Genomic DNA, 113,660 nt, shown 5'->3' with positions numbered 1-113,660 from the left:
AAGTGCCCCCTCGAGACAGTTTATGTGCGACAACAACAACATGTCAAAATACTTTCAGTAAAAAACACTCAATCATCTAATACTTTGATTTATGCAGCGTTGCTTCTTAATCCTATGGTTCAATAAAACACATCAAAACTCATGATTATACTTAAAACATATGCATATGGATTAATTCATAACTCTGTGTGTGTGTTAGTTGGTTAGACTCGTCAAACAGCTGTGATGATTCTGCACGTACCACAGCCTTAGTTCCTTTTGCGGTTACATCGCACTAGTTTTCCTGTTTTTCTGTTACAAACAGTCTATATTCACAGAATTTTCACTGAGCACACAGCAAACACATTTAAACAAACACAATCAATGATTATTAATGAAATTCACTTATTGATTATATAGTAAATTACTTCATACTCATATTCTGAATAATATTTCCCAACAACCTTGCAAACTTTAGAAGGCTGCACTGTTACTCCAACAAATACAGTTAAAGACCTTGGCGTTATATTAGACAGCAACCTGTCATTTAAAAATCACATCTCAAATGTCACAAAAACAGCCTTCTTCCACCTTAGAAATGTTGCCAAATTGCGAAATATTTTATGTGTGGCTGACGCAGAGAAGCTTATTCATGCATTTGTGACCTCAAGACTTGACTACTGTAATGCACTGCTTAGTGGTTGTCCTGCATCATCAATAAACAAACTACAGTTAGTTCAGAATGCAGCTGCCAGAGTTCTAACCAGGTCCAGAAAATACGATCACATAACCCCAATGTTATCAACCCTTCACTGGTTACCCATTAAGTATCGTATTGACTTTAAAGTTCTTTTAATTACTTATAAAGCTTAAACGGTTTAGCCCCTACCTACATAACAGAGCTTCTACCACACTACAACCCATCACGCTCTCTAAAATCTCAAAACTCCAGACTTTTGATAACACCTAGAATAACTAAATCCACCAAAGGGGTAGAGCTTTCTCATACGTAGCACCTAAACTCTGGAATAGCCTCCCCGATACTATTCGAGGGTCAGACACACTCTCCCAATTTAAATCTAGATTAAAGACACATCTTTTCAGCCAAGCATTCACTAATACATAGCTAATGAACAGCAGCTACGCTAATTATTCTCTTTCTGCCCTCGCCTCGGGATGCCCATCCGAGGTAGGGAGAGATTCCGCCAGGCCCAGATGAACGTCATATGCCCATCCCAACTAGAGATTACGCCAGCTACATCTGAAAATCCCGTGCCATCCTCCTGCGAGAGCCTGCGGACTGACTGACCATCCAGCTCCATCCAAGGCAATTCCATCACCACCCAAGAAAAAGGCGACCATCTGGCCGGCCCAGCTCAGACAATTCCATCCCCAACCGAGAGCAAAGACGGACTACTGTCACATAATGCTAAATTTACAATACTTGGTATTTAATGCTAAACTTACATCACAGACAGCAGTTTGAAGTTATGGCTGCACTCAGTGACTTTGATTGGAGGTGCTGGGTGGGTGTTGTAGGGAGTGGGGGGGCTTGTTGGTTGTGGTTCGGGGCGTTTCATTTGTTGGGACTGTGTGGGTCTGGTCTGGTTGGTCTTGTTTTGTGGTCGATGTCGGACAACAGAGGAATAAAGTTAATTATGCCATTACTACTTTTCCCTGGTTGTTCCTCTGTTGTCTGTTGTTGATCGCGGAATGGGACCGGGTTGGACCTGCACGGTTTCGGCGGGTGGGGCTTCCTGGGTCGCGGCTCGTGGGCTCTCCCTGTTCTTCGTGGACGTTGCTCGGTGGCTTTGGTCGGGGTCACTGAGTGCAGCCATGACACGTCAGAGGAGATCTGGCCCTCCCGGCTGAGCCTGGTTTCTCCCGAGGTTTTTTTTTTCTCCATTTATTCATCATTGGAGTTTGGGTTCCTCGCCACAGCAGTGCTGTGTTGGCTTGCTCACCGGGAGACTGCATTTATTTATTTATTCATTTATTTATTAGATATGATTTATTATAATAATCTTGCTTGGTCTATAAACACCATGCACTGTGCTGTTTTACCTTTCTGTGTTTTTCTTATTTGCTCCTGTAATGCTGCTTTGGAACAATGCACATTGTGAAAAGCGCTATATAAATAAAATTGAATTTAATTGAATAGTGAACAACTGCGACAGGCGTGGGAGCCGATTGGACTGCCTGATCCTGGCGCAGTCCCGGTTAATGCGTCATCAATGGGTTTACCGCACTCAACTAACGTGGGAGCTGGGGTAACAGAGCGATTTGTTTTTATACCATTTTATTATTTTATTGTCAAAAATGTAATAGTAGAATCGGTATCAACATTAATGAATGGGTTGAACAAGCCCAGGCATGTATGCATGCGCGCCATATGTCTTGTGAAGATCAGGCTTTCTTCTTATTCTATCATCTAAAGGGAGAGGCTCGTGAGGAAAAAATATAGACCAGAGGGGGAGAGGAGTAATCCAGATAAATTGAGGGAGGCTTATCTTTTAAACCTACCTGAGGGGGTCACTGAAGTTCCAACAGTGTTTGCCCAAGTAGCCTCTTGTGAGATTTCTGGGATGTCAGTGCCCGCTCAAGTTGAGTCAATTGATTTGGCGGGGTTATTGACTGAAGAACAAGGACAGGTCAGGGAGCTTTTACGTAAATTTCAATGCGTGTTTTCGTCTCATGAGGGAGATGTGGGTTGCACTAACCTGCTCACTCATGATATTCCTTTGTTCGACGATGTGCCGGATTCGACAGCGTTATAGGCGAATTCCACTTTCTGATTACGAGTTGGTTAAAACTCATATTAATCCGCTCCTTGACGCTAAAATCATTCGAGAGAGTTGTAGTCCCTACGCATCACCGATCATTTTGGTTAGAAAGAAGGACGGCAGTCTGCGTATGTGTGTAGACTACCATCAACTTAACTCAAAGACTCGTAAGGACGCCTTCCCCGTTGCCTCGTATTGAGGAAACTTTGGATTCATTGACAGGGGCTTGCTGGTTTTCTACTTTAGATCTTGCCAGCGGGTATAACCAAGTCCCTGTCTCTGAATCTGATCGGCCAAAGACTGCGTTTTGTACGCCATTCGGACTTTTCGAGTGGAATAGGATGCCATTTGGGCTATGTAATGCCCCAAGTACATTCCAACGCTTGATGGAGAGACTTTTTGGGGACCAGAGACATCATTCAGTTTTGTTGTATCTTGACGACATAATCGTGTTCTCTTCCTCCATGCAGCAGCATCTCCAGATTTAATTTACCCCGTATCGCCACATAAGGATAAATGTTAATTGAGTTTCTTAATGTGTATGTATACTAAGAATGAATACCTGGCAACTCAAGGACCGGACCTGTTCTCAAAAGTGTGGGGAACGAGCGTCTGACAGGTAGGCTACAGTACAGGGAGGGGCGCAGGAGCTCAGCTCAACCAAAGAGGAAAATATAACAGTGGTATTAGACAATGCATCCAAATTATTTTTTTACCAATGTTTCGTACTAAGGTGCATGTCACGTTGCACAATGAAAGAAATCACGCGTGACTGTACAACAGTTGATTCTTCCGGCTGCCAAATATCACGTTTGAGTAGCGCTATACGCAGTCTAGAACAACTAAAACATTGACGTGCTTGTACACATTATACATTATGCAATAAATTTAACTATGCTTATTTCTTAAGCAAGTTTTTGCATGTCTTACGAAGAGAAAACACGTTTCTAGTACATTTCTGTGAGTGGCCTCGAGCACACATGGGATCTTTGTTAAAGGGACACTCCACCCAAAAATGAAAATTCTGTTATGAATTACTCACCCTATAGTTGTTCCAAACCTGTATAAATGTCTTTGTTCGGTTTAACACAAAGATATTTGGTAGAATGTTAGCTACTGAAAATTCTTTGGCATCACTGACTACCATAGCAGAAAAAAATAAAATGGTAGTCAAAGGTGACCCAGAATTGCTTTCCCAAATTCCCCAAAACATCTTTTGTGTTCAACAGAACAAAAAATATATACAATACCTAGGAAACCATTCAGATAAGTAAATATAGCAATAGATACGTCTTTTGGCAGTTAATTATAAAACGGCCAGTTCTGGTCCTTGATTCTGATTGGCTGAGCCAAGTTCTAAGCCGTCATAAAATACCCCGATTTATAACGGCTGACCGCATTACATAGCCTGAATATAATTTTATTTACTTTATTTTATGAAACCTTGCTACGCTTATGGATTAACTGTTTTATAAAAGCAATAAGCCCCGCGAAGCAGTGGGTTACAGTGCATTTTATAACAGCTAAGGGGTTTTAGGCCACAACGCCCTTAGCTGTTATAAAATGCAATGTAACCCACTGCTTCACGGGGCTTATTGCTTTATTTGACACCTAGTGTTCATTCCTTTTGGGCGGGTTTTGAGGGGTCATTGGGCTGGAAATATTTCTTAGACAATAAATTTAAATTTAAATACAAATATGTCTTTTAATAAGATATCACATTATATTTACAAATGACTAAACCAAATTGCCTCTTTGCTTTGAGTCGGGTCCTGATCACACTGTCGTTGCTTAATTCTGCGATAACAACCGGCTGCCTGTACATTATCCCTAACATATTGTATAGTATAAAGGTTGACCACTTTATTAGGTACACCAGTTTAACTTCTCAGCCACATTGCACCAACGGCACAGTAACATTTAGACATGGTCAATAGGATTGCTTCAAACCGAGCATCAGAACAAGAAGAAAGGTGATTTACACCTTTCTGCCGGGATTTTCTTGCCATTTTTAGGATTTAGAGAGAGAGATCCAAAAAAAGTTGAATAGAAAGGCAATTGTGACTGAAATAGGTAAAAGGTATACAAAAGAGTAGAAGATGGGCATACACTGGAAACACTGGGTGCCACTTTTATCAGCTTAGAACAGGAAAGTAGAACAGACTAAACAAATGTAGATGATAGACGTGTTGAAACCGGTTTAAATACCAACTTTTGTCTCACAGCATCACAGCACACAAGACATTAACCAAATCAGTCATGAAACTTCTGTTTATTCGTTGGCATCATTTATAATTTGTAGTAACTTTTAATTGTATATCTCAGAAAGGATGCTCTTTAGTACAAGTTAGTCAATCATGATTCATTAAACTCACATTCATGCAAGTTCTCTGTCTTTATGGGCACATAAAGTGTCCATTACCTCTTTCCTTATTCCTAGTTGGTATTAAAAGCAGAGAGTCTTCTGGGTTCATCACAGATGGAACATTCTGGAACATATACTGCAGAACGTATTTTCCTGCTTTTTCATCCAAACAACAGCATGCAATGGTCCTGCAGAAAGAGTGGTCCGAAACTTTGTGCACACGTATGTGTAGAACTCACAGATAACTATGGCTAGTGTGCACACGTGACATTTTTAGCACACGTTTCTGCTTTGACAATCTTCAGGGATGTTCTATCCAAGCACAGGACGAGTAAAACACCAATGACTAGCGCAGGCTTATATAAACACTCACTCAAGGATAGCACCTTTTAGTAATACGGCCTACAACCAATACTTTAGACACTCGGGAGCAGCAGAGGAGTAAAAATCCGACCTTACATTTAAAAATTCCAGCCATGCTGCCGTAACACACAATATTGGTTCCCGACTATCACTGTAGCTCCTTGACGTGTCTCTCTAGCATTTTTTTCCAACCTTCTTCGAACTGTAAATGTTGCATACAGATCAACGGTGCATTTTCAGGCTATGACTGAAAAAATGTGATTAAAGTAGTCTATATTCATTTAATCTTTTTTTGTAACCTTTGTTGTTTTTTGGAACAAAAATATAAATTTATTTTCAAATATACTGCTTATATTATCTACAGTTTTGCAAAAGACGATAACGGAAAAATGAGCATAATCCAAGTGCATGCCATTAGAGCAGTGCTGGTCTGGGATTGGTTAACAGAGAAATTGGTTAACAGACAAGTGTGTCACAGATGGATTGACACTTATTCAGAGAGAATTGTAGACAATGGGAGGGGTCAAGTTGATTACATGATTGACATCAGATTGTAGCAGCAAATTTGGTGATAGTAGAGTCATGTGTAAAGATTAAATGTATTTATACCAGAAGTATGCCCCCATGACTGCACAGAACAATCAAGTTAATAAATACAAATTTCAGCACACTGAAATCAACTGCAGTTGATATTAAAGGCTGTCCAATACACTGACAATAGAACTCTTATATATTTAGTACATTTGGGGCTTTAAAACTGCAATATGCAACTTAAAAATAAACGAAATCAGTTATTGAGCAAGCACATAATAAAGTAAGTGTGGAAAACTGTCTCATCTTACTTTAATAATGATTTAGAATCCACTGTAGAGTAAGAATTTGCGGGAAATTTTTGCATCATCTGACTTCAACCACGTAAAAACAGCCAAGGAAAAAATTAAGAAACCATTTCAAAATTATTTGTAGTTTTTCAGAATTTACTATTTATAGGTATGTGCTTAGATAAAATGTTAATTTTTGTTTCATTCTCTGAACTACAATATTTCTTCCAAATTTCAAAGACAAAATATTTCTATTAACATTTATTTGCAGAAAATGAAAACTGGAGAAACAGGTCAAAATAACAGAAAAGATGCTCTGTATTTCTTCAGACCTCAAATATGGCAAAGAAAACAAGGTCATATTCAGTTTCAAGCAATATAACAGTAATATTTGTAATATATAAAAAATATTTTTTATGTGATAACAAGATTTTTATAACAGTTTTCATGTGTCTTGTCATGCTGTCAGTCTTTCACATCGCTGTTGGATGACTTTGTTACTCCTGTGGTTTGATTTTGTTAAAATTCAACAGACACTGAAGTAAAATGGCCACAATACATCTAGAAACGCTGATTAAATTAACATTTTGAATGGTCTCTTAATTTTTTCCACGGCTGTATAAGTATGAATGCAACATGCAATTTTTATTATCCCAAACAGAGACAGCAAAAAGAGAGGCAAAAGTTACGTATTGCAGCTTTACGTTTCAGTAAAGCTATCTTTGTTTTTTTTTACAGATTTTGCTATTGTGATGTTGGTTAAGGTTAAATAACTTTCAATTTAAAAAAACTCAATTGCATGTGTATTTACCTGTAGTAATGTAGCCAGAGGAAGCTGCAACTGAACCAGAATTCAAAAGCATATGATGTGATTGTATTACTAGACGTGACAATGGCGACAAGAGCCTGTGGAAGCCTTGAAGTGATGGCAGCAATTATTTCCTTTGTAGGTTTAAGGCATATGAGGCATGTTGATCTGTCCAACACACTTAAGTCATGATACTTTACCCACACACATGATTTACTACAGTCAATGTGCATGTGTGTAAATGTCAGAGGTTCTCCTCATGAGAGGTATTTAAGTAGCTGCTGCAGTCACTTGGCTGAATAGGGAACGTGCCCGAATAGGGAACGTGCCCATCCTTTTGGTTTAGTCTATTGTGGTTCACGAGAGGTTTTATCCAACACTGGTTACTTAAAGATTATTATGGCCTGGTACTGTAGGGCCTAAATGATGATGACAAGTAAACTAGAGAATCCAGATCAAAGTCCTCGTACTGTAATTATCTTGGTTTCGTCTTCGATTCCACTGGTTCTTTTCTCCCTTTTTGTGACAGTGTTGTTGGGTGGAGTTTGACTTTTTTGGAGGTGGACTCCTGAGTTTTGGATTTAGACTGGGTTTGGAGAGGTGGTCTGGGCTGCTGGGGCTGTCTTTGCATTTCATTGGCTGCAGGCTTTTGGCGGATGCGCTGGGGTGAGGGGCTGTCAGTGCGAGAGGTGGGGTAACTCCGAGGGGAGGTGCTAATGCTTCGGGGGGCATTGGCAGCTGAGGTACGAGAAATGGTACGTGTGGCGGTCCGACTTCCTTGCGAGTGGAACGGGCCTGAGAATGGAGGACGAGGTGGAAGCGTTTTAGAGGGGCGGAGCTGAGGTTTCGGCTGCTGATTGATATTTGTGTGCAGACTTGCAGACTTTTGTAGCCTGGGATTGACAGAACTGTTGGTTCTGTTGGAGAAAGGAAACAATTAGTTATTATTCAGAGGTTCTGTAGGCTCCAATGAAATCTTTTTGCATAATAAGGTGAATTTCACTTTTATAGCTTGTTGTCAAGGCACTAAGCAAATTCTGTTTTTAACATTTCAAAAGAAAATATTCCTAAACACTAAATTATAAAAGTAATTTACAAAACTTTGCAAAGTGTGCAAGCTTCCTTTTGTTTAAATAGCTGCTTCACTCACCTATATTGAATGAAAGACACAGATCTCTGGGTTTGTGGGAGTGTCACGCTCCCCATTTGTTCGGAAGACCCCTTTATGGGTGTGACTGGCCGAGGAATCCTGCTTCTATTTCGTTCTTCGGCTCCTGTTTCCCGTCTGCCGGAGTCATCTGATTGGTTCGTTTCATCCTCAGATGCAGTCGTAGATAGCGTTGGGGAGCGGGAGGAGGCTGACCGAGAACGAATCAGGTGTGTCTGTTTACGCTCCAGAACGAGACGGGCAAGGTGTTGTTGGTGGCTTTTGCGAATTCTTTGCAACTGTTCTTGACTTGTCTGAGACGACTTGTCCGAGCCGGTTTCGTCCTCCGACAAGAGCACAGGAATGCGGCTTCGCCTCTGTGTTGATTCTGGCTTTCTGTTGGATGAATCTGCCTCTTCTTCAACATCTGCATCTTTCTTTTGTTCAGGAGGAGGAGAGGGACACTCTTCTTGCTCCTGTTTCATTTGTTGCTCTTCTACAGGTGTGACACTTTCGGGTTTGACATTCAATTTGGTGTCCTCTGTGGTCTCTTGCTGGTCATGTGACCCAGCAATAAACAAAGTCTTTGCTTCTTCAGCACGATTGTTACATGCTATTTGCTTTTCTATTTCGTCAGCCTTGCTATCATTCTCCTCAGCTTGACTTTCTTCCGTTTTCTCCTCTTCACCTTCCTTTTCTTTCTCCCGGTTTTCGTCATCCCCTTCCGCTGCAGTCAAATCACTATCCCTCTCTTTTTCCCTTCCTTTTTCAACTTCTTTCTTCTGCTCTTTTTCACCACCTGACTCGTCACGCTCAGCAAACATCACTTCATCCAATCCAGGTGGACGGTGTTTGGCTGTCATGACATTGAGATGGGTCGTCTCAGCAATGTGGATGAATGTACGTTCCACCTTGGTGAACGGAGGTGAGGAAGATCTGCTGGTGATCACAGCAGCAGCCGTCATAACGATAGGCCTGGGCTCTGACCTTACGACCGAGGATAGAGTCCCGGGTTCAGATTCATCCGGCACGGGTCGCTCTCCCTGTGGCGTCAATGCGGCCAGGGTACCCTGCCCGTCTCCAGGTGAAACCTGTCCATTACCAGCGGAGACCAGCACTAACGTGCGCGAGCCCTCTTCCTGATCGTGGTCTCGGTGGGCGGGGGCAAGCAGGGTGGAGGCGGCCCCCTCAGGGCTTCCTTCACTACTACGAGGGCTTCCTTCACTACTGCGAGGGCTTCCGTCACTACATGACCCACGGGTCTTCGCACCCTCCTCCCTCAGGTCGTCAAACATCAGCACGCCAGATACAAAGTCCACTCGCTTCAGACGTGCTTGAGAGGTGCTGGTTAAGCATTCGGCCACTGCGATCTCCTGCATCAATGTGAGAAAAGTATCAATGGATTAAGGATTAAAAAGTAGAAGTTAAAAACAGCAAGAAAATATTAATGAAATAGTTCAACCAAAAATAAAAGTTCTGTCATCATGTATTCACCCTAATGTCATTTAAGACCTGTATATGACTCTCACAAAAGAAGATATTTTGAGAAAGTGGATTTGTGTCAATGAGGACCAATGTTGTTTGATTATTGATATTCTTCACAATTTCTTCTTTTGTGTTCTGCAGAAGAAAGACAGTCATACAGATTTGGAATGTCATAAGCCTAAGTAATGATGGCAGAATTTTAATTTTTGGGTGAAAGTACTTATATATTTTTTTAATTAATAAAAAATATAACTGAATTAGCCATACTAAAATATCACATTTGTTCCTGTAACAGGGCGGATTAAACAAAAACAACAATATCTTTGTAGGAAGAGGTTTTGTCTTACTCAGGTCCTCGATTCATTCAAGAAATGCTAACATTGCTTCTAACAAATGTAAACAAATTAAAACTATTTCCCATCATGCACAGCACACTGTAAGAGAAAAAACAACCCTTAATTTATTTTTCAGATTGTTTACTTGTGATTTGGTTGTATACAAGCTTTGCAGGATTGTCTTTTTAAAATGAAATACATGGTTAAAAAGGCACGAAAGTCCATTTTACAGTGTAATACTTTCTTTTTTTGTAACGATTTAGCCCATTTGTGATTTCAAGTGTAAAGTAAAAGACAGTACTCAGCCAACAGTATATACAGCACTATGGAAACACACAGAACGTATGAGAGGAATGTGTTAGTAAAGCAGCATGTTCGCATATTTTTCCAAAGAGTTACAATTTACAAAAGCCTAAAATACATGCTTGTCCAAATTACAAGTCTACTATACAAGTCTATGTCATGTTTATTGCACTATAAGCTATTCTGTGAAAGACTCTTGCCTTTCAAGGTTGACGCTTTTGTAAGCAGGTCTGGAGTCAGTTGGTGACCAATATTACAGCAATAAAAAGATACTTTAATAAAGATAATTTTTTGAGTCATACCTTTTTTTGTCTTTTTTTTAAACATTTTGTGTCTAATTATTTTTTCCTTATTTTTTCAACACAAATCGACTTTCTAAATAGTTGCTGTTCAACCCATCTGTTTTAGTGAGGATATCCAGTACATCCTTGTGCACAGCTCACGTCTTAAGGTTTGTCACTGGGGAGTTCTGACAAGCTGAAGTTTGACCCAGTTAAAAGAGAACGTGAGATGTCATGAATGTTGAATGATATGAAGCACTGCAACGAAAAGTCGAACTTAGCTAAACAGGGTACTGCACGAACAGCATAAAAAGATACATGTAATCACAATTATTTACAATTTCTCAATAATTAGAGAAGATGTAATAGAGAGTACAGGAATAAGACAATTCTTAAAATAACAGATCACCTCACTGCTCCACATTGCGAAAACACAAAGTTGAACGCACTTCAAATCTGTACCTGTGTATAAACATTCCATGTCCGGGCTAAAATTCTTTATAAGAATGATATATTCAAGTATTTTTTTACAGAATTACAATGTGATATAACCACACCAATTAACAATCTTTGTAACCAAAAAACCCTTATTTGATAATGAGGAATGTTGTGTTCAGTTAAATTGAGTTAAAGTGATAGTTTACCCTGAAATTAAAATTCTGTCATCATTTCCTCACCCTCTTATCGCTTCAAACCTTTAGGATTTTCTTTCTTCCACAGAACACAAAAGAAAATATTTTGAACAAAGTTGGTAACCGAACAGCACTGGCCCCCATTCACTTCTATTGTATGGACATAAAACCAATGCAAGTGAATGAGGGCCAGTAAACAACATTCTTCAAAATACCTTCTTGTACGTTCTGCAGAAGAAAGAAAGTCAAGAGGGTGAGTAACTGATGACAGAATTTTCATTTTTGGGTGAACTATCACTAAATGTGTGTATGGTATTTTACACCTCTCATCAGTCTGTGTTCATGCTCTCAATTAGGAAGACATTTGGATCAGCTGTCTCACACCGTTCAGACTACAGACTCTTCTGAACATACATGTTACAGTACTTGAATTACTTTAGATAAACAGTGAATGGTGTCATTTGCATCAAAACACTCAAAGCAGCACAGACGCCAGGGGCCAACTGCTCTGTACACTTGAGTTCTCGAAATCTGTTTATTGCAGTCGGCCCCAGTGACGCAAAACAAAACAAAGAATTTCTGAATCTTTAGCAAGGTGGTTTGTATATGCATTGATATCCAGCATTGAGTAAAAGCATTTTTACAGCCAAGGAATTCAAACATTAAAGCAATGACAATCCACAGTACCATAGATATGTATATATCTTTACATTTAAACGTAACTGGCCGAAAGACCTTACAGTAAAGATAAAGCAACGATTTGCTACGTTTTGTTTTGATGTAAGAGGTATCTAACCAGGTGCAATGCAAGAAATGTGATGTGGCGCAACATCAGAACATATTTAATGTTTAAATCTTATGAACATTAAATACACAAAATGTTATGAAGCATGATTTTAGACCAGTAAGATGTGGGCGGGCTACCCAAAGCGATGGCACAAAAATAGAAACCAAGCTGTGGTAAAATGTGTCACTCTTCCCGTTTCACAGGTGTGGCTGGTTAGGACAAAAGATCACACTTTAATCGCATCGCTTTATCACGTTACCAGTTTGCATTTAAGAGCTTAGATGCGCATTGTTTTGTAGCTATAATGACTTTAAATAATCAAGTATAATGCCAGGTCAATGGCCAGGTGAGAACAGAAATGTGACATTCATTTGCTGAATGATTAAATCATAGTCAAATATCTGCATATGCGTGTCGAACAAAAATCAAGAAAGCGGCTCAGTCTTTCTTTTACACGCCTATTGCCTAGAGCTCTATTGCACTTTTTATAAACAACATATCTGTCCTGTAATGTATTTGTTTCCATAGCCACCTCACGTGTCTTTACACAATTTCGCCTCACAACAGATGTTCAAACAGAGCCCAATATCTCTGCATTTAAAAGCAATGTGCATATATCTCCATAACACCGATGGACAATAATTACGACAGACAAAACAATCTTTGTACAGCCAACATGGAAGACAAATGTGACATCACAATTATTCAAATCAGACCTAATACCCATTTTCCACGCTCCCCGTTTCTCCGTCTGCCTTATTCTCTGTTCCATAAAGCTAAAATACTTCATTTGAAATACAGAAGATTCAGGCAACCAAGGGCCCTGCTAAATATACTGATATATCATTTATAAAATGTCCTTTCCAGTCCTGCTTTCTCTAGGCTACGAAAGAGGTCTATGAGAATCCACATGTAGAGATCTATCAATCCACACTATGTCATGCTTGCTTAGGAAAGCCATTCATCCTGCCTGGAGGTGCTTGTTGTGGTATTTGACAGGTTATACACTGTATGTGCTATAACTGCAGTGATCATACTGAAGCGAATAGACTGTGCAAAAACAATTGCTTAGCAAGCACTCTCTGTCCTTGTAGTGCCCTCTATGAAAACACACAACACCTAGCAGACAAGCATGCATACAAACGCACACACACACATACAGCGTTTTACTTTTGGTTATATCTGATATTGGTAAACATTCATTAAAACTCAATGACATTCAACCCTGAAAACACAATCAAACACCAGCCAACCTGCATCCTATCCATTCATTTTATAGAGATAATGAAAGTGTTCATGAGAAACTAAGACATGCACTCAAATTTGATTATTTTCAGGATGGACTAACCGCACTGTTATTTTGAAAGTATTTATGCCGATTACTATAGTAATGATCGAAAGTTACAGTAAACTTACAGTGCACGAGTGAATAAGCAACAACACTGTGGACATTCCCCCATACAACCTCAGACCCGTTCACTCATTTAGTATGCACTACATGATACTATGAGTGAAAATCTACATGACTGTATTCAGAAACTGATTAGTTACGTTTCTAAAACGTTACATAAATGTTGCATCTCAAATGATGGGAAACTAAATGACCATTCATACAACCATTCGTACATTTCAAAACAACAGATCATTTTTGTATTAGATTGCCTGTTTTCTTGCTGTTCAGACTATAAAAAAAAATGATGATGTCATCACTCAAATCACTGTGTTCATCCAACTGGACACCAGAAGCTTTAACATTCTCTATTTCACAAGAAATAAGATCACTTGTAGTGACCAGTGCCTCCAAGCCGGGCGTACACAGTGCGAATTCTGATGGTCGAAAGACCTTATGTCCACGCACACGTCACGAGTGAGTAAAAACTGAGAAGTGTACGGAGGCAGTGATACATGACACGATTGTACGACCTGCCGATTTCCACGCCAAAAACATGGAGTCAGAAGAAGAGATTGCTTTCTTTGTGGCAGCAATGGCTTGCGAAAGAATAAAAAAGAAAAGAAAAAAAAGGGCATGGCAAAGAATTTGGTTGAAGAGCAGAGAACAGCATTTCTCTTCGTTCTTTCTGTTCTTCAAAAACAACCTGAGGTAATAACGTATCTGTTCGTGCATGTTTTGATGTGATCACGGAAGATATCATATCAATCATAACATGTTCGTGCATCAAACCATGATACTCGCTGTTTATTCGCACCGTGTACGCCCGGCTTAAGGGCATTTTCAAGAATTGCTGTGTTTTGTAGAATGCAATGTCATGTATTTCTCTCCACAAGTGCCTAATTTCAACCGTCCAATTTTAGCTGGAGATCATCTCATATATCTCTCCTACACACACTCACATGCACACATACACACGTGTGTCTCATAATCACAGACCAAGTTTACTGCCCAAGCATCTTTATCGATTTCTCCCATCTACGGTCTTGTGATGTGCACCCCTCTATTAAACAGTGCGTGCTGAGGATGGGGGATCACGTCTTGTTCATAAGTTTGGCCAGCATTTGCTGAATGTGTAGGCGTGGTAGATTGAGTACAGAATGCCTGGCTCTGGGGTTGCCTGGCAACAGGGGCATGTGTCTGCGTTGGGCGTGTCGGTGGGCGGGGCTGCTTTCAGCCGAGCGGCTGCGCTGAATGGCCGCTCCCCCGAGTGCGGGGTCGTGGGGGAACGCCTCCGTGTCCATGGTAGCGGAGGAAAACACGTACGACGCCAGTCTTCTCAAATGGGCGGGCCTCGGGAATGAGTGATGTGGGTGTGGCCTGTCCTCCTCCAACTGAAAAACACCAATAAGAGCGGAGGAAAAGAGGAATCAGGCTGAGGAGAAACTAAAACGCGATGTATTGTAAAAAAACGCGCATTTTTATCTACGTTTGTGTGTGAAACCGCCCCAGAACACACACAAAAACACACCAATACAGTATATCAAATGGGTGGTACAAACACATAGATGTGCTGTAACTCATTAAGAGGACAAGACCAGCCCACATCTGTTTGAATGGTTTAAGCTTTCTTTTACATTTGAGTAGCTCTGTACGTTCTACATGTTGTGAAGGAACCAACGTGTGCACAGACTCCTGTATGACCAATGAGCAAACTAAGCTTGGCTGTGAGCGTGAAAACACACACGTGCACATACAGTACACACGCATCCATTCAATCCGAAAATAAGCACAGGCAAACACAGTACATATGCACAGGATTACACAAATTTACAAACACAGATATCGAGGGTGCACACAAACAAAACATACACAACATATGCAAAATTTAAACACTCTTCAAATACAGGTTATAAAAAGCTGTTGTGTCCCAAATTATATACTATATACTATTTATATTCTATACTATGCTAAGGGCAAATGATGTCAATCGCACAACACAATGCGTGTCAATGCTTTTTTTCTACGTAAGCGAAATTGGGACCATTGAGTGTGAAGGGTCCAGCGTTCCACACATCATATTTTGGGTTGAATGAGTGCATCATCCTGGTACTTACAGTGCACTTGTTTTGGGGGAATTATTAGTGTGAACGCACTACTCACTCACACTATTTATACTACAAAGAATAGAGCGTAGAATGGTGCTTAAGGGCGTGAGTTGGGACACACCTCATAGTCTCTCTGATGTCATTAAACACACGTTTACGAATGTATACGACACAAAACAGTAAGACAGCAAAAACGTTACGCTAACAGTAAATCAAAACACTAGATACAACCTGTCATACCTCCACCTTATGTCCTCACTCCTTATCTAAACAGGATATATTACAATTGATATTACAATTCAATATTTACTCTGGTACTTATTAACAGAGCCTTTTATTTAAGCAATCACTTAAAGTTGTACTTTACTGTAAATACAGTCAGATAAAGTGCAGTGTTTGACATGATGCTCAGCAGAACCCCTAAAGCCATGACTATATTTACAACACAGCACACCCTCAAATGCCTTACTGCTTTTATACAAACTCGACATATATACTATATTCATAATAGAATTTTTTGTTCTATTATGATTAAAAAGCCATAAAATGTCATCAATGTGTTTTTGTTTTCACATAGATGGAACAAAATCACAAAAACAATAATTCGGTCAGGAACATAACTTTCAAATGAACCACAAAGTTTAATCTATGCCGGTATACAGACATAGATTTGACATGGTGCTGGGTACGAAGAAGCAGCAAAGTCTTTCTCTCAAGGTACAATGCATTTGCACACCGCTGGTACTGAACAGTATGTCATAATGTGATTACAAATTGGACTCTGTATTTTATATAGTCTACAGTTCAGAAATTCCTGGCTTTCCTATGAAGTAAAGATCACACAAAAACATGTAAAGTGATTACATACATACACCAAGGTGCACACTTACCGGTCCATCGGGTCCAAACGGCTCTGACTCCCTTCTTCTTGGATGAGGCAATGAGTGATAAGGTGAATGAGTGGGGCTTGGCCCAGCCCCCTCCTCCTCTGCTACAATCATCATTGCACGTTGCGTTTTGGGTCGTACCACAGCCTCAGCTCTGCCCGCTCCATGCCCGCCTCCTCTCCTTCTCCTCTCGTCGTGGTCCTCAAGGGGACGTAATTCCTCTGGTTCCTCATCCGTGGTGCCCGAGGTGGTGGGCTCTGCTCCAGGATGGAAGTCTTTCAGCTCTGTTTCTTTATCAATCATCACCCACTCTCTGCTGTCAAAGTCCTCTTCTTCTGCCAGCGGTACGGAGCGGATGAAAGCGTTGCTGTGAGCCTCTTGGTCACCATCTCCAGAGACATCATGGCGACCACCAGCCAGGCGATCTCCCAGTCCGGCATCTAAGGAGAGCATCTGAGCAGGCTGGGATGAATAGACGTGTCTGGATGGAGAACCCAGCATGTCCATACGAGAGCTGTCACAGAACACAAGACTCAGCCACAGAATCCAAAGGAATACAACACATGTAAAAAATCTAGGTATGCTTATTTACAAACTGCAGTAGGCCTATACCATGCTCTAGTAGAGCAAAATATTTTTTTTCTGTTTTTGGTAACGTTAATGACAAGTGCCATGTTTTATTAAAAAGTCCTAAAAAACATAAAAGAAGCATGTCAAGCAGTTATGAGCTGAAAAATGCCTTGTTCCCCATAAGCTGTGTGACAACAAAGAATAAGCTTTTATAAAAACGCAGTCTTAAATGTCACAGCAAAAAGTTGCAACATATAACGTTTGTCTCTCAGAAAGGCACGCGGCTTTGTGACCTTTAAAAAGTAAAATGTCATCCAGGGGGACAGAGAGATAAATGTTAAAGAACCACACGCTCTCCTCACCGTCTATCTGCACCATCTCCTCTATCCTCAGCAGCAGACAGACGGTCTGATTCCGGACTGTTGACTCTCCGGTACCTTGGAGGGCGGGCTTGAACGTCTGCTTCGCCACCCCTCGCCGGGGACACCGACCGCAAGCCTCCAACAGGCTCCTCCCCTTCCTCTGCTGCTGCTGCTACCTGTGTCTGCGAGGAAAAGCCATGATAAACAAATTATATACATCTCAAATATTGTTCAAGCTGCTTGTATAACCTACAACAGGACAGAGGTGTGCAACATAAAACTATTTTCATCTTGCAACCATTTCATATTATCCTGACTAACTGCAACTTTAGATAATTGAATTTAAATAAATGACCACAGGGTTTTCATGATTTTTCCAACTGCTCAATGCTGAAAAAAATCATATTTTGATCTATTTTCCAAGATCGTCTACACTTTACCCAATACTATACTCAATACTAGTCTATACTATAAGTATGCCATTAAAATTAGTCTAATAGTAGTGTTCTTACATAGTTTTCCTGTAGCTCGACAGATGAAGCATTGCATTATCAGTGCAAAAAAGTTTGATTCCCAAGGAACATTCATTTTGGTCAAATGTGTAGTGTAGACCGAATGACTGTAAGTCACTTTGGATAAAAGCGTCTGCTAAATGCATACATGTACATGTAAAAACAGTACCTTACTGATGCTGATCCTGAGTTTATTACGGTTGAAATCAGTTTCATCCCATCCTTCACCAGCAGGTGGGGCTGGTGTGGGCTCACTGGGTCTGCTGGGTGTCAAACCAGGTGGAGCGTTCTCCTGGTCACTTAGGTGTTCATCTTGCAGAACATCATCAGTGTTTTCCCGAGGTAATTCTCCAGGAACTGGTGTCACATTCACTATCCTATGAGACACCAAAAAGTGTCCAAATCAATTCACTTTAGAAGTGTATTCACGTTTATACTTCATGTTTATATTCTTACCCTACGATAGCAGCAGTCTGCCGTGTGTTTTGTTGCGGTGGGGTGTGTGTGCTGGTGGGGAGGGCCGTATCTGTTCCGGATTTTTCCCAGTCGTATGGCTCATTCTCAGTTATCACCCTCTCCTTCATGCTGTTCTCAAATACTGACATTAGCAACTAGAAAGAAAAGTATAAAGTGTAGATGTTATGCACAGACAGTAGTGTGTGTGTGTGTGTGTGAGTGTACTGATATTCATCATGGTGTTAGGACCAAATGTCTCCACAAAGATAGCAACACCAGTAGATTTTGACCTTGTGGGGACATTTTTTAGGTCCCCATGAGGAAAACGGCTTATAAATCATACAGAATGATATTTACTGTAAATGTAAAAATGCTGAAAGGGTTGTGTGATTATTAGGTTTAGGTGTTGGGGTAGGGGATATAATATATCATACGCCTGATCTAAAATCAATGGAAGTCTACCAGTGTGTGTGTGTGTGTGTGTGTGTGCGTGCGTGTTCATGTTTTTATATCCCGGTGGGGACCTAAACCTGAATGCACACCAACACATGTGCGTGTTTGTGTGTGTGTGTGTGCTTGTGTGTTTTACCTGATAATCAGGTTTGGTGAAGTAATCTAAATCCAGCACATGGTCATAGAAGATATGAAACTCTGCAGGCATGTGTTTTAACAGCATCCTGTGCTCATAACGTTCTTTAATCTGTCCCACCTGCTCCTATTCACCAAACACACATTACAGAAACAATCATAAAGCATCTCTGAAGGCCTTAAATATTTTAAACAAAAGCTTTTAAGACCGAGTTCAATGCACGATCATTTGTTCAATATGATCCCATTACGTTCACAGTCACTAGCTAATGTGACTGTGAAATGTCTTACCTTATCTTTTATCTTACGCCATGGTAACTGTCCAACCGTAAACTCTACCAGCATATAAAATAATGACCACAAGTCATCGTGACGACCCATTTCCTGTTAGGAAGATTACAAATTTAGAGCAGATAATAAAAGCTGTTTTAGCTTATGGTAAGGGTTGGGATAAAAGTTGTACGTTTTAAATGTGCAAACAGTGTTTTAAGTCAACGTGGAGTCACCTTTGACTTATATCTAGTAGTGTAGATGAGTAAAGCTGTGCAATAATAAAAGGGTTATTCAGATAAAGTAGTATTCAGCTGGTCATCTGAGTGAAACATTATCTACAGACATCCTATTCATTTCTTGAGGAGAATAACCTTTGAAAAGTAAAAGGAATTACTCTCTGCACCTTGAAAGATGTAGTTTACTGTATGTAAACACTACGCTTACAATTACCTTGTTTTTATGAGCGTTAATGGAAGCGTAGCGAACTGTTCCTCTGAACCCTGCCACCGTCCTTGGCTACAGCAGAACATTTAAAAGAGTTGCATAATAAAAAAATCACACAACATTCATTTGACAGTGGAGTTAGCTTGGAAAACGAAAACACAAATTCAAAATAAAGCAAAGTAAGGAACGGTCCATATGTATGTGTTTTGGCCTTTTTTGTGGATCCCAAATCTGACCGTATACAACTGGTCAAACACATGTAGAGGAAGTCTTTTACGTAGACAGGAAGAAGCAGTTATGGGATGGTAGGCTTATAAACCAAGGGGGTCTGGTCAGGACTTGACAATATGAAGCACATCGGATAGATAGGAGTAGGTCATTTTAAGAGCTTTTAGGAGATTCGGGAGGCGGCTGATTTAGGAAAACTCACAATATGACTGTCGCTATGGTAACAGGGACAAACATCTTTGGCAGGGAAGCATGCGATTCAACATGAGCCAAAACAGAACTGCAAAACAAAACTGAGAAAAGTGAAACATAAGAATGAATTCAAAACACAAGATTCATTAATAAAAAATAAAATTCTAACTCATCAAATAAAAACAACTAAAACATTAAACAAAAGTGCTTATTTAGAAAACAGAAATGCACAAAACTGAATGGAAAAAGCTTATGTTAAACAATCAAAATAATTAGCAAAAATAAAGCAATACTCACGGGCCGCACTTCCCCATTTGTATTCGTGTATTGTCTCGCTAAACCAAAGTCCAGCATGTAACACTTCCTACAAGTGGATGGCAACCGGCCCATGGCAAAGTTAGACTATGAATGAGAGACAGACCAGCATTAGCTGTAAGAAGAACTAATGTGTTGTGTGAGAAAGGTACAGACAGAATAGCATGTACAGAACAGTTCATAAAGTATATATACAGATTTCTTTTACATATGTAAAAGAATAATGAATCTATAAGAATAGACTACAACAGAACAAAACAGATCACATTTATGCAGAATTTACTGTAATGGAACAGAACGGATCATAACAGGAGACGCACAGGTTTAATATCTCGGTGCAGGAAGCCCACAGAGTGAATTGCTTCAATGGACTCCAGGATCTGTTTTCCTAACCGTAGAGTAGTACTCATACTGAATGTCCCTCTAGGCTGACTGCGCCTCAGATCAGCAAGATTCCTTCCCTAACAAAGAGAGAGAGAATTCACTGCAGCTTCTCACCCCTCTCACGCAAAGCTATATTAAAATGCCAACCATACCTGCAGCTGCATGACAACGTAATTGAACTTGTCATTTCTTCCACATCCAATAAATTTGCAAACATGATTCTTTCCTGCACAAAAGAAATAAACACAGTAATGTCACAGATATGACAGATGAGTCACGGATATTTTACATGCAGTGGGGAATGTAGCTACCACACATTCTCACTCACATACTCACACATACAAAACACACTTAGCGAACAGGTACAGAGAGGCAGTGACCAAAGGGAATTTGGGATTCTCAAGCATGTCCTCCATGAAGGTTATAAAGGCAGAGCGAGAGCAAGAGAGAGAGAGAGGTGATCCTTGCTTCCTTTAGTTTTTTTTTCACACTTATTACTCTTACTGATCCATTCACAGTTGCTCTACCTACATAAAAATACAGAAATGACATAGGTTGCATTGACAACCTACTGCATATTAGATTATAAAAGGTTTGAATGTGCTCTGCTTTATGTCTTGCTCATTCTCTCTCCCTCCACTTTCCTGTCTACTCTCAGCAAAGAATTACTGTAAAAATGCACACATTCTCTGTAACCTCCTCACCTTGTAGTTTCTTTAGTACAGCGACCTCCATCTTTAACACTTGTTTGGGCTGTTGGGCAGATTCCACTTTTAAAGCCACATTCTCCCGTGTCAACAGATCACAGGCCTCATATATCTCTCCGAACCCTCCGCCGCCTATTTTCTTCAGCTGAACACACACACACACACACACAGTATAAAAACAATAAGAAGGTCTTCTAAACCATATGAAACCCACTTCACATAAATAAATAAACATGAGGCTAACGGAATGCTGAAGAATGTCCTCGATTCTGAATTTGAACTGTACCTGTAAAATCCAAACTGCAAAATTCACAGAAAATGTTTTAAAAAAGACATGCAATAAATAGCAACCCAAATCCAGAGAATTATCAGTAAATTTGATTTTACTAATCACAAAGGCTTGCTTTATGTAAATCACTTGAACACAAGGTTTAAAACTAAAGGATGTGTAGCCTTTTGTTTAAAGATCTGAGCTGGTAACCAAGAGGTTACGTGCAGAAGGTAACCCATCAATCATCATATGATTTTACCCTTGACCAGGACTCTTTACTTTAGGTTGTCTCAATACATTACATTATACAAATTCCACTGACCCTAAAGGTGAATAAAGACTATCCTAGTAAAGAGTTCCTTAAATAGTTTAATCTCGGCTTTATCCCAAATTGACTACAACTCTTGCTTTATGGTAGGATTTTGTAAGACTTCATTTTAAGGCAAGGATTTTGTTTTAAGTACTGCCAAGATACTATTACAGTTAAACAGCCGTGACAATCTGCAGTCTTTTCCAGGAAACATTTTAAGGACATCTGCCAGTTTATGAAGGAGAAATGCTACGAACTGGCCCACAACCAAATGGTTTGGATGCATTTTGGAAAGAAGCCAGGCATAGCTGATCTAAAGACATCTGTTGTGAGCCATTTTGTCCTGTGAGATTAGGTAGCAAAAGCATCAGACACTTCGGACACCTGTATTCCCGAATACCTACACACCCGCTTACACACACACAACACTTACCACTTTCCAGCGCTCTTTCACCAAGCAGTTGGGGGGCAGGATGTCAACCTGCTCCCCTGCCCCGTTCATGTTTTCGTCTACGTTGACACCGGGCCCTACGCACTGCATTGGCTGGCCAGCACTTTATCAAACCCTGCCATTTACCTGCAACACAGTATGCACATACAACTGTACTGTGTGTTAATCTAGCATGCAAGACATTGCATATACAGCCATGGAAAAAATTACGAGACCATTCCACATTTTCATTCAATCAGCATTTCTAGATGTATTGTGGCCATTCCATGATTTTCAACTAAATCAACCTCAGGAGTGACATAAAGTCATCCAACAGCAATGTGAAAGACTGACAGCATGACAAGACACATGAAAACTGTAATAAAAATCCAGGTTATCACAAAAAAAATGTTTTTGAACTTTTCCTAAATACATGTACAAATATTACTGTTGTATTGCTTAAAAGTGAATCTGAAATTGTTTTCTTTGCAGTATTTGAGGTCTGATAAAATAAAGAGCATCTTTTCTGTTATTCTGACCTGTTTCTCCAGTTTTCATTTTCTGCAAATAAATGCAAAAAGAAACCTTTTTTTTTTTTTGGCAGAAATGTTGTTATTAGTGCACAGAATTAAACAAAAATTACCATTTTACCTAAACGCATACTATAGTAAATTTAGAAAAACTGAAAAGGGTCTTTGAATGGTCTCTTAATGTTTTCCGCAGCTGTATATACTCCATGCTCTTGATTTTCTTGAAACTGTATAAAAGATGTATCATACAGCTCCGGCCGGGTATCCACATACAGCGACGATGATTTTGTCCTCCATTGTTGTTTCGGATTTCTGCCTGCGCTCACTATGTCATAATCACATCACTACTAGAGCAAGCTCCTGATTGGTTAATGCGGCGCGAATTTTCGCCAAAGTTCAAATTTTTCAACTCGCGCGTCAAACGCCCGAAACGCTCAATTCGCGACGCCTCATTCGCGCGAATCGCGCCGCAGGATGTCTGTCGCGTCTTTGCATTGACTTAACATGTAAATCACTCGTGCTTAACGCTTCATTCGCGTCTGGTGGGAACGCAGCAGAAGTCAAATCATATCACAAACTGACGTGGATTTGTGGGGGTGTGGTTACACGAGGCATTTCAGGCAGGTCTGGGTGAGCATTCGCTTTTAGATAGAATGCATCTTTTGTGCCGACACTTTAATTTTTGCAATTTTACGTGTCTAATACATGCATGGGCAACTTATAACACACCAAAGACACAGAAAAACACGTATTCGCGCCATATGACCCCTTTAAAACATTGTTAAATAGATGGAGCAAGGTCTAACCCACACTACAGACTGTCCGACACAGAGCTGTCTCTCTGTAATGTCTGCAGAGTATCAGGTAACAAGAGGCTAGAACTAGACAACACCCTTAAACACGGTCTCATAATGTTACAGTCATTACAGGCGTAAAAATGAACATAAAAATGTGGGTTATATATATATATATATATATATATATATTAGGGCTGTGCAAAAATATTGATACATGTAACTATCGCAATATTTTTTTTTCAATAGTGTATCGATAGTGATACCTCTACTATCTATATATTTTTTTAAATCATGTCATATACATACGGCCAAAAGTAAGCGGAAGCGAGCATGGCAAAAATATAAGAACGCTTGGAGCTCTCAGAGCTGATGTGTGGGTGTGCTCTGGTTTTCAAAATAAGTCATGGAGTAATGAGTTATATAAAATAATGCTGTTTGTAGGCTTCGCAAGTCATGACACAAGTCACTTGGCTACTGCAGTGCATTAGACTAAAAGTTTATTAAGAAAAGTAACAATGACATTTATTGTGCTTTCACAGATGTGACACCAGCACATTTACAGCACGGATGAACCAGGGGTTTTATACTGCCCATGTTCAATGTTTTAACTGTAATGCACCACAACAGCCAAGTGATTTGCGTGAGCCACCTTATTCCCCTGTGCTACCCACTTGAGGGGTGCAATCCACAGTTTGAGAACCCAAACCTCTGAATGTTTTACACTTAGTCCTTCAGAAAACCCCCGCTGGTGCAAGCATGTTGTATTTCTAGCTCTACTTTTTACATTTTCTATTTAAAGTATGCAATATATCGCAAATGAGTATCGTATCGAAAACATAGCAATATATTGCTATCGTGACCCATCTATCGTGATATGTATCATATGATATACACTCACCTAAAGGATTATTAGGAACACCATACTAATACGGTGTTTGACCCCCTTTCGCCTTCAGAACTGCCTTAATTCTACGTGGCATTGATTCAACAAGGTGCTGAAAGCATTCTTTAGAAATGTTGGCCCATATTGATAGGATAGCATCTTGCAGTTGATGGAGATTTGTGGGATGCACATCCAGGGCACGAAGCTCCCGTTCCACCACATCCCAAAGATGTTCTATCGGGTTGAGATCTGGTGACTGTGGGGGCCATTCTAGTACAGTGAACTCATTGTCATGTTCAAGAAACCAATTTGAAATGATTCGAGCTTTGTGACATGGTGCATTATCCTGCTGGAAGTAGCCATTAGAGGATGGGTACATGGTGGTCATAAAGGGATGGACATGGTCAGAAACAATGCTCAGGTAGGCCGTGGCATTTAAACGATGCCCAATTGGCACTAAGGGGCCTAAAGTGTGCCAAGAAAACATCCCCCACACCATTACACCACCACCACCAGCCTGCACAGTGGTAACAAGGCATGATGGATCCATGTTCTCATTCTGTTTACGCCAAATTCTGACTCTACCATTTGAATGTCTCAACAGAAATCGAGACTCATCAGACCAGGCAACATTTTTCCAGTCTTCAACTGTCCAATTTTGGTGAGCTCGTGCAAATTGTAGCCTCTTTTTCCTATTTGTAGTGGAGATGAGTGGTACCCGGTGGGGTCTTCTGCTGTTGTAGCCCATCTGCCTCAAGGTTGTGCGTGTTGTGGCTTCACAAATGCTTTGCTGCATACCTCGGTTGTAACGAGTGGTTATTTCAGTCAAAGTTGCTCTTCTATCAGCTTGAATCAGTCGGCCCATTCTCCTCTGACCTCTAGCATCAACAAGGCATTTTCGCCCACAGGACTGCCGCATACTGGATGTTTTTCCCTTTTCACACCATTCTTTGTAAACCCTAGAAATGGTTGTGCGTGAAAATCCCAGTAACTGAGCAGATTGTGAAATACTCAGACCGGCCCGTCTGGCACCAACAACCATGCCACGCTCAAAATTGCTTAAATCACCTTTCTTTCCCATTCTGACATTCAGTTTGGAGTTCAGGAGATTGTCTTGACCAGGACCACACCCCTAAATGCATTGAAGCAACTGCCATGTGATTGGTTGATTAGATAATTGCATTAATGAGAAATTGAACAGGTGTTCCTAATAATCCTTTAGGTGAGTGTATATATACATGAAGAGTTTGGTTCCATTCCGTTTTTAATTTTTTTCAAAATTCATGTTTTTTTATTGTGTATTCCAATTAATATCATTCAAACTGCAGTTGGTTTGTTTTGATTTAAGCCATAATAACTCAAAAAAATACAGCTAACTAACATAATAAAAAACATGATTTTCTCATTTTGGAACCAAACTCTTCATATATTCACTAATTCACATTTCTAAGTGCTCTGAGTGTTATAGAGCTCAGTACAATCATCAAGAGAAACATTTCTTTACCATTAAATAGCTCACAATAACTCTCATGTTCTGAAATGAGTCTCTCTAAGGAATGCAAAGGGATATAAATGGATCTAATTAAGTGAAACTGATTACATAAATGAAAAGACTCTCACTTTGACACTTCTGTCACCCTTCATCTGAGAAAAAGTGGAGCTACGTAGGCATTTTAAGAAGAAAGTAGGGAATGCCTCCTGCAATCTGCCTCAGTATCCACAACTAAACCATAATCCAACAAACACAAATTTTAGCTGGAATATATAACATTATGTTAAAACTTATTTACCTTTCTGTACATATATAATTCACAACATTTGTGTAACAAGTAAAGTCAATTTAAGTCGTTTTTAAAATATATAGCCTATGCATAACACAGCTTCTTCAATCTAAATCTCTGTAAATCTCTCAGAATTATAAATGATACAACAAAATTACAAATAACAACAGCAGTGTTTCAGTGGATCACACATAAAGTGATAATAAAAAACAACTGTTTCATTCTTGACACATGTCTGGGACATTTAACATGAAATGTATAGAGAGCAGCAGGCTCTTCACCTGTTTGCATAGCAAACACACACTTTAGCAAAAGTGATGACGCAATGCATTAAGAATTTACTAAGAGCACTTAGTATTTGTCTAAAATGCCATAAGCAAAAGGCTTTCGTGGGTTACTGGGTTTATCCTCCGGACAGTTTTCTCCGCAGTGCCTAAAGGATCTTTCTAACCCGACCCCACCCAAAGACAGTCTGGTCCAATCAGCAGCCTTCAAACCTGAGCACCGCCCCTGACCATCCCTTGCTGAATTTCCATTGGGGCAATCTCTAACAATCAGCGGAACATTCCCGTAGTCAAGCCTAAGCGCTAAGCACTTTGGGATATGTCGTCCATCAAGGAGACAATAGACGGAAAGGATTACAGTCCCAACGTGTATAAAAAAACTACATCTCCCACTGACAGGTCGTGTTTGACGTACAACATTATGTGGCATATAACGTAAATTATTCATTATTTTCCTTAAGCATTAATAATACATATATATAAAATGGCTGAGTGTCTATTTCTGATTTAGGTTAATAGTTTGTCATGAGCGTCACATATTTTCTCGCGTGCCATGTTGGTCACCTGCACACGCATACATGGAATATATGGAAGACTGCAGCTAACACCAGCATCACTGTTGACAGGGTGCCAACATACACGGGACAAGCGGATTGCCACAGAACCGCTTTTTAAAAATGACCAGGCAAATGGTCACCGGAAAACGAAACCTTAATCTACTGACCTGTTCTTATGTCGTCGGAGTAAAATCTCAAAGTGAGCGTTTATGGGAAGGCGCATCGTTCCGTTGACGCGACCGCAGCGTTTTTTTCCCTTGTTGATGCTGCACCATTTTCAGCCTCCTCTGCTCCTGCACTGATTCAGCATCGCGCGGATACTCCCACTATGCACCGCGCACATGCGTGACCGAAGACGGCTGTTGCGTAGCAACCTTAAAGGCGTGAATCCCCCTTATCTAAAAAAACCTAAACAATCCCCCTTATCTGCTGCAGACTTTCCATGCAGCCATTGAGAAAATTCTATCTTACAGCTTGTAATAATAAAAAATAAAGAATCTATGAAAAATCAATTTCAGAATACATTGTTCAAAGGCAGATTACAAATGGAAGAAACCTGCGATAATAGAAATGTTTTTTAATATTCCACGCATTTTTGTGTTTGAACGAGATGATGTATGAAAGTACAGCGGTACATTCTTCAGCATGTGCTATGGAATGTTGTTGCTTTAAGTTTTATATTATGATGAAAAGGGATATACATGAATGCGACAGTTTTCTCTTTCATCTACTAACCAGGAAAAAGTACGATTTTTTTTCTTTCACAAAAATGTGTTTCATCCATACTAACAAAGAACAAATGCATTAATATATATAATTATATACAGTACTATAGAAAGAGTTTCTTTGTCGTGTTTTATTTTTACTCTGACACATGTCACGTGATACGCGTTCATTCACGCACGTGTTTCCACAAACCAGTCAAACCCCGAGCTGTGGCAAACGGAGGTCAACATGGCCGATGTGTCTGAGAGGGCATTACAAGTCGCTATCCTTGTTTCGTTTGCCGCTGGTTTTGTGGCCGGATGGCAGGCAAACAGAATGCGAAGAAGATTCTTGGACTGGCGGAAGAAGCGTTTACAGGATAAACTCGCAGAAACACAGAAGAAGCTGGATCTGTCATGACGGATACAAAATATCACAAATTCTACCGGGTGAGCCATGTGTTAGTCATAGTCTAACCAATAAAACAATCAAGCAAGTTTACTAATGCACAGTGGATTATAATGTCGTTTATACAAAAAGTTATTTTATTCGGTTTTTATTATCTTTATGGTTTTCTGCACGCTTACTTTCTAGTGTCAAACAAGGCCTCCTAAAATGACTGTATTCCTGATCCTGACATCACAACCGGAATGAGGGATCTGCATTAAAAAACAACACCTCTCCAGTATTTAGTGAGATCAAGCGTTCAACCTTGGATTAATAGCACAATCAATCCACTGGCTGGAGCAAAGCATTGCAAAGACTGTAAACGCTGAGGAAAATGTTATATTTGTAAGATTTTATTTCTAAGATGTTTGTTGAAGCCATAAATCATTGTTTTCATGACTGTGTTTTCTCAATGTCTATTGCAGTTGAAATAAAAGTAAATATTTTATTACTGTACCTGTTGACTCGGCTATATAAAACATTATACCATGCACATTTTATTGGGGTGATGGTATGCATATGTTTGGGGTTTAAGAAAGGCATAAAGCAACACAAATACTTAGATATAGTACTTTTAATTCTGTTTTATTTATTTATGTCATTATCCAAGTTAAATCCCGTTGGGTCACTGTTTTATTTTTCCATATATAAATTTAAATGAACAACTTTTCCAAGAAACCTGTTTGACTAGGTTAGACAATCACAGCCCAACCCAGCACATAGATCAGTAATACAAGTTCTCTATATATTACAGGTCTAGTTTATACTAAAACATTAAAAAATGCAAGATCACTTTCATCCCAGTTAGGTTGCTGGTTTCCACATAGCCTTTCATTAACCAGCTAAGTGGGGGTAGCCCTGTTGAAAAAACAGCATATGCTGCCTAAGTAGGGGGTAGCCCTGTTGAAAAAACCAGCATATGCTGGGTTAGGTATGTTTTGATGCTGGTTTGTGCATGTTTAAAATGGATATGTGCTGGTTTAATCTGGTTCCGATCTGGTTTAAAATGGTGAAGAACCAGCATCAAAACATACCTAACCCAGCATATGCTGTTTTTTTCAACATGGAGGCTGGGTCCCCCAGTATCATTACAGGCACTGGAGTGTCATGGATCTCCTGTGCATCCTGAGAAATCAGGAGGGGGGGTAGAGTTGTTCTATTAACAACGTCCCTAAAATGCTATAGTTTTTCAAATAAATTATAATTTCAAGTCGAAAGTACATATGCACTTAATGTAGCTATTTTAATTATTAACTGAATTATTATTTTGTAAGTAAATCCAATCAAACTTACCTATATGTGGTTTTACTATAGAAAAGCTCAAATGTCAAGCTAAGGCTGTGTCTTTGAAACATGATCACTGCCAAAAAGATTGTATTGATATGCATCTACAGCTTACGAACCGTGGGCAAAGGTTCTTTAGGACCCGTGCGTCATGTAGCCAACGCTTCCCGGCCACCCCAAGTTAATGTTGGTAAAGCTGAGTAAAACATGTTACAGTTAATGACTGTTTTGTATCCTATACAGTATATCGGTGCCTACACATTTTGGCAGCATGAAAAGAAGAAATATGGCTTCATTTTTCTACCTAAATTAAATAATTTTCTAGCCTATTTGACCATTAAAAAAAGTGTAAAAATTGTATGAGAACCTACTGAATGTTAAATAATTTTGAATACCTATACATTTAAGTTTGTAATTAAAAAAAGAAAACTTTTGGCTTCATTTTTTCTACAAGGGACGCAGTTCTGACTGATTTAGAGGGCTTGCATCTGAACTCTTCACATGTTCCTGGGCACAGAGGTTCAGAGAAACCAAGTAAAAAACATACAGGGTGCTTCTCAATATGCCTCCTCGTTTCCTCGCTCCTCCGTCCTCCATCCTATGATGACCCGCAAACCGATCGAGCTCAGCCATCTTTAAGGACATCTCAATTCTCTAATTGCAAGGGCGGGAGGCGAGGATCGAGGAGAAATATTAAATATGCTTTCTAATCACTCTCGCGGTACTTTGTTGTCATTCGCAGATCAGTCTGCGCAGCGCCACGTGAAATCGATCACACTTGTTGTCCCATTGTAGTTATTTGGGACTGGAGCTGCCGGTTTTTATTGTTCTGTATTTCATATGTTGATATGCCACCCGAGCATTATGCAATAGATACTTATGTTTGTAATGCATTCATTTGTCATGACGTAAATGCAACTGCTTATGTATATGTATTTATTTGTATACACAATTTTTCTGTATACACTTCTTAATATGCATATATGTTGTTATTTAATATTTCTCTATAATACAGAAGCGGTGTTGTTCAGCCTTACAGAGCCCAGAGACAACTACATATAAATCTACAACAAAACATGGCTTATTACCTTAAGTAAGAAAACGCACTGCATTAAGAGTTTTTATTCTTGAATAGCTGGCTTAATAGAAAATAAATAAGCAATAATGTGAACTAATTAATAAATTAATTTTGAATTTTATCAAAACACATTAAAAAATGTATCCGTCGTGTTTACGTAAATGTCTGACATCCACGACACTCCTCCCATCCGTTCTGTGATTGGGCGTTCGCAAGGAATCCTGGGTAGGGGACTTCAGTGGAGTCTGCATCAATGCGGGCTTCGTCGAAGACCGCATCGAGGGCACAAAGGTGGCGCTCGCGAGCAGACTTCTGAGTGCTATAAAAGACAAATGGGACACCCTACGAACTCGTAGACTTGGCGAGCACGCGCAATTTAAGTGCACGAGACCGCAAGTCCACATGAAGTGCGCCATTTGGGACAGGGCCTCTAACGGCTGATATTACTCACAACTCACCGTGAGTAGGCGGAGTTTAGTGACCCTCCACTGTATTAATAAATTATATAACTAACGCGTCACTAAATTAACAAATGTAAGTATACAGTAAACATTACATACGAAATAATGAATGAATAAATACCGTAATGGAAAGAAGAGCTGTATTTTGATGTGTGTGACAGTTATTGGTTTCAATGTTGTCTAGGCAACAACGGCCACTTCCGCTTCCTGTTAGTATGTCCCAGTGTGTGCAATCTCTTTGCCATACACTCAAAAGTACCTACTATTCCAACACAAAAACAGTACCTACTATTAGGGCATAGTATAAGTAAGCGAATTTGAACGCAGAGTTCGGCTGTCGCGCGCACAATGATGAGGTCATATTAGTGTCGCAAAGTAGTCGTATCTTAGCAACCATATCAGGCGCGTCTCTCATGGCGCCGCTATTCTTTCGGATTTAACAAATACGAGCACGATTTACAGAATCGCGTATTCAAAACGCCGTTACAATCAAGTCTGCTGTCGTTTTGTGCCTATGACGGATGTAAGATGCCCCCCAAAAGGAGAGGACCTCTTCAAACTGTTCAAAGAGAGACGGATGACATGAAAAGAAAGGTTGAATTTACTCTTTCGTTTGGAAGCAATGGATTTGGCATTAGAAATCTGACAGCGCAAATTAAGCTACAAAAATCTACGTTTTACAGTCGCGCTTAAATCATATTATTAAATCAAATTACGCACTGCACATGCAATCTTATACAATAGTAAAGCGACTTTATTGTACTTGTAGTAAAACCATAGCAACCACAAATTTACCATTATTTCAGTGCATGAACCATAATTTAACCTTGATATTTGTAATAAAACTCAAAAACATGGTTACTATACTTGAACTATATTAAAACCACAAGGGAAAATATTTCTGCATCTGTCTTGTAGGTGGATGCTTTGGTGCAGCAGGCTGGTAAACCAGGTACACCAGACAGGACAGAGACGTTTAAAAGGTACAGTAGACGGATTCTCCATATATTTTGTTTAAGCATTGTTAAATCGCTTAAGGATACATACTTGGATTTCTAAAGTATCTTGCACACGACACAATGTATTCTGTAACCATGTTTGCCTTTCAGGTGCAAAGAGTTACAGCTTGCAGTGGCAGAAACGATGAAGAAATTATCTAAAGTAACACCCCTGTCTATAATACAACATAGCAGCACTATATTATAACGGATAATTGTTGTGTCATATTGTTGATGAATTTGCACACTTCTGTGGGTGATCAGGCAGATAAGCCGGCTCCAGTGGGGAACTATGACCAGTGTAAGAGGGAAGAGGAGAGGCGTTTGTTGACCCTACAGGAGCATCTACAGTCTCTAGATTTTGACCTGCAGCCTCTGGATGAGTATGTAAATCTGCACATTAAAAACAAACAGTCTCCAGTTGTCTGTAGAACCATTTACAGGGAAGAAGATGCACCGATATGTAGACAGAAATACCTCTGGTCTAGTTTTTGCCTGAATTTACAGGAGATACATATTTGTAGGAGGCATCCACTGTGCTTTTATATGTTGAGAAACACATTTATGTCTGAGCAGTTTTTTTTCAGTTACCAATTTCTTCAAAACAATTACATGCGATACTAAATCTCTGTTTCCTGGCCATGTAGGGATGCTGGACCTAGTTCATCTCAGGCAGAACAGGAGAGTGACGAGGAAGATAGTGATGACGAAGATGGCAGCTCAGAGGACGAAAGTAGTGGAGAAGAAGTTCAGGATGATTATGTTGCTGATGAAGATAATGAGGATACAGATGTTGGTCCATCTGACACAGGACAGGGATCTGTTTCCTATGTTGCTCTCAGTGCATTTACTGGGGAGGAGGAGGGAGACCTCAGTGTTCAGGTGATCAAAGTAAAATCGGCTTATTTTTATAGAACAGTATGTATTCAACCTTAGGTATTCCTGTACTAAGTATTGTTTCTTCTAGAAAGGGGAGGTTTTGAAAATTCTTTCGAAGAATAAGGATGGTTGGTGGCTGGCATGCAATTCAGCTGGACAGAAGGGTGTGGTGCCCAAAACATTTTTAAAGGTGAGTCTAGTTTAGCCCAACATTGTCATGTCGCAGAGCTCTGATGAGCCAGCAGAGCCTACGCCAGTACACGCTACAGTTTATATCCGAAACCAATCCTAGATCAAGCTTTTGTTACTTTGAAAGACTTTGGGTAGGCACAGTCATTTATTGAATGTCTAAAATAATATACTGTTTTGATGTCTGATCTGCATGGAGAATCTGTGTTAAAGGAGTAGTTCACCCACAAAATGACATTTACTCACCCTCTTGACATTTCAAACCTGTATGACTTTCTTCTGCAGAACACAAAAGAAGATGTTTTGTAGAATGTTGGTAGCCAAAAACCGTCGGTCCCCATTCACTTCTATTGTATGGACACAAAACCAATGCAAGTCAATGGGGACCAACAGTTATCTGTTACCAACATTCTTCAAAATATCATTTTTTGTGTTCTGGAGAAGAAAGAAAGTCATACAGGTTTAAAATGACAAGAGGGTGAGTAAATGATGACAGAATTTTCATTTTGGGGGTGAAAGAGAATTTTCTCAGATAAATCACAGTTCGATGGAAAATGCAAATGTGTCTCTTCAGTTGGAGTCTCAGCAGGAAAGTGAGGGAGAGAATGAAGATGAGGGAGAAAGTGAAGAGGAGACTGAGACTGAGTCTGACTCTGAACCAAAGTCCAGGTGATATTCCATCCCTCTCCACTAGAGAGCAGCATTGTTTTTACATTCTATCCATGTTGCGTTGTAAAGTTCTGTTTAGCTGCTGTGTCTTTTGTTTCTTTATTAAAGCTGAGTGAATAAGGTTCACAGTTTGTCTATATCTTAAAAAAATCTTATCTTACTTACCTTCGAGTTGTTCCAAATTTGTCCTACTACGGGGGGTGGGGGGGAATCTGTCTGGTTAAAAGCATTCTTGTTCCAAATATCTTTCTCTGTGTTCATCAGAACAAAGAAATTTATACAGATTTGGAACAACTCGAAGGTGAGTAAATGATGACAGAATTTTCCTTTTTGGGTGAAGTATCCCTTTAATATGTATTGATATATTTTTCCAATCAGCAAAACATCCAATTGGGACATGGTGCGGAAGGCTATTACTGAGGTACACTCTGTACCTTTAATACAACATACTTTTGACTAACTCCCTTCTAAACCACACATAATATAGAGTACCTTAAAATAAGCACCCACACAATCTAAATCATGTTGTATTTGCAGATAGATGCCACTGACGTTCTGGCAGCGATGGGTGCCATCCCTTCAGGCTTCAGACCCTCCACTCTCTCCAGACTTCTTGAAGAAGGTCACTTAATTCTAGACTTGTTGCACTCCTAGGGGTGGTTTCCTGGACAGGGATTATTTTAAACCAGGACTAGGCCTTAGTTAAATTAGGATATTTAAGTCGTTTTAAAAAAAACATACCTTACAAAAACATTACTCGAGACAAAACAATCGCACTGATGTATTTTAAGATATGTCAGTGTAAGTTGTTTTCGATCAAAACACCTCTAACATTTAAATTAGTCTGGGACTAGTTTTAAGCCCTGTCCGGGAAACCGCCCCCTAGTGCATAGCTCAGTTTAGGCATGCTGGTTCAGACTTTGCGGATCAGGGGTAGAAAATATTTTAACATCAAAAGTTAGACATTGAGCTTTAACATGTTAAAGTGGTACATCGTTTTTTCATGTACAGTATGTAGGATGCTATTATACATGTATTACGTGTAGTTTTTATATCTTGTGTGTGTGTGTGTGTGTGTGTGTGCGTGTGTGTGCGTGTGTGTGTGTGTGTTGAGCAGGAACTTCTTACAGGACGAGTCACTTCATTCAGCCGAAGCTTAGCCAATCACAGCTCTCTTTTAAAGATCTCCATCTAGACCCAGACACAGGGAAGGTATCTACCTAAAACATACCCACAAACATTAGGCATTTATATGTACAACGTAAATATTGGCTTCTCCTTTTAACACGTTGACTATTTATGATTTTGTGTCTGTTTGTCAAGGTTCACGGTAGTCCATCTAGAGTGAGTTTAACCCTGACCCTGTGGAGCTGTAGAATGATCCCGCCCCCCGGGGTTGGGTTACAGGTGCTCAGCAGGCATGTTCGTCTGTGTGCGTTTAACGGAACCCAGGTGACATGCATCATTTTCACATATACTACCAGAATCTAGGGCCCCCTTTATCATCTGAATTAATAGTTTTATTTACATATTAAATGTGGAAAAGCGTATGTAATTTCATTGGGTGCTGGATAGATTCTGACATCGTATGATAGTCATGTGGCAAAGTAATCAGGGCGTAACCATTTAAACCAAACACAAATAACCTAGAATAATAGGTTTAATGACAAGGGTGCTCGGATAAAAAACATGAGTTATACACATACCAACATTTTAAGGCACGGTCCAAACTAAATACTAGGAATATTTGAGTCAAGCAAATTACTATGTTCTGTCATATTTTTCTTTGGGATCTGCAATATGTTTGTCTTTGATCTGGATTTGATCTGTTCAGCCTTTTTTCTTATTATAATTGCTTATCTTCATGAATTGTAAATATTTGACGGAGGAGCCAAAGGTATTTCATGAAATGAAATGTACTCAGTCAAGCACTATGGTGTCATTAAATATCCAATAAGTATTATACACAGCCAATATTTGCTTTAATATTTATGAATGAGTCATTTAAAAAGTTATTGTAAGCTTTACAGCAATTCTAAAGCACATTCAAACCATTGCCTTTTAGAAACTGGTATCACGTGACACAGATATGTGTACATTGTATTCCCTCTTTGTTCCAATTGAAGCTTGCTTTTAAGTAAAGTTGAATATTTTCTCTGTCAGGTTTTGAGTAACATTCACACAGTCAGAGCCACTTACAACTCAAAGAGCCCCAAGTCATGGAGCTTTTCTCCAAGGGTAAGAATCATACCCAAGCTCACATAAATGCACTAATACGTACTCACATACATGTGCACTTCTTTCTTTATAGTTTCTCCCGTATGTGTGCTGTATTTTAGATGGCTGGAATGCTTCCTTGTCTACTGGATGGAGATTGTTTTCTGCGTTGTGATTCTGAATCTCCTGATCTCGGCATTCTGTTTGAATTGGGTGTAACCTACATAAGAAATGTGAGCGGCAATTCCTCGCAAGAATAATTCTCATTGTGTGATCATTCACATGTCAGTAACAGCCAGCTCTGATCCTTGAGGATATCTGACCTCAACATTTATCTCTTTCCCTCATTCGTTCCATTATCACACAAGAAACACCCCAAACAGGCTGATGATTTCTCCATTTGTTCTGTTTCATTTGTTGTGCCAAATGATGATTTAATACCACATAGCTATGAATTACTGGTTATGCTAGAGTAACTGCATTCTATGAGTTACAGAATAAGGGGGTTCTGTGAGTCAGCGGTTCTGTAGAAATAAGAGGGATTAGTGAGTCAGTTATTCAATAGGAGTAACAAGTTTCTGTGGGTCAGTAGTTGCAGGGAGGTGAAAGTGTTTCTGCTCTGTTACAGTCCACAGGAGAGAGAGGAGATCTTAGCTGTGGTTGGGCCTTCTTAAAACTGTTTGATGAAAGTGGAGCCCCCATTGCTCTACGGTACACACACACACACACACACACACACTAATAATATTACAGAATGTAAGCAATCTACTGTAATTCTATTGTTTTCTTACGCTGTATATATGTGTGCAGAACACAAGAGCTCACGATTCATGGTGGCACACCATTTGAGAGAGAAACAGATTTGGACAGCACGTCCACTAAGAGAGGTAACAATTGTCACAAAACACACACACACTTGTTGGGTGTCCGTGTTTTATAAGGATTTTTCATAGATGTAATGATTTTTACACTGTACAAACTGTATATTCTATTCCCTACCCCTAAACCTAACCATCACAGAAAACATTCTGCATTTTTACATTTTGAAATAAACATTTAGTTTGATTTATAAGCGGATTTTCTCATGGGGACCAAAAATGCACCCACCAGGTCAAAAATCGCTGGTATTACTATCTTTGTTTAGCAGGACCACACACACAGCCACGGAAAATGATTATAATTTATTATGAAAATGATTATTATCATAAATTATTTTCAGTTTTTCTGAATGAACTACTTATAGGTATGTGTTGAGGTAAAATACAACAGTAATATTTGTACATGTTTCCAGAAAAAAGTTTTTAAAATTATTTTACACCTTGACTTTATCATAGTTTCATGTGTCTTGTCATGCCGTCAGTCTTTCACATTGCTGTTGGATGACTTTGTCACTCCTGAGGTTTGATTTTATAGAAATTCAACAGACACTGGACTGAAATGGCCACAATACATCTGGAAATGCTGATTAAATGAAAATTTGGAATCGTCTCTTAATTTTTTCCGCAGCTGTATAAAACACAAACTCATCTCAGTGCTTTCTTCACAGCCGCCTCCACTGGTGTACTTCAGCAGATGCTGCTGTCCAGGAAACAGCCCAAACTCCTTGTTAAACTCAAGTCAGCAAACGCACGTAGGAGGGAACTTCTGAAGTAAATAGTCAAATTCTCTCACTTTGCATTGATATTGTTTTGTATTGTCTGAATTTAAATATCTTAGTAATGTTTTGAACTAGGTCCTGGTTACATGTTTATCTTGTTTTATTTGAAAAAAAAAATCTGTTATTTAGTAGAATGTTTAGAAAAATATGTGTATGAAGCAGTAATAGCTTTTTCCTTTATGTTCCATAAGTCTTCTGCCAGACACCATAGTTGGACGTTTGTCCTCACTGCAATTTCTAGCAATATACAGGCAAATACTGGCTGATGCTCTTTTGCTTGACAGAGTCACAATGCAGAGTGCAGGTATTACACACAAACACACAATGTTCAATGATATTAACTTCTTGTGTAAAAAACCCAAAAGGCAATGGTTAATTTCTGTGTTGTTCTCTTTCTTAGATGTGATCTGCAACTCAGTTTTAGCTTCCTTCCCTGATGTGCTAGATCAGCCGGATCTGATGGATGCATTTAGGGTAAGACACAACACACACACACACGATCATGACAGGGACCATTAAAGGGACAGTTCACCCAAAAATGAAACTTTAGTTCTTCCAAATCTGTATAAACTTCTTTGTTCTGATGAACGCAGAGAAAGATATTCGGAAGAATGCTTCTTGGACCCCATTGACTACCATAGTAGGAAAAATAAAATGGTAGTCAAAAGTGCCCCAGAACTGTTTGCTTTCCTACATTCTTTAAAATATCTTTTATGTTCAACAGAACAAAGAAATGTATAAAGCAATTTTTCCCATTTTTACAGAAGTCGTGGACAGAATCAGAGAGTAACCTAAGACGCTCTGACAAGGTACGGTAAAGCCTGTGTGAATAAACTCTGTGTGTTTTTGAATATGTTTCAGAACTTTAGTTTTTTGTATTCGTTCATGCAGCTCACACACAAATACACTTTGTGTGTGAGCTGCATGAACGAATACAAAAAACTAGAGTAAGTTCTGAAACATATTCAAAAACACACAGAGGTTGCATGTTTCACAAGTTAAATTAATACAGTACATTCTAAGGTTTATTCATGCTACAATATGTGTTTCTGTGTATTACAGAGGGACATTAATGTGTTAAAGCAGTTGTTTGTGAGCGTATACATGAGCAGTGTGTATCCCCTGTTGTATTCTGCGGCGATGCCCGCTCCCTGCTGGGCTGATGAGGACGTGGAGTCTCAACGTGCTCGCTTCATCTACAGCCCTTCCCAAAAACTCTCAGAAGGAACCATGCTGTCATCTCAATGTACACATCAAGCCTTTGACATCACACAGGTTGCATATGACTTCATCAGCAGCGCCCAGCACTGACAGAATAGAGACTGACTTACAATGTCAATAGCAGATCTACCAGATCAGAAACCGTTCTACACCGTACAATTTCACGAATCAGTACTAATAACTAACGGAGCATATCTTTGATAAAGGTTTGCAATTAATGTTTGAGCTTTTGTATTTCTATACCAAATAAATAGCTGAACTATTATGAGTTTGTTTAATCCCTCTCACACCCAGCTCAAGAAAAAGGGTTAAGATGTTGAAACCACACCACACACCTCCAGTGAAAAGGCTTGAACACACCTACTTGTTTTTTAGAAAGTCGTCAAATCTATGAAATAACACAAATGGAAGTATTTTGGACAGAAACATTATCGAATTAAAATGATCTTACATTTTTGTCTATGAAGTACAGTTGCAGAAAAGCAAGACAATTACATTTCTACAAAACTAAGTTCAAGCCTTTGCATTACATTTTTTAATGATTGGAAACGCATTCAGTCAAAAGTTTCTAATAAGAACAAATTTGTACTCCTTTGCCTTACAGAGCATCTCATAGTCGTCTGTGCCTTAAATAATGGTCCATTTTTAAGTACCACACCTCCTGGGTAAACTTCCCACCCTCTTCTTCTCTTGTACTTCGTCACGCACGCACGCACGCACGCACGCACACACACACACACACACACACACACCAGTGTTGCCAGATTGGAAATGTCCAACTATCGTACTTGGAAGAAAATTATTGTGCACGAGTCAATCGCACAAAATAGAGCTATTTAGCTAGACAAGATTTTTTTGACATGACCTGCGGAAGGCTTTGGTGTTTGGTTGTATGTTTTCTGTCAGTGCTTACTTTTAGGCTGCTCTACAGACTCTGCCGCCTTCTTTACCTTTCCCCTGTCTTCACCTTCCTTCAGGACTGACATAAGCGCCGCTGCCTGCAGTGGGAACGTTAACTCTAAGAACACCTGATTCCTTTGTAATTCATAAGGTAGTCGTAAGGATCGCCGTCGAGTCCAGCTGCTTGTAGTTTCAGCAAATAAATGTGTGTTTTAGTCGCGTTTTTTGTTCCTCCTATTGAATGCAGCCATTTTGCCTTAGTTTTACCACTCGAGGGAGCGTGTCCCGGCGTGTTCATGTGGGAAAGTGACGTCAATGCATACCCTCTATAGAAACCATATAATTACAACGACCATCAAAATTCTGAAATTATTGTACATTATGGGATTTTTTTCATTATTGATCGTACAGAGGTCAAAATTATGGTACAAATACGACGATTATGGTACGTCTGGCAACACTGACACACACCACGTATTTAACATATTCTACTCCAACACATCTCATACACATTCCCATCATTTCGTTTTGTTTCTGACACGCTGCCTTGCCCTGTCATCCTCAGGTGTGGCATAAGATCCTTAGTCAAAACATGAATCAGTATTAAACGGTTTGAATTTAAAAAAAAAAATTGTAGTATCAGTGATGAGTAGTCATGGGCGAGACATGCCAGCTGAAAGTATCATTAATTATTGTCCTGTTAAGAGCATAAAAGATGCATTCCTGTGCTGTGACCCGTGTTTACGCATTGTGTATCTAAACCCAGCGGTATGCAGATCACATAAGCTCAATGAACACTGAGGAGGACAGACCCGCCTATTATTCTAGTGGTCGATCACATCGTTTTTTAAGCTATTGATGATTTTTATGAATTTTTCCTTCAAATCATGAATATTTTCTTACATTTACAATATGAGTTTCTTTCAATTCCCAAATAAATATAATGAGACATTGTGTAAACGTTCACCTTTTTCATGAATAAGTCTGTGTTTATCTGGTTTGTGTTTGTAGTCATTGTAGCTAAAATCATAAATTACTTCCATAAATACCACAACAAAGCTCCTGCTTTTTAAACCATTTTTATCATAGGGATTCAGAAAAAAATCCTCTTCTGACTGAGTTGGACGACATATGAGTCATGAGGATTTTTTTTCTGTCCAAGCGGGCGTTTTGACCATAATAAACTAAAATGTGAATCGGACATTCGAATCTAAAGCTTAGATCAAAGGTCTGGTTACAATAGACTTAATCTTCTGTGTGAAGAAATGTAGGTCAGTAAACTTCTGCATCACCACATTCCTTTTTAAAATTGATTCATTGAATATAACTGATTAATTGATTCAAGTGATTCATAATTAACTTGGGACTACAAGAATCATAAGAGGAGACTGAGGAGTATGCTGCGTATTGATTTTGCAGTACTGGAGTTTAACTGGTATCGTTGGTCAGTGTTTTAAATGTACTTGCACAATCAGTCTTCAAGACCTTTATTGCCTTAAAGAGAGCTTTGATCTGCCGCCCTATATTCCAGAACAATGTGAACATAGCCAAATAGCAAAATAATATGTAGGCTACTATTCATTTATATAATAATTCATTTTGCTGGCACAGACTTTGAGACTTAACATTAGTTTTAGAACATTAGTTAAAATTAACTTGCTAGAATTCCACCCTACCGAGTTTCTTCCCTGATATCAGTACACCATGAGAAAAACTGAGATGGATACAACAATACATGTGACTAAAATAATGTACTCTCTCCAACCTGCAACAAACCTTCAACAGATGTTTTTATTAGGTTGTTATGAAAGTGACAGGTGAACTTTAATCATACATCAGTTAGAGAAGATGTGAGTATTTTTTTATTAATTTTTTTTTTTTTATTCATTCATTTATTTATTAGATATTATTTATTATAATGATCTTGCTTGGTCTATAAACACCATGCACTGTGCTGTGTTTTACCTTTCTGTGTTTTTCTTATTTGCTCCCGTAAAGCTGCTTTGGAACAATGCACATTGTGAAAAGCGCTATATAAATAAAATTGAATTGAATTGAATTGAAGTATTCAAGTCTGTGTGTATGTGGGTTAATTTTTGGGCCAGTCTGAAGCAAGGGCTGGAGGGGACGATGCCCACCAGATTTTCCTTGAGCCCCTCCAAAATGTCAACTTCTTAATTGTATTATCTATTAAATAGTTATCTGTCAAATTATTCACGGAAAATGTGCAAATTATGCATGCAACGAACAAACCTGTTCAGCCAGCCTAGTACCTATGGGCTTGGTCTGAAGGGGCGGGTTTGCGGGCGTTCATATTTCATCACAGCAAAGGAAAATTGAGTTAGTAAGATGACACGCCTGGGTGGCCTGCTGCTGTGGTGATAGAAAACACACACACACACACACACACACACACACACACACACACACACACACACACACATATTCTGGAACTGTCTGCATAGAGATAGATGATAGAGATCAACTTGTGTAAACACCTTGGTTTTTATCTCAGATAAATGTAACATTGTGTAAACTTGCTAATCATATACAAGCAGAACATTCTCTAAGCACATGCCGACAAATGGCCCCAAATCTGCTGGAAGATCTTATTAGATTCCCTGAAGTCTAATTGTGTTAGGTGCATAAACCACAAACCAAACCAGTTCTGAGGTGAAACCCAACAAACCTTACAAAAGCATAAACCTAATGAAAGTTATTGATTATGAGTGTACAGATATTTTTATATTCAGTGGTATAGCCATATATGCTAGTGTTTATATAAAACACATATAGACGCTGTGTTTGTGTTTGTGCATGCTAAGAGTTCTATAAACACCAGCTATCAGTAGAATTTTTTTTTCTCATAAACATTTCATGTCATTTTTACTCGAGGTAACCAGATCACAACAGGCACAGTCAGGTATTGTTCAGAGTGATGCAACATTACAAGTGTTCCCATGAGCAACCAGGTGTGTGTACCTGTATGTGTGTCTCCGTCAGACACAAGATCCGCCAGCCAGTCAGACAAAGGTAGTTTCTGTAAGAGCCGGTCTGTTCGACACACAGCCTCTCACCCTGGGGAAAGAGAGAATAATGTTTGTTTGCTGAACCAGCTGATGTGTATCGCCATTTAAGTGGAATTGAAAAGCTACTGAAACCTTTTAAGTTTCAATAATAAAATGTATAATAACACACACACACACAAAGTCAGCTGATAGGTTAACTGAAATGACTGGTATCCCTGGATATGATGGTTAAACATTCACTCAAATTGTTTCTACAGTTGCAACTGCAAGGGAGGTTTCGGTTTGCTCTCACTCAAACCTCACCCAAAATATCAAGGTGGTGATTTTGGTTAAAAACTGGGCTGATAACTAAATGGTTTTAGATGTGAAACCTGTAGTTTGAGCCTTTGCTGTTGAGGAACTCAAGGGGAAGTACCTTTGTAAACATAATTGTGGGGAATTGGTGTCAATCCTTTTTTTACAGAAATTGCTACTTCCTGGTGCTATAAATCCATAACTAGTTTCTGCAAATGTGGTGTAGGCTGGATAGAGAGCTAACAGTTTTGTTGATGATGTCATCAGTGGATCTCATTACTAAAACACTTAGACAGTTCTCAGACATTTACATTTGCTGCGTCCCAATTCGCCTACTTACACTATGCACTAAAAGTATATACTGTTTTTGTTATGGAAAAGTATATACAGTACATTTTAGTGCGTAGCAAAACTGTATGCACGCACTGGGACATACTAACGCAAAACGGAAGTGGCCGTGGTTGCCTAGATGACACTGTGATCTTGAACTGTCACGAACATCAAAATACAGCTCCACTTTGCATTTAAGTAGGTGTAGGCTATTTATTAATTCACTGTTTCATATGTAATGTTTACTGTATACTCACATTTATTCTTAATTCTTAATTAATTCTATTTTCAAATACTATTTAGGATGGATAGTATGCGGATTGGGAAGCAGCAATTGTTTTTAAAGCAGTCAATATTGGGATACTTTTGGCTAAACTACAACTGACGTCTGTGCAATTTCTCCATTGGACAATGTAACAATTGTTTATGTATTATCAAAACTTTTCATTTCGATTTTTTTAAGTGTGATAAATCAGCAAATCACGGAAGAGTCAATTATCATTATGCAGAGTCAACTACAATAAACTATACTACATGAAACAAAAACTAAACCAGTGGAGATCAAAAAGAAATCTAAGGACATTTAGATGGCACTATGAGCAGAGTTGAGTCCTAAATGTCTAATCATAGGACCTCAGATGGGACATGAACATCACATCAATTCTCAGAAAAACATTACAACACATCTGCTGCTTAAGATCTGTGAGCTGTCAATTTCTTAACTCACATTTACATTTATTCATTTGGCAGACGCTTTTATCCAAAGCGACTTACATGTAGGAGAGCATATAAACATTTTGTCAACACGCTAAACAGTACCGTTAGTTTACAAGGCCATGTTAGGAGGATTAAAACTGAAGTAAGCAAAGGAGAGAATGAACAACAGACAGACAGTCAGACAGTTATTGGTTAGTCAAATAAATGCGGAACAAGTATGTTTTGAGCTGTTTTTTGAAACTTGTGAAGGATGCTGCAGTTCGGATTGGGCCCGGTAGTTCATTCCACCAAAGGGGAACCGAAGGTTTTTACTTATTCATTACTCAAATAACTTCTGCTTGGTTTGGTTTTACATTATTGCAGTCCAATTAAAAATGAACAAGACACTGGGAAAATATAAATATTCTTCAAGGACAGAAAGGATTTTTGGCCATTTCTTCCCTTCTCTCTTATAAATGGAAACCAGCTTAGAAGTTAAAGTACTTTAGAGTAGGAAAACTCTTCATCTGCACCACAAAACCACATCCTCTCAGTTTTTTCATCATTTGTTTGCTTACTTTTTGTGTTAGCGTTTTTTAGCCTTGTGAAATTGTATTTCGTTGAGAATCCAAAAATTAAAACTTACGGATTTTACTTTTTAAAATGTGTTTCATTTTAACGTAAACGCTTCAAACAAACATGTCATGACGCATCTTTTACATTGGAAGTGAAGTAGTGGGTTTCATTGCATTCATAACCATTTGTGGTGTGTTGAGGAAACATCTGAGATCTAATCAAACCAGTTCTGCCCGACACAAAGAGTTCAACGGATCTTTTATTTGAATAATGACAAGTGCAAATGAGCCAGAATAAGAGGATAGGGAGGGACGTTGTGAGGGATGTGTTTAAGTAGTCACTCATTGTCCCTGTTCACATTTGAGATCTGACAATCATTTGGTATCACACACAATGTCTGCTGCAGTGCTTCCCAGTGGCGGTTCAATTTTTACCACCTTGCCTGATGTTCTCTTCTTCCCAGAGTTTGTGAGTATGATTTGTGATTTAGTCAAATCAGAAGAATGTAAACATGTGGATGCTTATGGCTTAGGGAGGATTATAAAAGGATTCCAGGATATTGCTGGATTTGATGGTGATGTAATTTTAACAATCACTTTAAATGGTTTATGAGAAGCAGTTGGCTTTGTGAGATCCCAATATATTTCATATAAATTTGAAACATATGTTTCATGTTTCTAGTAACATTCTAGCAAAAGAGATTTACAATTAACTTCTATGAAACTACTAATGTGTTTTCTGCTACCGCTTTAGAGTCTAGTTAATGCTACCTTGTACATGATTTAATACTTGTTAAATCGAAAAGTCTACAGGTACAGTGGACCAATGAACTTACAGTGTTAGATTTAAAACAGGTGTACTGAAATGCAAATGAATAGCTGTTATTGCAGTTATGACTGTCTGCCATTTAGAGGCAATTGATCAGAGCAAAAGCCTTAATTATTGTGCAATGCAGTTTACTGTGGGGTGGAGCTGCTTGTAAAATAACTGTACACTCTCTTTGCTTTGTGGGATAGGCATATGAAGATGGAGTAATGGTTTATATGTGCTCTGTAAAAAGTTTTAAACCAAGGCTATGGTTCAAAAGCAAATAGTGTTAAACATGGAATGACTCTATAAGTGAGAGGTATTTTTAGATGAAAATGAACACGCACACACGCATGCACGCACGCACGCACGCACGCACGCACGCACGCACGCACACACACACACACACACACACAACGACGCGCACGCACACACACGCACACACGCATGCACGCACACACACACACACACACACACACACACACACACACACACACACACACACACACACACACACACACACACACACACACACACACACACACACACACACACACACACACACACACACACACACACACACACACACACACATAGTTCTTAAAGGGGTCATATGGCGCGAACAGTGTTTTTCTGTGTCTTTGGTGTGTTATAAGTTGCCCATGCATGTATTAGACACGTAAAATTGCAAAAATTAAAGTGTGGACAAAAGATGCATTCTATCTAAAAGCGAATGCTCACCCAGACCTGCCTGAAACGCTCGTGTAACCACACCCCCACAAATCTACGTCAGTTCTGGTATGATTGACTAAGACCCCCAAATGTATACGCAAGTAAGGTGGGCGTACCTGTCAGTACAATTGCTTTGGAACCTGATGTTCCAAATATGGTAAGAGGCGTTACATTTCCTCACACGCTTGCAGTATTCGACCAATCACTACGCACTGGTTAACTGGCCAATCATAGCACACCTCGCTTTTCAGAGCGATGAGCTTTGTAAAAAATCTGCGCGTTTCAGAGAGGCGGGGCTAAAGAGGAGATACAAACATGCACGGTATGTGGAAAATACAGCGTTTTTGAACCTTAAATCGTGTATACACATCATAATTGATAAAGTTTAATTTGCTCGTACTTGTGAAAGCTCTATACTATTGAATTAACAGAAGCTGTGATTAGGGCTGTCACGATTATTAAATAATCGTCTCATCGCGATTGTTTGACCTCATCGCGATGGTTTCAGATCATCGCAATTATTGCACATCTCTATAGAAGACACTAGGGGGAGCTGAGTGCATCTGCATATTGCATTTTTTTAGTGTATATATTGTTACTAAAGCATGGTAATACTGGTAAAATGTACCACCACAACACAATCACTTAAAAAAAAAAAACATACAATTTAATATTATTTAAGCAAATCTCAGTGTGAAAACCAGTCTACCAAAATTTCATTAACACACAAGTAAAATTTTACTGTAGTCTTGCAAGTGAGAAAAAAACAGACTAGAAGCTTTTCTATGACTGATAGCATTTTAATGGTGGCTTCAATTCACACCTGATCAATTTACTTAATTTACAAGTATTTGGTGGTTGTATTATTGACAGGTAAAAGCCTAAACCTTAAATATATGATGACCCATTTTTTTCCGATGTATTTCCAAGAAAAAAACATAGTCTTGTATTCAGAACAATATGGTCGTTTCAATCGCTGAATCAAAAATGTATGAGAATTAAATGTCAAAGCTCAAAAACAGACAATTAATCGTCATAATCACCAAAGCCCTAAGACAGACAATTAATCGCCATAATCGCAATGATTTATTAGACAATTAATCGTCAATCAAATCTGTGATAGCGTCATATATATATATATATATATATATATATACAGTAGTCAACATTTGAGTGGATCAAAAAGGTTCATCAAAGTTGTCCTAAGACAAGAACAATACCTGTTCTTGTCTTAGGACAACTTTGATTAACTTTTTTGATCCACTTCAAATATTGAGTACTGTATATACACACACAATTTTAGTGACCCTATATGTGTGTGTGTGTGTGTATTATATCCTTGTTTTTGTTCAATAAAATAAGAAAGAATGTGTGTGACACAGACTCAAATTTCCTGTCTTACACCGTGTCTACACTGGATGCGGCGTGGCGCGACAAAAGACAATAGAATGCATTAGAACCCATTATAATTTTACATTTTGTCCACACTGGATGTGGCGTGGTGTGACGCCGACAATCCCATTACAATCCCACTACTCCCATCCGGAGTAGACACGGTGTTATTATAAATGAATAGTTCCGGTTCTGGATGCCGATTGGCCAATAAAGCATTGTGTTGTGTTAGTGTATTATATTTCATTATTGTTTACATGTCTTCTGGGCATTTTAATTTGCTTAATAAAATAACGTTCACATGTAAATTGATTTAATTGTTTTTATTATGTATGCATTTGGTATTTGTAAAACAGCTCTCAAGGTTGTGTATTTTGAATTGAACCTTATTCATAATATACAGTAGAACAATAAATACAAACAAACTAAAACAGAGGTAAACATGAATTAAGAAAGAACTGCTTTTTAACCTGTAAGACATCAATTGTCAGTAAAAACCAGTTGATACGACTACTTTGTTTTGTACTAAGTGGCAAAATTTCATAAGAAACTCATGACACACCCATTAAATAAGATCTACAGGGACTAAACTAACAAGAGTATCCTGCTAAAGCTGGTTGAGGGCAAAGAGACATTTCTATTTAATCCCATTAAGCAAACATCAGTTTTTTAAGACAATAAAAATCCTAGTAGCCTATATTTAATACATTTAACATACTGTATATACCATAAAGAATAATGTTCACCATGTGTTTTGCATGTGCATGCTTACAGACTTACTAGGTTCATTTGATGCAAACCTAATCTTGATCAATCCATAAAATCACAGAAATAAACAAGAATAGAAAAAAACAAGATGATTTTTTATGAATTGGTAATATTTTACATTTGAGTTAGGGGATCTTTTTTCCTTTGATTATTATGTAAAAGGATCTTTGTTTGATACAGGTGTTTGGTGGATTGGTGTGGACCCTGGTAGCTTCCACACAAGTGGTCTTTCCAAATCCTCTGGGCTGGGTCATGTTTGTGTCCATATTTTGCTTTGTCATGACCACCATTTGGTTCTTTATATTCCTCACTGGTAAAAACCAGAGTGGCATCTGGCCTAGTCTGGTAAGAAATTTCAGTTCATAGTACATATTTTTTTGTCATGTTTGAGTATAATTTGAAGTCTGGGGTACATGAACATGAATATATTTATAAAAGCAAACTATGTGTATGTGTCTAGGTGGATGGTTAATGAAACTATGAATGAACTTTATTTATAATAATAACATATGCAAAGTAATAAGTGTTATGTGTTCATATACTTTTTGGCACCACTGCCTAACTTCTTTCTTCTGTTCACATCAGGATGTTGGATATCATGCCACTGCTGCATTATTTTATCTAAGTGCATCTGTGCTTCTGGCTCTAGTCACTATCACGTCGAGAGTATCACCTCTTGCAAGTGGTTTTTTCAAGATCTACCAGATATTAATTGCCGCTGTGGTAAGACTCATACGTCCCTGTAGTACATCAAATCCAAGCATGCCATGTAATTTCCTACCCACCCCGTTTAGAAACATGGTAATACAGAAGCTCTGGCAGATATGTAGTGTATAAATACAGATGAAGATGAAACGTGAGAAGCACACTCATCAGTGTTAAAAAATGTTGCTTGTTTGGGTTAAAAAACAATAAATGGGTTTCAGTGTACTTTTAGCTTAAATGTGATTAAATGAAAGCCTTCATTGTCACGTGACATACAGTGAGTCAATAAATAAATAATAATAATAATAATTGTTAGTATTTTCATTCCATTACTTTCAATACGTCACAGTCTCCTAAGGTTTGCAAACCCTTGGGGTTTAGAAGCTCCTGAACTAAGGATGACATAAGATAACATTTTCATTTGTTTGCAGGTGATGGCCTTCATTACCACATTGCTGTACTGCATTCATGCAATGTTTTCCGCTTTCCGGTGGAAGTCGTCCTGAAAATATAAAGCCATAAGAAACACTTTTCTACAGAACATCATTAAAAAGCCCCAGATGAACCAAACAGTGAACCAAACGCATGACAGCAAATCCTGCCAAACACAACCTCATCCAAACTACACTGTACCAGCAGGATACCAGGGACAAACCCACCACCTAAACTAAACAATCAACCAACCAACCAACCAACCAGGCAACCCCAAACAACTATATGGATCTATATGGATATAAGGGACCAATCTCTACCCTAACCATTCAACCAGCAGAATAAACAGAATAAACCTTAACTAAGCACCTACTGTATATTAATAACCAAACTACAGGATAGTTGAGGATGTGCTCAGCAAGAAACAATAGGTTTTTTGGCATTTCTTGTTTTTAATTATGCAATAGATCAGTATTTTTGCCAGTCTGTTTTCAATGACATATTCTTATATGAATTTTATTTGGTCTGTTTTGTTGTTAAATGTTTTGAAGGGTCTCCCATTCTGATTTCATCTAAAGTCTGTAAATGCATTTGATGTGTGCTGTATGTTCGAGCTGTCAAAAACAATCGACCAATCTTTGCATGGAATGTGGCTTGTGTATATATTCTGGAATATTCCCTTTAAAATAAATATATGAGATATCCATAATGTTTGACTACATCATTTGCAGTAAAAGGAGATTTTCATAAGGGTCATAGGGTCAAGACCCTATAATATTACTTTTAAAGGCCCATATTTTTATACACCTTGAATAAAACTTAAGATATGATTTCTGCATTGTACCAAACTATGAGAGGGAGAGAGAGAGAGAGAGAGAGAGAGAGAGAGAGAGAGAGAGAGAGAGAGAGAGAGCGAGTACCGTTTCTTATCAGGTCCCAGTTTAAAACTTTTTGTAGCCCTATTCCAGCTAGACTTAATGGTTTTCTATTGGTTCTTAAAGACGAATTGTTTAGCAAACATGCCTTTAAAAATCATGGTCAGTCTTGTGTGACCGTATGTGTGAACACCTGAGCACACTGACCTCTTGAATATTGCTCAAGTTCTTACTCAAGCCACAAACATCGCAAAAACCGCGTTCCTCTCACACCCCGCTACGCGACTGGAGCGCACCGCCGCTCTCCTCACGGCGGGAGGGTGTGTCCATACAGAAGCTTTTAGTAATGCCAAAGCAGGTTTTTCAGGTCTCCGGTAGACATTGAAAAGAGGGACCCGTGGCTCCGTTACTCCATTCTTTTCTGCAGCGGATAACGGCAGTGTGAAGATGGCAGCAGCCACGCAGCAGTCGATGGCGAGTCTGCCCAGCGGATTCCGCGTCTGTTCCACCGCACCGGACATCCTCTACATGCCTGAACTGGTGCGTGAACGCAACATCATTTAGCACAGTTTTCTCCAAAAAAACATGCAGTCATAGTAAAATATTATTATTATTTACTTAAAAAGTGGCTGAAGCCTTGGATTTGAAAATGTTATTTTCTTGTTACCTGTTTTTCTTATTCTTTTATATAACTTATTATTTTCTTCTACTTTTTCTTCTTGTATTATGTATCAAATGTGTTCTTTCGACAAAACAATACAAAGTTACACAAAAGAAATTGCATGGAGTGACTGGTTATATCTAACATTTTCAATGGGTCAGGTTTTGTAAATTTAAGAAACAATCCGTTGCAATAAGTGCTAATTTGCAATTGCGCCAATTAAGAAATTTAGATGCACAATTTTGGGTTGAGGCTTGATTCTATCACAGTGCTAAAACAACAGTTATTTCTAATGTTTAAGGTTTTGTTGATGCTGATTTCTTTACTTGTTTTCCCAAATGTCAGGATATCATTTAATTTTATGTATTCAAAGGAGACAGTGGAAGGAAGAAAAAATCCTCAAAATTATTCTTCAGTTGTAAAAATGATTTAAAGTGTTGCTTGAAAAGAGTTTGTTTTCTGGTTCTGGCAATTTTTGATGTTTCGCATGAGGATTTAAGGAGCTCACGTATCAGTAACTCACTTAAAAACTGAAATGAGCATGTTTTACTAGTGTGCGTTTATTATTGGATATTTGGGTTTAACCAGTGTGTGTCTGGTTTATAAACTTTGTTATTTGTTGATCGTTTTAAGGCTCTTGAAATCTGCGTGATCAAGTACAGAAGATATAGATTACAGCAAACGTATTTACATTAGTATGCATAAGGAGTTTTGGGTGTATAATTGTTGGTCTGTATACATACAGAATCGGTCAACTGTATAATTTAGTTTAAGTCCGTTTATCATTAACAAAATGCATTTTAAATGTGGTGCGTTAACTAATTTCAAGAGCAGTTATTTGCTTGGTTGCATTGTGGGTATGCACTAACAAACATACATGCGTGCATTTGTGTCCTTCAGGTGTGTGGAGGGCTGGTTTGGATCCTGGTGGCTTCCACACACGTGCAACCCAACAATCCTCTTGGATGGGTCATGTTTGTGTCTGTATTCTGCTTTGTAACCACTTTTCTCTGGTTAATCACGTTTGCCTGCGGGGGACACAAGAACAGGGGAATCTGCTCTTTACTGGTGAGAAGAGAAACTTACACTGGTCTGTGGTTTGAATGAGCTGGGTTTGATTGTGGGTTTTGTGCGCAGGACTTTCTTTATCACCTGATTGCTGCAATGTTTTACCTGAGTGCCTCGGTCCCTCTGGCCACTGTGACCATCAACATGAGAAACGCAACCACCATTGCCATATATCCCTTTAACTACTACCAGATCGACATTGCGGCAGTGGTAAGTACAGTATAAAACACACACACGTGTCATGTTTATGAAAAACCTTCAATAAGTTACACTGTGTGTATCTCAATTTCAAGCTCAACTTTGAGGTGATGTTATGATTTTGTAGTATATAAAATAATAAACATTAAAAAATATAGTTTATAAATAATAGTTATGCACAAAACGTTTTTTTCCCATGCAATTACAATGGAGTACCGAAACTTGGATTAAGTCATGGATCTGAATGATCTTGCTGAACCAGTTAACAAAGGAAGGGAAGATTATCAATGAATAATATTTATTGGATAATCTGTGACCTGACACATAGCTGGTTTCAGAAGACTTATATGGAATACATTTATGGTACTATGGAAATTATGTTAATATAAATGCATCAGTTTGCCACAATAAATCCTTTCATAGTGGTCGCATGAAAAACACATTTCTTCTTTAGTGCTCCAACAATGGATTTGGAACAAGATTTTTGTTTAAAATAAAACAAACATCTGACAATCACAAAAGATTAAGAAAAAAACTCACAGCTATTTAAAAGCTACTTATTATTCAGGGTCACTGCTTCTGATTAAAGACTTACCGCACAGCTGTTTGAAGTGCCATTAATGTTTAACTGAACTTTCATTCTCTTTCCCACAGGTATTCGCCTACCTCGCCACATTGCTCTACTTCATCCACTGCATCCTTTCTGCTTGTCGATGGAAATCCTTCTGTTGAGGCGAAACAAAGAATTGGGAAAAGTTGTATAAGCACTACAGAAAGTTAACATTGGAAAGCTGCTGAGGACGAGAGATGAATCTCACCCTCCACACCTGAGACTAAATTAACTCGAAACATGAAATTAACTCACTAATGTGTTTCATACTAGAGGACTCAGACCTCTTTCTTTTTAAAAATGACTCTTTCATATATTTGGGAGAAGGGAACTTTTTTAAGTATCGATACAAAGACAAATGAAGGAAACGTTTCTGGGTTTTGTATTCTCATTGTAACTTTGTACTAGATTAATCAATTTTGATGTATTTATCTTTACAACATACTATGAACACAATATTACAGTAAAAGACAATGAACTGGACTGTTTACGTTTGATGCATTTAACCGTTCACAGATGCTGAATACAGGCCAGAGAGTATTCTGGCGCTTGTATTTGTGAGATCAGCTTGTAACAATAGAGTCCACCTCTGAACTTGTAAAGAAAGTTCCACATTCAGATGGTGTCCAAGAACGTGTCTAGCTCATCCATACACATACAAGCAATGTCATCACAAGTCTATGTAATGTAAGCTAATAACTTAACAAACCAAGAAAAGGGCTATTGGCATATTCTATGTGTGGAAGTAAAAGCATGCCAAAATGTTGGATTTCAATAAACACCCTTTTAACAGAATACCTGAAAAACGTATATACTTTACTAAACAACTTTTGTTCTGGTGAAGGAGACACTCTGAGAACCTGGACAGACTCCAGAATCAAATGAATAAGATATGTTTTACATTACAGACCATCTAACAATGAAACACAAGTCCATGACCAACAATGGTTGGGGATGTATGACAACATAGATAAACACATTTAAAGTAAAAGTTCACCCAAAAATGAAAATTCTGTCATCATTTACTCACCCTCTTGTGATTTCTTTCAAAATAAGATAAAGAAAGTCGGTAACTGAACAGCAGCGGCACTTATTCACTTCTATTGTATGGACACAAAACCAATGCAAGTGAATGGGTGCTAGCTAACAACATTCTTCAAAATATCTTCTTTTGTGTTCTGAGGAAGAAAGAAAGTCCTACAGGTTTGAAATGACAAGGGGGTGAGTAAATGATGACAGAATTTTCATTTTTTTGGTGAACATCAACAAATTTAAATCCTTTTATGAACCTAACAGAGATTATCAAGGTTAATCGCAAAATGATCAGCAATTGTCTGGCACAACAATAAAACGCATCAATTAGACTGATAGCACCAGATTACAACTAAGACCTCAATTTACATTCCTGGACCACAAAGACTGAGATGTTCAACTATATTTAAGCATTTTTAATACAAAATAATTGTTTAAATAAAATTACCTTTGGGAACCGCTCTGAATCATCATAAGAATTTTTGTGCTGATGTTTTGAATCAACTAGTTCTTGTGAAAACAATACACTTGAACGAGAATATTCACTAAAATCGGAGAGACAGCATTTGACTATTTCTTTAGATAACTCAACTGCAAATCTTACCTAAGAAGCAGCAATGTATAATTTTGTCATGCTGCACTGCTACCTTTTTCTAAACAAATAGCTAGTTATTCTGAAAGCAAAACTATTTTGAGAACAGCTGAGCTGGATTGTCAGTGTGCTACTGAAAAATGAAATTGGCTGCATTGTTGGCACATCCTTTCAAGATTAATGAGCTGTTAATTAAATGAAATAGAGAAACAGTGGTGTCTGGGTTCATTGTAGGTTTATTGATGCTCTTACAGTAATGTCACATACAGGTGAATATAAGTAGAATGTGAAAGATTGAAAAACAATAATTAATATCTCTTCAAACATTCACATTGCAATAAACTAGAAATATATACTCAGAAACTCCATGAGTAACTCCAAATTTCCATGAGTACTTTTGCAACCTTAAAGGAGCAGTTCAACCAAAAATGAAAAATCTGTCTTCATTTACTCACCCTCAAGTTGTTCCAAATCTGTATAAATGTCTTTGTTCTGATGAACACAGAGAAAGATATTTGAAAGAATGCTTTAACCAAACAGATCTTGGCCGCCACTGACTACCCTTGTAGGAAAAACTACTTTATACATTTCATTGTTCTGTTGAACACAAAAGAAGATATTTTGAAGAATGTAGGAAAGCAAACAGTTCTGGGGCACTTTAGACTTCCATTGTCATTTTACCCACTATGGTAGTCAATGGTGGCCGAGAACTGTTTGGTTACAAGCATTCTTCAAAATATCTTTCTCCGTGTTCATCAGAACAAAGACATTTATACAGATTTGGAACAACTTGAGAGTGAGTGAGTAAATGACAGAATTTCCATTTTTGGGTGAACGGTCACTTTAATGTGCTGTAAAAGTATGGTTTAGGAGCATGCATCCAGTCCAGGCACCTGCTCCCAGACAACACTGCCGACAGTGCAGTCCAGCAGGACATCATTGTTCAGTCTTGTTCAGATCACCAGATGGTCCTTTTGACCCCTGCCCACACTGATCTCTTTACACCCTGCGCAGCTTTCACTTCCCCCCAGTGCAGACGCGTGTTGGGTACCTCATCCTGCACTTCCGGTTCCTTACGTGTACCAAGCTGTGGCCGGGCCACGATGACAGGCAGAGGCCCCTGCTCGTCCCTGAACTCCACCACGTTAAGCTGCTTTTTATCAGCTAGAGTCTGATGAGTCTCCTGTAGATGGGAAGAGGAGAGGGAGGCGGTTTTAAGCATGGGGTTTTTGTAGCTCAACGAGCAAGGCACTAGCAATGGGTTGATGAGTTCTATTTTCAAAAAACACAAATGGTGATAACACATACCACTATGTAGTAACACTACCAACTTCTTTAATTCAAAAGTGTAATGTCATGACAGACAGGTCGGCGGTCCCTAATTATCTTTTATTATGCTCATTTAAGCACTATTAACTTTCTGTGAACAATGGTTATTCTGCAGTGATCTCTCTCTCTTTCTTCATAACACCGACTTCTCACGGGAGCCAATCAGCAAGAACTCTTGAACTTCCTGGAATTAAATTGATTTAGCTTGAACTCTTTCTGGTTGTTATCTACTGTAACTTAGCACAGGTGCAGCAGGCTAACATAATTAGAGTAGTCTGTACATGATCTATCTCTCTGGAAACAGGACTGCGGTGAAACAAACTGGTATGTATTTGGCGTGACTGCATATTTTGTTGAATTACAGATTATATATTAACTTTATTGTTACTAGAATTTTTGTTGAGGAGAAGAACTGAGTATAAAAGATAAAGTGACTTTATACTGATAAATCACATTGTTCTGACACTTTACACAGTACCAGTACGTGACTGTGATACTACCAAATAGGGAATGTTCCTTTATATATCATTTCTATAAAAAAAAATGTATGGTTGGATTTACATTAGCGGCCAGGGTAAGGGATTTCTTTTCTACTTGTTATTACTGGCATGATGTAATGACTCTTTCATGGACAGGAAATTTGCGACATAAAAACAAAAGATGCCGATCTAGAAAAACATCACACAGCCCCCTTATCAAATGGGAAAGAAGATTATTGGCTACACTCTATAGGCTAGAAATAAATGTACTTTAAAAGGTTCTTCACAGCAATGCCATAGAAGATCCATTTTTGATTCCACAACCAACCATTCAGTCAAAGGTTCTTTAAAGAACCATCTCTTTCTTACCTTTTTATAAATCTGAAGAACCTTTTTCGCCACAAAGAACCTTTCGTGAAACAGAAAACGGTTCTTTTTGAAACTATTTAGACAAAAAGGTTCTTCTTTGGCATTGAGAAGCACCTTTATTTTTAAGAGTGTATGGGTTTGGTTACAAAGTCTTACCTGACTAGCCAGGCCATGAAACAGGGCTCTGGTGATGTTGAGGAGGTTGACGGAGCCCTCCACTTTAGCATACATGTCCTTCATTCCAATCAGCTTACAGAGAGTGATAACAGCCCTATGACAGTGCAAGCCATAACCTGAGAGCACATGGAGAACACATGGTGTGTTAAACAACGGTATTAGCCACACATCACATGTCTCCCGAGGTTCTAGATCTAGTCGTAAGAGCTTCCGCCAAGTTTCATTTCTCAGGTGTCAGAGATGAGATCAATGATGAGGTGTGAGAGGAACGTGCAGGGCCACTTCCTATGGGAGTGTGTTATGAAGTGATGTAGAAACAAGACTCTATGGATTTGAGTCTGAATCACAGACCGTCTCAACTAAAAGACATAGCTGTCATTTTTGGACAAGATCGGCTGTGGCTTGGACTAGGTGTGAAGAGAAGTCTGAAATGGGTACCACAAATATATTCAACAGATAAAACAGATTTAAATGTGTGCAACCAAGTCTATTACCTTCGTTCTGTTTCTTAATTCTTAGCGTGGTCCTTTTAAAGGTGGACTCGATGTCATGATATACTGCACATGGGGATAAAAACACATTTAAAGACAGCTAAATGGAGACAAAACGGAGTTTCACATCAAACTGTTGCTCTCTCTCCATGACTGAATATATATAGTCAAATCAAAATGTATTCAGACACATTTAACATTTCTCACATCAACACAGATTATTTGCTATAGTAATAGAGAATATGACAAGAACTCAGAGTTAACCTGCGTCAGAACAAATTCATCTTGATAATTTATGATTATCTTTTAAATATATGAGTGATTTTGATTCTAGATACATCTTAATTTTTGAGCAATAAGGCAGAGGGAGATATTTTCTAATTTTTGCCGAGCTTTCAATTCTGCATGAAATTCATACTACTGTATACAATAGGTCTGCTCTGATCCACCAACAGAACTGGTATAAACGGTAATAAAAATACTAGAGATGATTTTGCAGCTTTAAATGAAATGTTACATCAGAGTGACCTAATTCCTGTGTAAATGCATTTATTCCCTATAAATACAGGAGTTCAGGATTTAGGATTTTTGCTATAAATCACATATGAGAAAACTTCAAGAAACTATATCTATGCCATTCCCACCACTGGAAGCTTTCTCTCAAACCCCATCAAACAACATTTCCAGTTTCTGCAGGGTGACCACAGGTCTTCAAAGTGGTGTATGACTCACTGGTATGGTTGTTGTATCTTTCGATGTAGTAGAGATAATGCACAGCTCGGTTCTTTGCCTGCAAAAAAAACAGAATTGCTTATCTTATCTGGCTGGCTGAAGCACAACAGTTGAAGGTGTTCATTTTCAACTTTGGATGTTCGATTTCAAAAAAGAAACCTAAACATCCTGCACAGTCGACACTTATAAGGTAATAAAAGACGCATTTAGAACATAATGAGAATGTAAGTGTGACCAGTGTCTTACTTTTCTAAGTGCAGTGTTCCTGTCTGCTGCCTTCCCCAGTGCAAATCCTGCGGAGAGGTGAAGAAAACAGCCCATTACCTCTCGATTATGGCCATTCTGTCTTTCCACCCACATATTAAACTGTATTACTACAGGGTTGCTTCATACACTCCAGACACTCTATGACTATTAAAGTCTCAGCTGAGGGTAAGATTATTAGATCTGTCTCTTTTCATAATGTCACTGTCATCTGTTACCACTGACAAGCCATTTAGCCTTTAAAGAGCCATCACTAATAAAGTGTGTGTGTGTTTGGATTCACCTGCGGCCCCGTTTCCATTGCCCACGGCGACTAGAGCACTAATAGATCTCTTCCTCCCCTCCTTGGCTGTGATGTTAAACACACTCTTGACCTGTCAATCAAAGAACAAACATCACATATGACTGCTGTCAATATCTGCAAGGGAGAAATTTTGTGTGTGCACTTCCACTATGCAACCAGTAGGAGGCAGTAAAAGCATACTGGCAAGGGCTCCGATGAAATCAATCTCAATACTGCAGTGGTCCCTATGCACACATGTGCTTTCTCTCGCTTTAGGCTGTAATTGTATAGGGTGACGCATTTATAGATAAGCATTTTTCTCTCGCTCCCTGCAGTCGGTTGTGTAACAGTTTGCTGTAGGGGTATCTTATTGATGGGGAAAAAAGACCACTGACTGGAAGAACAAAATACAGGAGATGTTTGATACAGGAGTTCCTTAAGATTCATAAATTGTACAAATGAACAACTCCGCACAAGAGATACGCATCTGATCATGCCATAAATCTGTTTCATTTCACAACACTTTCAAACCAACTGTTTTGCTGTTGGGCCAAGACAACGAACAGGTGTGCAAGAATGAATATGCTTCCACTAAAACACATTCATGCATTTGACTAATCATCTCACAACCCCACACTAACAGAAAAAAATCTTTCTGGATAAAAATCCACTGCACCCATCTCTTTGACCCTATTCACATTTGGTCTGGGGCTAACGGGGTCGAAAATATTGGGATCCAAGCAAACGCAATCGCATCAGGTTTGTAGGTAGTGAGTCTCGTGCGTGACAACGATGTCTACTGATCAAATCACTCGCAACAAATTATAACAGCAGATGTACACAGTGACTGGTTCTAAATCCAAGTAATTTGACACAGTGCTATTTAAGTGGAATAACTAAAAACGATGACAGGAAAAAAGAACAATGTTTATTTGGGAAAAACAGAGAAAGATGGGGGTGACTCCCGCCTGCATTCTGTGTGACTGTGAAATAAATGCCATCTGTTCAGGTTGTTAGACACACGCACACGCACACGCACACACACGCACACACACACACACACACACACACACACACACACACACACACACACACACACCATAGGCGTAATAAGTTGTATATTGTACAAACTGTATATTCTATCCCCTAACCCTACCCCTAAACCTAAAGATCATAGAATACTTTTTGCATTTTTAGATTTAAAAAAAATATTGTTCTGTACAATTTATTAGCTTTTGTGCCCGTGGGGACCTCAATTTTGGTCCCCACGGTGACACGAGTCCTCATTGAGATGGTGTGCATTCAGGTTTAGGTCCCCACCGGGCTATACAAACATGAACACACACGCACGCACGCACGCACACACGCACAACTCCGTAACCAATCCTAATACACTTTTGTTTTGGGCTTCACAATGATAGAGGTTTTCATACACACACGCACATGCACAAAACACTAGCATTTGCTCATTATCTGTACTTGGACTGGGTCGTGTTATTATCCAATCACTACAACTGTTGTCTCTTAACCCATAAATGATCACTAAATTAAAAAACAACTCCACCTCTCCACAATAATAAGGGGGTGAAAAAACTTCTGCTGAGCCATTATAAACCAAATCTATCAAAATATAAATATATTTTGTCTTTATACAATATATTTTAACATAATTTCCCTTTAAGAATACAAGAATGAATTATTCTACAAGAAGAACGTCATATTCAGTCAGGATGCCTTGAGGGCAGTGTTGGGTAAGTTACTCTGAAAAAGTAATTAATTACTAGTTACTAATTACATATTCAATAGTGTAATTAGATTATTGTACAAATTACTCTCTCCAAAAAGTATTTAATTACTTATTACTAATTACGTTCTATATCCTAAATCAGGGCTAGTCAACTGGCGTCCCGCGGCCCAAATGCGGCCCGTCAATCATATTTACCTGGCCTGCCTTAACATTTCAAATAAGTGGAGAGACTTTAAGAACGGAGTGCTTTAAATGCATGTCCTCCTGAGACGCCACATCTTTAAAAGCCCAAAACGCTGCTACATTCAATACGAAAGTAATTCCCGCGGCTCATAATGATTTACGTCTTATAAACGATTTGATCGGTCAGTCCAAGAAACTTAATGTTATTTACAACGTTATAATCAGCAATGCATTGCACAGCCACAGGCAATCGGTTTGCGCATGCGATAGGTCATGTTCTAAAACGCGTTTTGTGCCCTTGAAAGTAGGCTAACTGTAGGAAGGGGACACCACGTTAACGGTTGTCTCAGATAAGGGGAAAACAGTGTTGTTTTTATTACTGCATTCATTATGTATAACGGCTATATTTACGAGAAACAGCTGTTCATCTCCCCCCAGAACTCGCACTATACAAAGGATCTGCCCTATAAGTGCGTGGGGCGCATGAATGCGATCGGAATTCACCCGAAGATGTGATAATAGCGTTCAGTTTCTTGCACAGATCAATTGACTCGCTTTATAAGACGCGAATTTAACATCACAAGGGGCAGGGATTACTTTTGTGTTTTTTTTACTTTTATTGATTTAACTTTAATTAATTCAACCAAATATCTTCTATAGAAATATCTTCTTGAAAAAACAATGCCACCCACATCTTGGATGTACTGTAGAACTGTGGGTGAGTAAATTAGTAGCAATTTTTGGGTAAAGTAACGCTTTAAGGAATATAAAATACAGTTAAAAAGACAATATCCCTTTTAATTTAATATCATGAAAAGGCACAAATACTGGATGCAATATTTGTGTGCATGTTTTAATATATGGCCTATAAGTAACAGCAACAAAAACAGTATAAAAGGAACAAAACGAAATAAATAACAGAAATACAAAACAACAGAAGAAATAAGGATATGGTAAAAAAAACTGGCCCGCATCCTATTTATACTTTTGGAGTCTGGCCCCTGTCCTACATCAACCTTGATTATAATTGATTGAAGAATAGACATGAAACAGCGTATTTAATTCATTCAAATAAATAATAAATAACTACATAAATTATTCTTATTAACCGACTAAAGTATTACAAATGTGAGGATACATTAAAGCATACATTTTAAAGTTAGACTTATATGTCATTTCCACTATTGAATATATTACACAGTATTTAGTTCAATTACATCAGAAGTAACTAATTAAATTACAGAAGTAATAAGAGTAATCCCTTACTTTACATTTTCAAGGGAAATTTTTAATTACAGTAACTAATTACTTAGTAACTAGTTACACCTAACACTGCTTGAGGGCGAGTAAAACATGGGGAAATTTAGATTTGCTGGTGAAATATCTCTTTGACAACAAACATTATGTCCTTGTAAACAACTTTCATAGGAAAGCACATCTGTACATACACTGGAAATAATCTTATTTGATGACACACATGCTAAAAACACAAACGTGTGAGGCACGCTTGCCTACAAGGTGACCACAGCGTCAAATCGACCACAATGAAAAATGTTCCAATGCGACATAATTAGGAAATGAGGTCATCTAAGCTTTACAAGACATGATAAACCGCAGCACAAATGGGTCAGATTGAAGCCCATAACTATAAAAGTCTTCCTCTTCTTTTAATCCATCTCCATAACCATTACTTATATCACTCTTCTGTAACCATCAGCCATCTCTCTCTCATGTCATGCGCTCTTGAGCACTCTGGCTCTCGTCCCTCTCTCTTGGCAGATGACGTCTGTCCTTGGGAGAGTTTCTAGGCTTTACAGGAAATTTTTGGCTTAATTAATGTGCTTTTATAAGTACTCGGGCTCTTACGGTTTTTGCTTGTTCGTTCTCAGGACACCAGGGAGAATGAGGGAGAGGGAGGGCTGGAGAGGAATGCAGAGCGGAAAGCAAGCCTGATAATGTCCCCGAGCACTTCAAATTATTTTCATCTAAAGTGAACTGCAGAAGCTCCTCAATTCTGTGTAAGGCCCTCTGTGTCTGAATAGATCTAGTTTAGGTTACATCACAAGCTCATGTCAAGTGTCCCATGGCATGCAATACATTTCAATATTGTACAATAATCTCGATACACATTTAAAGGGACAGCGTCACACAATTAGCTATTGTCTGGTGTCAGAAAACTATAGAGCGAGTTGCACAGACTTTTAAGGTTTTTATTAATTTCGCAGCAAGAATTCGGATGAACTTTTCTCTTTGCGTTTCGCTGTTTGTAACAACAAGTAAGGGCGAGTGAACATCTTTGTCCAAACTATAACATTAAAGCATCTGACACTGGAAAAGACTGAGGGGTCTGACTCACAGTCTGATGCACTACAATCACTACTGCCAAGAGCACTGACACATCCATCAACAAGACAGAGAGACAGTATGAAAGAGAGAGAAGAGTTCATTTAACATAAATCATCGGAATAATCTGCCTTTCTTCTGATTTCTTGAAGTGTTCATATAGGAAAAGGTTTGACTATAAACCTGTCTACACCTCTGCCAATAAAGCTTTATGGAAATGAAACTACAGTATCAGAGGACAAGAAGAAAGACAACATGCAAAGTGCAGCAGAGTAAAAGAGAGAGAGAGAGAGAAGACCCGAGGTGAACCGCTGTACTGTTTTCCATTCTGAACTCAGCAACATTTCTGCCAAATGAGTCTGGTGGTGCCAGCCTGGGGCTCCATTCAGAAATTTGTTTATGAAACGTTTATTGTTGAGTATAATTAGATAATGCTCCAGACGCTCCGCACTACATGCTAATTTTGTGTTGTGCAGATCTGGTATCCCGTCAGCCCACATCCGGCAGTTAAGAGTGGATGAGAAACTTTGAGGGAATTAAATACAGTATACACACACACAAAACCACACGAGACTCACACACACAGTCCAAAAAAACACTACTTATGAAAATGACAAAAAGTACAAATGTCAATTACTTCCCTTCATATTACATTCACATTTTAGTGAAGAGTTAAATGAGTTTTAAATGCAATTGCAATTTCGTGTTGTACTCACCTCTATGACACGCGAGTCGAAATCTTCATACGTTTCTGTGGGGAAAAACAAAACTTTTTAATCCCCAAAACTGCACAGGTTGAGCTGTACACAGATTGCAGAAAATGCTCCTGAACGAACCCTATTTGTGTTGATTAGGGACAGCGAGAGTGTTCAACGAGATTTGCAGAGCAGTCTGTTATGACCTCTGCCCCCCGGGGGTCTACGCTTGCTGCAGTAACTCATTACAGGTCTTTCATTTTGCCTGTGAGAGGCGAGAATATTTCCTAGATTTAAAGCTGGGGGTGTTGCCGAGTGATTCGGGGTGAAAAGGTTGGAGCACATCTAGACGTGATTTAGACTTCGAGCCTCACTGTTGCTGGGCAATCCATCACAGGACTACCAAAGATTGCGCCTACCTCCCACCGGCCAATCAGACAGCGGGAAACCAAGACTGTAAGTGGCAGAACGGCTTTGAACAGCAGTGTAAATTACAAGGAAATTGCGCTTTCTGAAACTCGTTTTGAGAGAGGAGTGTAGTGTGTGCCTCAAGGCAACTAAAGCATGCAGGTGCAGATATTAGATCACATGTAGTGTGTAGTAGGAGTGTATAAAAACGTTTACAAGTTGTTTTAAACCTGCACATCCCTTTTCAAGTTAGACTAATCAAACATTAGCTGCCGTGCATTTTTCATTCACCCTGAAATTGGGCCATGTGATGTTAATAATAACAGAAATGTTACTAACTCAATAGGTTTTGGACACATCTAATATCTACATTTATAAAGCACACACACCTCCGTTGGGACCTGGGTCCGGCGGGCCCAGACTGATCCCACCCCAGGAGTTGCCCGTCCATCCTCTCTCTCTCTTTATCTTGGTCTTCCTGCGTTTGTCCCATTCATCTCTTTGGCGTTCCAGGGCTGCTGTGACCTCTTTTTGCTCTGCCTCCCCTCGCTGTGAGGGCCTCTGGACGGAACCATCCTTATACACAGCCGTGTTCAGACCGGGCCACAGATACCCAGCACGACCTGAGTATGACATCACACAAGTACAGACACTGTTACTGGTTTTTAGAGGAAACTTTGCTTCAGGAAAAGACTCAATGAACTGAAGTGAGAGAGTGAGGGAGAGAGACCAATCGATAGAACTCCCTTGAGGTCTTTTTAAGTGAAAGTAAATAATGAGACTCAATAAATGTGGCCGTCTGTGAGGGATATTGGCTTAACAGAAGGTTCGATTCTAACAGAAAATATGAACTACTGAACTTCATTATATCATTAGCTGGGTGCAAACTGAGTGAAATGTTTACCAATAAACGTTAATGTTATTTTTTAAAGGAGTTAAAATTCTTATGCAGTAAAAGCACTGGGCATACACTGGCAGACATTTACCAATGGAGATAATTCATTTAGAAGCATGGGGTTAAAGGGATACCTCAGGCTTGAATCAAAATTTCCCCATGTTGTACTTACCCTAAAGCCAATTTTTTGAAGCTACAAAAAGTGGATTCATCGATCGAAGAACGGCTCAACACGGCTCCGTGGTCTTAACAAAGGTCTTCTGAAGCGAATCGATACGTTTGTTTAAGAGAAATACCCATATTGACAACGCTTTTAACAACAATGTCTAACATCCGCTGCAGGCGAATGAGAGGCTTATTTTTCCACTAAATGATGGTGACGAAAGCACCCGACCTGAGGAGGCAGTGTTTCTATTGGCTGAAAACGGAAAATGCTGTGTTCGTCACAGGAACTTACGACACGCCTGCGTCATTTTCAGAAAAAAAGCCTCTCGTTCGCCTGCAGCGGATGTTAGACATAGCTGCAAACTCAGAAGAGTTGAAAAAGGTGACAGCTATACGATGGGGTGGGGGGGGTTTGGGGGGGTTTGTTTTTTGGTTTGGTTGTCTTTGTTTTTTTTTTTTTTTTTTTGTCTTTTTTATTTTTTTTATTTTCCCCTTTTTTTTTCTTTTGTTTTTTTTTTTATTTAAAAAAATTTGAGCTACAGGTAGATGTGGAAAATATGGATTTTTGTCGAATTTGAGATTGTCATAAAAAAATACACTGCCCTCGTCTCGCGATGCCAATGCTCCAAGTCATATTTAACATCTAAAATGATCTTTATTTGTCTACGTTTTCTGAGAGGTGCACCTTCCTAGTCTTTCAGGAAGCAAAGCGCTTGCACGTCTGACGTTTTGGTTTCGGTTTTAAAACATGCAGGATTGAGAAAATGAAGTGCAGGACTGATATTAAAAGAGTTACTTAGGACGAATATCAATCGCACCCAAATGCCTTACTCACTTAGAAGGGCAGAGCTCTAGAAGTGAAAATTCTAAAGGGAGACTGGCAACTATCTCTCATAACATAGCCGTGTCGATCACACGGGTGAGCTGAATAATAAAAATCAACGCCATTTTCTCTTTATCCGAGACGACACTTTGCGTTCGCCCTTTCAGCAATGCTTTTCACGTGCGCAAACATGACGTTTAGAACTCGTGATTCTGGTTGGCCCAAGGATTAAAAAAAGACGATGCCGTTATCTTGAATATGGTTGGCCAAACGAATCCAGGTGCTGGACCAAAGGCATTTCAGACGCTCGAGAGTAGACGCCCCCACACCCCACAAATTTTGATTCAAGCCTGAAGAATCCCTTTAATTCTACTTTAAGTCTAAAGCCCTGTTCAGACCGCCAGCGACACCCAGTGACAAAGCCAGGCAATGTCCTTCATTTCAATGGTAGCCTAGCGACACGAGCAACAGTGACCGTTGGCGACAGAAAGTGGGCGTGTCTAGCGACTCGACAAAGTTGTGATTCGCTCAACTTTATGCAAATGATGAGCAACTTCCGGAAGCGACTACCAATAGAGTACACCAGCAGAGCTCACATCCGCCGTCTCTCGTCTGTTACAGCAGGGTTTGTTTATAAATGTTTCTAGGACAACCAAAGCTAGGGACGCCTTCTGACGACCTCGTAGCGAGAGACTGGCGACACTGGTGGTGGTGTCTGGTGGTCTGAACGCAGCTTAAGGATCACAAGGAGTTAGGAAATGAAATGAAAAATCACTCTGATGAAACCATCACTGAATCAGAAACTCAGCATCTGTCTCACAAGACAGGTTTTGTGATGTCTGTCTTGAAGAACTGAATAATGTACTTAAGGTTTGGGAACCTTCAATTAGCATCAATACAGCTTTAAATGTTTTCAGCATGTTCAGAAAAGAAAGAAGAGAACTGTGGGTAGTGTGTACCTTCTCCAAGATTCTGTCCTCTGTTGAGATCTCTTTTCAATTTACGTTTGGTTCTCTTTCCTCGTCCCTTTCTGGCACCGGCGCCAGTCTCAGCTAAGACACCCCGCCAGAGCTCTTCAGCTGTCACTGAGTGGAAAAGACAAATGTCAATCAATCAATCAATCAATCAATCAATCAATCACACACACACCTATAGTCACACTGTATGTTAACACTTTGCCAACACACAGCCAGCTAATTAGCCAGTGTGACAAAACAAAGAATAAACTAACTAGTATTTTTTTAGCCTGTGAGTACAGATAAACATTTGCACAATAAGTGTCTATGTTCATTTCAGCTGTTGGTTTTGCCATGCAAAAATGGACTTTCATCCACATTCGGTGTCTGTGTGTGTGTGGCTGATCTGGGACATTGGGAGTTGTTTGATGTTGTTCAGATTTAATTAGGACTTAATTAGATGAGAGCGAGAGGGCTGCCAGGCCTAATGAAGCATCCGATTTCATCAAAAGCAGTTACAGAAACATCATAATTCTATGTGACAGCCAAACATCCCCAATACACACCGACTCACATCAAACTCAAGCAAACACACACTCGCATCCGGACTGACGCAATCGCACCATCTGCAAGAGAGACGCTGCGGGCACATCCCCATGTAGTTTGAAAAGTTAAAAACAAGCTAATTTTTAAAAGAACAAACGTCTCTTTTGTAACCTCAGGGCTCGAGACTCATTTTTCCCACTGGTCGCACTGGTGCGACCCACTTTCTCAGTTCGTCGCACCAATTTACAATTTGGTCGCACCCTTTTTTATAGTAATCATATAGTAATTTATATAATATTCAGCTATCCACATTCCGCTGCATAACTTGTATATAACAGTACAATTTGTATATAGCACATCTGTACATACAATATACTGCCTATTGTCCTTTTGTCTAATATTGTCAAATGTGTATTGTCTCTCACATATTAATTTTTTACGTTTTCTTACCTGTGCCTTGTCACTTTTTTAACCTGTATGTGCACTGGAAGCTTCCGTCACTAAGACAAATTCCTTGTGTGTCCAAGCACACTTGGCAATAAAGCTCTTTCTGATTCTGATAAAGACCTTGCATAATGACCTCAGTTGATGAATCACTCTGTTAATTTGTCACTCTGTCTTTTAAAATAGTCTCCTATAGACCACTTCTTATTTGCGCTTTAACACTTGCGAGCCCAATAAATCCAAAATAAATGCAAAGAAACATTGTATTTGTTATTTTATACAGTTGTTATTATTTTGTTTTATATTGAAGTTATATTGGCTATGAAATGATCTGACACAAATATAACCTGTCACTCTTCACAATCCTCATGTATTGCCCTCTTTACAAAAAGCTGTAATTTTGCCACTGCCTTCTTTATTTTTACCACATAAAATTAAATCAAATTAGCCAGCTCAAAACTCAAAAGTAACTCCGGACTAAATGATTATATACATTATGTACTTTACTACACATTGTCATAAATAAACTTTAAATACTAATTCTTACTAACCACTCTTGTTAAATGGTCTAAGCACGCTTGTGTTCTGCTGAACAAAATGAATCGGTTCAAATGAGTCATCACGTCGCAAATTGGACATTAGTGGACATTGACGCGCTGTTTTTCACAGCTGTTAGGACATCGCAAAAGATATAAGTTAACACGGAAAACACTTCATTGGATAGGAATTTTCCTTTATGTCAGCTGCATGTGTGGAACACTGGTCAGGGAAGAAAAGGCAACATGTTTTTGAGCACATTCACTCAGCTGTAATTCAGGTAAAAATATTCTCCGAATGCGCCACGTGAAACATTGATTCTGACGTCCGACCTTGCTTTTGATTAAAATGTGAGGGAGAGAGACCGTTCAGTTCAGAAACCAATGTGTTCGACTTCATTAAGTGCTGCACAGAATGATCGGAATATGACATCAATGTTCCGTGAGAGTGTTTTAAAAGCATATGGAGCGCTCTGTCCCGCAATGCTTTTATGCTGTTCGGTCTGTGCAACACCGAATGAAGTCAAACACACACTTTAGTTTAGAGACAGAGGGAGTGCACGAGCTCTCTGCTCGCTCTTTCCTGCACTAATCACAAGCGCGTCATTCACCACTCGTAAATCACATTAAATGTTAAATAAATCTTTGGCGGGGCAAAAAATCGTTTTACGCACTCGCTCCAATGTGAAATTTTACCTCGCACGTTTTAAAAAAACGGTCGCATTTGCGAGCATTTTGGTCGCAGTCTAGAGCCCTGAACCGTAACATTTTTTTACTTGTACTATATAAACGAAGAGGGATGTGTCTGAAAGTGCAAATGAGCGGTTGCATATATTTTGTAAAAGGATATTTCACCCCAAAAAAATTCTGTCATCATTTACTCATCCCCATGTAATTTCATACCTGTATAAATCACTTTGTTCTGATGAACACCGAGAGATATTTGATAGAATGTTAGCAATTTTCTCTTCTGGGACCTCAATGACTACCATAGTAGTCAAATACATTTTTTAAAAGATCTCATTTTATGTTCAACAAAACATAAAATGTGCTATAATTTTTTCTACTATGGTAATGGATGATGTCCCGGAACTGAAAATTGCTAACATTCTTCCAAATATATTTCTTTTGTGTTCAATAGAACAAAGACATTTATACAGGAATAATCTGAGGGTGAGTAAGTGATGACAGAACATTTATGGGTGAACTAACCCTTTAAGGATAAAAGGCAGCTGAACGTGTTTCTGCCTATTAAGCTTAAATAAGTCATATTTATCGGCAGATTTCATAGTGAAGCAGAGATTGTTTATGCTTAAAAAAACAAATTGTCTGAAATTTTTCCATACTGGTAAAATCCATGTGGAAGAAAATCATGCATAAATTTACAGAGGCAGTATAAAAGGTTCCTAAAGTTAATTTTAAGTTTCACAAAAGAATGAAGCAGCTCATTGTTCGTGTCAAGAGCTTGCAGTGGTCACTACTGAATGATTACATGCTATGAGGATTGCTAACAAGTTTGTAACTGATTCGGCAGACAAATAAATCTGAATCAATTTATGCACATCTAATCCCTTCTAGGGTGACCTGATGTTAAACATCTTGTTCAAGGGCTGCCGGTCCTGATCCCTAACCACTAAGCTTCAACATGTCAAGACTGTGTGAATGCACAGAAAAGCACAAACATTAACGCTAATCTAACTGTATCATCATAAGCGGCTTACATTTGTTGAAGAAGCTGCTATGTCTGTTTGGCTGCAGGGTGGCTGTGACTGGAGCGTGCTGGGTCGGACTGCGTCTGACAAAGTGGGATAGTTGAGCGGCGCCCCCTAGTGCTCTCAGTGTTCCAACACCTGTTGACAAGACGGACAGTAAATACTTTCCTCCAAAGCAAGAATAAGAATTCTGTGCTACCTAATACAAAGCCTAATAAAGACAGCTCTACAAAGTTCAGTACCCAAACCAGGATCAGAGATTACATATTACAATGACACAACTGTCCTAATGCTGGTTTGACAAGTTTAAATAAAATGGATAATTACAGAAACAAACTAGGAGTTTGTATATTACTTTGCCTGCGTTCACACCAATGTGTAGAGTACAATGTGTTTATGTTTATCAGTAGCAATCTGTTTCGCATTTGTTGCAGCAACAAACAGTCCTAGTTGTAGTTAAATCTGTACATTTGATCAGATGTTTGGTCACCGTCACTTTATATGTGCTTTGCATCCAGAAAAATGTGCACCCAATTTAAAATGCTCCCTGTCAATAAGCAGATCTAACTGCTATTGGAAAATGTTACTTAAGGCACAAGGTCAAATAAGTTTCTAAATGAATAAAATTGAATACAATAACCATAGAAAAAAATTATGTAAACTTAAGTCAACTCAACATCTTAAAAAACGCTAAAACGCCTTAATACCTTAATATATAACGTTAATAGTTGATTATTGCAGATGGGTTTCAGACACTGATGTAAAGCAACATACTGTGCAACTACTTCTGGTTTGTTGTGTGGAGAACGTAATGCATTTCAAACCTCTTATTATTATCTGCAATAAACCGGATATTTGAATCATATATATAAGACATATAACGTTATGTAAAATAAATAGGTACGAATTGACAAGTGCACCTCCTCTATATTTTTAAGGTCTGTACGACAATTTCAGATAGGAATGTCAGAGTTGCGATAGACTGTAGGGAAGACATTTTTCGGTAAATACGTAAGAGACACACCGAAGCATTTTCTAACAGATTTATTTTATTCCTGGTGTGTCTGACAGATGCAGTAAGCATGCTCATGTTAGCTTTATCTTCTAAACGTCTTCTAAACTACATTTATCCTTAATTATGCATTGATTTAAGTAACCACCAACAGCAACAACACTTAACAAAGATAAAACCACGATTTAAAGATTAAACTCACCTTCATATGATAACCTGAGGACACAACACAGCCTTGTGACAGCCGCCATGTTTAGATGCTCAGGGGTCCTTCAGCGCCGAGAGTGCTGTCCTAACATGTGCCTGACTAAAACATACTTCAACAAGAGTGTTTGTTCAACCGCTTCAAACGTTCAGATAAACGGTCGTATTTAAAAGCAAAAGACAACAAATGGACGAATGGATTACAGGTATATTTATAAGGTAATTTCATGAAATTTATGAATAATTTAGTGCCTGTGGGGTTTGTTTGGGGGCAGTGTGCAACTCTGCATCTAAGTTAACGTTATAAAGGTAATTAAACTGACCAATTATTGGGCGCATGACTGGTAAATTTATTTGCAAAAATTTGTTTTTTTTTACTAACGAATAAACGTAAAATACTAGTATAAAGTAAATATGCTTTAGTATAGAAATAACAGAAATCCCATAATGCACCATGATATTATCCCTGCAACTGAAATGCATGCTTTTATAACAATTTTATCAAGCATATCTTTGGATTTTGGATTTATATTTTGGATTATTATACCACATATGTGACCCTGGACATATAAGTGCGTGGGGCGCATGAATGCGATCGGAATTCACCCGAAGATGTGATAATAGCGTTCAGTTTCTTGCACAGATCAATTGACTCGCTTTATAAGACGCGAATTTAACATCACAAGGGGCAGGGATTACTTTTGTGTTTTTTTTACTTTTATTGATTTAACTTTAATTAATTCAACCAAATATCTTCTATAGAAATATCTTCTTGAAAAAACAATGCCACCCACATCTTGGATGTACTGTAGAACTGTGGGTGAGTAAATTAGTAGCAATTTTTGGGTAAAGTAACGCTTTAAGGAATATAAAATACAGTTAAAAAGACAATATCCCTTTTAATTTAATATCATGAAAAGGCACAAATACTGGATGCAATATTTGTGTGCATGTTTTAATATATGGCCTATAAGTAACAGCAACAAAAACAGTATAAAAGGAACAAAACGAAATAAATAACAGAAATACAAAACAACAGAAGAAATAAGGATATGGTAAAAAAAACTGGCCCGCATCCTATTTATACTTTTGGAGTCTGGCCCCTGTCCTACATCAACCTTGATTATAATTGATTGAAGAATAGACATGAAACAGCGTATTTAATTCATTCAAATAAATAATAAATAACTACATAAATTATTCTTATTAACCGACTAAAGTATTACAAATGTGAGAAGGATACATTAAAGCATACATTTTAAAGTTAGACTTATATGTCATTTCCACTACTGAATATATTACACAGTATTTAGTTCAATTACATCAGAAGTAACTAATTAAATTACAGAAGTAATAAGAGTAATCCCTTACTTTACATTTTCAAGGGAAATTTTTAATTACAGTAACTAATTACTTAGTAACTAGTTACACCTAACACTGCTTGAGGGCGAGTAAAACATGGGGAAATTTAGATTTGCTGGTGAAATATCTCTTTGACAACAAACATTATGTCCTTGTAAACAACTTTCATAGGAAAGCACATCTGTACATACAATGGAAAAATCTTATTTGATGACACACATGCTAAAAACACAAACTTGTGAGGCACGCTTGCCTACAAGGTGACCACAGCGTCAAATCGACCACAATGAAAAATGTTCCAATGCGACATAATTAGGAAATGAGGTCATCTAAGCTTTACAAGACATGATAAACCGCAGCACAAATGGGTCAGATTGAAGCCCATAACTATAAAAGTCTTCCTCTTCTTTTAATCCATCTCCATAACCATTACTTATATCACTCTTCTGTAACCATCAGCCATCTCTCTCTCATGTCATGCGCTCTTGAGCACTCTGGCTCTCGTCCCTCTCTCTTGGCAGATGACGTCTGTCCTTGGGAGAGTTTCTAGGCTTTACAGGAAATTTTTGGCTTAATTAATGTGCTTTTATAAGTACTCGGGCTCTTACGGTTTTTGCTTGTTCGTTCTCAGGACACCAGGGAGAATGAGGGAGAGGGAGGGCTGGAGAGGAATGCAGAGCGGAAAGCAAGCCTGATAATGTCCCCGAGCACTTCAAATGATTTTCATCTAAAGTGAACTGCAGAAGCTCCTCAATTCTGTGTAAGGCCCTCTGTGTCTGAATAGATCTAGTTTAGGTTACATCACAAGCTCATGTCAAGTGTCCCATGGCATGCAATACATTTCAATATTGTACAATAATCTCGATACACATTTAAAGGGACAGCGTCACACAATTAGCTATTGTCTGGTGTCAGAAAACTATAGAGCGAGTTGCACAGACTTTTAAGGTTTTTATTAATTTCGCAGCAAGAATTCGGATGAACTTTTCTCTTTGCGTTTCGCTGTTTGTAACAACAAGTAAGGGCGAGTGAACATCTTTGTCCAAACTATAACATTAAAGCATCTGACACTGGAAAAGACTGAGGGGTCTGACTCACAGTCTGATGCACTACAATCACTACTGCCAAGAGCACTGACACATCCATCAACAAGACAGAGAGACAGTATGAAAGAGAGAGAAGAGTTCATTTAACATAAATCATCGGAATAATCTGCCTTTCTTCTGATTTCTTGAAGTGTTCATATAGGAAAAGGTTTGACTATAAACCTGTCAACACCTCTGCCAATAAAGCTTTATGGAAATGAAACTACAGTATCAGAGGACAAGAAGAAAGACAACATGCAAAGTGCAGCAGAGTAAAAGAGAGAGAGAGAGAGAAGACCCGAGGTGAACCGCTGTACTGTTTTCCATTCTGAACTCAGCAACATTTCTGCCAAATGAGTCTGGTGGTGCCAGCCTGGGGCTCCATACAGAAATTTGTTTATGAAACGTTTATTGTTGAGTATAATTAGATAATGCTCCAGACGCTCCGCACTACATGCTAATTTTGTGTTGTGCAGATCTGGTATCCCGTCAGCCCACATCCGGCAGTTAAGAGTGGATGAGAAACTTTGAGGGAATTAAATACAGTATACACACACACAAAACCACACGAGACTCACACACACAGTCCAAAAAAACACTACTTATGAAAATGACAAAAAGTACAAATGTCAATTACTTCCCTTCATATTACATTCACATTTTAGTGAAGAGTTAAATGAGTTTTAAATGCAATTGCAATTTCGTGTTGTACTCACCTCTATGACACGCGAGTCGAAATCTTCATACGTTTCTGTGGGGAAAAACAAAACTTTTTAATCCCCAAAACTGCACAGGTTGAGCTGTACACAGATTGCAGAAAATGCTCCTGAACGAACCCTATTTGTGTTGATTAGGGACAGCGAGAGTGTTCAACGAGATTTGCAGAGCAGTCTGTTATGACCTCTGCCCCCCGGGGGTCTACGCTTGCTGCAGTAACTCATTACAGGTCTTTCATTTTGCCTGTGAGAGGCGAGAATATTTCCTAGATTTAAAGCTGGGGGTGTTGCCGAGTGATTCGGGGTGAAAAGGTTGGAGCACATCTAGACGTGATTTAGACTTCGAGCCTCACTGTTGCTGGGCAATCCATCACAGGACTACCAAAGATTGCGCCTACCTCCCACCGGCCAATCAGACAGCGGGAAACCAAGACTGTAAGTGGCAGAACGGCGTTGAACAGCAGTGTAAATTACAAGGAAATTGCGCTTTCTGAAACTCGTTTTGAGAGAGGAGTGTAGTGTGTGCCTCAAGGCAACTAAAGCATGCAGGTGCAGATATTAGATCACATGTAGTGTGTAGTAGGAGTGTATAAAAACGTTTACAAGTTGTTTTAAACCTGCACATCCCTTTTCAAGTTAGACTAATCAAACATTAGCTGCCGTGCATTTTTCATTCACCCTGAAATTGGGCCATGTGATGTTAATAATAACAGAAATGTTACTAACTCAATAGGTTTTGGACACATCTAATATCTACATTTATAAAGCACACACACCTCCGTTGGGACCTGGGTCCGGCGGGCCCAGACTGATCCCACCCCAGGAGTTGCCCGTCCATCCTCTCTCTCTCTTTATCTTGGTCTTCCTGCGTTTGTCCCATTCATCTCTTTGGCGTTCCAGGGCTGCTGTGACCTCTTTTTGCTCTGCCTCCCCTCGCTGTGAGGGCCTCTGGACGGAACCATCCTTATACACAGCCGTGTTCAGACCGGGCCACAGATACCCAGCACGACCTGAGTATGACATCACACAAGTACAGACACTGTTACTGGTTTTTAGAGGAAACTTTGCTTCAGGAAAAGACTCAATGAACTGAAGTGAGAGAGTGAGGGAGAGAGACCAATCGATAGAACTCCCTTGAGGTCTTTTTAAGTGAAAGTAAATAATGAGACTCAATAAATGTGGCCGTCTGTGAGGGATATTGGCTTAACAGAAGGTTCGATTCTAACAGAAAATATGAACTACTGAACTTCATTATATCATTAGCTGGGTGCAAACTGAGTGAAATGTTTACCAATAAACGTTAATGTTATTTTTTAAAGGAGTTAAAATTCTTATGCAGTAAAAGCACTGGGCATACACTGGCAGACATTTACCAATGGAGATAATTCATTTAGAAGCATGGGGTTAAAGGGATACCTCAGGCTTGAATCAAAATTTCCCCATGTTGTACTTACCCTAAAGCCAATTTTTTGAAGCTACAAAAAGTGGATTCATCGATCGAAGAACGGCTCAACACGGCTCCGTGGTCTTAACAAAGGTCTTCTGAAGCGAATCGATACGTTTGTTTAAGAGAAATACCCATATTGACAACGCTTTTAACAACAATGTCTAACATCCGCTGCAGGCGAATGAGAGGCTTATTTTTCCACTAAATGATGGTGACGAAAGCACCCGACCTGAGGAGGCAGTGTTTCTATTGGCTGAAAACGGAAAATGCTGTGTTCGTCACAGGAACTTACGACACGCCTGCGTCATTTTCAGAAAAAAAGCCTCTCGTTCGCCTGCAGCGGATGTTAGACATAGCTGCAAACTCAGAAGAGTTGAAAAAGGTGACAGCTATACGATGGGGTGGGGGGGGTTTGGGGGGGTTTGTTTTTTGGTTTGGTTGTCTTTGTTTTTTTTTTTTTTTTTTTGTCTTTTTTATTTTTTTTATTTTCCCCTTTTTTTTTCTTTTGTTTTTTTTTTTATTTAAAAAAATTTGAGCTACAGGTAGATGTGGAAAATATGGATTTTTGTCGAATTTGAGATTGTCATAAAAAAATACACTGCCCTCGTCTCGCGATGCCAATGCTCCAAGTCATATTTAACATCTAAAATGATCTTTATTTGTCTACGTTTTCTGAGAGGTGCACCTTCCTAGTCTTTCAGGAAGCAAAGCGCTTGCACGTCTGACGTTTTGGTTTCGGTTTTAAAACATGCAGGATTGAGAAAATGAAGTGCAGGACTGATATTAAAAGAGTTACTTAGGACGAATATCAATCGCACCCAAATGCCTTACTCACTTAGAAGGGCAGAGCTCTAGAAGTGAAAATTCTAAAGGGAGACTGGCAACTATCTCTCATAACATAGCCGTGTCGATCACACGGGTGAGCTGAATAATAAAAATCAACGCCATTTTCTCTTTATCCGAGACGACACTTTGCGTTCGCCCTTTCAGCAATGCTTTTCACGTGCGCAAACATGACGTTTAGAACTCGTGATTCTGGTTGGCCCAAGGATTAAAAAAAGACGATGCCGTTATCTTGAATATGGTTGGCCAAACGAATCCAGGTGCTGGACCAAAGGCATTTCAGACGCTCGAGAGTAGACGCCCCCACACCCCACAAATTTTGATTCAAGCCTGAAGAATCCCTTTAATTCTACTTTAAGTCTAAAGCCCTGTTCAGACCGCCAGCGACACCCAGTGACAAAGCCAGGCAATGTCCTTCATTTCAATGGTAGCCTAGCGACACGAGCAACAGTGACCGTTGGCGACAGAAAGTGGGCGTGTCTAGCGACTCGACAAAGTTGTGATTCGCTCAACTTTATGCAAATGATGAGCAACTTCCGGAAGCGACTACCAATAGAGTACACCAGCAGAGCTCACATCCGCCGTCTCTCGTCTGTTACAGCAGGGTTTGTTTATAAATGTTTCTAGGACAACCAAAGCTAGGGACGCCTTCTGACGACCTCGTAGCGAGAGACTGGCGACACTGGTGGTGGTGTCTGGTGGTCTGAACGCAGCTTAAGGATCACAAGGAGTTAGGAAATGAAATGAAAAATCACTCTGATGAAACCATCACTGAATCAGAAACTCAGCATCTGTCTCACAAGACAGGTTTTGTGATGTCTGTCTTGAAGAACTGAATAATGTACTTAAGGTTTGGGAACCTTCAATTAGCATCAATACAGCTTTAAATGTTTTCAGCATGTTCAGAAAAGAAAGAAGAGAACTGTGGGTAGTGTGTACCTTCTCCAAGATTCTGTCCTCTGTTGAGATCTCTTTTCAATTTACGTTTGGTTCTCTTTCCTCGTCCCTTTCTGGCACCGGCGCCAGTCTCAGCTAAGACACCCCGCCAGAGCTCTTCAGCTGTCACTGAGTGGAAAAGACAAATGTCAATCAATCAATCAATCAATCAATCAATCAATCACACACACACCTATAGTCACACTGTATGTTAACACTTTGCCAACACACAGCCAGCTAATTAGCCAGTGTGACAAAACAAAGAATAAACTAACTAGTATTTTTTTAGCCTGTGAGTACAGATAAACATTTGCACAATAAGTGTCTATGTTCATTTCAGCTGTTGGTTTTGCCATGCAAAAATGGACTTTCATCCACATTCGGTGTCTGTGTGTGTGTGGCTGATCTGGGACATTGGGAGTTGTTTGATGTTGTTCAGATTTAATTAGGACTTAATTAGATGAGAGCGAGAGGGCTGCCAGGCCTAATGAAGCATCCGATTTCATCAAAAGCAGTTACAGAAACATCATAATTCTATGTGACAGCCAAACATCCCCAATACACACCGACTCACATCAAACTCAAGCAAACACACACTCGCATCCGGACTGACGCAATCGCACCATCTGCAAGAGAGACGCTGCGGGCACATCCCCATGTAGTTTGAAAAGTTAAAAACAAGCTAATTTTTAAAAGAACAAACGTCTCTTTTGTAACCACAGGGCTCGAGACTCATTTTTCCCACTGGTCGCACTGGTGCGACCCACTTTCTCAGTTCGTCGCACCAATTTACAATTTGGTCGCACCCTTTTTTATAGTAATCATATAGTAATTTATATAATATTCAGCTATCCACATTCCCCTGCATAACTTGTATATAACAGTACAATTTGTATATAGCACATCTGTACATACAATATACTGCCTATTGTCCTTTTGTCTAATATTGTCATATGTGTATTGTCTCTCACATATTAATTTTTTACGTTTTCTTACCTGTGCCTTGTCACTTTTTTAACCTGTATGTGCACTGGAAGCTTCCGTCACTAAGACAAATTCCTTGTGTGTCCAAGCACACTTGGCAATAAAGCTCTTTCTGATTCTGATAAAGACCTTGCATAATGACCTCAGTTGATGAATCACTCTGTTAATTTGTCACTCTGTCTTTTAAAATAGTCGCCTATAGACCACTTCTTATTTGCGCTTTAACACTTGCGAGCCCAATAAATCCAAAATAAATGCAAAGAAACATTGTATTTGTTATTTTATACAGTTGTTATTATTTTGTTTTATATTGAAGTTATATTGGCTATGAAATGATCTGACACAAATATAACCTGTCACTCTTCACAATCCTCATGTATTGCCCTCTTTACAAAAAGCTGTAATTTTGCCACTGCCTTCTTTATTTTTACCACATAAAATTAAATCAAATTAGCCAGCTCAAAACTCAAAAGTAACTCCGGACTAAATGATTATATACATTATGTACTTTACTACACATTGTCATAAATAAACTTTAAATACTAATTCTTACTAACCACTCTTGTTAAATGGTCTAAGCACGCTTGTGTTCTGCTGAACAAAATGAATCGGTTCAAATGAGTCATCACGTCGCAAATTGGACATTAGTGGACATTGACGCGCTGTTTTTCACAGCTGTTAGGACATCGCAAAAGATATAAGTTAACACGGAAAACACTTCATTGGATAGGAATTTTCCTTTATGTCAGCTGCATGTGTGGAACACTGGTCAGGGAAGAAAAGGCAACATGTTTTTGAGCACATTCACTCAGCTGTAATTCAGGTAAAAATATTCTCCGAATGCGCCACGTGAAACATTGATTCTGACGTCCGACCTTGCTTTTGATTAAAATGTGAGGGAGAGAGACCGTTCAGTTCAGAAACCAATGTGTTCGACTTCATTAAGTGCTGCACAGAATGATCGGAATATGACATCAATGTTCCGTGAGAGTGTTTTAAAAGCATATGGAGCGCTCTGTCCCGCAATGCTTTTATGCTGTTCGGTCTGTGCAACACCGAATGAAGTCAAACACACACTTTAGTTTAGAGACAGAGGGAGTGCACGAGCTCTCTGCTCGCTCTTTCCTGCACTAATCACAAGCGCGTCATTCACCACTCGTAAATCACATTAAATGTTAAATAAATCTTTGGCGGGGCAAAAAATCGTTTTACGCACTCGCTCCAATGTGAAATTTTACCTCGCACGTTTTAAAAAAACGGTCGCATTTGCGAGCATTTTGGTCGCAGTCTAGAGCCCTGAACCGTAACATTTTTTTACTTGTACTATATAAACGAAGAGGGATGTGTCTGAAAGTGCAAATGAGCGGTTGCATATATTTTGTAAAAGGATATTTCACCCCAAAAAAATTCTGTCATCATTTACTCATCCCCATGTAATTTCATACCTGTATAAATCACTTTGTTCTGATGAACACCGAGAGATATTTGATAGAATGTTAGCAATTTTCTCTTCTGGGACCTCAATGACTACCATAGTAGTCAAATACATTTTTTAAAAGATCTCATTTTATGTTCAACAAAACATAAAATGTGCTATAATTTTTTCTACTATGGTAATGGATGATGTCCCGGAACTGAAAATTGCTAACATTCTTCCAAATATCTTTCTTTGTGTTCAATAGAACAAAGACATTTATACAGGAATAATCTGAGGGTGAGTAATTGATGACAGAACATTTATGGGTGAACTAACCCTTTAAGGATAAAAGGCAGCTGAACGTGTTTCTGCCTATTAAGCTTAAATAAGTCATATTTATCGGCAGATTTCATAGTGAAGCAGAGATTGTTTATGCTTAAAAAAACAAATTGTCTGAAATTTTTCCATACTGGTAAAATCCATGTGGAAGAAAATCATGCATAAATTTACAGAGGCAGTATAAAAGGTTCCTAAAGTTAATTTTAAGTTTCACAAAAGAATGAAGCAGCTCATTGTTCGTGTCAAGAGCTTGCAGTGGTCACTACTGAATGATTACATGCTATGAGGATTGCTAATAAGTTTGTAACTGATTCGGCAGACAAATAAATCTGAATCAATTTATGCACATCTAATCCCTTCTAGGGTGACCTGATGTTAAACATCTTGTTCAAGGGCTGCCGGTCCTGATCCCTAACCACTAAGCTTCAACATGTCAAGACTGTGTGAATGCACAGAAAAGCACAAACATTAACGCTAATCTAACTGTATCATCATAAGCGGCTTACATTTGTTGAAGAAGCTGCTATGTCTGTTTGGCTGCAGGGTGGCTGTGACTGGAGCGTGCTGGGTCGGACTGCGTCTGACAAAGTGGGATAGTTGAGCGGCGCCCCCTAGTGCTCTCAGTGTTCCAACACCTGTTGACAAGACGGACAGTAAATACTTTCCTCCAAAGCAAGAATAAGAATTCTGTGCTACCTAATACAAAGCCTAATAAAGACAGCTCTACAAAGTTCAGTACCCAAACCAGGATCAGAGATTACATATTACAATGACACAACTGTCCTAATGCTGGTTTGACAAGTTTAAATAAAATGGATAATTACAGAAACAAACTAGGAGTTTGTATATTACTTTGCCTGCGTTCACACCAATGTGTAGAGTACAATGTGTTTATGTTTATCAGTAGCAATCTGTTTCGCATTTGTTGCAGCAACAAACAGTCCTAGTTGTAGTTAAATCTGTACATTTGATCAGATGTTTGGTCACCTTCACTTTATATGTGCTTTGCATCCAGAAAAATGTGCACCCAATTTAAAATGCTCCCTGTCAATAAGCAGATCTAACTGCTATTGGAAAATGTTACTTAAGGCACAAGGTCAAATAAGTTTCTAAATGAATAAAATTGAATACAATAACCATAGAAAAAAATTATGTAAACTTAAGTCAACTCAACATCTTAAAAAACGCTAAAACTCCTTAATACCTTAATATATAACGTTAATAGTTGATTATTGCAGATGGGTTTCAGACACTGATGTAAAGCAACATACTGTGCAACTACTTCTGGTTTGTTGTGTGGAGAACGTAATGCATTTCAAACCTCTTATTATTATCTGCAATAAACCGGATATTTGAATCATATATATAAGACATATAACGTTATGTAAAATAAATAGGTACGAATTGACAAGTGCACCTCCTCTATATTTTTAAGGTCTGTACGACAATTTCAGATAGGAATGTCAGAGTTGCGATAGACTGTAGGGAAGACATTTTTCGGTAAATACGTAAGAGACACACCGAAGCATTTTCTAACAGATTTATTTTATTCCTGGTGTGTCTGACAGATGCAGTAAGCATGCTCATGTTAGCTTTATCTTCTAAACGTCTTCTAAACTACATTTATCCTTAATTATGCATTGATTTAAGTAACCACCAACAGCAACAACACTTAACAAAGATAAAACCACGATTTAAAGATTAAACTCACCTTCATATGATAACCTGAGGACACAACACAGCCTTGTGACAGCCGCCATGTTTAGATGCTCAGGGGTCCTTCAGCGCCGAGAGTGCTGTCCTAACATGTGCCTGACTAAAACATACTTCAACAAGAGTGTTTGTTCAACCGCTTCAAACGTTCAGATTAACGGTCGTATTTAAAAGCAAAAGACAACAAATGGACGAATGGATTACAGGTATATTTATAAGGTAATTTCATGAAATTTATGAATAATTTAGTGCCTGTGGGGTTTGTTTGGGGGCAGTGTGCAACTCTGCATCTAAGTTAACGTTATAAAGGTAATTAAACTGACCAATTATTGGGCGCATGACTGGTAAATTTATTTGCAAAAATTTGTTTTTTTTTACTAACGAATAAACGTAAAATACTAGTATAAAGTAAATATGCTTTAGTATAGAAATAACAGAAATCCCATAATGCACCATGATATTATCCCTGCAACTGAAATGCATGCTTTTATAACAATTTTATCAAGCATATCTTTGGATTTTGGATTTATATTTTGGATTATTATACCACATATGCAATCACTCCATCAAAAGATGAAAATGTAATGTTTGTGTTAAAAAGGCTAGGGCTGGTATGTGGAGCTCTCTCCGGGTCTCACATCATATCTGCGCTGTCATGTGGGACATTACACCCATCTGTAGTCGGTCTGTGATGCCGTGTGCATTAGAGTGAAGGAATGACACCTGTGAGTTCAGTGGAGCCTTTCCTCATATACTTTAATCAGCAGCTCCATTATCAGGTTCAGTCAGACTGTGTCCTGTTTAGACTGCATCAATCACAGGGTAACCTGCCGGTACTGAACATGCTCTAAACTGAATCTGTGCGAAAGTGCTCATAAAGAGGAACAGAGAGAGGGGATACCAAGGGAGATATATGGAGGAGATAATAGTGTTGGAGAGAGAGACAGAGAGGCTGTTTCTGAGACCTGAGGCAACTTCCTCACTGCCCAGTCAGTCATTGAGGGTGAGGGTACGTACAAGCACTTCCAAGGGTTTGATTTAAAACAAACTGAAGTAGGCTTTAGAGGTCGCAAATATTTAGTGAAGGCAATGCTTATTCCTCTGTAGAATGCGTTTACCTAAAAAGGTATAAAATGCATTTATTCCCATCACCAACTCCATTGGAAAGTAATTTTTCATGTCAATTGCCAAACTGCAAGGACGGCAAATGATGCATCTGTGCTGCTTTCAGAAATAAACCAGATGAATGGATCTTAGTAGACTGAATGTTATGTGAACAGTTGTTGTCTTCGCTGTTAAAGATTAGCAGCGTCAACTGCAATATGTTGTTTTGGATGCTGGTGTCCCTTAAAGGCAAGCTTACATTACAGGACTGCGAGACTTCCCGAATCATTGTGGTGCTTACACATGATTTTTTTGTCATCTGTCGGCTTCGTTGTAACAATGTGCATATTACACAACACAACGACATTGAAGTGCACAAAGGGCAGTCACGTCCAACAGCGATAAAACAGCAACCAGGTTCATTTGAGGAACATGTTAGTCTTTGCTGGTAAGGCACCATTTAGACCAGCACTAACCAGTTTGAACTTGCATAAATTCATGCTGGTCCAATCTCAACCTTTCAGCAGGGTCACTATTTCCTGTGCCTGCATAAACAACATTTTTAGCAATAAGAGAGTGTGTCGACAAAAGATAACGGCCAAAAAAGTCATGAATGACAGGATAGCGGGGAAGGAGGAATGAACCGTTACGTAGCATGAAGTGATGCTTCAATGGAAGTGATCTGTGAACCAGGCTGTCAGAGAAAAGCAGCTGATGGGACTGAGCAGTAGAAAGCGAAAGGACGGGAGCTTGCAGGGCTGTCAGGCTGATAAATGTTGTCTAAAATCTAAGCGTAGTGTTCCCGCATGCATCCAAACACAAGCGTTTCCAATTTCCTGTGTGACAGACCAAGGTGTCGTCGACGCGACAGGAAACAGATTAGGGAGTCTCTGGAAAGGCACAGTCAGCGCAGCGTGGCCGTTTATTAATCATTATATCTGCAGGAGTGGAATAATGCTGATAGATTATACAGGGGGAAGGAGAGGTGATTGGTTGGGGCGGCAACGAGTGGCCAATAAAACCCTTTGGGGGTTTGATTGCTTTCATCTTTAATCCAACAAACTACTATGTGAAACAGCGCTTCAAAACCATTTTTATATAAATGTGTGGTGAATCTATTTAGAGGTGTTGCACCACAAAGCTTTGCTGAAATGTCTTGTTTCTGGTCAAATTGAGAGGATCAGAGAAGACGTATTTTTGTAGGCTAATACCGTGTCTGCGTCTGAAATCGCATACTGTGACAGTATGTACTGAATTTGAATAAGTACCTACCTATCGGCCGTCAAAACAGTACGTTCTATGTAGTATGAGTGGGAGTAGTATGAATACATTTCGGACATTCTGCGTCTGCCATGATTTATGGTCATGTGACCCGTATGCTCTTTGACCTATGACGTATTAACAACAACCTACACTTGAGAGTTGATAAAAACATAATTTAGTCATGAGAAATTAATTTATTGTCACTTACATTAAAAACGGACGTTCGCCTTAAAGTTTTCCGCTATATTTATTTGATTTACATTTGAAATTTGACCATAGCTCAGCTCCCGTGGCATCATGGGATAGATAAGTGTCCATCCGATCCACACTCCCGAATCTCGGCGGAAGTAGTAAACCATCCGGGTATTTCTTGCCTACTGTTTTTTGCATACTGAGGTTTCGGACATACTATTCATGACTCATACTCATTGTTGCCTACTATATAGTATGGAAGTAGGCAATTTCGGACGCAGCCCGTGTCTACACCGGATGCGATGCGACAAGAGACTATAGAGGGTATGCATTGACGTCACTTTCCCACGTGAACACGCCGGGACACGCTCCCTTGAGTGGTAAAACTAAGGCAAAATGGCTGCATTCAATAAGAGGAACATTTATTCTGCAATGCAAATAGAAACAATATTTTTGTTTGAAATTTGGGAGAAATATTGTAAGTAGTTCACAGGATAAAACAAAATTAATCATTTTACCTAAACACATAAATAGTAAATTCCGAAAAACTGATAATAATCTTAAAAAAAAGAAATTTTCTGCGGCTGTATAAATACTGCCTGAAGAAAACTATGACAATCTTAGATTTGGACATCCTGGATCTACACATGAATTCAAATGAAAAAAGTGTAAAAGTAATATATTTCATATAATCAAAGCATTGGTTTTGGTGTTATTTAATCTTTATCTAAATAATTATATTTTATTTTATTGTTTTTGCTGCTAGAATAGTGCCTGAGGTTGTAGAACAGTCTGCCTAACAGCTCCTTTTTTGTTCCACAGGAAAACAAGAGTAAGACTGGTTTAGAACAAAACTGGGGTGAGTAAATAATGACATGATTTTTATTTTGTGGTGAAATGTCCTTTTAAGTATGCATGTTTTGCTTTATTTTCCCATACTGCATGTTTGAGCGTTATAACCCAATGTTTTTCTGGGTAGTAGCCCTTGTGCAAAGCTTCTCTGCTGGGGGTTGAGTCTGCAATCACACACCCACCAGCACCACGGAGGGTAATTGGAGGCCTCTTTGTTATATAATCATCAGAAGCATGGACCAAAAGCGTTTTCTCTCACCTGTGAGTTCTTGCAGTTTCTGAAATTATACTCTACCTGCGAGCAGCAATCAGAAACTGTAGAGCGCTGATAGAAAGGATCAAGAGAATAAGGTTTGGGAATTCACAAGAGAATATTTAATTGAGTATGTGATGTACCACAATCACACAACATCCATCAATTACCCTTTTATCTTCGTTCTAATCACATGGATGAGACACATTACAACTTTGTCATTTAGACTGGCATTTGGCATTTAATTAGTTGTGTTAAACTGAAAGAAAATGAGAAGAATGGGTTGAATGAGCTTTTTCCCTGTAATTTGTAATGTAACTGTGTAACTTCCAGTTTGCTCTTCAGAACAGAAGAAGGTATTTCTACACTAAAGTTTCGGGGTGTTTGAGAATATGTTCTAGTAAGAGATTGATGGGCTTTTCGCAGAGCTGCTCTTATAGTCTCATCAGCATAAATTCTACAAGGTTGACATGCCAAAAGAACATCCTTGAAAGAGCCAGAACATCTAAATAAAACCCGACATTTTCATTTTCAGTTAATTTACTGGCCTTTGCAGTTTTTCCTATGCGCGCACACACACATACTATATAGCTGGACTATACAAGCAAACACACTCCACTCGTTATTGTATTGCACTTTATTCTTGCAGGTGTGTGTCATGCAAATAGTACTTTCAGAAAAGCGCTTCTCCAACTGATTTCTTTTGAGAATATCAATATATAGAGGGTGTGTGTGTGTGTGCGTGCGTATGTGCGTGCGTGTGTGTAAGAAAGAGAGAAAAAGAAGGAAATTTGTTTTCTACTCCGTCGATAAAAGACCAACTTAATTCCACGGCCACAGAGTAAAACAGACATAACAAACTCAATAGTCCATAAAGAGGACAAAACAACCTTGCCTTGCCTATATCAGTAATGGAATACAAGGGTTGTGTAAAACCAAACATTTGTACTGTCTGGATAGTTTTTCTGGGCTTTAATCATAATGCTGTGTTTGCAACCCATTGTACATCAGATGCAGATGTCGAATGAAAAAAGAACACCAGAAAAAAACTTGAAATAATCTGTCAGGTATTGGTTACCAACTAGAATGGACCCAGTTCCAATATGGACCCTAGTTACATATTGGACCCAGGTGATGTACCTGCCCAGGTTTGACATTGCTGGTTTGCATGGTCCAGTTATCCCTACTGGAAGAAAGAGAGAGAGCAAGGCACAACCTTAAGAAACTATCAAGGAAAAAAAGGTGAAAAGAGAAGAGGGTATAGCTGCCAGGCAGTGAGGGAGAGAGCGCACGGAGATAAAAATGGAAACAGACGTGCAGTTATAGTGTGGACAGGTGGGAAAGAGGTCACCCTCCTGTAGAGTGAATGAGAGAGCACAGGAAAGCGTGAAGGAGAGCAGGGGTTTAGACTAACAGCAGATTTGAAATGACAGCAAGGAGCGCACAAATAAATGAAACTGGTGAGATGAGGTGACCCTGTGATCCACACAAAAACACAAACGTGCACATTTGTTTTATGTCAAGCGGAGGGCGTTCCTATACTTCAACTTAATTTATTTATATAGCACATTTAAATGCAACGTTGTTACTTATTGTACTTATTTATGCTCTCTTTATTTTAAAGTAATGGAATTTTCGGAATCCAAACCAAACCATTCCCTTACCTTGACCTCTAAATATGACAGGAACCTTTCATTAAATGGCTGTGGTTTTTGTTTACATGTTATGTTGGTTTGGCTGACATTGCACAAGTAAAAGCGCTCTGAGACTGCATAGGCTATAGATTAGTGCAATAGATGCACTAAAGCAATTTTCAGTTAGCAATGCCATTGAAGAAATATACTTTTTGCATTCAGCCATAGTCAATTAGAGAATAGAGAGAAAGGGGCAGATAAGGGGATTACTGAGATAAAGTGAGTTTATGGTAGAGCATTAATATTTTTATTGAAACTGGAATAGATAAACATGTTTTTGAGAGAGTTTTAGAGAGAGAGAGCTGTTTAATTTGTGAAATATAAGCCTGGACCGGACGAGTAGAAATATCTCAGCATCCATCTCCACCCCCTAAAACTCTCCTTCTCTCATCAATCTCTCCCTACTGTTCTGTGCAGTTAAGAAGCATACGGAGGATTGTTTCCACTTCTCCAGCATCCTTTTATCTGCCAGCCCACTTCCTCCTTCCCCCTGCAGACTCTCTCTCTCTCTCTCTCTATCTCTCTCTCTCTCTCGCTCTCTCTGCATTCCTATTTTTAAACTGGGAACCAGCCAAAGTTGGATCTGTTGAAAAAGTGCTTTCAAACGACCCACCCCTTCCCCCCCATTATTCTAGCTTGCATTCAGAGGTTATTACGTTTCATGAATTATGAATGAAGCTTAATAATTCAGTGCCACATAAAAATGGTTCTGCATTAACATTGAGCACAATTAGCTAAATTAGCGCCGAAACAGCAGGAGCAAAGATCCCAAAACAAGTCCACATAGAGTACATGAGTGTGTGTGTGTGTGTGTGTGTGTGTGTGTGTGTGCGTGCGTGCGTGCGTGCGTGCGTGCGTGCGTGCGTGCGTGCGTGTGTGTGTGCAACTACGTGAATGAATATTAATAGCAGTATGACAGAAGGAGGTGTGTGTGTGTGAGAAAATGTGAGATTAAAACAGTATCTGTGTGTGTGTGTTTGTGTGAAAAAAGAGAGAGAGGTCCAACCTGTTTATGTAAAGCATTGTGCAATTCTGTTTAGATATGCATCTACAGGACATTTTAACCGCGCATAAGCAAGTTGAAAGTGATATCCTTATTTCTCTTCCCAAATATATTTTCCTTATTGGTAATTCCTGCATGAAACGTTTACTTATTCATTAGTTATTCATAAATCCGTCAACTGACTGCATAAATACTCATGCATAATTCAGAACTATCATTTTTGGCATTTTAATACATTAGGCCAGATAACAATATTCTGATGTAAACATCTACACTTGATTAATGTGCATTTTTGTGCATCTCAGTCGTTAATGGTCGATTCACTGTAAACAATGCAAAAACAAACCCGTTAAATGCATAAGAGTGTAATTAATGCACCGTGTGTAGGAGTGTGCAACTGAGAGGATGCACAAATAAATGCGTACATACAGTACAAACAGAGGTGAGATTACTGTTTTAGTGTAGTTGTCTGGGTTTTAGTGTAGTTGTCAGTGTGATGACCCGGAATTTTCCCCTCGTCAGGGCTGTCTGCCCATAATGTATAATTCATTAACTTACAGTAATTGACCCATTTAATAGCTAGTTGTTTGCCTAATGTGAAGTCATAATATTATGAGCTTTGTCATTTATGTAATAATACACCAGTCTGGGAAACATAATGACATAATGGATCATTTTCGTAATGAAACTGTAGTGCTTTTGAAAAATTTCTGTGCACCTTAAACATTGTTGGTGAGAAATTACAACGTACTTAGCATGCTAACTTGGCTAGCTCTCAAAACCCTGTATGCACCTAATGCGGCAAAGAATGATTTACAGCTTTTGCCAGGTCATCAATTTCTATGAGTTTAAGAAACTGCTAAGTAAAGGGATTTGCAGGCTTTATTGCAGGTGGTCACCTTGATAATGGCAATATTTATATGAAGTATTGATTTCTAGAAACTTCATTCAGGTAAAATGATGGGGAAAATATAGTTACCATATGTTTTCTTAGTTTTCAATATTTTTCATTATTACGTCACTACTTTTGTTACTACCATCTATATGTATAAGCTGCTTTGCAACAATGGAAATTGTAAAAGGAACATAGAAATAAAGTTGAATTTTTTTTACCAATTTTCTCTTCTCAGTAAAAAGATTTATTCATTCATAGTGTAGCAAATATAATTCTATTGGTTAAGGATGTTTAGATACTGGAAAATAAGACACATATATTGCTTTGGATACAGGAAGTAACTAGTGTTTGTGTGTTAAACCTCTATTGCTCATTCACTATGTAAATGAGATAATGGACATATGAAGGAATGTATTTCTGTATAAAACACAGATAAGCAGAGATAAGGGGAGTATTAGAAGTAGAAATTAGATAGAGGAATGTATTGCATGTGTGTGTGCTTGTGTGTGTGTGCGTGTGAGAGAGAGAGAGGTTTGAGAAAGTTATGCATATTTTCCAATAGATTTCTCCACTCACTTCCATTCATCTGAGAAACACAAACAAGGTGCCAAAAGAAAACATACTGTCATCAAGCATGTCGCTATTGAGACACTCTTCATCTTGCATGACTAGCTGAGCACACTCCACTCACTTCATTATAAACATACACACCCTGTGGAGTGACAGACTTGAGTAGTGTGTCAGTGGAACAGGAGCACGCTTGTGCCTGTGCCTCTAATGTTGGGGGTAAATCTTGGCATAGAGATGTGGTACATTTCATTTCTGTGTTTCTGTTGTAATGGCAGCTGATTGAAACGTGACCCTTAAAACAAACCTCTAATATAGCAAAAATAGCTGTAATATAATGAAGTCGTATTCTCACTCTCTTACTTTTTAACCCTTTACAAGCCATGAGCTTTATTTAAAGCTATGTTATATAACTTTAAAGGTATCATTACGTCGATTTGAAAATGAGTGACAACGTGAAAATCAGAACAGCAAAGAGATATCTAGGTGATATCAAGTATGACACGTGGCATTCAGAAAAAGAAAACAATGCTAAAGGGAATGCTATGTAGTGCTTTTCTTGTGGAGATGCACATGGCACTTGTGTTGAGAGCCTTAATGAATATAAAATGGAGAACTTTCCTTTTCCTCCCTTCTTTCTTCCTTCCTTTTCTTCTTCCTCTCAGTTTTAAAGTTGATTTTATTCTAGTCCGTGCGGCTCTGAATCGCTCTTGGTTCAATCCGAGCTTGATCTCTGCTTGAGCCAGCAGCTTTTAGCTGTGTCCTTTTCCCATAGATGAAGATTCCAGCTAATAGTAAGCTACACAGCCCAGGGACCAAAACAGAGCAGCTGGGGGTTGCAGCTTGGGTTTTTACTTTGCACTACCTTACTTCATATTTGATATAAGTGCTTGCCAAAGACTGTTTAAAAAAACGTTTCGTATTTGCATACAGTATGATATGCAGTGTACATGTCAGTCGATACAAGGTTAAAGACAACTTAGGGATCTATTATGTCCAATACAATCTCAGGAGCTCATATGAATTTGTACGACCTCATTCATGGAGTTTGCTTTTGTGCCAGTGATGATTAGATGTAGGGGTGCATGGGGTAGGTTAGGGGAGGGGCTTTTGCATTGCTTGATTATAATAATCACACGTTTTTGTACGATTCACATCGCAAATTCCCTTGAGATTATATTCAATGAAAGCATAACACTATTGCCTAAACAACAGTGACAGACTTTATAAAGCTGAAGAGATTTAAACAGCTTGAAAATATAAATATGACTGCTGTGTTACAGTATGTGCGCTTACAGGACATAATATTACTTACAGGACTCAGCAAATCTTTAAATATAAAGCTGAACATTGATATTTATGTGCTGAGAAACAAAATCAATACAGCTTAGCTGCAGTTTACCAACGGCGGCTAGGTCGCAACATCACCGTACTGAGAGGGGAAAAAACGATTTTATGTCTAAAATTTGTTATTGTAATAACTTTGATTCGCTTGAGTTAACTGAATGTAAAGAAAACCATGTCTCCAGAACATTCTTCTATCTATCACGAAGACATTCTGGCTTTGAATGAGTATTTTAAGGCTATTTGTTTATCCCCAGTATAAGGTTTTCCGCAGAATCATTTTGTGACATCTGAACTCCTCTGAATCTCAATGTCTATATCTTTGACAAATATCTGCGGGTGCATTAGTTTTCTATAGAGCTCATGGCTTATGCTGCATTGATCCAGCAGTCAAAGCCTGTGAGTCACCCCTGATTTTTTTCAGTTTTAGACTCTTTTCTGTGTCTGTCAGCTAGTGCGAATGGTGCTGCCATATGAATAAAGCCCTGATTCATTATGTGCTTATTAACATGATCAATACAGTGATAAAAGGATCTAATTTGTGCTCTACGAGGTCAGATGGCAGACAGCAGACTACAAGCAGGTTATCGCCACTCTTCTACAGCCTGTAATTTTGGTTGATATTAATGACCTATCCGTTTCTCACATGAATTTTTAAGTGACAGAAGTACAGGAATAGAGATGTAGCACTGGTGAGTATTTGAAACTGAAGTGGTATTGGTGCAAATGAGAGATTGAAAGTTTTGAATGCCTTTCTTCTAAATGGAATTTTGTCAATGTTTTCAAGCACACTAGTATAAAAATGTTGGGTCAAAAATGGACAAACCAGTTGGTAAATTAACCTATTGTTATCTGGGTTGTTTCAACCAAAAATGCTGTCTTGTTTTAACCCACTGATGGGTCGAATATAAAGCATTCACCTGGTGAATTTAACCCAAAGGTTTGTCCATTTTTGACCCAATGCTGGCTTAACATAACCCAAGATTTTTGGACTGCAAGCAAAAAAATCATAAATTTGGATGTCTTGACGACTTTAAATCAGTGGTTTTCAAACTGGGGGCTGTGGCCCCTTGGTAGGGCCCAAGATGGATCCAGGGGGCCACGGATTTTGTGGCATTTTATGAAATCTAGAAATGTATCATACATTTTTTTGCATCAAACATCAGAAAAATAAGACCACCAGCACCAACCTAAAGAATAGATGTTCCAGCATTGTAAAACTGAATATGTTTTTGGTTTAATTCAAATTCTACGTTTAAGATTATTAAGTCTTTATTTATTTGGGGGGGGGTCGGTGGGGGCGAAGCGATGCACCATACACAAAGGGGGCCTTACAACAACAAATTTTGAGAACCACTGCTTTAAATAATTGCTGCTGTTTTCAGTCTAAACAGGCCTTATAGTTTCTATAAAATATTTCAAAATTATGCGTGTAACTATTTATCTCATTGTAGATTAAGCAATATTCACAAAACGCTATTTGCTTGGTGCACTTAATGTCGAGTTAAAATCGGCCAAGATAAACAGGCGGTAAATAGAATTTTGTGTAAAAGAACTGTTTGTCTGTGTCCTTTTAATCTATTGGAGCAGTTGTTCATCCAATTCTGGAGAAATGCATTATTAGCACACATTTATCCAGACACACAGTGTAGACGAGCACACTTTTAGCACTTTAAAGAGACAGTTATGGTGCCTGGATTGCAGTGGTGGCGTGATGCTATAAAATCCCAGCAAAGTATGTCAGATTGTGGTATACTGCTGTATCCTCCACTACTTAGCATTACCTTCTGTGTTTGCACGGTTATCTTTGCATTTTTCCTTCCTTTAGTAAATCGGCCGTGTGAATTAAAGTTGTAATAGCTGGCACAGTTCGATCCCCATTAGTCTTTGCTTAAAAACCCTGCCAAGACAATTTATTATTTGGCAGATGCTTTTACCGAACGTGACTTGCCGTGCATTTAGGGCAGTGTTTCTCAAAGTGGTGGGGCATAGAGACATGACAAGTGGGCCGCGACTTTATTTATTGACAATACACTCAATACATTGACACATTTAATGGTAAGTCTAACTTAAAACAACATCGCACTGCGAAGAAAATGTCACATGGAACCGTAGTAGCCTACGAGAATGATTTCACGTCAGAATGTTAATTGAAGCAGAACAAAAACTTTATTATGGAGAGGCGGTAGTGTGTAAAAAAATGAGCAATGAATACGTTTGTGACATGGAATGAAAAGAAAACTGGAGATTCAACACCAGCAGACGAAACCGAGACAGACAGTGGACCTCAAGTTTACCATTTTGTTGGGGCGATTGTGGACGGGTGGGGCTCGGAACCCTTCCTTCAAAGTGGGGAATGGCAGGAAAAGGTTGAGAAACACTGATTTAGGGTATACATTTTTGATCCGAATGTGTGTTCCCTGGAATCGAACGTTGTTTGCACAGTGCTCTAGCAAGTGAGCTACAGGGTCAAGAGAAAACAACCGTCTTGTGTGAATATGCTTGACTGAGATAGAGAATAGAAATGCCTAGGAAATATATTGGGTATATGTCTGTAAGTTTCTGTGGCACCTTTCTTTATAAGAAAGCCCTTTCTAGCCCTCTTTTTTAAAGCTGTGACTTACAGTTTATTCTTTTAAAGCAGAAAATCAGCATGTATTTAATGGTAACCTTTGCTCCTGTGTGGCAGTGTTAGCTCTCACTCGTGCATTCTGAGGCGGTGATTAGCTGTGCCTTAACCATAAGGGGATTAGACAGGCTTTAAAAGTCCTGTCTGCAGGTACAAAGAGCTTTGAATCAGAACAAAGCTGATCTCTACATCACACTCACACATGTGCATGGAAACATTTTACAGCGTTATCCTCTAATGCACCTCGAATACAAGGTGTTGTTGCTGTTATGTTAACAGCCAGACTTAGTCATTCAAACGCATTAATATTTTGTTCAAAACCTGTCTACCTGTCAAGACCTTGTGTGAAACATAAAAGAAGATGGTTTGAAAAATGTCTCTGTGATTTTGTGTATATGGAAGTCATGGGGGCCAGTGTTGTTTGGTTACCGACGTTCTTCGAAATATCTTTTTTTGTGTTCTGCAGAAGAAAGTCAGTCAGGTTTTGAATGACATGAGGATGTGTAAATGATGCAAGACATTTCATAACTACGTATCCCTTGAACTCTTATTTACTTTTAGGAAACCTTGTTGAAGTAGCCAAACTGCACACACACACAAACACAAACGCATATAGCTTTTCAAAATCTGAGGATAATGTCTTCACTATGACACACACTCTGACAGGAACCCGTGTAGAGATGCTTTACTGATACTTTAAAGAGCAAATAATTAGATTAAGGATAAACATGATGTTGTTTGTGTAATGATGTTTAATTCAATAGGACTGTTGTTTTAGATAAGGATATTCATTTATCTACCCTAACTTTAGTGTCTAAGCATGTGAGTGCAACGTTTGACACATGATTGATGGTTTTGTTTTGTAATGGAGTTCTGCTAGACACTCAATCTCTCTTGCGCTCTCTCTCTCTCTCTCTCTCTCACTCTCTCTCTCGCTCCACTGTTCACAGTAAATAGTAAACAGACTCATTCATCACACACACTTATAGGAGTGATGCTTAGACTTCTATAATACTGTAGTTTAGAAATCCACTGAACAGAGACTGTAAGCTTTTGCTACCAATGTATTTGATACCAAATTGAGATAAAGTGAAAGGAAAAAGCAAACAAATCCTTGTTTTTGGAGAAAACCTAGCAATGGCAGGGGCATGAATAATTTAATAAAAACACATTAAGCAAATAACATGCTGAAGAAAAACACACTTAATCTCATTTGTTTGCTGTTCTTAGTCAACCAGCTTGTTTACTCTTAAACCAAACCAACTTGGTCAGTCTAGACCAAGCTAGAATAGCCTAAAACATCAAAGCTGGTTTACAATATTTTTTCAGCACCCTTCATAATATATTCACTCTCCTTGCAACCTATGCATCCCACCCACCCGACCAACACATCATTAGTCATATGCATGGGGATCTCATCCATGTGGGTTATGAGGCAGTTCTCCATTATTGCCCTCTGAGCACAAAACAGTGAACCAAAAATCATTACTGATGTGGGCACCAATGTGTTGATAAAAGGCAGTTTCCCTAGTGGTTATATCCAGCCACATAATCTAACAGATTTCTCTGCTTTTTGCAGTGCTGAACTGAAGAGAGGGGGATTTGGCTACTTGAGGGATGTGGAAATCAATATTTTTTAAATACAATGGGTATATTTGAACAGCTTTGTCTGCTTGCGAATACAAGATATTACCCACGCATACATTTTCAATTGCATGCTGCCTGAAAGAAAGCACTGACTACGTACAGTATTGACATCTGACATATTAAACATTTCACAGTTATGAAACGATTGGTCACACACTCATATTTTCATTTCACAGACGGGCAAAAATGTGATTATTTTTTTCATCTATTTCTTGCTGTATGTTCTACATAAACCACGAGTGTGCATCTGAATAATTTAAGGAACTCCATCAATAAGTTTCATTATTTTTATTTACGGAAAATCTTTCTTTCTGGCATATCGTATAAACCTGCATATTTCACATATTCACTGTATGGTTTCCAGAATGAATGGAATTTGTTGTCATTGACATGAAAACTTTGCTCAATGTTGTGACATAACAAGTTCTAAAATCTAAAGCAGAAGAGGTTATTCATAAATAACTGTAAAATAACAATTAAATAAAGGGTCTTCCTAATGATGTGGCTTTAGAACACATATGTGACCCTGGACAACAAAACCAGTCTTATGGGTCAATTTTTCGAAATTGAGATTTTTACATAATCTGAAAGCTGAATAAATAAACATTCTATTGATGTATGAGTTGTTAGAATAGGACAATATCTGGGTGAGATACAACCGTTTAAAACTCAGGAATCTGAGAGTGCAAAAAAATCAAAATATTGAGAAAATTGCCTTTGAAGTTGTTAATCAGGGGCACTGTGGCAGACCATCCACTCACAAAAATAAAGTTTTTATATATTTAAGGTAGGAAATTTACAAAATATCTTCATGGAACATGATCTTTACTTAATATCCTAATGATTTTTGGCATAAAAGAAAAATCGATAATCTTGACCCACACAATGTATTTTTGTCTTTTACTAAAAATGTTGCCGTGCTACTTAAGACTGGTTTTGTGATCCAGGGTCACATATTATTGTGTGTGTGTGTGTGTGTGTGCGTGCGTGCGTGCGTGCGTGTGTCTTTTTAAAAGCTTATAAGACCCTGGTCACTATTTCGGAAAAAAGCAGATTGATCTCCTTTTGTGTCATACGAAGGACAGAAAGCCATAACGATTTGGATCAACATGAGGGTGAGAAACTGGGGTGACAGTATTTTCGTATTTGCGTGACTGTTGCTTTAATACACTCAGACGCATAAACAATGTCCAAAGACTGGTCACCTGTGAGATTTCCTTCAGTTAGTCACCAGACATCTTTATCTGTATTTGTGGCCAGTCTAATGTCAGACGATACAGTGTATCATTCTGTCTCTACATATTTTTGTGTGTGTGCGTGATCAGTATCTATCCTATTTTCATGGCTATGTAAGCACCATGGCTCACTGCCCTTAATGAAACTGACACGCTACACCATACGGACACAAATGAATTGCAACCTTGATATCTGTTACACCCCAAGAGTACCAACATTCCCTCCCTCTCTTTCTCACCCTCCATTTATTTTTCATATGCTCCCTTCATTCCATTACCAACTTCATAAGGTTTTTAACACTCCCCTCACGAACGCGTCCTCCTACTTCAGACCTTCATATACTGAGGTCTGCAAAGCTATTGTGGAAAATCTCATTCTGAAACCTCATATCTGTCCGTGTGTGTTGGTTTCAACCAATCAACTGTCAATGCATTCGCTTGGAAGCTGTTCTCTCACCTGCGGTTCTCTCACCTGTGTAAAAACGTTGAGAGGTTTTGCCATTGTGTGTCACATAGAGTCACACTCAGTCCACCTCTTAAGCGTCTATTGTAGTCGAATACACATGCGTGCATACACTCAGAGAGCCCTGGATGGGGTCTGTTTGTATGCAGCACGCTACCTGCTGAAGCCAGTAATCTATTTCCCGTGGTCTGTTTTCCCGGAATGTAATCATGTGAGCGGAAGCGCTGACTTGGCCAGCTTTTTAATCGTAAACAGTTTGTTTGTGCAAATTTTTCTTTTATAACGTATACAACTGGAGTCAAGGACACAAAGAAAGAAAGGACCATTCACACACACACAGGGGCATCAGAGCAGAGGTAATGGGGGACTTGAGTTTGCTGACGGGGCCGCAGATTGATGAAAGGTCATTGTTAAATCTGTTCATTTTATACACAGATTCTTTACTATAGTGTACTATATGCTAAAACACTTTGGCATTTACAGTCTTGCCCATAAAGCTGTATTCGTCTTGACCCTGAGAGAAATAAAAGGAGGAAACCTTTTGGTGTGTGAAATTGTCGATTTAATGTGTGTGCACTGATGACTGCTTGTGCAGAGGGTGAGACAGACTTTTATTTTGTGTGTGCGTCAACAGATTTAACTAACTGAGTATATTTGATGTAATCTTTTGGGGGGAAATTGTATATTGCCTATATGTTCAATATAGATTATTAAACTTGCTAAATTAAGCTTACTTGAAAATGTATAAATGGCGAAAGGTTTCTCTGAAGTTTATGTAAGGCAGGGCTAGTCAACTGGCGGGCCAAATGCGGCCCGTCAATCATCTTTACCTGGCCCGCCTTAACATTTCAAATAAGTAGAGAGACTTTAAGAACGGTGTGCTTTAAATGCACGTCCTCCTGAGACGCCACATCTTTACAGGCAATCGGTTTGCGCACGTGATAGGTCGTGTTCTAAAACGCGTTTTGTGCCCTTGAAAGTAGGCTAACTGTAGGAAGGGGACACCACGTGAACGGTTGTCTCAGATAAGGGGAAAACAGTGTTGTTTTTATTACTGCATTCATTATGTATAACGGCTATATTTACGAGAAACAGCTGTTCATCTCCCCCCAGAACTCGCACTATACAAAGGATCTGCCCTATAAGTGCGTGGGGCGCATGAATGCGATCGGAATTCACCCGAAGATGTGATAATAGCGTTCAGTTTCTTGCACAGATCAATTGACTCGCTTTATAAGACGCGAATTTAACATCACAAGGGGCAGGGATTACTTTTGTGTTTTTTTTACTTTTATTGATTTAACTTTAATTAATTCAACCAAATATCTTCTATAGAAATATCTTCTTGAAAAAACAATGCCACCCACATCTTGGATGTACTGGAGAACTGTGGGTGAGTAAATTAGTAGCAATTTTTGGGTAAAGTAATGCGTTAAGGAATATAAAATACAGTTAAAAAGACAATATCCCTTTTAATTTAATATCATGAAAAGGCACAAATACTGGATGCAATATTTGTGTGCATGTTTTAATATATGGCCTATAAGTAACAGCAACAAAAACAGTATAAAAGGAACAAAACTAAATAAATAACAGAAATACAAAATAACAGAAGAAATGAGGATATGGTAAAAAAACTGGCCCGCATCCTATTTATACTTTTGGAGTCTGGCCCTCAAAGAAAAGTAGTTGAAGACCCCTGATGTAAGGGTAATGGTTAGAGAATAATATAATGTATAAAAACGTGTGTGTGTGTGTGTGCGTGCGTGCGTGGGAAGGGTAAACCCTACGGTATGAGGACAAAATGTCCCCACAAAGATGGCAATATCCAAAATCCTTGTCCTTGTGGGGACATTTTTTTGTCCCCATGAGGAAACAAGCTTATAAATCATACAGAATTAACTTTTTTGAAAATCTAAAAGAGCAGGAAGTTTTTTGTGATTGTTAGGGGTAGGGGTAGGGAATATGATATACAATTTGTACAGTATAAAAACCATTGCGTCTATGGAATGTCCCCATAAAACATGGAAACCCAACGTGTGTGTGCGTGCGTGTGTGCATGTGTGTGTGCGTGTGTGTGTGTGTGCGCGCGTGTGTGTGTGTGTGTGTGTGTGTGTGTGTGTGTGTGTGCGTGCGTGTGTGTGTGTGTGTGTGTGTGTGTAAATTCAGCAACTCTGTTCAAACTGACTCACAGTTTTGCTGTCTGGTTTCAGGCCACGGAAACTGACACAAGCTGTCAGTCGGGGAATTGAAAGAAACAGACTATGATATCTGCCGAGAGTTAAAGATACTCTTATCTCACTGCTCAACTATTAACTGCTATTGAGAGTTGCACACACACACACACACACACACACACATTCATTTGTGTGTAGAGTCACTAATAAGCAAGTCATTATAGCTGGGAGGACATTATTACAGCAGAGCCATTTATCAACAACTAATAAAGATTCTACACAAGGCACTGCATTAGATGGCATACATCTGGAATACTGAATCCCAAGAAGGCATTAATCTAGAATACTTGTCCAGAAACTGACATTTATCTGAGAAATTGGATCAGAACTGGCCATCATTGGAATATGAATGAGTAGCGAACATTAACAAAGTCCTGAATCAGAAACTTGAATTAAAGGTTTAGTTCGCCCAAAAATAAAACGTCTGTCATCATTTACTCATCATTTGTCATTTCAAACCAGTATGGCTTTCTGTCTTCTGCAGAACACAAAAGATATTTTGAAGAAAGTTGATAACTAAAGAATGGCAGTACCCAACGACTTGCACTGGTTTTGTGTCTGTAAAATAGAAGTGAGTGGTTACCACCATTGTTTGTTTACCAACATTTTTGAAAATATCTTCTTTTGTGTTCTTCAGAGGAAAGTCATACAGGTTTGAAATGACAAGAGGGTGAGTAAATGATGACTGAATTTTCATTTTTGGGTGAACCTTTAATCTGGAAACTAATAATTCTAGAACAGATACCGGCATATTGGATTAATCTTAAACTAGAATTGTGTATTGCAGGGGATTTGCTGAAAAGATATTTTAACAAACATATTCCAAAATTCTCTTGACGTTCTTATAGTAACGTTTTGATTGTACTGTATGTACAGTAAAGGCCGAAAATCCTTTTCTACACCAAGAGGCATAAATACTGGATTCAAGTTTTGGTCCTGTCCTGTGTAAGGCAGAAGCGCCTCTGAAGCTTCACATCACACATTCTGAATGTTCCACACAGTGCTTCACTCCCCTGTGAGCTGTCAGACAGACATAACCTTTGGAAATCCAACGAAAATGGAGAAGCGGTTTAGTGGCTCTGTTCTGTGCTCGGAGAGTAAAATTTCATCCTCTCTGCTCTTTTCTCTAGAGTATCAAGAAAAGGTTAACACCAGCACCTCTCTCATACTGCTCAGGAGGAAAAAGAAACAAAGGCAGAGAGACTGAGTGTTTGACCTGGATGTAATAATGATTGTGGGACTTTTCTGACAGTTGCGTCATAATAATATAAAAAAAGAATGATTCTAGTTACAGTGTGATTGTTTTTTTAATTTCAGAGGTCGTAAAGATCCATTTAACTTCTCTACAAAGAAAACGTCATTGCTGCATTTATGTATTGTGATGAATGTCTTTTGGGGTCTGTATGCTAGGATGTGGTTTTGGTGAAATGTGCATTCACAATACTAAGTGTAATAATTAAATATTGATTTTTAGGAGCAATTGACGTTTATAATATTGATCCGATCTTACCGTGAGCCACCAGACGCCCTGACGCTCAGCTTCCTTATATTTACAGCATGACCCACAAACAGAGCACATGGATTCACAAACGCACACTCACAAACCGTTCAAGTATTTTTATTTTTACATTAAAACAACTGTCTGTAAATGTATAGAAAAGATGCTTCCTGTGTCTATCGCATTCGCTTGTCTTCATGGTGTTCATTCCTGTTAGCACTTGGTCACTCTGAAGTCCCACAGAAAGTGCAGACACCTGCTGTGATTTCATGCTCACGTAATGTGAACAGGCACAGATGCTGAGCTCAGATACAGCACTGCAGCAGAGAGCCACGCAGGGGCCACAAATCCATCTTTCACATCTCTGACAGACTGACCACATCACCCAAGGGTAGGAACTCACAAACACATACATGCACCAGGAAAATTGATAATACCTGGTGGAAGCTATTCCCATTCATTTTAAAATGGCACATGCTCACGAGTCACGACGTGACCCCCTGCAAACACGCATTTTAAAATCTATCATCTTCAGTCAGTTGTCGGACTTATCTGTCCTGTCTGATGGACCAAGTTTGCTGATTCATTTCCAGCAGGCGGCATCCTATGATTTGGAGATACAGTGATAACCGATATGTAACATTGTGCCCTTTAGCATAACATTTTTCCTCGATTGCGTTTGCCAGACGGCTCCTGCAACTGACACGCTAAGATACTTTAGGTGAAATGTGTCCGCGAAATGCCAGGCAGCCTATTGTTCACAGAAACCCGACTTTCACCCTGAGCTTTTTTTCTGAAGTAGCTGTCCCAATCACATTATAGTTTTATTGTAAACAATCATGTTGAAAAGGCCAAGAACATAGATTTAAATGTACTGTAGGCTGTGTGTGAACATTGTGCATGTTAAAGCGCTAATTCTCAAATTTAAAGGTTTTAGAGGAAGCTGCTTGATCAAATGTCAACATTAAAAAGGGTGTCAGCAAATCAGGCCGTGTCAAATTCAATATGTCTTCTCCGTAATTAAAGCACCTTATGGACAATCTTGCTTGTACACACACACACACACACACGTCTGGTTTATTACAAACTGTATATTTTATCCCCTGCCCCTAAAACTAACTAAATGAGAACATTACAAGTAAGACCTCAGTGAGAAAAAAAATATTTTGAACTTTTTGAATTAAAAAACAATATTTTAACTTCTTTAATCTTTACACATATGTCACATTTATAGTCTCCATCACAGGTGGATGATCCTCACATCATCTTTGACGTCCTCACCATTTCACCACTTTCCTATATGCCTTATTTCTATTCCACTTTGTAATATTCCTCCGATGATTTAAACCCTTGGCACACGGTATCTGATACCTCTCAACACGGTTCTGTATTTCTGCCAGACCCTTAAACTCACACCCCCCCCTTCCTGTCTCCAAGGTGACCTCATCTTTAAATTGTGCGCTGTGGGATTCTAAGGCTCACTGTTGCTGTGGTGCTCTTCAAGGCTAGGGCAATTGCTCCCCGTCACCATCCACTAAGAGCCCTGCCATGGCCCAGCGAAGCACTGTCACCCGGATTCAACATGATGGATGGAAGCTATGAGGAAGGTGTCGGCTGAGAAGGGAGGTGAGATGAAAGCAAGAATTAAAGGAGGAGGAGCAACCGGGAGCAACCGGGAAGGGAAATGAAGGAAGGAAAGCCTTGGAGGACATAAAATGCAAAGCGGAGATGACGGAAAACAGAGGCGACATTTAATATCGTCTTTTTTTTCTCTGCTCACAGGATCTATTTCCCTGTAGTCGTCTCGCTCTCCGTCTTTTGTACTCTTGTCTCTCTGGGTTCATTCTTTGCTACCACAACACGGCAGACATTTCAGACCTCCATAAATCCCACAAGCCCGCTGTGAGAAAGACCTGCCTGTCTGTCCACGCCACAGGCTTCTGAATCACAGCATGGGCAGCGAGAGGGGTTCTGAAAGCCAGTGTGGTGTTTTAAGGTTTAGCTGTGTTTAATTTGAGAAGATAACAGGACGATATATTGGGAATACCAGAAGATGCAGGAGCAGCTGACAGAAAAATAGACTGAGAGAAGGCAGCTGTAGAAACCATTGATGTTGCCGAGCGAAGCTCAGATTGAACCATTGGTAACTGATGTGCTTTGATGTTATAGCTTTAAGCTAAGTGTGTAATGGGTTTAAAGATCAGGCTGGTCTAACACACACAAGCCGAACCAGAACACACTCAAACTTTTTCTGCTGCAGTCATCGGAAAACACAGAGAAGCAGGGAAGAAAATTGTACTCAGTAAGAGAAGCACCTCAATCTGTTGGCCTACTTAAAAAACTGAGAATACGCAGAGTGTTAATATAACTTGAAGGTGCAAATGTGAACGCACACATATGACACCAAACATCCACACAGCGAGGGCATGAGTCTGTACTGGTTAAATTAAATATAAACAAATCAAATAGATACAAATATACAGATTTACAGATGAAAACAAATCAATGGGGAAACTATTAAAGTATGAGCATTGAAAATTAATATGAAATTAACATTTACATTTAGATGCTTTTATCCAAAGCGATTTACAGAGAGTTCAGGGAACAGTAAGCGAGGAGAAATAATATAATAGGTGCTAATACAAAGTTTCAACAAAAGCTAGACCACTACCTGTTGAGAGAAAGAGAGAGGGATAGATATAATAAGCGATATGCCATACAGGAGAAATAGGTGCTAATAAAAAGGTTAGTTTTTTTTTTTTCATTTTTCTGTCATGTATTCACAGAAGAGATGGGTTTTAAGTAGTTTTTTAAATGTTGTGAGAGATGTGGTTGACCGGACCGAGTTTGGAAGAATGTTCCACCAAGAAGGAGTTGTGAATGAGAATTTACTGCGATTTACTGCGAGTTGCGATTTACTGCCCTTATGAGAAGGCAATACAAGACGCCACTCATTTGCTGAACGCTGGGTTCTTGATGGGGTGTAGGAGGGTGTGAAAGTATGTCGGTGCAGATCCAGTGATGTAGGCAAGCATTAGTGACTTGAATCTGATACGGGCTTCAACCGTAAGCCAGTGGAGAGAGATGAAAAGGGGTGTCACATGAGCCTTTTTGGGCTGTTGGAAGACGTGGCGTGCTGCTGCTTTCTGAACCAGCTGGAGTGGTTTGATAGTCTTTACAGGAAGACCAGCAAGGAGAGCATTGCAGTAGTCCAACCTTGAGATTACCAGGGCCTGGACAAGGAGTTGTGCCGCATGCTCAGTGAGATATGGGTCTAACCTTTTTAATGTTGAATAAGGCATAGTTCACCCAAAACCAAACATTCTGTCATCATTTACTCACCCTCTTGTTATTTTAAACCTGTATGACTTTCTTACTTCTGCTAAACACAGAAGAAGATATTTTGAAGATTGTTGGTAACCGAAAACTGTTGGTCCCATTTGACTTCTATATGGACACAAAACCAATGCATGTGAATGGGTACCACCGGTTTTCGTTTACCAACACTCTTCATAATATCTTCTTTTGTGTTCTGCAGAAGAAAGTCACACAGATTTAAAATGTCAAATGTCATTTTTGGGTGAACTATCCCTTTAAATATGTAACATTTTCTGTCTGTCTCCGGATACCATGAAGTCCATGCAGCAATATGCAGTTTTATAAAGTTAAAACCATCTATTTTCTTTCGTCTTGGTAAAATGCTGATATTGTGATTTAGTCAGGTGCTGTATTCATATGGATGAGCCGCAACTTTGCAGAGTCATCAGGTGTCAAAGCTGACAGAAGGCCTGTTCAATTTCCATCCCTCTCTTCTGCATCGACCAGATGCTGCGTGCTTATTAGTTAGTATTTAGCTATGTGTTTTCCATCCACAATGATTTTCAGGGCACTAATTGCAGGAGTGGTCCCTGTGGAGCAGCCTACGGTTAAGAGTCGTGCTCAAGGGCGCAGTGGTGATAAGACTGAATAGTGATCTCAATAACTCATTCATAGGTCATTTCCTGGGTCACAGCTTGGGATTCAACCTACGTTTCTTTGTGTGAGCCAGATCCTTAACCATTAGTATCATCACGATTAGAGTGTGTATGTATAAGTCATTCCAAACATGTATGACTTTCTTTTATCTCTGCAGAACACAAAAGATTTTGAAGGATGTTAGTAACCGAACAACCGTGGTACCCATTGACTTGCATTTTCTTTGTGTCTATACAATAGAAGTGAATGGGTTCACTTCTATTGTATAGACACCATTATTACCATACTACCACCATTATTCAGTATAAAATGACAATGACATAATTTTTTGTTAAACTATCACTGTATGAAACGTTGAAACCGAACAACATATTCGCCTCCGTTGACTTCCATTGTATGGACACAAAACCACTGAGACATTTCTCAAAATATGTTCTCTTGCGTTCCACAGAAGAAATTGTCAAATACAGGTATATTAAACAACATGCGAGTGAATAAAAGATGACTTTTTGTGAGAACTATCTCTTTAATTCGTTTTCTGTCTTTCCTTTAAATAACGTCTAACCACCATAGCCAAGGGAATGCTTGATGCAGTGGAGGCACATTGTGGATTTTGTAGTTTAATCATGTTGTGCGCTAATGGATTTAACGTAAGTCAGAGCGGAGCAGAGCTGGCATCAGGCCAAAGTAGCTAAATACATCAGCACAGCGCTGTCAAGCTAACGTTACTGCAGCCCTTTGCAACAAAGTTTTACATCAAACAGAAAATTTCTTGTGGCTTAACTGGTAGAGCATGGCACTCACAATGCTATAGTGTCAGATTCAATCCCAAGAGAATGCACATACTCATAAAAATTATTTGGAAATTGCTTTGCATAAAAGCATAAATGTAAACACTGATTTAAACTCATCTTCTGCTATTTTACACATTGGTTTAACTGTGAAATCCGTCTGGAATGGCAGCAGCAATGGTTGGGTAGTCACAGTGTTAAACCAAGATTTTACTGAGCACTTTCGGAGTCCTTGACCCCTTTGTATTTCAATGTTTCTACATTCTACAATTTTCTGAATTTCTACATCGTGTAACTCCATTAGCTATGCCTAATATTTTGATGCTTCCTGTGCGTTTTCATGCCTATGAGCAATAGCTCTTAATGGCCTCAATGAAAATAAAAGATTTAATGATATTATATAACTCTTGAGTACGGAAGAGTATTAGGGCCAAGCAATAAAAAAAATATAAAACCGTTTTGAGTCATTATAATGCAAAATTAAACCCGCAGTTTTTCGGGGAAAAAAGTCGAAATTAAATGTTGAGAATAAACTCAATAAATTTCGAGAATAAAGTCGTTGTGTTTCGAGAAAAAACTCGTTAAATTTTGAGAGAAAAAAACTCGAAATAAAATGTCGACAATAAACTCACTATACTTTGAGAATAAAGTCGTTGTGTTTCGAGAAAAAACTCGTTAAATGTAGAGGAAAAAAGTCTAAATAAAATATCGAGAATAAACATTTATCCTATATCAGGGTCATGTTCATTGCGTAGTAGCCTACTGAATGAGGACATGGCAGAGTTGTATCACTTAGTCAAGCTATAATTTAGGCTTTCCTTCAGTAAGAAATACTATCAGCGCTGGGTCTCTTTAGAAGAATTTAACACGCTTTTAACACGACTTTATTCTCAAAGAGTTTTTTCTCGAAATTTAACGAGTTTTTTCTCGAAACACAACGACTTTATTCTCAAAGTATAGTGAGTTCATTGTCGACATTTTATTTCGAGTTTTTTTTCTCGAAATTTAACGAATTTTTTCTCGAAACACAACGACTTTATTCTCGAAATTTATTGAGTTTATTCTCAACATTTAATTTCGACTTTTTTCCCCGAAAACTGCGGGTTTAATTTCGCATTATAATGACTTTAATCTCAAAACGGTTTTATATATTTTTTTATTGCTTGGCCTTAATACTCTTCCGTACTTGAGATATGTGCAGTTACCTTATTTTATATAATAATTTCCACAGAAATTATTCAATCTTGTGACGTTGATGTCATACAGTTTTAGAGACTCAAAAATGCCCACACTTAGGCGGTGTGTGTGTGTGTGTGTGTGTGCGTGTGTGTGTGTGCGTGCGTGCGTGAAAAAGAGATTACCCTTGAGATTTGTTCTGATAAGAAAAACATACAAAAATGAAAAATAGCTGAATCTTATGAATGATTTATGAAGCACAACACCTTTGAATTTATGGATATGTTCGATATTTTTGCCTTGCCTCAGATTCAATAGGCTAGCGGGTCAAGATTTCAGGCAGAGTTTAATACAATTTAATACAAGCATGGGCTAAAGAAAGAAATGTGTAGTCCAACAGTGGGCAAAATATTCTTGTACATCACGCTAAACTGTTACAGCATTTCTTTCATTTGACCGTGGAATGCTGGTCTGAATTGTAATGATGAAAGAAATATTTTCGGTCTATGAAAATCATTCAGTATTCAAGGTTCAAGCCCATTTCTGAACTATTCTGTTGTCAGAAACGTTTTCTGGGAGGAATGATTCTAATACTGCAATGCAACAGATGTGCACTTATTTCATTTATCACTATTTACAACACAAATGATTTCTGAATGAAATAGTATACAGTATACAGATTTTTTTATTTACATTTTTGACATTCAATGAAAAAATACAGATCTCAGCCAATCAATTGTGTAAGGTTATATTTTGATGAAGGTATAGGTACACCCGCTTCGTGATGTTTAATGTAAATGATATTGTCAGGAAATAAGCAAAACAGTGCTGGTCATGATTCAGTTTCACTTTTATTCCAGATCTACATCTAGCAGTAAAACTTTATTTAATTGTGTTGCTTTTAATTTTCACATGGTTGTTCACAATTCAATCAAATAAAGACAAATAGGTTTGTATCGAAATATAAGTGAGGACATCTCATAAACTTCCATTGATTCTTATCAGACTAATGATATTTTCTCTAAACCTTCATCTCACATAACCTGCTGTGAGACATAATTACATTTAAAGGAAACATCATTTGGCAACTTCAAATGTCCTTAGTTGGTTTTATCCACCTTTCACTTTTTGTCAGGAAATACCAAAATGTTAAAAAAAGGGTTTTCTCACAACTTTACTCTTTTACCTTTCAATCTTCTCTGATCTCTTTGATCCCACTCTCTCTCTCCTGTCTATCCTCTGATATGTTTGTGGGATGTTTTTCCTGTGCACAGGCTTAAGATATGTAATGCAATGTTTACTCTTCTCTCATACACCATGAGGGAAGATACTATAGATCACACACTTGGCAACACCGATGCATGGTCCAGCCAGGACTGTGTCTTTTCGATTACCTTATCTGTGTTGTTACATCTCATTTTCCAAATGGAATCCTTGAGTTCACTTAGCAGGATTGCCTGCATTATATCACCTGCAGCGCTGACATCAAACTCCTCTTCCACACGCACACACACACACACACACACACGCACACAAACATTTGAAACGTCCATCAGGCCATGTGTGAGCCTCCCCGCTAAGTCATTTGTCTGACCATTTGTTTGACCTCGCACCAATAGACAAGCCAGCACATACACACATCTAGGAGTCTCCCTTTCTATGTCCATTGTCTCATAGTGAAGAGATTATGTTAATGCTGTTACTGTTTCACTCTCTCCTTTTCATATAGTTAGATAGTATGGTAGTGTTTCAGAACGTTTATTTCTTTGATGATTGTAACCAACCGCTATAGAAATCCACAGGTCTTAAAATGATTATTGTGTGTATTTTCCTTTTTATCAGTTAAGGAACCACGAAGACCCAAGGTACACATTAGTCTAAAATATAAAACTCTCTATACTCTACATTTTTGTATATACAGTACATGTTTGTATATAAATATGTACATTTAGTTGTGTTATGTTGTCAAATGTTTCTCGGAACTGCACCCAAGATTTTTACCTTTGCACTATATGGTTGAGTAACAGTAAAAATGATTTAAATTATAAGATTCCACGTAATTAATCTAATTACATGTGGGCAAATAAACAAAAGCCTTTATCGCTAAATCAATCAAAGTGATTTTAGGTTGAACAGCAAAATAGATAATGAAATAGTCATCATTTTTAGTGTATTTGATTCTGAATTTTAAACACGCAATACAAGGACAAAGTTCTACACGGTGTGTGAGAATTCCATCATGTACCTGGATTACCTGGATTCTCATTCTCAAAGGATTTACCCTGTAAACCTCACAATACCCTGCTCTGACCAATACAACACACGCTGCATTGGCTTAATGGAGAAAAATCGAGTGTGGCGATGTGAGACAGTCAAATGGTGACCTCATGCACTGTGTGACAGCATTATTGCCCCAGGTTAGGGACGCCTGAGAATAAAAAAAAATGCTTGTTTTTATCCTATGTAAATCATAACTGAGTTTTAACAGTCACCTGAAAAAAAACTGAGGTTGAGGTGAGGCAATGTTCCTATAACAGTCGGCAGTGATCTATTTGGAATTTTTGAGAAAAATAAGCTGTCATTACAGGATGTGGCTAGTCATAAGCAAAAGAAATTAGCCAATCATAAAATATGTTATTTAAATATGGGAGTCCTACCTATATATAATGACTCCTAATGTTAAAAGTGGTCTTTAGGGAAGGAATCAAATGCAAAAAAAAGTGTTGATATGACTTTAGTTGTTGTGCAGCTTCCTCTAGGTGGCTATAAAGAGGCATATCTGCATGGGGCAAAAGCTGATGTGTGTCTAGCTCAGGGATCTCCAACTCTGTTCCTGGTGAGCTACCATCCTGCAAACTGCAGCTCCAACCCTGCTTCAGCACACCTGTCTGTAATTATCAAGCAACCCTGAACATCTTGATTAGATGGTCCAGGTGTGTTTGATTGGGGTTGGAGCTGAAATCTTCAGGACAGTAGCTCACCAGGAGCAGGATTGGAGACCCCAGGTGTATCTTATTTATAAGAAGGTTCAAGCAGTATCAAATACATTCTCACTTTACTTGAAACACTCAGTTCACAGGGTTCCCATGGAGAGAGAGAGAGAGAGAGAGAGAGAGAGAGAGAGGAAGAAAGAGATACAAGGGTACACAGGTCTTATTGAGCATGGGCAGATGTTGAGACAGCTGTAGTTGTATACTTGACATTGCACGTCACACAAACACACAAGTATTACGCATTCTCTTACACCTGTGCTGTACTGAATCCTGATTTTGTAAGATAATCGGAAAAAAAAAACTCTGGATATTTAGGGCTTAGCCTAGACCTCTGGATGCTCCATCATTTAAATATTGGAATATTCTTTGCATTTTTATGTAAGTCTACATATTACCGGAGATAAAACTAAAACAGATTCAGACATGCAGAAAGTGTACTATAAAACGTGCTAGTTAAAAAACATGACAGGTTTGTCCCTTCAAGCTTAGTCTGGTGTACACTAAACTGTATTTATTCAGGGTTATCCGAATTGCAGAATAAATTACAGCCTGTAGCAGATTTTATGCATGATGTAACATCTGCACTAATATTATTTATAGCAGATTTACTCTGAATACTTAAATCTAGGTAAAAAAAGCATTTGGGGCTTATGCTTGTGATGTCCGTCACTTCAGCCCCCAATGGCTTCCAGTCAACTTTATTCAGTGGTTGAGGGAAAATTAAACGATTTTACAAGCCCCATGGCAATAAAATATTAACCGAGGTCTGAAATCAAATTATTTAAAATCTTCTTTCAAATTGGCCACTTTGTAAGCAGCGTGACTGTAGATGCATGACCTCATTACCTGCTGTACTCTTTTTCTGTGACCTGATTGGTTAATTTGGCCTGACTCCACTTCCCCACTATGTGCAGGAAATAATGAAAACCTCTTTTTATTGTCTGACTCAAAGACCATATCATTAAATTTGCCGCAAGATTTGGTCTTAACGTTTTCTCTAACTGCCTTAACATGTTTATTGCATTAATAATGTATAATACTCTGTAAGAGAAATGTATCACTTTGAATACTAATATACAATGGTAAGCATTGCATGGATTTTAATAGCATAGATTTTCAGAGAAACCTTGGAGAGTACTGTATTTTATAACATCGTCAACTTAACCTTGTTTTTATTGGTTGGATAAACAAAACATCAGGAAATCATTATTCTCTGATGAGAGCATGGAAGAGGGAAGCTCTGGTCTGCTGCTGCAGTTGTATTGATGAGTGTATTGATGGATACAGAAAGAGTCACTTCTCTTTCTCTGGTCTCATGTCTCTCTTAAGATCAGGACAAGTTTAATACTTAAGAATTTTAGCTGAATTCATGTACTATTCTGTGGTAACCTTCTGCAGTGTGTGTGTGAGTGGGATGATAAAAATCCATTCTTTACCTTCAAAATAATGTAATTAAATTCAATAATTAATGACTAATTAATTTTGTGAGAGAGGAACGCGTAAGAATTCGTTTATAATGAAAGCATGATCAAACATTTAGCACGTAAGTGTAAAGACTTTACCGGGCAATAAATTATAAATGCACTTATGATCACTTAAATTGAAATATGACTGTTGGCCTTATTCATTGTTGACGTTTTTCTGCACAGAAGACTTTTATGGTCACAATTATTAATATTTGCAACTTATTTCATCGCTCTTCTTTTTAAATTGTGAGCAAGCTTGGCATGTTAGGGTCAAAGGTCAGAGGAACGTGCATATCTTTGTACTCCAGCCTTTGTGGTTACGAGTCTGGAATGGTCACAACTCATTCTTCCACTATTAGGCTGACACAGATTAAATCTTCCAACTGTACAATACAGCTACAGCTCCACCTTACTAATGCTGTACTTACGCCCTCCAAGTCTCTGCGGAGAGAAAGACGGCTTGCAGTAAGAGACAACCCCTTACTGCAGAAAGCAATCTCACCCTAGCTAAATGGCAAGACTCAATAAATAGATCCTGCAGACAATTGTCCACACCCTCTGCAGGTTATACCGATACTGTAGGTGGGGGTGGATGGGTGGGAAATAGGGTTTGTAGAATGAGAGAGACATCGCCAACCTCATTTAAAGACATAGTCTCCAACAGTCTCTCTGGTGTTCAGGAAGAAAGACACATATAAATCAAGTGTGTATGTATTCAACCCATTAGACTATTCTTACATAATAGGTGTCATATTGTGTAGTATTATTTAGTAGTTTAGTATCATCAAGATGGCTTTTAATAAAGGTCCACTTTAAATCTAAACAATCAATAATATGGTGTAACGCTATGTTGCTGTGAAGAAGAAAATAAAAACAACCTTCTGCTTTGTGCTGTTAAATATTGTCTAAAAATGAAAACTTTAACCACCTTATGTGGATTCTTATGCCTAAACCATAAAACAGAATTTCACACTATAACAGGTGCATGCAAGAGATATAAAAAGGTTAAAGGGACTTGAGAATTAAATGAATTGCTTGTTTTTTTCCTTCCTATGTAAATCATAACTGAGTTTTATCAGTCACCTGTTAGAACTGAGGTTGAGGTGGGGTAATGTTCCTATCACAGTCTGCAGTGATCTATTTGGAATTTTGAGAGCCCTTTGAAGGAAAGGGTAAGTTAACGTTAACGGATTTACAGTGGAGAAGGTGGCTCGAATTCACAAATAAAAGTAACGTATGAACTTCGTTTTAATTTTGCTTGTTTTAATGTGTACACCTTTACCAATATCATATTTTTGTATAAACGTGGTCAATATCAAAGTTATTCATTTTATATACGAAATGAATATTTTTCATGAGGATTCATTGCAGAAAGCAATTGTAAACAAACAGCGCCCGAGCGTAACATTACATATGGCCAAACAGTGATAGGTTTTTTTAAATGTCTTTTTCTGAAAAAAGCTCAGTTTTTTACATGTGACGTGTTTTCCAAGATAGTATTATACAATTTCAATATGAACTCTGAAACATTTCTTCCCATCATATGATTCACATTAATTTCATATTTTATACAGTACATTGTGTATTTCTGTTTGTAAGAAACATCTGAAACGAAATTAACACATTAAATGAAACCTCATTTTGCCTCATAAGCCATGAAATAGTAATCAGCGCCATTCCATTTTCTCTGGGTTTTCTTCCTTTTTTATGCAATTTATTTTGTATATACCTGCATGTGTGTTTATATAGTTTTTGTGTGTGTGTCTTGTATCATTCCTTCATCATGCCCTGATCATTTTTGTTGTTTACTGCCTCCATGCCTGCTAGTTGTTGCTGTCAGCAGATTGAACATAGTGATGGGTCTCATTGGACTCGTCTCATGTCTCACACGAGACGGA

The 113,660-nt window shown here is 38.7% G+C and overlaps 6 protein-coding genes across 10 annotated transcripts; 3 read left to right on the top strand and 3 right to left on the bottom strand.

The window, feature by feature from the left end:
- Positions 1-4,376: 4,376 nt before the first annotated feature.
- On the bottom strand, positions 4,377-27,819 carry ttbk1b (tau tubulin kinase 1b). 3 transcript variants are annotated; one of them, XM_057343626.1, is made up of 15 exons: positions 27,516-27,819; positions 22,520-22,687; positions 21,503-21,650; positions 20,951-21,024; positions 20,735-20,875; positions 20,397-20,501; positions 19,686-19,751; positions 19,254-19,346; positions 18,964-19,089; positions 18,375-18,529; positions 18,088-18,295; positions 17,407-17,588; positions 16,478-16,988; positions 8,270-9,639; positions 4,378-8,036 (listed from the first exon to the last, which is right to left on the bottom strand). In XM_057343626.1, exons 2-15 carry the CDS (start codon positions 22,625-22,627, stop codon positions 7,595-7,597), a joined length of 3,729 nt encoding a protein of 1,242 aa, XP_057199609.1. In that variant the 5' UTR covers positions 22,628-22,687; positions 27,516-27,819; the 3' UTR covers positions 4,378-7,594. The 3 variants fall into 3 exon arrangements, with proteins under 3 accessions (XP_057199610.1, XP_057199609.1, XP_057199608.1); XM_057343625.1 differs by having other exon boundaries at positions 22,520-22,663; positions 27,516-27,818; XM_057343627.1 differs by lacking the exons at positions 20,397-20,501; positions 20,735-20,875; positions 20,951-21,024; ... (1 more) ...; positions 22,520-22,687; positions 27,516-27,819 and adding an exon at positions 20,110-20,389 and having other exon boundaries at positions 4,377-8,036.
- A 3,262-nt stretch (positions 27,820-31,081) lies between these two features.
- On the top strand, positions 31,082-39,638 carry nphp1 (nephronophthisis 1). Of its 3 annotated transcripts, none has more exons than XM_057344818.1 (20): positions 31,082-31,321; positions 32,242-32,306; positions 32,433-32,484; positions 32,586-32,704; positions 32,969-33,203; positions 33,289-33,390; positions 33,964-34,058; positions 34,437-34,479; positions 34,596-34,680; positions 35,176-35,270; positions 35,382-35,510; positions 36,222-36,296; positions 36,398-36,508; positions 36,904-36,986; positions 37,086-37,162; positions 37,822-37,924; positions 38,124-38,236; positions 38,333-38,406; positions 38,697-38,741; positions 38,995-39,636. In XM_057344818.1, exons 3-20 carry the CDS (start codon positions 32,467-32,469, stop codon positions 39,241-39,243), a joined length of 1,851 nt encoding a protein of 616 aa, XP_057200801.1. In that variant the 5' UTR covers positions 31,082-31,321; positions 32,242-32,306; positions 32,433-32,466; the 3' UTR covers positions 39,244-39,636. The 3 variants fall into 3 exon arrangements, with proteins under 3 accessions (XP_057200801.1, XP_057200800.1, XP_057200799.1); XM_057344816.1 differs by lacking the exon at positions 31,082-31,321 and adding an exon at positions 31,449-31,917 and having other exon boundaries at positions 38,995-39,638; XM_057344817.1 differs by lacking the exon at positions 31,082-31,321 and adding an exon at positions 31,348-31,396 and having other exon boundaries at positions 32,433-32,704; positions 38,995-39,637.
- Positions 39,639-45,279: 5,641 nt separating this feature from the next.
- On the top strand, positions 45,280-50,520 carry LOC130560772 (myelin and lymphocyte protein-like). Its single transcript, XM_057344790.1, has 4 exons — positions 45,280-45,446; positions 48,858-49,022; positions 49,263-49,400; positions 49,814-50,520. The coding sequence occupies exons 1-4, from the start codon at positions 45,372-45,374 to the stop codon at positions 49,886-49,888; spliced, it is 453 nt and encodes a 150-aa protein (XP_057200773.1). The 5' UTR covers positions 45,280-45,371; the 3' UTR covers positions 49,889-50,520.
- Positions 50,521-50,708: 188 nt separating this feature from the next.
- LOC130560771 (myelin and lymphocyte protein-like) lies at positions 50,709-54,032 on the top strand. Its single transcript, XM_057344788.1, has 4 exons — positions 50,709-51,229; positions 52,251-52,418; positions 52,488-52,628; positions 53,271-54,032. The coding sequence occupies exons 1-4, from the start codon at positions 51,137-51,139 to the stop codon at positions 53,346-53,348; spliced, it is 480 nt and encodes a 159-aa protein (XP_057200771.1). The 5' UTR covers positions 50,709-51,136; the 3' UTR covers positions 53,349-54,032.
- Positions 54,033-55,048: 1,016 nt separating this feature from the next.
- LOC130560813 (28S ribosomal protein S5, mitochondrial-like) lies at positions 55,049-71,726 on the bottom strand. The gene is made up of 11 exons (XM_057344844.1): positions 71,642-71,726; positions 70,437-70,565; positions 67,193-67,318; positions 64,740-64,973; positions 63,964-63,998; positions 58,975-59,065; positions 58,674-58,720; positions 58,428-58,485; positions 57,699-57,761; positions 57,184-57,320; positions 55,049-56,033 (listed from the first exon to the last, which is right to left on the bottom strand). Exons 1-11 carry the CDS (start codon positions 71,688-71,690, stop codon positions 55,809-55,811), a joined length of 1,194 nt encoding a protein of 397 aa, XP_057200827.1. The 5' UTR covers positions 71,691-71,726; the 3' UTR covers positions 55,049-55,808.
- Positions 71,727-74,758: 3,032 nt separating this feature from the next.
- On the bottom strand, positions 74,759-82,568 carry LOC130560583 (28S ribosomal protein S5, mitochondrial-like). Its single transcript, XM_057344469.1, has 5 exons — positions 82,484-82,568; positions 81,279-81,407; positions 78,036-78,161; positions 75,583-75,816; positions 74,759-74,841 (listed from the first exon to the last, which is right to left on the bottom strand). Exons 1-5 carry the CDS (start codon positions 82,530-82,532, stop codon positions 74,774-74,776), a joined length of 606 nt encoding a protein of 201 aa, XP_057200452.1. The 5' UTR covers positions 82,533-82,568; the 3' UTR covers positions 74,759-74,773.
- Between the last annotated feature and the right edge of the window lie 31,092 nt (positions 82,569-113,660).

The sequence above is a fragment of the Triplophysa rosa genome, linkage group LG10 (assembly GCF_024868665.1).
Source record: "Triplophysa rosa linkage group LG10, Trosa_1v2, whole genome shotgun sequence".
Classification (NCBI taxonomy): domain Eukaryota; kingdom Metazoa; phylum Chordata; class Actinopteri; order Cypriniformes; family Nemacheilidae; genus Triplophysa; species Triplophysa rosa.
Note: the sequence above shows the minus strand (reverse complement) of the source record. Positions and strands in the feature narration are given on the sequence as shown.

What these genes read in the sequence shown, in the direction of transcription:
- ttbk1b (XM_057343626.1), bottom strand. Translation starts at nt 22,627, where the DNA reads ATGCAGTGCGTAGGGCCCGGTGTCAACGTAGACGAAAACATGAACGGG. An exon ending in TGTACTAAAGAAACTACAAG is followed by an intron (nt 21,025 to 21,502) that starts GTGAGGAGGTTA and finishes TCTTTTGTGCAG; the next exon opens with GAAAGAATCATGTTTGCAAA. An exon ending in TTAACGCTCATAAAAACAAG is followed by an intron (nt 19,347 to 19,685) that starts GTAATTGTAAGC and finishes TCTTCCTAACAG; the next exon opens with GAAATGGGTCGTCACGATGA.
- nphp1 (XM_057344816.1), top strand. Translation starts at nt 31,852, where the DNA reads ATGCCCCCCAAAAGGAGAGGACCTCTTCAAACTGTTCAAAGAGAGACG. An exon ending in AGGGAGACCTCAGTGTTCAG is followed by an intron (nt 33,204 to 33,288) that starts GTGATCAAAGTA and finishes TGTTTCTTCTAG; the next exon opens with AAAGGGGAGGTTTTGAAAAT. An exon ending in CTCCAGACTTCTTGAAGAAG is followed by an intron (nt 34,681 to 35,175) that starts GTCACTTAATTC and finishes TGTGTTGAGCAG; the next exon opens with GAACTTCTTACAGGACGAGT.
- LOC130560772 (XM_057344790.1), top strand. Translation starts at nt 45,372, where the DNA reads ATGTCTGCTGCAGTGCTTCCCAGTGGCGGTTCAATTTTTACCACCTTG. An exon ending in GTGGCATCTGGCCTAGTCTG is followed by an intron (nt 49,023 to 49,262) that starts GTAAGAAATTTC and finishes TGTTCACATCAG; the next exon opens with GATGTTGGATATCATGCCAC. An exon ending in AGATATTAATTGCCGCTGTG is followed by an intron (nt 49,401 to 49,813) that starts GTAAGACTCATA and finishes ATTTGTTTGCAG; the next exon opens with GTGATGGCCTTCATTACCAC.
- LOC130560771 (XM_057344788.1), top strand. Translation starts at nt 51,137, where the DNA reads ATGGCAGCAGCCACGCAGCAGTCGATGGCGAGTCTGCCCAGCGGATTC. An exon ending in GGGGAATCTGCTCTTTACTG is followed by an intron (nt 52,419 to 52,487) that starts GTGAGAAGAGAA and finishes TTTTGTGCGCAG; the next exon opens with GACTTTCTTTATCACCTGAT. An exon ending in AGATCGACATTGCGGCAGTG is followed by an intron (nt 52,629 to 53,270) that starts GTAAGTACAGTA and finishes TCTTTCCCACAG; the next exon opens with GTATTCGCCTACCTCGCCAC.
- LOC130560813 (XM_057344844.1), bottom strand. Translation starts at nt 71,690, where the DNA reads ATGGCGGCTGTCACAAGGCTGTGTTGTGTCCTCAGGTTATCATATGAA. An exon ending in TAGCAGCTTCTTCAACAAAT is followed by an intron (nt 67,319 to 70,436) that starts GTAAGCCGCTTA and finishes TTTTCCACTCAG; the next exon opens with TGACAGCTGAAGAGCTCTGG. An exon ending in GGAACACTGCACTTAGAAAA is followed by an intron (nt 58,486 to 58,673) that starts GTAAGACACTGG and finishes TTTTTTTTGCAG; the next exon opens with GCAAAGAACCGAGCTGTGCA.
- LOC130560583 (XM_057344469.1), bottom strand. Translation starts at nt 82,532, where the DNA reads ATGGCGGCTGTCACAAGGCTGTGTTGTGTCCTCAGGTTATCATATGAA. An exon ending in TAGCAGCTTCTTCAACAAAT is followed by an intron (nt 78,162 to 81,278) that starts GTAAGCCGCTTA and finishes TTTTCCACTCAG; the next exon opens with TGACAGCTGAAGAGCTCTGG. An exon ending in AGGACAGAATCTTGGAGAAG is followed by an intron (nt 75,817 to 78,035) that starts GTACACACTACC and finishes TGTCATACTCAG; the next exon opens with GTCGTGCTGGGTATCTGTGG.